The 109,085-nt window shown below is 45.4% G+C and overlaps 2 protein-coding genes, 2 long non-coding RNA genes and 1 pseudogene across 10 annotated transcripts; 4 read left to right on the top strand and 1 right to left on the bottom strand.

Annotated features, from left to right (window-relative positions):
* The first annotated feature begins 11,906 nt into the window (after positions 1–11,906).
* On the top strand, positions 11,907–27,687 carry LIN28A (lin-28 homolog A). 3 transcript variants are annotated; one of them, XM_055574051.1, is made up of 4 exons: positions 11,907–12,869; positions 14,241–14,425; positions 23,901–24,085; positions 24,809–27,687. In XM_055574051.1, the coding sequence occupies exons 1-4, from the start codon at positions 12,758–12,760 to the stop codon at positions 25,023–25,025; spliced, it is 699 nt and encodes a 232-aa protein (XP_055430026.1). In that variant the 5' UTR covers positions 11,907–12,757; the 3' UTR covers positions 25,026–27,687. The 3 variants fall into 3 exon arrangements, with proteins under 3 accessions (XP_055430026.1, XP_055430027.1, XP_055430025.1); XM_055574052.1 differs by lacking the exon at positions 11,907–12,869 and adding an exon at positions 13,594–13,772; XM_055574050.1 differs by lacking the exons at positions 11,907–12,869; positions 14,241–14,425 and adding an exon at positions 14,442–14,927.
* A 1,813-nt stretch (positions 27,688–29,500) lies between these two features.
* DHDDS (dehydrodolichyl diphosphate synthase subunit) lies at positions 29,501–67,692 on the top strand. Of its 5 annotated transcripts, XM_055574045.1 has the most exons (10): positions 29,502–29,654; positions 30,186–30,301; positions 32,259–32,375; positions 37,151–37,293; positions 40,653–40,769; positions 41,723–41,824; positions 54,622–54,736; positions 56,926–57,033; positions 65,249–65,488; positions 66,172–67,692. In XM_055574045.1, exons 2-9 carry the CDS (start codon positions 30,239–30,241, stop codon positions 65,486–65,488), a joined length of 1,005 nt encoding a protein of 334 aa, XP_055430020.1. In that variant the 5' UTR covers positions 29,502–29,654; positions 30,186–30,238; the 3' UTR covers positions 66,172–67,692. The 5 variants fall into 5 exon arrangements, with proteins under 5 accessions (XP_055430022.1, XP_055430024.1, XP_055430023.1 ...); XM_055574047.1 differs by lacking the exons at positions 65,249–65,488; positions 66,172–67,692 and adding an exon at positions 61,575–63,343 and having other exon boundaries at positions 29,501–29,654; XM_055574046.1 differs by having other exon boundaries at positions 65,252–67,692.
* A 1,874-nt stretch (positions 67,693–69,566) lies between these two features.
* On the top strand, positions 69,567–71,067 carry LOC129647007 (uncharacterized). Its single transcript, XR_008712236.1, has 5 exons — positions 69,567–69,794; positions 69,926–69,970; positions 70,170–70,199; positions 70,524–70,574; positions 70,966–71,067. It is a non-coding gene; the product is annotated as an uncharacterized LOC129647007 (long non-coding RNA).
* A 4,667-nt stretch (positions 71,068–75,734) lies between these two features.
* Positions 75,735–76,351, bottom strand: LOC129647359 (GTP-binding nuclear protein Ran-like; annotated as a pseudogene).
* A 28,610-nt stretch (positions 76,352–104,961) lies between these two features.
* LOC129646995 (uncharacterized) lies at positions 104,962–106,992 on the top strand. Its single transcript, XR_008712234.1, has 3 exons — positions 104,962–105,012; positions 105,743–105,842; positions 106,665–106,992. It is a non-coding gene; the product is annotated as an uncharacterized LOC129646995 (long non-coding RNA).
* Positions 106,993–109,085: the final 2,093 nt, after the last annotated feature.

Raw genomic sequence — 109,085 nt, 5'->3', positions numbered from 1 at the left:
GAAGGTACTTGGGATGCGATATTCAGAAAACGGGGAACGAGGAATTTCCATCTACTGCCTTGATTGAAAAAGCATAAAATGGCTCCAGATTGGGACTTCCCTGGTGGGCAAGTGGTTAGGACCCTGTGCTTACAAGGCAGGGGCCGAGAGTTCAATCCCTAAGATCCCTTGTGGTACGGCCAGAAAGGAAATGCTCCTGATTATACCCCACAACAGGACAATAGGGGAGGGAAACCGCAAAACGAGTTTGAGCTAACAGAAATATAGGGCTTCACTGGGGGAAATGGGGCTCAGCAAACAAGATGAAGGCTCACATAGGAGACTAGGGGTTCAGCGAACTGAGTCAGGGCTTCGTGCTAAAGAGGTGGGAGGAGACAGAGCACAGGAGGAAATCTTGGGTGAAGGTAGGAAGGGGAAGAGGGCGGGGGTCAAGCAGAGATAGAGGTCTGGGCCCTGCTCTGGTTGTGGGGGCTGCGGGAGAACCGACCACACCTGTTTCTCAGTAACGGTTTTGTCCGTGGCCCTTCCCCCAGCAGTGCCCAAGTGGGGCTGGGGAAGAGTGACAGTTACTTAATGACCCTGAGTCCCACTTGCTCTTCTGTGCACCCTGTGGTCATTGGAGGGCTAAAGGCGGCTGAAGCCAGAGTCCGGGTTATTGATCTCTGGCCCCAAAGGTCAGCTTCAGGGGCAGAGGGAATGGTGTAGCCACAGTGGGCGCCTCCAGGGACCCCGCCACAGTGGGGCTGTGCCACACTGCCTGGTTTCTCTGTCTGCATCCTTGGCTCTCCGTGATCCGCCCTCCCTGCCTCCCCTTCCTCCCCCCCAACTCATACCTCTTCCAACCAGTCCTGCCTGACACTTTTGTCTGTGAGATGTCAGACCTCTTGTGTCTGGATTTTGGAGTAGCTAGAGAGGACTGGCTGGAATTATTATTACTTTATTATTACTTACAATACTTATTATTTGGCTGTGCCGAGTCTTAGTTTCGGCCCACGGGATCTTTGGTCTTTGCTGCAGCATCTGGGATCTTTAGTTGCAGCATACAGACTCTCAGTTGCAGCATGTGGGATCTAGTTCCCTGACCAGGGATCCAACTCAGGCCCCCTGCATCGGGAGCGTGGCGTCTTGGCCACTGGACCACCAAGGAAGCCCAGGATGGAGTTATTTACTGCTACGCCCACCCCCAAGACAAAGCCCTAGAAGTCCACGAACTCTCCGGTGAACTCAGTGGGAAAGCACCAACCTGGTAGTCAAGAAGGATTGCCACACTTTGCAGTGTGACCTTGGGGAAACCACTTAACTTCTATGGATCTTAGTTTTCTGGTGTAGAAAATCAAGGGATTGAATCAGATGAGCTCTAGTATTCCTTTGATAAAAATGTAAGATTCTAAGGAATTAACTAATAACAGGGAGAGTAAGGGCCAGGGTAGAAATTAGGTTAGGTTCAGAAGATGATAAAAAAGAATTTTTGGAATTAGAAATAAAGCCTGGATTATAAGGTAGGCCATTATTAGTCATGGACAAAGGTCCATCTAGTCAAAGCTACAGTTTTTCCGGTAATCATGTATGGATGTGAGAGTTGGACCATAAAGAAGGCTGAGTGCTGAAGAATTGTTGCTTTTGAACTGTGATGTTGGAGAAGACTCTTGAGAGTCCCTTGGACTGCAAGGAGATCACACCAGTCAATCCTAACAGAAATCAACCCTGAATACTCATTGGGAAGACTGATGCTGAAGCTGATGGTCCAATACTTTAGCCACCTGCTGTGAACAGCTGACTCACTGGAAAAGACCCTGACGCTGGGAAAGACTGAAGGCAGAACAAGAGGGCAGCAGAGGATGACATGGTTGGATAGCATCACTGATTCAGTGGATGTGAAGTTGGGCAAACTCCAGGAGATAGTGAGGGACAGGGCGGCCTGTCATGCTGTAGGAATACTGGAATACTGGACAGGTCATTCATTTATTTGTTCAACAAACTTCTAATAAGCAGTCACTCTATTTCAAGCTTTGTGCTATAGGCTGGGCACACAATAAACAAGACAGACATAGTCCCAGCCTCATGGGGTTTACGTTCTAGTAGCCAGGGCTTCCCAGATGGCGCTAGTGGTAAAGAACCTGCCTGCCAATGCAGGAGACAAGAGACACAGTTTTGGGAAGATCCGCTGGAGGAGGAAATGGCAACCCACTCCAGTATTCTTGCCTGGAGAATCCCATGGACAGAGCAGCCTAGCGGGCTATGGTCCATAGGGTCACAAAGAGTCGGACATGACTGAAGACTTTGCACCCACAGCCAGTGTGAGAGGAAGATAAATAAGCAATATAATAAAGTGGGGGCAAACAGTTTGTTACAGTAAGCACACGTGAGAGGGGTGTTGGCTAAGTGAGTGGGTGGAAGCAAGGAGATTCCTGGAGAATGTGTGACAGACACCTTTGGAGCCTAAAGAATGAATAGTGACCAGCAAAGTGAGGTAGGAAAGATGATGCTGCAGGCTTAAGGTGAGCATGGGAAACACCAGGGAGAAGAAGACAGCAAGGCATACAAAGGCCCTGGAATGCTAACTGTGAGAGGTGTGAGGAGCACAAGTTTGGAGGTAAGTCTGGTATTAGGGTCAGAGATCTGCCTCACCTGCTAAACTGAGATAACCACATGCCGCTCATGCCTCCCTCCCAGCGGCCCTGTTTCCCAGGGTCTGGTGAGATGATGTGATGTGTGGGACAACACTTTGTGGCTGGAAAAGCACTGTACAAAGTGATGCAACGGAAAGAAGCTGTGGATCATTGAGGATCAAGCTAGAAAAATCTGGCTTTAGGCTAACTTGCGCAGGAACAGTGGGAAATTAACCAAAATTGAGGCATTGAGCTTCAATTTGTCCAAGGTTACTCAAGTGGGTGGACTTCCCTGATGGCTCAGCAGGTAAAGAATCTGCCTGCAATGCAGGAGAGCTGGTTCGATCCCTGGGTTGGGAAGATCCTCTGGAGAAGGAAATGGCAACCCGCTCTGGTATTCTTGCCTGGCAAATCCCATGGACAGAAGAACCTTGTGGACTACAGTCCATGGGGTTGCAAAAAGTCAGATACAACTTAGCAACTCAACAACAATGCAGCTGGGAAAGGGTGGGACTGGGGTTTGAACAGAAAACTTGACCCCAGAGTCTTTGCCCAAGAGGGAAGGGACTTGATCTAAAGTCCCCAGTGGGTAAAGGGTATCGACATCAGCTTCAATACAATGGGAGAAAGAACCTTCTAAAAGTCGTATCAGGGGACGGGGAAGGTTTCCAAAAATAATAAGCTCTCTGTGACTGGAGGTTTGTAAGCTGAGTTGAGAAAATGGTTGATATCAAGCTTGGGGTCTGGCAGGGAATCAGCTGATCTGCAAGGTCACTTTTGGCTCTGAGAGTCAGGGCCTGAGGATCCTAGATCTCCCTTCTCTTGGCCCCATACCTCATCCTTCAGTAGGACAACCGTGGGGGCATCTCTTGGCAAAAACTCAAAGTGCAGTTTGCATTCAGGAGAGGCCGGAGGAGAGCAGGGACAGCTTGCATGCATCTGTCCCTCTCTGCCCTTCTCCCATCATGGCCAAATCACAGGAGCCCGGTGGTGAGGAGACGGAGAGGTGGTTCCCTCTCAGCCGAGTGGATTATATGGAGTTTGATGCTGTCTCAGATGTCATTTCTGAGATGAAGTGTGGTCTGGTAATTAGGAGCGTAGACTATGGCATTAGACACTTCCTGTTACCCCATTCGAAAATGAAGATAGTCAGAAAGAGAGAGACAAATACTGCATGATGTCACTTACATGTGGAATCTAAAATACAACACAAATGAATATATCTATGAAACAGAAACAGACTCACAGACATAGAGAGCAGACTCGCGGTTGCCGAGAGGGAGGGGGTGTGCAGAAGAGAAGAACTGGGAGTCTGGGATTAGAAGATGCAAGCTATTATGTATAGGAAGGGCAAACAACATTCTACTGCATAGCACAGGGAGCTATGTTCTATATCCTGTGACAAACTATAGTGGAAGAGAATATGAAAAAGTATACACATGTATATATGTATAACTGGATCACTTCACTGTACAGCAGAAATTAGCACAACATGGTAAATCAACTATATTTCAATAAAAAAATTTTTTTAATGGAAGTTATTGGGGGATTACATGAGTTAATGTAGGGTCTTGGGACAGTGTCTGGAATGTGGTGAACACTCAAACATTTTAGCTGTTACTTTGTTGTTACTTGCTGGGAGAATTTGAGGAAGTGATTCAAACCGTCTGAACTTCATTTTCCTCTTCTGTTGAATGAGAAGATAGCAGCTCCCTCATAGGGTGGTAGGAGGGGGTGATGCCCAGCACAAAGCAGAAGTTAACAGATGTTATTTCTCCCCCTCCTCTAATGAAGGGAAGTCAAGGACATCTTGACACCTTTGTCCTGTTCTTGCTCCGTAATCATCACAAATGAAAGTAGGAAGAGGCCTTGGAAATCATAAATTCGCTCTCCCAATTGATAGATGGCGAAACCAAGGCCCAGAAAAGAAGAGAGTTGCTCCAGGTCACACAGTGAGTTAGGGATAGAGCTAGGACTAGAACCAGAGCTTTTTAACCATACCATCCTACCTCTATTTTTCCTTTTTTCAGCCACACCCTATGGCATGTGGGATCTTAGTTCCCTGACCAGGGATTGAACCTGTGCCCTCTGCACTGGGAGTGCAGAGTCTTAACCATTGGACCACCACAGAAGTCCCTCTATCTCTATTATTGACAACATGTTGAATGAATGTGTGATGGAAGATAGACTGAACGGAGCACAGGTCTCTCTGGATGTCTTCACACAGACAGGGAGTACTTGCTGACGTGGGAACCAAACTTTGTGGCTGTTCACTTTCAAGCTTCCTTGCTTCCATTTCTGCTGCTCCTTTCCTCTGTGATGTCCTGCGCTCCCCTGGCTTTCAAACTCCTATGCAAGGTTCAATGCAATGCCACCTCCCCTGGGAAGCCTTCCATATCATATAAAATGAGTCAGCTTTCATTGTTTCCACAGTGTGTTGTATCTGCCTCTATTATATGTCTCAGTCACAATCTGATGGGATACATATCTTTTACACACCCTTTCCACTAACTTTCTCCCCTAAACAGGAAAACCAAGGTATAGACACCAATCCTGAATTTGAAGCCCCACTCCCTGATTGAAAAGGGAAATACTAGGAAACCTGAGTTTCTAGTTCTTATTATTAACCAGCTAAGGAACTTGAACAAGTCACTTGGATTTTAGGTCCTGTTTCCACATTTACCAAATTAGGTTGGGGAGAAGACAAAGTCAGAAGATACTGATTTGTAAGCCTCTTCTATTGCAATAGAAAAAGTGAAGTGTAGATATTTTTAATGTTTATTTATTCATTTATTTATTTTTGGCTGCTCAAGGACTTCATTGCTGTGCACAGGCTTTCTCTAGTTGTACTGCATGGACTCCAGGGTGCATGGGCTTCAGCAGCTGTGGCTTGCAGGCTCTTGAGCTATGTAGCTGTGGCCAACAGGCTTGGCTCTCTGTGGCACGTGGCATCTTCCCAGTCCAGGGATTCCCTGTGTTGGCAGGCAAATTCTCAACCACTGGACCACCAGGGAAGTCAAAAGTGTAGATTATTGAATCCAAATCCGAATTCCAGAATCAACCGACCAGTGTTTGCATCCTGACTCTTATCACTTACTCTGTGACCTTCACGAAGTTACTTAAGTCCTCTATGCTCAGCTTCATCTATAAGACGGGAACAATAACCCTGCCTATCTCATACATTTGGTGTGAGAATTAAACATGATTTTAATTTATGTAAAACACTTAGCACAGTGCCTGGCACATGGAGAACCTTGAAATGTTGTTAACTATCAAATTTTTCTTTTTTTTACCACTGATAAATCTAGGTTCACAACCTCAGAATCTAGAAAAGACATCTCCAACCTCAGCATCCTCAGAGCAAGTGAAGTGTCTTTCTTCATTTTGCAACAGAGCAGAGTGGTAAAAAGTATGGCTTTGAAACCATCAAAAAAGTAAGGATAAAAAGCAGTAGGCTCAGACTTGGAAGGCCTAGCATATTCCCCTCCTGAGCAACCTTTCTTGGGTAGTTACTTGAGGATGCTATTGAAGTGTGAACCAAGAAAAAGGTTGGCATGGAACCCAGGAAAGAGTGACTCTGTCCACTGTAGTGAGAGGCTGTGAAGGCGATGGGCTGACTGCTGTGAAACAAGTCCAGGAGGGAGGTCCTCAAGAAAGGGCTTAAAAAAAAAAAAAGAAAGAAAGGGCTTAGTGGAAAAGATAATATGATGGAGCCCTTGAAAACAGTTGAAGATATTTCAATGACTAATCTTGTGATGAGAGAGTGAGGAGGTTAGAGTCCAGGGTAAATTAAAACAAAACAAAACAAGAGCAGCACAGTTTAAGAAAAGTTTTGTTGTCCTAGTATGTCACTTGGCAATGCAGTGAACATTTCCATAATTATGACAATGTAAACACTGTCTATCAATTTAGTTGAAAATGGTGATTTAACTGTACTGGGAGGAAAAGGCAAGGAGAAGTGGGCCTTGTACGCAAGGTGAAGTCCTCATCCACCATAACACGAAATCAATAGACAGTATCTAAAACTGATAAATCAAGGAATGGAGGTACACGCATATTACTTAGAGACGTGGAAATATCCTCCAGAAGAAATGACTCGTGGGAGTGGAGGGGGTGGGCTATTCAGGGTGCTGTTGTTCTTCATTATAATTCTTTCAATACTAATTGATTTTTTTTAGCCACATGCATTAATTACTTTAACTGCTAAAAAAAAATACAGAAGAAGAAAAATATCAGAGTAAGCTAGATCTGGGGTGCACTCTTTGTGATTTGCAAGTCGCTTAGCTAAACTGAGTCTCAGTTCTCTCTCCAGTAAAATGGGGATCATATTAGGAGGGTTGAGGACAGAAAGAGACAGTCCACAGAAAGCACTCAGTGCAGGCTTGGTATAAAGTCAGCTCTCAAACAGCAACTGCAGCATCAGAGAAGGGAAAGTTAAGGACTAGGCTAAAGTAGTTTTGGGGTGATGACAGCATTTGGTTAGATCCCCTGCCTTGTCCCTCCATGGTGCATGAGTGTCACTGGACACGTACAAATGGGCACCAGGGAACCACAGCTGGGTGAGTGGTGCCTGACAGGCTAGGGTCACAGTAGCAACGTTGAGAAGATCAGCAGTCATGAGGGAAATTACAGCTGGGCTTGGCAAGTTCCGCTGCAAGAGAACACCTGCGGAGTGGCCGTCGCTGGACAGTGGGCTCTAGCCAGCTCATCATTTCCTCCTCTGGCTTGTACCTTGTGGGGGATGTGTCAGAAGGAAAAGATTTAGAGGCTGTCAGGGTGAGGGGCAGAGGTCAGCTGGGGTCAGGAAGTCTATTTCACTGAGGTCACTCTAGTCTCCTTTCAATGTAATGAAGCCATTATTGGTGAAAGCAAGTGCCTGGCGTCTTGCTCTGTGAAGCAAGGCCCACATGGGGAGCAGAACTGAAAGAAGGAAGGGGACTCCCTTGGCTCACCCTCCCTCTGCCAATTCAACAGGCCTAAGAGGTGAGAGGTGCACAATCCTGCTTGATGTAGGAAGCCCTGGTCCTTGGAGAGGGATGAAGATGACAGCATGGGGTGAGAACAGATTGTTTCTCAGAGCAATTAGGAATGGGGTCTCTCTCTCACACACACACACGCACAAACACATACACACATCATATTGCTTTAGACAGTCAGAAATGGGAGAAACGAGCTTGTCTAACAGCTAATCCAACTCCCTCATTTTATCCTTAAAGGGTAAAACTGGGGGCCTTTCTTGAGGTCACAGAACAAATTAACAGCCTGGAACTATATATACTATGTGAAGTGAAGTGAAAGTTGCTCAGTCGTGTCCGACTCTTTGTGATCTCATGGACTCTAGCCCACCAGGCTCCCCTGTCCATGGGATTTCCCAGGCAAGAGTAATGGAGTAGGTTGCCATTTTTGTAAATTTTACTTAATTATTTGTTTTTTGTCTGTCCCTCTCCTCTAGAATGTAAGCTCTAGGAGGGTAGAAGCTTCATCTGTTTTGTTCACTGATGTATCCCCAGTGCTTCCAACAATGCTACCTGACACATTATAGATGTTCAATAAATATATGTTAAATGACTTAGTGAATGAGCAGAAACATTGCACATGTCACATTCCCTTCCTCATGAATCACAGAGCATATTACCATACTAAAAGCTATACAAAGTCCTATATAGGAAGCCTAGTTAACATATCATTTTCCAAATGATTTCACTATAAAGACCTTTAAAAAATGGTAAGGTGTATTAATCATCCTACGGAACCAGTATCCTGAGGGACACCTTGTGGAAAATACTCTGCTCAAATGCACACCATCACTCATATTAGCATCAAGGGTTTAACTCCAACCACCCTGGACCCCACCACAGGGTTCTCAAAACACTTTAGAAATGCAAACTGGATGTGGACGATTGCCCAAAAGGACCTGTTTTGGCTCTGTTCAGCTCCTTGATTTAGACGGTCAATGAGTTTGGGGGAGGGTTATCAATAAACGACAGACTACAGCTCTGGTCCAGGGAAGAGGAATCACAAGCTTGGGTTCTATTTATTAATTATATTGAATATACAGTCTCTCCTTACAGCCTTTTTGTTTGCACATAGCTTGTTTCTCATTGGTAAAATGGGGACAGTACCAGTCATGATAACAATATGCTGGGACTGTGGAACGAATGTGAGCTTTGGAATCAAATGCATGGGTTCAAATCTGCCTCTGCCAAGTACTAGCTGAGTTACATTACCCAAGCTAAATTGCTTCATTAGGCTTGTTTCCTCTCCTGTAAGGTAGCAATATTAATACTTATTACTTAGAGTTATTGACAGGCTTGAATGAGATAAGAAAAGTGCCTCGATAAATAATAGCTGTTATTATTATTACCTATCAGAATATAAGCCCCACAAAGGTGGGATTTTTGTTTGTGTTATTTATCCCAGCACACAACACCACCTGCCATGGGGGCAGTGCTCAATAGGTATAGATATATATATATACTTAATGGTGATAAGTTACTATTATTACTAAGACCTCTTTCAACTCTTCCTTTTATGGAGATATGAGTCTACACAAGAGGAACTTAGCTAGGTACTTTAAAGGGGAGATGCTCTTTGTGTTTGGGAGCTGTTGCTGAGTGGTAGATGAAGGTGGGTGACCCCGCACCCCACCTTGGCTGATGCTAAACTGTTAAGCAGGTGGCATCTTCTGTTTCTGTTTTCTCCAGCACAGCATAGACTGAGAGCTGAGACTCTCTCTAGACTCTGGGTTTTCTTATAACACATTTTTATCTATACAGCCCTGATTCAGATGTGTTCCTACTAGAGCTTTCAGGTTGTGTTAGGAAAGGAGTTTGGAGAAGGAAATGGCAGCCCACTCCAGTATTCTTGCCTGGAGAATCTTATGGGCAGAGGATCCTGGCAGGTCATTGTCCATAGAGTCGCAGAGAGTTGGACACAACGGAAGCGACTAAGCACGCACGCATGCCCTTTGTGTTGATACTAGACACTTTTGCCTTGTCTAAAGAGCTCCACTTTTTCCCATTATCCTCAGAAACAAGAAATTTGCAGTACTTAGCTATATCATCAGAGAAGGCAATGGCACCCCACTCTAGTACTCTTGCCTGGAAAATCCCATGGACGGAGGAGCCTGGTAGGCTGCAGTCCATGGGGTTGCTAGGAGTCGGACACGACGGAGTGACTTCACTTTCACTTTTCACTCTCATGCATTGGAGAAGGAAATGGCAACCCACTCCAGTGTTCTTGCCTGGAGAGTCCCAGGGACGGCGGAGCCTGGTGGGCTGCCGTCTCTGGGGTCGCACAGAGTTGGACACGACTGAAGTGACTTAGCAGCAGCAGCTATATCATGTCTTGCCTCCCTAACTACACAATAACTGCTTGGATAGTACGAAATGTTTGTTCTTTACTTTGGGGGGTACATTTTTGGTCATTATACTACTTAGTGCATATGATGTATCTAATTCCTCCACCAAATGTATAAGCTAGCACAATGACTGGATCACAGTAGCTACCTGATAAGTTTTCACTGAGATGGGGACCCAAGAAAGGAAGAATGTTTAGTCAGGAGCCTCCATCTCCCACGTGGAAACAACCCAATGGGGATGAGGAGTCAATTATGTTGGGAGCCATGTGTCCCTTCCTAAAGCATCTTCTGCCTCTACATATGCAACTTCATGAGGTCCTGACTCTTCCTGGGTTTAAATCGCTTAGACTTGAGAGAGGCAGCCTAGAAGAATAAATATTATGACTATTGTAATAACATTCATCATGTCAGTCAAAACCTATTCATCAAGAGGGAGGGGACATAGGTATACCTATGGCTGATTCATGTTGATATTTGGCAGAAAACAAACAAACAAAAATCCGTAAAGCAGTTATCCTTCAATTAAAAAATAAATAAATTAAAAAAAACTATTCAGACTGGTATCTGAATGGATAAACAACAAAGTCCTACTGTTTAGAGCAGGGAACTATATTCAATATTCTGTGACAAACCATAATGAAAAGACTATGAAAAAGAATGCACACACATATATATATATATAACTGAGTCACTTTGCTGTACAAGGATAATTAACACAATGTTGTAATTCAACTATACTTCAATCAAAATAACTTTTAAAACTTATTTAGGAAACTCTTCTTTTTAAAGATTTATTTAATTTTTGGCCACACCATGCAGCTTGTGAGATCTCAGTTCCCTGACTAGGAATCAAACCCACAGCCCCTGCATTAGAAGGCTGAGTCTTAACCAGTGGACCACCAGGGAAGTCCCTCAGGAAACTGGATGTCTTCTGAGGGCCAGCCATTGTGCTAAGTACTGATAAGGATGTGCGAGAAGGTGCAGAAAGAAAACACATAAATGATCCAAGTCCTCAGGGATCAAATGATCCACCAGGTTCTAGGACAAAGAGACAAACGTGCATAATAGCTATAATAATAATAGTAATAATTTACATTGTAAAGGCTAACTATATGTTAGACACTTTTAAAAGCTTTACTTACATAATCTACCTTTATCCTCATGATAACTCTGAGAGTTAAATATTCATTATCTCCATCGGGCAGAGGAGGAAACCGAGGCATAGAAAGCATATAGCTTTCAGAGCTATAAATAGATGTTCAAACATAGATTATCTGATTCCAGTACCTGCGTTCCTATGTAAAGTGCTGTTAATTAGAGAAATCATATTGGAAAAAAAAAAGATTAGTCTCTCTAGTCTTATTTTATGTGAATTAAAAAATAGTATCTCCTCTTTCTTCACTCTCTGTGGCTACATGTACTATTTTTCTGAAGAGGAGCTTGAGATACTTACACCACTCTCACAGAATCACGTATTGCTGGAAATGCCCTCTCTTTAGAGTGCAAGAAAGTCTGCTCATTCGTCTCCAATGTGTCAGGCCCTCTGAGCGGGTGGGGGCGGTTTGAGAAGAACCAGGTTTTCTGAGAAGAGCGTGGAGGTGAGAACTCAAGAAGGCATTCTCAAAACTGGGAGCTGGGAACCAGGAGAGCGGGTCTTTATTCAGCACCGTGGACAGAGCTTCCGCTGCCCTCAGGACCCTGGACAGTGAAGCTAGTAGCGCCTGCCTGGAACGTCTCACTTGAAAGCAGACCAAGGGAAAGCAGAGCGCTAAATTCTCTTATGCACTCTTTTCTTCAGCCAAACCTTAGTCACCTGCTCCTGAATCTTAGGAAGAGAGATACTGAGAGTGGGTACATTTTAAGGGCTCTAGTAAGAGGAGGAGATAAGACTTAGTTGGGGAGGATTATGTAAATAAAAAACGGTCTTGGCTGATGTACTTGCACGACTCTGGGAAGATCTAATTAGAGTCCTCAGTTGGGACTGTCACATTGTTAGTGATATTTCTTAATAATTTGTATTTTTTTAGGCTGAGGGCCACAGTTGTCTTTTTTATCCCAACCTCCTATCCCCTATTTCTTACGCTGAAGTTTTAGTCCCTTGGAGAGCACTCTTGATAGAAGAGAGAAATAATCTCTCAACAGCCCCTTGCTCTCCCCTTCATCTTCCCCTTTCCTACCCCCACTCATCCCTGTTCTCTATTTCTCAATTTCATACACGCGCGCGCACACACACACACACGCGCGCGGGCGGGCGCAGGAGCACGAGAGGTTCTGCACACTTAGTGGAGACGACTGAATTCCCAGTGAGCGGATGCCCCCGAAAGCAGGCTCTGTCCCTTTAAATGGGTTGTAGCAGTGGGGGAGGGGAACTGGCCGGAGCTGGCATTGTCCAGTTTGAACTGAGCACCGGAAGTGAAGGGGCAGGGCCAGGGCCGTGCACTGAGCCCCGGGCCATTGTCCATCTCCGACCGGGGCACTAGCCACCCCCCTGGCCAATCCTCTTTATCTCCTACCAGGGGAGGCTAACTCTTCAAGAGAGTAAAGTCCCTACTCCAGTTCCCCCACCAACCTCACTGTGAGGAAGGGAGCGCACTTAGGGCAGGACTCTGAAGCGAGGAGCGCCTGGGAACCCAAAAGTGTCTGGATCCCAACCACGGATGAGGATGGGATGGCCATGGGGGCAGGATGAGGTCAGCTGGTGGAGAGAGGAACACACCTCAAGCCTCTTTGGGTTCCTTCTGTTCTCTAGGGAAACTCCACGTGGGTCAGATTTTAGATTTGGAAGGAAATGAGGAAGAATTCTTTACACGGAATCAATTGGGAGCGCTTTGAGAGATCCAGAGAAACTCGGTGGGAAACTCAGAGACATTCAGAGACAGACTTAGAGAGGCCGCGCCTAGGTCAGGAGTGGAGATCGGCCCCACTGGGCCTGCCACCTCCCCCCTGCTTCCCCATCCCAGGCTTCCCAGTGCCCTGAACTCCAGGTCTATCTAAGCACACGGGGGTGGGGGGTGAGAGCGGGTCAGCGCCGAGCTGCCGGGTCAGCTCGGAGGCCTGAAGGGGAAGGGAGGGGGAGGGGCGCTCCAAGGCTGGGGGAGGGGGAGGGCTCATCCATTTCTCCCTTGACAGGTGGTTTGTGTCTCTGATTGGCCAGCGCTGCCAGGCTCACACCTCCCTCCCCCCCCAACTCTCTGGAATGTATAATTATCTGCACGGGGGGTGGGGGTGGTGTATAAGTGTGTGTGTGTGTGTGTGTGTGTGAGAGAGAGAGAGCAGTTACGTGGCTTTAAAACTGCACCCCCCCCCCCGCCACATGCCCCCCACCTGTATGCTGCTTTGGGGACCCCCGCCGAGTCCTTAAAGTGCAGGATCCCAAATTCCCGGGTACTCAAGACTTGTAGGGTTGACGGCCCCAATCTCCAGATGTGGTGTCTGTGGGAGGGGGTGTCAAACCTCTAGGTTCTGAGAAGGGACACCCCAGAGGTGTCAGAGACCGCCGTGGTGGGGGAGGGCCAGAGCTGGAGCTGGAGGGAAAGGGAGGGGAAAGGCGAGGGAGGGGAGGGGAAGGGAGGAGAGGGGGGCTGCCCGCGGGGGGTTGGGTCATTGTCTTTTAGAATTTGGGAGCCTTTGAAAAGCCGTGGGCCCTCCCACCGCTATTGTGCTGGGGAAGATGTAGCTGCCTCTTCCCCGAGCCACCCCTTTGCCTCCGGACTTCTCTGGGGCCAGCAGCCGCCCAAGCAGGGGCCCGGGGCCGCGGGCTCAGCCGACTACCATGGGCTCTGTGTCAAACCAGCAGTTCGCAGGTTCGACCTCGGGACTTACTAGGGACACCTTAGGCGGCAGGGGCACCCCGAAGCCACATGAAAGAGAGGTGGGGAAGTGTCCCCCAGGCTAGCCCAAGGACTCCAAGTCTGTGCGGCCTCCTGCTTCTAGGGGGCCATCTCTGGAGCCAGGAACCCTGGTGTCCCAGTGGCGAGCAAGCTGAAGGTTCGGGGGCGGGGGGAGAGAAGAGGAGGGGCCTGTCTGGCCGCATGTCCCCGGGCAACGTGTTGTGGGAAGAAAAGCAAAACTTTCTTTTAAACCTCTGGCCTCAGTTTAAGCTGGGGGAGCGCGGGAGGCGGCCGGGACAGGTATTTTCTCGCCGGCTGCTCAGTAGCTGCAGCCTCCTGGTTGTCCAGCCTCGGGCTGGACCCTCGGGTCTCCTTGCCGGCTCTCTGATGGGGGTCCTTCAATTCCGTGGCCCCCCAGCTGAGCGCCTTCCCAATCTCCAGGTGGCTGCGCTAAGGCGCCGGAGGAGGCGCCGGAGGACGCGGCCCGCGCGGCGGAGGAGCCGCAGCTGCTGCACGGTGCCGGCATCTGTAAGTGGTTCAACGTGCGCATGGGGTTCGGCTTCCTGTCCATGACCGCCCGCGCAGGGGTCGCGCTCGACCCCCCGGTGGATGTCTTTGTGCACCAGGTGAGAGCGATTCTGGTAACTTTGCAGCAGGAGCGGGATGTTGGCGCGCGTATCCGAGGGTGGGCGGACGGACTTGGCTGTTGGATTGAGGGGAGATCCAGGGCCCTCATTGTGCGTTCCCGTCTTTGCCGAGGCACCCCAGTTCTGAGTCCCTATTAACTCCAACGGGACGAGAGCGGGGGAAGAGCCGATGATTAACACCCCCACCCCCTTCCGGGAACCCCTCTGGTTTACCACGTGTCTGTTACCTCTTTCCCCTGGGCAGGGGGCAGGGGGCAGGGAGGTGATTCCATGTGGCAGAACTAAGGTTGTATTGTGCTTGCCAGTGGGGGGAGGGCGAGCAGGCCGGCCAGGGAAGCACATGCCCGGTCAGAGCAGAGCCCTGAGCGCCCGCGCGTTTCTGTATCTTGTGAATGGAGCTCCCGGCCTGGAGGAAGGGAGGGAAACTGCTTCGGGACCCAACGGCGGAAAGCCGAGAAGTCTGCCGGGCCCTCTCACCCAGGTGGTCACCCAAAACTCAAGCCCTGGGGTTCTGGATGCGTTTGGCAGATCCTTGAAGGATCTATTTGGGGGGCTTGGAAGTTCCTCAAGAGCACAGTCTCAGGCATATGGATCACTAGCGGGGCTCTTACTGTCTATTTCCTATTAGGAAAGAAAAAGCAAAGAGCCCGGCCTTCGACTCCTGAGCCAGCCTGGGAGGGAGTTAGGTCGCAACCCCAAGTTCTCAGTTAAAGCAAGGCATCACAGAGGCGGGGGGTGGGGGGTGAAATTCAGTGTCGCAGGGCAGGGGGTGGAGAGAGACTAGCCTCAGGACCTATTCTCCTCAGCTTGGCATTTATGGCCCCAGACAGCCATTGATTGCCGTCCTAACATTCCCAGCCTCAAACAAGGAATCAGAGACTTCGTCTTCCCTCCTCCCTGGCCACCCCTTCCTGAGTACCTAGGAAGCCTCACGTAACCACTATGTAAAGGAAGTTGTTGCTTGTGTTCCCTCCATCTTTGGAGGTTTGGGGCTGGACCTGAGAAGAAATTGCTAATCCCAGACCCAGGAGGTTGACACCCAGGCCGGGCATGGAGGGGTTACTTTGGGGAGGCTGGCTTTAGGAGCAGTGGGGGAGGGGAAAGGAGGATGTGGGGATTAAGGGTTGGAGCCTGAGGGATGGTATTCTGGAGGGGGAGGGGTGGAGAGGGGAGATGCTGGGTAGACTGTTTGGAGGGAAACAGCGGGGAAGTCCCCACATGGCCCTCAATGAGGACGCGGAATGGGGAAACAAGGGAGAGAGAGGACGCAGGGAGATGGGGATCCACCAGTTAACACTGGGGTTACCGGGCTCCTAGAACATCTGCCAGAAGGGTCGGCTGCAGAATGCTTGGCTGCCCCCTGGCTTCCCCTGCTTCTTCCACCCCCAGCTTTACTCTCTTCCCTTCGTACAACAAATTCTGGCTGGTGGCTAGCCCCCCTCCCTGTCTCATTTACATATGTGAATGATAACCCACAGGAAGTAATTGTGGGAGAAAGAAGGGAATTGGCCTCTTTAGATCTATTAAATCACTTTATTACAGGAACCAGCTTTGAATGGCCCTCCTCAGCAGGGTGGCCAGCTCCCCATTTATCTGATCACAAAGAGATTAAAATCTCTCCCTGTCTGGAGACAACTGGACACCTTCCCCAACTTTGGAAAGCTTGGAATGAAAGAGTCAGACCCAACATTTTCTTGCCTGCCTTCCAAAGGCTGCCACATAGGGAAAGATCGAGGGGAAGGTAGTCCCTCTGAGGTTCTTTGGTGATATCCAACTCCCAAAGAAGGTTTTCCTGAGCAAATGGATCTGTCCCTCAGCCCACTTAACCTTTAGGATCAAAAGCAGTTGGGAAATATGGGATGGCATAAAATGAAATGGGGACTAGATTCAGATTTGGGGAGTGGAGCCCACACCATGCTGTTTCAGATGGGTTTGCTGGGAGATAACCTGGACTTGGGGTCTTGGACTGTCCAGGGACATTTCACAGTTGAGTAAGTTATCAGGAGGAGTTGAGCTGGGATAAGGAATCAAGAATTTGTTTCCCTAACACCCCCTGCTAACAGCCACAGAGGACAACGGTGGAAATTCCCTGAACTTTATACCTGGTAGCTCTGTCTTCACACTCCTGGGGCTTAGGTTGATCCTGAGACCCTACCATAACACTTAAACTAGTGATTCCAGTCCTGCACTTGAGAAATCTGAATTATCTCCCTGAGGATCTAATGTAGAGGAATTAGGTGGATGCAGATCAATCCTTAGAAATTTTCCCAGGGAAGGAGAGTGTTCCCAAAATGGAGAGAAAGTAAGACATTTCTCTTTAACAGAGAAACTTCCCCTTTGGCTGCTGGTGGTGGGTACCTTGGAACTGGTGGTGTGGGTGGTGAGCAGGATAACTGTCCTAAGATAACATCTGCTGGGGGAGGGGATCAGGGAGCCCCTTTCCTAAGGAAACGGGGTGGGGGACACAATTAGACATTTCCAAGGTTGGGCCTATTTGGTTCCCAACACACTAGTCACATGCTCCCTGTGCCTCAGTGCCCAATAGGGGTGGATATGTGGGAAAGAAAACCTACCGTTAGACTTAAAAAAAAAATGAGTAAATAAAACCCCTAAACCGAGAAGACTTCTGTACCAACCCTGGTACAGAACTCAGCCACAGGTTTTAGGCTAGAACTCTCTTGCTGTCCCCGAATTTGGGGGGAATTTAAGAATCATCATAATGGCAGCTAGCTCGCCCTTAAATCCAGGTTTCTCACTCTCTGCGCTACTGACATATTTCAAGCAGGATAACTTCTCATTCTGGGCATCCCTCAGTTGTGACAACCAAAACTGTCTCCAGACATTGCCAAAAGCCCCCCCTCCCCCCGGGAGGCAAACTTACCCCCAGTTGAGAAACAGTTAATACATCAAAAGGTGGAACAAGAAAGAGCTAACTGCTGTCTCCTGGTTGCCTGAGAAGGACTAAGAAATCTCAACTCTCCATGGCCATTTAAAAAGTTTTGGCCATTTTAACAGAAACCTCCTGTTTCCTGTGCTTCCAACTCCCAACCCCCCCAGATGTGCAAAAGTTGAAAATCAGGAAAAGGTCCCCTGTTTTTTCCCACAGCTCTTTGGAACTCAAATCTGTTTAAAATAGCTTTCTGGCTAAAATGCTGTATTAGAATGCTTGGAGGCAAAAGAGTCCAAATTTAACTGAGGCACCAAGTTTGGGTTAAGAGAAGAAATTTTCCAGTACCAAGAAACTGCTGAAGCCACGTGGCCTGCTTTCTCTGAAAAGGATGAATGGGGGTGGTGAGAGCAACTCCAGTCCGGTCTAGATTAAGACTCGGGTTTGGGGGCAGGGAGAATGTAAAGGGATCTTTCCTACCTGGTTTATAACCTTACTAGTGCCTCTGATCACCCTCCTTATGTTTAGGTATTAATGTACTTGTCTTAACTCTTCCTCTAAGCTGAACACTTTGAAAAGAAGGACTAGTAGTCTGGTTAGTTTTCTAGGATGCACTTGGTGAGCTGAAGATAGGAGTATGAGGAACGAAGGGGCTCCTGAAAAATCAAGAATGCACTCACAGTTGGGGGTCCTTGTCAGCAGGTCTTCCTCCAGACCAAAAGCTTGGAGATAGAGAGGGAATGTGAACTGATAGTTGCTGTCTTTCCAGACCAGGGCCTGAAGAGGGCTTGGCACTCAGTAAAAACACCATGAAAATTTGTGGAGTGATAGTGGATCACAGCTGATCCACTCTAGCTGATCACAGCTCCAGAGAGGATATGGAAGCCATGGGTTGAAGGGTAATTCATTAGTTTCTTTTCCATCTTAATAGGGAATTTTTAAAAGGTTATTATTTTATTTTTAATTAATTAATTAGGCCATGAAGCATGAGAGATCTTAGTTCCCTGACCAGGGATCGAATCCGAATTCCTTAGAGTAGAAGTGAGGAGTCTTAAGCACTGGACCATCAGGAAAGGAAAGTTTTGTTTTCCTTCCACTCCTCCAGAGCATCTTCCCTGGTGGCTTAGAGGATAAAGAGTCTGCCTGCAATGCGGGAGACACAAGTTTGATCCCCAGGACAGGAAGATCTCCTGGAGAAGGAAATGGCAACCCACTCCAGTATTCTTGTCTGGAGGATCCCCATGGACAGAGGAGCCTGGCGGACTACAGTCATGGTCGTTCACTCCTCTAGAAAGGATTTTTTAAATGAGTGGATTTTTTTCAGGAAGTTGGTAGAAAAGCATGTGAGTTAATTTGAACATTATGAGATCTTGAGTCCTTCTGTTAGTGAAGAGACATACTTTCTAGAAGTGTTCCAAGTAAAGGCTGTGAGCAAAGCTTGTGGTTAGTGGCACTACTTGCCATGTAAGTGATTTTCATTGATTTTTCTCCAGGGCAAGGTTGTTGCTGGAACATTCCTAATCCATCTATCAAAACTATCATACTCTCCAGCCTATGGCAATTACCTGGTGGGGTTTTTTTGTTTGTTTGAGAAACAGCCTGAGGCACATCACCCCTCCCTTCCTGCAGGCAAGCATAGCAACTGCTATCAGTGTTAAATCTGGAAGGTCAAAGGAGGTGAGGGAGGAGAAGAAAACTTTCCAGGATAGTATGCAATTAGTACAGACTCAGCTTGGAGTTCTTTAGTTCAGACCAGTAAAGAGAATAAATGGCTTTTCTCAACAGAGCAGAAGAACAACTGGGCTTCTGGTTCAAAACTCCAGGATCTTTTCTTCACTTCTTGAGTGAGTGAGTGGGGGTGGTGGGGAGGGAACAGCCCCATCTTTATCAGGACCTACCCTGTGTTGGATCCTCATCAGAGTTCAGTCCCCCTGTAACTCCATCTTCCTCAGGATCACAGAGAAGATGCCCATCCCAAAGAGCTGGGAAGATCACGCTAGGTGAATTCTTAGGTCCAGAGTTGAGAACACTGCGGCTCCTTCCTCCTCCTCCAGTCTCCCTCCGGATACCTGGGTGCAGACAGGCTGATGAGCAGCACCATCTGGTGGAGAACTCCAGGCAGGAACAGGTGGTCCTGGCTGCGTCAGAGCCAAAGGGATGTGAGGGGTGTATGCTGGCAGCCTTTGGTTCTGGGTAGATCTCTTTCCCCATTCTCCCTGACAAAATAAACTGCTTCTGATAGAACCCATTGGTTTCCTACCTCCTACCAAACGCTGCCTTTAGGAATGAGGCTTGGGTTGAACTGTGAGGACACCTCAGGACTAACTCATTAAAATTAAATTGCTTTTTACTTTTTCAGCGTGGCTCTTAGAAGGTTTTAAAATGTCTATGCGCCTTGCATTATATTGCAGAGCACTAGATACAAAGTCAGCTCAGGGCTTTCACACTATAAGTTTGGGCAGGGTGCTTAACCCCTCTGCCTCCATGAATTCAGCAGGGGGCATGATAAAAAGCTTGGTGTGAAGGTCACCTGTGTTATAGCATGTGACATGCTTAAAACTACTTAGCCTATAGTAAGCATCAGTACATATTAGTCATTTTGGACAGTAGAGAACTTAGATTTTTTTCTGCAAATGTTGTGCACTGCTAAGCACCTAGAATTGAGGGTATAGCCATACTCTAGGTAGTCTTGAGCCAGAATGGCACTGGATATTGCAGAAAAACCATAAACCCAAGCTTTGATCAATTACAGATAATTATAGAACCAGAGCTTATTTATCCAAATTTCACAGAGCAAGCTGAGGGAAACTCGGCTTGCTGTGAGTTTTTTACTCCACATTCCCTGAGTGACCCCTAAGGTCCCTTCTATGACTTACAAAGGCAGCGGTGAGGTACTGGGGGTGCAGAAGGCCTTAGTACTGTAGCTGGCCCATCCTTCCCCGCCATCCAAAAAAAAAAAAATGCCTCCTATAACTGTTTTCTGTCTGATTAAATACCATCTTCCCCTCTCCCCCACTGCAGGCTACCCACACTCCTACCTTGCACAGACGAGGGGAAAAGGAAGATGGGACGGCGGCAGCCCTCCCACCTATAATATAATTTATCTGAATAAAGAACCCTAATTGGGTCCCTCAGTAAAAAAAAAAAAAAAAAAAAAGGTTTGACTGGAGGCCCTGGAAGGGTGGGAGGGTAGGTCAGAAGGAAAGATGGCTGCTGGTGGTGGCTTTGGCTGGCCAGCAAGCTTGACTAGGGAAGAAAGGTGTCTGTGTCCATTGCTCTCACCGTGACCATAACCCCCTACATGGAGAGGAAGGAAGGAACTGGTGAATGTGGTAAATGTGTGATGGGGGGGTCAAGGGGGAATCTGCATCCTCTGGAACTCCAGGAATCTGACCACCAGAACCAACCAGTGTCAACTCTTTGTTTCCCGAAGCAGGGCTCTATTGGGGGAGCTCAGGCCTTGCCCCTCCCCCCCAGGTCTTTTCTTTTTTGGAGGGGATGGAGAGCGGGGCGGGGCCCAGGCCCTGCTTTGTGTGTGGTTGGTGGGGTGGGGGGTGGTAGCAAGAATTTCAGGCTCCTTTCTGATGCAGACCCTGTGAGGCAGGCTCAGTGGGGCTGCACGCTGATTACCTATCTGATAAGAGAGGAATTCAAACTATGTGTTTTAGAAAGGGGTGGGGTGGGGGGGCCAAGGAGCCACCCCTGGAGACCACCAGTCTAAATCTTGGCTGATTATGGTGAGGTGCCCACAGGGATTGTTTTTTTCCCCTTTATCTTTTCAAAGGAAAAGATGGTCTTAAGCTGACCTCAAATCCTCCAGTGATAGAGTAGGTGAACTAAAAGGACTAGTCGATTTCAAATGTCCCCATTTATATTATCCTCTGATTCTCACAGTAAGCCTTGAAAGGTGTAGATGCAGAAGATTGCGGTGCTCAGTAAACTGGAGCTCAGAGAAGGGATATTTTTCTGTTTCCCCTGCTAGTTAGTGATAAAAACTAGGGTTAAAATGCTGGGTCTTTTGACACTTCTTTCTCACCGTTACCCTGCCCTCATCCCGTTTGAAAAGGTTGGTGATAATTGCCACTTGGGATTTATATGTGGCAGGCAATGTGTTAACTACTTTTCATGCATAAAACCTCACAGCACCACCATAAAATTAGTATTTACTCCATTTTGTAGGCTAACACAGAAAGCAGGGATAGGCTGTAGGACTCTAAACCTTTGCTCTTAATCACTTAGCTATCTGCTGATCACAGACAGAACTGGGAGTGTTCCACCCTAAGAGCCCACTAGGCAAACGGGAGAAGCTGAGTTTACCTGGGTCAAGAATGCTCTTGGTCTGGATCCTCCAGCGTCTCCTGACTCACTGGCTTGTCCTAGCTCAATAAGAGAGAGACACGTCAGATTTAACATCAAATTCAGGGCGGTGGTTATGCAACTGGGAGGAGGAAAGAATTTTCACCTTTCTGAAATGTTTTAATGTTCTGCTTTAACGCTCCACATTCAGATTGAGGGAAGGGAGTGAGTCATCACAACCCTGGCTGTTCTATGTGAATAAGAAGGGAGAGGATCCCAAACCTTTGGAATATTTCATTCATTGATATTTATTGAGCATATGTCCTGCCTGCCTAATCTTCATTAAAACTTTAGGTAAATAGCTACTGTTATCCCATTGTCTGAAAGATCCGAGACCCAGAGGTGCGTAACTCACCAAGATCAAACACAATGCCAGAAATTGGTGGAATCAGTATTTCATGAACCAGGATGTATCTGACACCTGAGCCTAGGCTCTTAATTATCTCAATGGAAGTTTTGTCTTAAGCAATACCATCTAAATTAAAAGAAAAATGTGACTGAGGAATTGGGATCTCATCTGGCAAAAGAGCATGTTTCATCTAAGTCCCAGTTTGAAATAGCCACCTTGCCCCACCCCCGCCAGCAACACCATAAAAGGCCTCAAGCCAGGACTAGGTACATGGTGATCCCTTTTGCTTCTGAACCACATTTTCAACAAGGACTACAGCTTGTTGACATATTTGACATGTTCTTTGGATATTTTGGAAGATATCTAGAATGAAGTCTGTTTTGTACAGGGTCTGGGAGAGGCTGTCATTCCACTAATGTGTTATTGATGCAGAAAATGGCAAAGTGAAATGGGCTATCCATTCCAGAACTCTGGGTTCTTTTGACCCTGGTGTTGCCACTCAACTGTTTGAATAACTCCTTTTTTCCTTTTAAATTTTGGTTCAAACAAGCAGTGTTTCAGTGAGATCATTCCACATGGTATTTGAAGTCTTTTTCTTCCTTTAAAAATTTGATTCTCTTCCCAAGTTACATAATTAAAGCCTACCTCCTTGTTCATTAATTCATCCAAAATGTGCTAGGCATTATTTAGGTGTCAAAATGCAGCAGTGAACAAAGCAAGGACTTTACATTACATTCTTTTGAATGGCTTTAATGGTATTTTTGTTTCCCGTTTTTGGTTTTTTTTTTTGAACCAGTGAGATATTGAATATATGTATCATGCTAGGTCCTCCTGTAAATTATTCTGTTCTGTGAGTCTTTCATATTGATTCATAGTAACTTTTTATAGTTTTATCAATTTAGATATATAATTCTTCCAAAAATTTTGCATACATATGGTGCAAAGTATATATTTCTGGCTTCATTTTCTAGTGGATAACTGGTTTCTCAATAGTACTATTTATGGAATTATTTTCCTCACCTGCTGATTTCTGCACTTATTCTTGGATCTTCCAGTAGATTTTCTCTTCTAATTCACGGATCTGTCTGCTTGGGTCATTCTGTCTTTTCCCTTCAACTTTCAGTAACATTGTTTTGATGTAATTTCAAAATTGGGGAAAGGTTGCAAGAATAGTATGAAAAACTCCCATATAACCTTTACCCAGATACATCAATTGTTAACATTTTGTACTATTTGCTTTATTTTCTTTTTTTTCTTGTACAGATTTCAAGCATTTTATCTTTACAATATTTCAGCATGTTTTTTTGTTTTTTTCCCTAAAATATGGCTATTCTCTTAGGTAACTTCAGTACAATGATCAAAATTAGGGAACTTAACACATTTGCCTACATTCCATGTGCAAATTTTGTCAGTTCTTCTAATATTTTCTCCTGTTCTAAGAGCCGATCAGAATCATGTGTGGCACTCAGTGTCTTTACTTCGTAGGGGTTTGTCTTTCATGACTGACATGTTTTACGTGTATAGGCCTGTTACTTTATATTTTACAATTTTACATTGGTTGATTTCCTATAAATGCTATGTTTAACAATTTTTTTCTGCTGTTTATTTTACTGAGAACCTTCAATGAGAATAGCTGCAGAAAATGCTATGGCATCTGTTTACATAGTGATTGTTCCTTATGTAACGTAGATTTCTTGTTCTAAATGGTGGTGACCCTTCCAATCACAGTGGCTTTACCAATAAAATGGAAATGTTACACCCTTACTCTTCCAACCTTAGAGGAACATGTGTATGCAGGTTTTGGTGTTTGGGGTGTAATAATGAAGACTAACATTAAAATCTACCATGCTTCTCTCCCCCAGAGTAAGCTGCACATGGAGGGCTTCCGGAGCCTGAAGGAGGGGGAGGCCGTGGAGTTCACCTTTAAGAAGTCCGCCAAGGGCCTGGAATCTATCCGAGTCACCGGCCCTGGGGGGGTGTTCTGTATTGGGAGTGAAAGGCGGCCCAAAGGGAAGAATATGCAGAAACGTAGATCAAAGGGAGACAGGTATGGACTGGAAGGCAGCTTCTGTGGGTTGGTAGGGATGATGAGCACTCTTCCATTCTTGCTCTCCCTTTCTTGGTTGGACCAGATGCCAAAGATAAAGTGAAGCCTGTGGCCCCTGGCAACATCTGGATGTGGGAGGCAAAGAGAGGGTGGTATGTATGGAGGGTACTTCATGACCTACTTTTCTACTTGATAAGTAATTAGGTTCTGGGAGCTCTAGCTTTGATTGCTAAATGGGGATTGTGATACTAACCTCACATGCTACTTTAGAACTAAAGGAGACCATGGATGTGAAAGTGTATGTGGTGAGGCCAAGACAGGACATCTGTAGCTGTTGCTTCTTCACCTCATCTCCAAATGACTGGTTTCTTTCATGTTAGTTCTGTGTGCAAACAGATTCTGGTCCTTTAATTTCTTCTCTATTTTAATGAATGAGAAGTACTGATTTTAAGGGTATGGTAGCTCTCAGTTGAGGTCCAGGATTTCCATTCTTGGTATTTTCAATTTGTCATGAATCTCGAGCTGCCATCTAGATATTACAGGCCTGGAAAAGACTCAGAAATATCTAGTCATATACCCTTTGTAAGTGGGGAAATTGGTCTCCAGGAAGGGAAGTGGGTCCAAAGTTACAACTAAAACCAGAGCCCAGGGGTCGTCACTCAGGAAACACTGTGGTCTCTTCTCACACCTTCCTCTCAACTTTACTATCTTGCTTGATGCTAGGTGCTACAACTGTGGAGGTCTAGACCATCATGCCAAGGAATGCAAACTGCCACCGCAGCCCAAGAAGTGCCATTTCTGCCAGAGCATCAACCATATGGTAGCCTCGTGCCCACTGAAGGCCCAGCAAGCTCCCAGCTCCCAGGGAAAGCCAGCCTACTTTCGGGAAGAGGAAGAAGAGATCCATAGCTCTGCCATGCTCCCAGAGGCCCAGAATTGAAGCCACAGTGGGTGGGGGCTATCCTTTTGTGATCAGAAAGCTTTGAGGAGCAGGCATCAATCGGCAGAGTGGAGAAAGTGGGGACAGGGTGGGTAGGGGGCAGCTGGCACTGCCATATATCTGAGGCTGGAGTCCAAGGCATCACCCCCTCTTCCCTCTTGGTGGGAAGAAGGGGTGAGGCAAAGAAACTCCAATTAGCTCTTTCCAAATGCATATGAGGGCTTTGAGGGTTAACCCTCCCTGCATGCTTTATCTGAGTCTCCACCCCCAGAATCTCCAGCTTTTGAAAGTGGCCTGGGTAGGGAAGTTGTTTTACTCTTAAAGAAGAGTGTGGAATAATATTTCCCATATCAGAGTGTAAAGATTAAGAAGAGAACAGGTTGATGGACCCAACCAACAAGCCACTACATTCCATGGGAGGAAACATCTCAGGGGGGCGGCAGGGTTTTCCTCGTCTTCTCTCCTCATAACCCCCTCTTGGGACAGAATGCTAAGAACTGTCCCAAGTAATGGGTTATGATGACAGGTAAAGGGGTGATTGAGGGGACAGCTGCAGACTTGCTGCTTCTAAGCTCACTCTCACCCCATTCTGGGCCAACTCAATTTTATTTATTTGCTGCCTTGGGTGACTGTACCTTGGGTCCCACTTTCTCCAGGATGCCTACTGCACTCGTGTGCGAATGACGTATCTTGTGCATTTTAACTTTTTTTTTTTTTCGTAATATAAATATTCTGGTTTTGTATTTTTGTGTATTTTAATCTAAGGCCCTCATTCCTGCACTGTGTTCTCAGGTACGTGAGCAATCTCAGGGATAAGTCAGCAGCAGCTCCGGGTCTGCACAGCAGGAATGCTTTTTGTTGCTGTATCATCAGAGAGAACAACTATTTGGAGTGTATAGCCTATTGAACTACCTCATTTTTGCCAATGACAGCTGGCTCTTCTGCCATAGTGTCCTCTTGAAACCCCTCCATCTTCAGCGTTTCATGAGAGACTAGGTTTTAACTGGGTTGCCCCATGACTTGGTCTCCTTCCTACTGAAAGATTGGAAATTGGTCTGAACAGGAAAACGTGGTGCAGAGAGGTTAGGAGAGGCTGGGCCAGGTAAGAAGTGCAGAGAGGGGAAGCCCAGATTAGCAAAGGTCGTCTGTATGTGTGACAAAGGATTCCTGTTCCAGATCTATAATCCTAGGGCACATTACTCGCTTTATATACCAGATCCATCCTTCACCTGACTGGGCTAGGCTGACCATGCACAACAGGGTGTGTGTGTTTTTATAAAAAATGGAAGTTGGTAAGGAGAGGTTTTTAAGAACAACGCCTCTGTACCCATCTTGAGCTGCCCAGGGATGGATATGTGAAGCAAGGACAAGATCTTTAACGATTCTGGGCTTTTCCTTCTTGGCTTCTGGAGAGACCATCAGCAATGGCTTCTTTGTGGTTCCCAGAGCCAGGGTCCTACTCTGCTGCAGCAGTGATTAGTATCATGGCAGCTACAGGAGAAAGGGCGGTGGGGGCGGCGGGTTCGTTTACAAGCTGTGAGATCACTGCAGACCTACCTCAATGTTGTCACGGGGCAAATGCAATAGAACGCATTGGGTGACGTGTGTCTGATCCTGTCTCCCCCAGCTGCTGCCCCCTCTAGTTATTATATCTGTCTGGGCTTTGTAGGGCTTCACAAGTAGCTGATTTGGTGATTGCTAGGTGGCCTAGTTTGTGTAAATATAATGTGTTGGTCTTCTCCATGTTCTTTTGGGGTTTTATTGTTTACAAACTTCTTTTTATATTGAGAAAAATAGCCAAAGCATCTTTGACAAAATGTTCTGCACCAGGCAAAGAGATCTGAAACATAAGCTTGGGGGCCCCTCTTGAAGTTGGGGGGGGTCCTTGAACTACACTTTCTTTTGTGTTCCCCTTCCTCTATTTCCTATTTCAAACAAGATCTGTCCTGAAAATTAGATTCCTACCCCCTCTTCTTTCCACCTTTGTGCCCCGCCGAAATAGACCATATACCTATACATTTAATTTGTGGGGTATCTGTGATTAAGTGATTTGTGCAAAAATCCTGAAAAAGCTAAGATTGCTCCATCCCTTGTTCCCAATTTCGAGTCCTGTCCATTCCTTGATGTGATTCATGCTAAACGGACTGATGTATTTGGTTGGATTAAGACCAACTCCAAGGGTAGAGAGGAGCAATGAAGGGGGCCTTCCATGTAGAAAGTGGGGCTGTGAGACCACGAAAGGAAAGATGAATGTATATCCAAGTCACTCAGGAACTTTTATGCAGGTGCAAGAAACTTATGTCAAAGTAGCCACAAGATTGTTTAATAGCAGACGGACGAATGTAACTCCATGTTTACTGCTAGAAACCAAAGCTTTGTATGAAATCTTGAATATGGGGAGGGAGGGAGGGAGGGTAGAAAAGCATGTACCCATCTGTTCTTTTCCTCATCCCTTCTCATTCCTGAACTGCAGGAGACATAGCCCCTTGGGCTTTGGCGACCCCATCTGGGCAGTGTTTATTTGATGGCTGATTTTGCTGTGCCAGGTACTTCCTTTCCCATTTGCTATCATTTTGTAACACACACGCTGACCCTTTTCCCTTTCCTTTGTTTTCCTTGGGAATATACAATGAATAAAAACTTATTGGTACTGAAACTGTCATCTTGGTTGATATTTAAGGCGCCTTCCTCTGACTGTTATTTCCACCTTCTTGGATTGGGACTCAGAAGTCATGAGAAGAATCATTAAGTTTTTGGTTCAGCCATTTTCTTAGGAGTGAATCTTGAAAGTTCAGTCTTTTTAGCACCTCATTACAGTGGATTTTTGTTTCTAGTTAGGGCCTCTTGTCCTTTCCTTGGAAGCTGCCACATTCAAAGGGGATTAAGGGCTTGGCATGCATAAGAATGGGGTTGCCTGTGCCACTGGCTGGGATGAAAGGATGGGGCCATGGCTTGGGGCATGAGACCCTAATAATACTTTGTCCCTTGCTCCTCAAAGCCCTTTACAAATCTTAATTAATTAACCCCCTGTAGCAACCCAGGGAGGGAAATACTGGAACCTGGGGAAAGTGAGGCCAGAGGAGATAACACTGACTAGTTACAAACACATGTTAACAAGTTCGCTAGCCTTCTATTTCTTAACATCTAGCTTCCCCCATAAAAAGAGTTTATTTGATTGGAAGCATACCAACTATCACACAAAGTGCAAAAAACCATTAACAAAAACAAGGGTAAGAAGTTTCCCTGGTGGCTCACTGGTAAACAATTATGCAGTGCAGGAGATGATGGTTTGATCCATGGGTCAAGAAGATCCCCTAGAGAAGGAAATGGCAACTCACTCCAGTATTGCCTGGGAAATCTATTGGACAGAGGATCCTGGCGAGCTACAGTCCATGGGGCTGCAGGGTCAGACACAACGGAGCAACTAAACACTCCAGGGACTTCTACCAAAAGTCAAAGCCGGTCCTGGAAGATGTTAAAAGCAGCAAACTACTGGATTTCAGTAAATGGTTTTCCTGCAAAATTGAAGTAATCAGACAGGCAACCTAGATGCCAAGCAGGAAGGATGGAAAAGAAATTTCATGGATGGGTTACTCATCTCTAGAGGGCTTTGATCATTTCACTCAAAAATAACCCTTTTATCATAAAGAGTGGAAGACAAAGTAATGAATTGGGAGTTATGACTGCAGTATCTCTTATTTCTTTGATGACACTGGAATCGAAAGTTAGAAACAGGAAGGTTCTTTGAAAATGGTAGTTTTTGTTTTCTGCCCTTTGAGAAAACCAAACTCCCAATTCCTTTTGTGAGTTAGTAACTTGAATTCCTGCAGCCCTTTTCGTTAAAGGTTTGGTACAGAAAGAATACCCCCGATTTTTCTGTCAGGGTTAGTTGATGGCCTTATAGTTTAGAAGCCATTCTTAAGCAGAGTTCTTTCTGCCCTTAATCCTTTTTTTGAGTTCCTTGGGTAGGTCCTGCAAATGCAAACCCTAAAATGTGTGTGCCTTAAGTCAGCACAAAATGGATTGAGGTTAAGTGTCTTGTGAGACTAACAAGAGCCAGGAACTTCGCAAACGATTAAATCCACTAAATAAGACAAAACGGTGTAAACACAGGCTTTGTAAGACTTGTATCAGCTCTAAAGCCAATTCTGCAGCCTTACAGTTAGCAGAACGCTGCCTTACCCCTTTATCTCAGCAGTCCTAACTCTGCTGCTAGCGGCTGAGAAGTCCCGGCATTTCTGAGATGAGGCTCCCCTGACTCCTAATTCCTGTCCTGTAACCGGATGGTCTACAGACTTAGCGGCTCTCCCAGGTGGTCTGGACCCCTTCTTCCCCAGCAAGGTCCCTGACACTTGGCCCGAAGCCGAGTCGCCCGCCTCACCGCGTCCCAAAAGCCTGGCTCTCGCATTCGCTTCACCCCACCCAACCCCCAGGCGCTCGAACGGCCGGGAACGAGGGCCTCGTCGCTCCTCCTCCTCCAGCCGCGCAAGCGCAGGCTAGGGCTCCGCCCCTTAGGTGACGGGAGAGGCGTGTCCCAGCGCCCAACGATGACGTGTTCTTCCAGCGCCACGTCGTGAGGAAGTGTCGGTCCACTGGAGCAGTTGGAAGGCGCTGGTGGAGCTTGTCAAGGTGCTGGATTCAGGGTGGGGTGGACTGGAGGAGAGAGATTGACTGGGCAAGAGGCAGCTGTGGGACAGGCAAAAGGAACAGTGGAAGTGACAGAGAGTAAATAATTGGGAAATCTCTAGGATAGGAGGTAACGGGTGCAGTAGCTGAAAGGGTTGTCGACCTGGGGCACCAAAAGTCAGAAGCTGCATGGGGGAGGATGGAAAAGGAAGAAGGGGGAAGGATCAGGATGTAGGCGTTACGATGTGACAGGAAGCAGACGTTTTCAATAGATGTTCAGAAAAAGGCGGTGCAGACACTGAGGGAGAAGGGAATATAGCAGCAAGCTCCACCAAGCCCGTGGAGCCTAGAAAAGGCCTCTGCCCTCACAGTCCTGTTGTCTTATAAGTCTGGGTGGAGAAAGACTAGAGGCTTAGGCCAGTGCCTTTGGGTTCTAATGCTGGCTGCTCTCTACCATTTTTGGTGCATCCCTGCAAGTCAAACGTAGTTGTTTGCCGGCGTGGTGGCTTATGGTTCTCTTTCTTGTTTATACAGAGTTACCTTGTTGGTGTCTAATCGTCCTGTGCTGCTTCTCCGGGGCAAGAACTATGTCATGGGTCAAAGAAGGAGAGCTGTCATTTTGGGAGCGGTTCTGTGCCAATATCATAAAGGTGAGCAGTGGCCCACAGCACCAGCTGGCCTTTTGGTTTGTTGGGTAAACTTATATCAAAACCTGTTATTAAAATTGAGTAACCCCTGACGTTTATGGATTTGTAATAGAATTTAGCAGTGTTAAAGAATCTTAGAATTGCAAGTCTACGTTTCTGGCAAGTTATTGTCCTAACTCCAGCGTTTTCAGGAAACCTAGGACTTCCTGCTGTCACTGGGCAGCACAGCTGTTAGGTTTTCCTGAAATTTGTTTCCGTAGAACTTTGATCGGTTATTCCTAGTACTGTCCTCTGGGTTTAGATAAAATAACTAATCTTTCTTTGATGTGATGGTAGAGCATAATGGTTAAGAGTTTGGGATCCGGAGGCAGACAACTGTGAATGAACATCCTATTGTGTCATGTACTAACCATGTGACTTTATATGGTGGTTTTGAGGATTAGATGAAACTACATAGAAAGCCCTCAGCACAGTGTCTAGCAGTTTTTAATTACTATTGTTGGGGGTGCCTTTCAGCCATTTGAAGACTATAGTCACTGTTTCCTACACTCTCCTTGGTTCCCCCGGATCTTCCCTCAACTTTTTCTCTAGGAATCACAGCAAAGTTATATCCTCTGCATATGAAAGGTTTGAGATTGGAGCCAGTCAGCTTAGTTTCAGCCCCAGGCTGCCAAGCAGTGGGTAGCAGTGAATTTATGAGTAAGCCTTGAACACCACCTCCCCACACAAAAAATGCCAAGTGATCTCAGGCGGTGCAGGAAATGGAAAGCATCTCCTTAGGGAATCACTGCAGTCTTGTGTTGGGAAGAACAAACTTCATGACTTTATTGGAATTTTTTTCGGGGGGGGGGGGCTCTATGTAGGGCGGAGAAGGTGATGGCACCCCACTCCAGTACTCTTGCCCGGAAAATCCCGTGGACGGAGGAGCCTGGTAGGCTGCAGTCCATGGGGTTGCTAGGAGTCGGACACGACTGAGCGACTTCACTTTCACTTTTCACTTTCATGCATTGGAGAAGGAAATGGCAACCCACTCCAGTGTTCTTGCCTGGAGAATCCCAGGGATGGGGGAGCCTGGTGGGCTACCATCTATGGGGTCGCACAGAGTCAGACATGACTGAAGCAACTTAGCAGTAGCAGCAGCTCTATGTAGGGGCGAAAATAGAAAATGTCAGAGAGTTGCAGGGGAAGCGGTCTATGAAGAAACCCTCCAGTGAGGGAAAATAGTCCAAGGAGTGAATTTTTGCTATGGTGGACAATGTAAGGCTGCTCTAAGCCAGATAAGAAGTTTTGTTTACCTTCCAAATGCCTTTCTTGTTTGTTTTGAAGTGGCTCCTGACATTGAAATTTTTATAAAAATCTTGAGTGTCTTCTCTTGTGAAATAAGAAGATCCAACAATTTTAGGCCTCTATTCCTGTGTGACAGGACTCAGATGGAAGTAGATACCTGTTTTATGAGGAGGATGCCCTCTACATTTGACCACATCCGTCATTATCTTTCCTGTGTCTTCCAGTTGAAAGCTAATGAAACCAAGCTGGTGGTTAAGGGCATATGGTTAAGGCATGCACTCTGAAAGCACACAGACCTCAGTGTGAATCCCCACGTTGTCTCTTCTTAGCTGTGTAACTTGTGCAGGTCACTTGACCTCTCTGAGCCTCAGTTTTCTCATGTGTAAAGTGCAGATAATATTATTTACTTCATATGTTTGTATGATGGAAAAAAAGCTAAGGTGAACTATAAAAAATCCAGTATAGCACTTGACATGTAGTAAGGGCTCAATAAACACATAAATAGAAATAAATAAAAGTGCTTAATGCTAATATATTGAGCAAAAAAGTACAGAATACCCAATTCCCTTCCTCAGGACTTTTATCGTATAACTCAAGCCTATCAGCTTGGCATATTGTCTCCTTTTATCTCTGAGTATTATGTGATGTGTCCGTTTGTCTTCTTACTTCACAGGCAGGCCCCATGCCCAAACACATTGCATTTATAATGGATGGGAACCGTCGCTATGCCAAGAAGTGCCAAGTGGAGCGGCAGGAGGGCCACTCACAGGGCTTCAACAAACTGGCAGAGGTGGGTGTGGGTGGCAGAATCAAGGGTGAATGGTCTGGGGAGAATTGGATTATAGCTAAAATCCAAGCCCTGAGTTTGCTGTGGTTTGAGAGTGCTTTGATAGCTGTTTGTTTTCTTCCTTGCTTGTTTGCTAGCTATAAGTCTCATATCAACATTCACAAAAAATTAAATCGTCTAGTGAATCATTACAAAGTATTAGATATAAGAGCAAAATTGTTTCCTCTTACCACTTTAATCAACAGTTTATATTTTTCTGTGCCTCATCCCAGTCCTTATAGTATGTTCGACATGACTTAACATCCGTAAAATTATATCTATGCTTTTGAAAAAAATTGTTTATATTTCAGTTCAGTTCAGTCGTTCAGTTGTGTCCAACTCTTTGTGACCCTATGGACTGCAGCATGCCAGGCCTCCCTGTCCATCATGGACTCCCAGAGCTTACTGAACCCATGTCCATTGAGTTGGTGATGCCATCCAACCATCTCATCTTCTGTCGTCCCCTTCTCCTCTCGCCTTCAATCTTGCCCAGCATCAGGGTCTTTTCAGATGAGTCAGTTCTTTGCATCAGGTGGCCAAAGAATTGGAGTTTCAGGAATAGTGTGTTGGTTTCTGTCGTATATCAACATGAATTAGCTATAGGTATACATACGTCCCCTCCTCTTGAACCTCCCTCCCACCTCCCACCCTTTCCCACCCCTCTACGTTGTTATAGGGGGTTTGGGTTCCCTGAGTCAGTCATACAGCAAATTTTCATTGGTTATCTGCTTTACATATGGTAGTGTATATGTTTCTATGCTACTCTCTCCATTCATCCCACCCTCTCCTCCAACCCCCCACCCATGTCTGTTCTCTATGTCTGCGTCTCCATCGCTGCCCTGCAAATAGGTTCATCAATACCAGTTTTCTAGGTTCCATATATATGTTTTAATATATATTTGTTTTTCTGACTTTCTTCACTCTATATAATATGCTCTAGGTTCATCTACCTAATTAGAATTGACGCAAATGTGTTCCTGTTTATGGCTGAGTAATATTCCATTGTGTGTATATACCACAGCTGCTTTATCCATTCGTTTGTCTATGGACATCTTGGTTGCTTCCATGTCCTAGCTACTGTAAATAGTGCTGCAGTAAACACTGGTGTACATGTGTCTTTTTCAGTTATGGTTTCCTCAGGGTATATGCCTAATAATGATATTACTGGGTTGTGTGGTATCTCCATACTGTCTTCCTGGACATACTGGAGTGGGTAGTTGTTCCCTTTTCCAGCTGATCTTCCCAACCAGGGATCAAACCCAGATCTCCTGCATTGCAGACAGATTCTTTACCAGCTGAGCCACCAAGGAAGCCCAAGAATACTGGAGTGGGTAGACTATCCCTTCTCCAGGGGATCTTCCCAACCCAGGAATAGAACCAGGGTCTCTTGCATTGCAGGTGGATTCTTTACCAGCTGAGCTACCAGGGAAGCCCATGATAGTTTTATTCCTAGTTTTTTAAGGAGTCTCCATACTGTCTTCCATAATGGCTATATCAATTTACATTCCAACCAACAGTACAAGAGGGTTCCGTTTTCTCCACACCCTTTCCAGCGCTTGTTGTTTGTAGATTTTTTTGATGATGGCCATTCTTACTGGGGAGAAGGCAATGGCAACCCACTCCAGTACTCTTGCCTGGAAAATCCCATGGACGGAGGAGTCTGGTAGGCTGCAGTCCATGCGGTCACTAAGAGTTGGGCATGACTGAGCGACTTCACTTTCACTTTTCACTTTCATGCATTGGGGAAGGAAATGGCAACCCACTCCAGTGTTCTTGCCTGGAGAATCCCAGGGACAGAGGAGCCTAGTGGGCTGCTGTCTATGGGGTCACACAGAGTCGGACACGACTGAAGCGACTTAGCAGCATTCTTATTGGTGTGAGGTGATATCTCATTGTAGTTTTGACTTGCATTTTTCTAATAATGATGTTGAGCATCTTTTGATGTGTTTATTAGCTATCTGGATGTCTTTGGAGAAATGTCTGGGTAGGTCTTTTACCCACTTTTTGATTGGGTTGATTGTTTTTCTGCTATTGAGTTGTATGAGCTGCTTGTATATTTTGGAAATTAATCCTTTGTCAGTTTCATTTGCTATTATTTCCTCCTGAGGGTTGTCGTTTCACCTTGTTTATAGTTTCCTTTGCTATGCAAAAGCTTTTAAGTTTAATTAGGTCCCACTTGTTTATTTTTGTTTGTATTTCCATTATTCTAAGAGATGGGTTATAGAGGATCTTGCTATGATTTATATCATACAGTGTTCTGCTTATGTTTTTCTCTAGGAGTTTTATAGTTTCTGGTCTTACATTTAGGTCTTTAGTCCATTTTGAGTTTATCCTTTTACATGTAGTTGTCCAGTTCTCCGAACACCAATTATTGAAGAGACTGGTCTTTTCCCCATTGTATATTCTTGCCTTCTTTGTCAAAGACACGGTGCCCATAGGTGTGTGGGCTTATCTCTGGACTTTCTATCTTGTTCCATTGGTCTATATTTTATCTATAGCTTTGATAACCTTGTTTTTTCTTTTGGGCAAGTATTTTTCTAGGTTCATATATAGCCTTTCTACCTGTATGTTTTGATGACTGTGGAACATTTTATCCTGAGGATCTGACATGGTTTGTTCAGCTGCTCCACTGTTATTGGACATTATAAATGGTACTGGGCTTCCCTGGTGGTTTTGACAGTAAAGAATCCCCTTGCAATTCAGGAGACTTGGGTTCAATACCTGGATCAGGAAGATCCACCAGAGAAGGGAATGGCTACCCACTCCAGTATTCTTGCCTGGAGAATCCCACGGACAGAGGAGCCTGGCGGGCTACAGTCCATTGGATCACAAACAGTTGGATACAACTGAGCAACTAACACTTTCACTTTTCACTTTGATAAATGGCACTAGTTTAGAATAAATTCTTAGACGTGACATTTCCAGAGCAAAAGTAGGGGTAACTACCCATCCTGAGATTGAGGTGTTTTTCAGGACACGGGCCCTTAAGTGATTAAACTAGGAAAAGGACCAAACAAGGAGATGACTCCAACAGAGGTCATCGGCATTTTATGGTTTTAATGCCTATTGCAAATTGGGAAACATTAAATTTAACGATACCAATGGACTGTGTTGATCTTTGTGAAACACTAGCCCGTGGATCTCGGCTTCCTGGCTCAAGAACACAGCCAGCACAATGATGCTTTTTGCCTTGAATGAGTGGTTGTGGAGTTCTCTCCAACATTGTGGAGTCTTCGGGTCTGTTGACCTGAAGTTTCTCTTTTGTGACTAGAGGCGGTTTTGCCCTAGTGCTTAGGAGCTTAAGCTCTGTGGTCACTTAGAATTCATCGGCACCCCTGCTCTGCCACTTCCTGGCTCTGTGACCTGCTTTAAGTTACATAGATTCCCTTTGCCTCAGTTCCTCCATCTACAATATGGGGAAATAACATAAGGATTAAATAATATGGTTCAATGAAAAGCATGTGGCACATGCTGGCGTAAAGGAAGTGCTCAAAAATTGAAGTTGTTATGAGCGTCTTTACTGACTGAGGTCAATGGTGGGCTCCAACCCGGATGTACCCACTAAGTTCGTGGCCTGGTAAGGTCTTCAGGGCCCAAGCCTATTGGCAGTTAATGTGTTTGTGTGTCTGATAGCGAATTAGAAAGGTGGTTCTTCAGCTTTATTTCTTCAGTTCTGTTTGAATGTCTTCTGTCCCTTGCCTTTAACCTCTAGGCTCCCTGTTTCAGCACTGCTGTTCTCAGCTCCAGTTTGTTCTCCACCTTTAGTGGCACTGGGTTAGAGAAGTACCAGAAGACTGAGTTTAAATTTGAATTTTACTTCTCTTTTCATTGAGATGTAATTTCATACAGGGAAATGCACAAATTTGGGGTTTTGACAATTGCACTTGTCTGTCTATTCCACACCCCTATCAAGATATAGAACATTTCCATCTTTCTAGAAGGTTCCTTTGTGCCCCGCCCCCCCCCCCCCCACAGTGAAAGCCTATGCTACCTCCTCTTCCTCTCTACAGGCACCCACTGTTCTGATTTCTGTCACTCAGTGTGATGAATGTTTGCTGTTCTAGAACCTCACATAATGGATTCATACAGTAGAGCTGTGGACTTTTGATACATTTCTTCACTTTCCGAGCCTCAGTTTTACTATCTATAAAGTAGGCATGAAAACAATAATGCCTTTCTCAAGGGGTTGCTTAAAGACTCAAATGAAATAATGTATGTGAAAACACTTTGGAGACTTAAATGCTACACACTTGTGCAGTTGTTGCGTGTTTTCTTGTAACTCATCAGCCTCTCAGTCTTCTGGAATAATGATGCTGTGAGTGGTACTACCTGTGTTCTTATGTACCTTTAGCCACCTGGTGAGGGATGGATTGTGATGCCGTTTCACAGATAAGGAGATTTAGGCCCTGAGAGGTTAAATGATATGCAGGCAGTCACATAGCAAGTGCGTGATGGAGTCAGGGGCTAGGACCTAGAACTTTACTCTCTCAGTGAAGAGTTCTTTCTAGTAAACCACGGTAGCATCAGCATAATAATACTCATTAAGTTTGCATTTTTCAGCCTCTCAATTGGTGGCTTTCTGCTTGTTTGGTTCACTATTCTGGTATTATCTTAGCTCTACCCAGAGTGGGAAGGAAGAAAGTCTGTCTCCCACTTCCAGCACTGAGATGGGGCTGAGGCATGCCTCGTTTCCCTTCCTGCTTTTCCTGTATCCTAGCTCCTTGCCTTCTCCCCCTCAGACTCTGCGTTGGTGTTTGAACTTGGGCATCCTGGAGGTGACAGTCTATGCGTTCAGCATCGAGAACTTCAAACGCTCCAAGAGTGAAGTAGACGGGCTAATGGATCTGGCCCGGGAGAAGTTTAGCCGCCTGATGGAAGAACAGTAAGATGCTATCAGAGGGAAGCGTGTGTCCTTCCACCACCTCCAGCCTTATCCTAACCCTCAGCTCTCTTTTCTGGGGCTAGTTAAGGAACTCTAAATCTATCTGCTGTTAATAAGACCTCTTCGGTGGCAAGTATGACAAGCTAGTTTTTCTCTTTTTTCAAAGGAATCATTTATTTGAGGGTGTAGAGGTATTTCATAGAATTCAAGGACAAGTATGATGAGCCTCAGGTAAAACTGAAGTCAGGAATTGAAATCCATTAGATAATGGATTCTAAATGCCTCCTTGGACATTTACTTCTTTTGCTCCACAGACCAGCTTTGTCTACTTCAAGAGCACAGCCCAAAATGAACTAAAACCCTAGTTGGTTCTAGTTCTAAGCAGCCCACCTTAGATCAGATTTGTATCCTGGGACCAGTAAGCTGTGACCAGGGGAGTAGAGTGAGAGAAACTTTGAAAAAGTCATTTTCTGTGGTGCAGTCATCCCTAAAAAGCAACTATACTTCCCTGTATATTCCCTTGGAAGGAACTGGATGATGCACAAAAGGCCTTTATGGGGATGAGTCAGTACAAGTCTTATCTGTCATTATGTTTAAGCCTTAACTCAGGAAGCAAAGCCAGAATGGGACGAAGAGGAAGTTTGGTGGAAATTATTTGCCCCAAAGTGTGGAACTCTCTCCAGCCTGGACTGCCCCAAAGTCTTCATTATGACCATTTTCTGCCCAGCTCCTCCTCACTCCAGGACCAGGAAGATGAGAGAACAGAATACTTAGAGCTCTAGCAGAGCTGGGCCTAGGACAGTTCTGTCATTTCTGTCCCTATGTGGGTCTGGGTGAGGGGAGAGTAGCCAGGCTTCACTGTCCATGTTAAGATGGTGAAACTCTGGGCCACAGAGATTACTGCCTCCTTTGTGGCTCAGAAGTCACACCCAAGGGACTGGGGATGGAGGTAATGGGGATACATCTCAGGTGTTCAGATTCTTCTGTATTTCACACTAATTTTGCCTTTTTAAAGTGCTTATACTGTGTGTCAGGCCCTGAGCCTAATGTGCATTCTCGTTTAATATTCACATTATCCTGTGAGAAAGGTATTATTATCCCAGTTGTAAAGAGGAAGAAAGTAAAAACCAGAGAAGTTTAGGTGTGTATCTTGGGTTGTGCAGCTATCAGACAGACAGAGCCAAAACAGACAGAATCTTTCTGACTCTGGAGCTAAGCTGTTGTCTACTATACTGCACTCCAAGAGACAGGAGGTAATCTTAGAGTTCTTAAAAGGTGCTCCTGAGATTGTTCTAATCAGTCAGTAGTAGAGGACATGGTCTTGGTTATGAAGTCCTGGATAGAGCAATAAGAAACCTTAGCAGTGGTTTTCCTGTAGTGTGCCACAGAACCCCACTGTTGTGAGGGTGAGCGTGCAAGGACCCAGAGGGAACAAGGTATACAGTGCTGCTTTGTGTTTATCTCTTATATATTGGGCATCTGTTTCAGATTTGATTCAAAGAAAGAGTTGTTTGGCTAAAAGAAGTTTGGAAAACCACTGGTCTAGTTTGGTTTCATCAGTTGGGAAACTAACCCTGGTGGAAAGAAGAGAAAGGCTTGCCCATGGTCACACAGCAAACTAGTGGCAGAACCAGGCTGGGAACCCAGATCTCCTGGCTCCTTGCCAGCACTTTCACAACTCCTTCCCTGTAGCCCTCCTTTGGGTCATATGCACTTTCCCAGTAAGGCAGAGATGGTTAGCACCCCCAGCATACAAGGTAGGAGGCTCAGCGAGGCTAAGCAGTTACGCTAGGTCAGATAGTAAGCAGTAGCACTAGGGCTTGAATCTAGGTATTCTTTCTCTTTTTTGGCCGCATCCCAGGGCACGCTGGATCTTAGTTCCCTGACCAGGGATTGAACCTGTGCCCCCTGCAGTGGAAGCACAGAGTCCTAAAAACTGGACTGCTAAGGAATTCCCAAATCTAGGTGTTCTTATTCAAATATTGCCTTGATTTTGAGTATACATTTGTCTACTAGCACTCAAGTGGGTTCTCAAAACTAGGTGATTAGATCTCGCTTCACTCTTGGAAGAAATGTGGTTGAGGGTTGCAGTGTGGAAAGGCTGTGGGTGCAGCCTTCAACTCTGGATCAGGGTTCTCCAGAACCTGCCAGATACCCTCACCCCACAGTATACTTCTTGTTACGGAGCTCCTGTTTTCCAAACATTAGTCATTCTGTTTCTCTTTAGCATTCCCAAGTGCAAGAAGCTGACTAGGAAACAGTGAGCTCATGCTCACTCTGCCATTTGGGAGTTACTATATAGAGGCAGTGTAATGTCGTGATTAAAAAGACAGGCCCTAGAACCAGACTGCCTTGATTCAATATCTGACTTTCTACTCACCAGCTGCCTGATCTTGAACGAATTAACCTCCCTGGGCCTCAGTTTCTTCATCTGTAAAAGGGGAATGATAATGGTGTCTGCCTCAAAGGTAGATGTAAAAATGGAATGCATGTAAAACACTTAGACCAATGTCTGAAAAAGTGAAAATGAAAGTTGCTCAGTGGTGTCCGACTCTTTGTGACCCCATGGACTATACAGTCCATGGAATTCTCCAGGCCAGAACACTGGAGTGGGTAGCCTTTCCCTTCTCCAAGGGATCTTCCCAACCCACGGATCGAACCCAGGTTTTCACATTGCAGGTGGATTCTTTACCAGCTGAGCCACAAGGGAAGCCCAAGAATCCTGGAGTGGATAGCCTATCCTTTCTCTAGTGGATCTTCCCAGCCCAGGAATCAAACCGGGGTCTCCTACATTGCAGGCGGATTCTTTACCAACTGAGCTATCAGGGAAGCACAGACCAATGTCTGGCAATTAACAAACATATAATTAATGTTAGATGTTGCTATACTTACACTTCATGAGAAGTTAACAAAAGTAACCAGTAATACAACTCCTGCCCTTGAGTTTGTTTGCCTGTCAGAATGGGACAGATAGCAGAGAATCCATGTGATGCAGCTTGCCAACAGGGACATGTGAGACAGTGTAATATGTGTTAAAGAAGTTTGGGTTCTCAAATCAGACAGACCTAGGTTTCAGTCCTGACACGGCTCTTGATGGTTGTTTTGACTTTGGGTAATCCCTATCTGAGCCTCAGCCTATTCTGTCTGAGCTTCAGTTTCCCACTGGAGAACAGGGAATGTATTAAACTCCTTTCGCAGACATTGAAGGCATGCAATGAAATAATACATGTAGAATGGTGCCTGACACACAGGAAAGCACTCACACTGGTAACTGAGTATTATCTAAGCACTTTGCTCTCTCCAGCTCAGCAGGTGCTCTGTCCCAACTCCCAAACCTTCCTCCTTTCCCCCCTGATTAGGGAGAAACTGCAGAAGTATGGGGTATGTATCCGGGTCCTGGGTGATCTGCATTTGTTGCCCTTGGATCTCCAGGAGCTGGTCGCACAGGCTGTGCAGACCACCAGGAACTACAACAAGTAAGTTTTCAGATTTTCCCTTAGGGGTCTGTATCAATCTTTGACTCCCTCTAACTTTAGGGAGACTTCCTAGGCCTTTCTTGGCCTGCATTTGGTATAAGAGGCAACAAGGACTTGGTTTCAGATGCTTAGAAGCTTCTTCCTTCAGCTATAGGGCAGATGGAGATGTTTCTGCAGTACCTTGTTACATGTGTGTATGTTCACACATGCAGTTTCTTATCTTCATCCTTCATGGGCCTTGCCCCCTCCTATATATATATATACATATATATGTACACACACATACATATTTAAGTATATAAATATATATATATATATATTTGTGCATGTATATATATGTGTGTACCTATTTACATACATATAATGTATATATATACATATTTAAATATATATGTTTGTGTTTGTGTATATTTCTTAATTGACAGAGGATGGGGTAGGAATGTATCAGGCATTATCCCTGTCTCTGAAGACAGATCCCTCAAGAAATTCTCTTTCTGTCCCACTGCTTTAACCAATAGATGGGATGACCTGGGGAGGGCATGCTGATGCAGTTGGGAACAGAGTTTAATAATCCAAACTTCATTATGTGTGGCTTTGCAATGTAATGTATATTTGGCAGTGGATTTGTTTCACATCACATTTCCTTCCTATTCTTCTCTACTTGTTCTAATAATTACAATGAATTCACATCCTCTGAAAGCCAGGTGCTAGCAGAAGGCAAGAAGATTAAGTGAATAATAAGGATCAGTTAGTATTTTTCTCACTACAAAACTAATGTTTTTTTTCCCAAGGAAAATAGGAAAATTCAAAAAAACTAATAATCTCGCCTTTCAGAGGTAACCATGGTTAACCTTTGATGTGTGTTCTACCACAGAGGGGGTGCTCTGTAATCAGGGACTCTGCTTCTTACTCCCTGTCCCTCTCGGTAAATTATTCTGTTCTTCCCTTCTCAGGTGTTTCCTGAACATCTGTTTTGCTTACACATCCCGTCATGAGATCAGCAGTGCTGTAAGAGAGATGGCCTGGGGAGTGGAACAAGGCCTGCTGGATCCCAGGTACCCACAGTTGTTCAGCATGGTGACTGATAGGGAAAGCAGGCATGCACCAAGCCATAAAATTCCTCCTAAGTCATGTGCGTGGGTCAGAAGTCAGATCAGGAATGTATGTGGAAAGATGCAGGTGAGGGTGATTCCCCTCACTTAGAGTTTCAGAATGACTTCTTATAGCCTGCTTTAGAATTTCTCTGTGTTCACCACATACCAAGAAGTTCCAGAAAAATGGCATAGCAGGATAGCAACACTGTGGCATGCAATAAACATGATGCCCTCCTGGCCCTCTGGCCGAGTTTTTCTAGGAATGATTTTTCAGGAATGCAGCTTTTGGGGGGTATTGTCCTTTAGACCTGTCATGTTACAGTTCATACAAGATTCAGGTATTTTTCAAAAAGAAAGTTGTTCATCATTAACAACGTGGTGGGATTTTTAGAGCTGGGAGAGACTTTGAAAGCCATCTGTCTGCTCAGTCTCTATGATGAGTATAACCTTTGGTAATAATATTAGTAAACTAACAACAGCAATAGTAAAATAAAGTAGCAAAAAAAAAAAAAAAAAAAACCCAGGTAATACATTATGCTTTGTATTTTATTAAATTAATATTCTTAAGTGTAAGAGATTTGAGTCTTTTCTCCATTTTATAGATGAGAAAACTGAGCTCACATTGAAATGACTTTCCCAAGGTCATTCTGCTAACAAGTGCCAGAGCTGGGACTTCTATCAAAAACTGTCTTGATTCCAGAGGTTTTGTCCTGACATATGGGGTCTTGGGACCCAGGAATTTTTCTGACTCTCCTCTTGGATATAATTTTATTTTCCTGGGAAACTAAATTAAAAATGAAGAAGTTTCTCAGTGAGAATGAAATTATATAAGAAGAAAAAGAGATAGTTTGTAAGGCTATTTTATGAATCCCTCTTCTCCCCAATAGCTGAATGATCTTTCTGTGCTACGTAATTTTATTCATTCAATCAATCATTCATTCGTTAAACAGATATTTTTTAAGTGCCTACAAAAGGCCAGGCACATTGCTATATACAGAGGATATAGTGGTAAGAATAAAAAACATGCATTTCCTGTTTTCATGGTGCTCTGGCAAGGGAAGCAAACATTATCAAGGTCATACAAGTCAGCATAAAATTACATTGATGCTAAGCGTGATAAAGGCATTGGTGCGTGGTTCAATAAGAATTTATACTTAAGTGGAATGGACCGAGTATGGAAGGCTCTCCAAAGGAAATGAGTGATAAGTGACCTCCCAAGGGGGTGGGTGGATAAGTAATAGCTGGGGAAAGAGGCAGTTGTGTGAGGAGCTTGTTAGTTGCACAAATACTGTTGGGAAAAATTCAAACAGAGAGTACTTGGAAGGGAGCTTAAATTATGGTGGTGATGGTGGAATAGCCCAGAGTGCATCAAGAGTAATGCAGCAGATCAAATTGAGAAGACTTGGTGGGCTGATGCTGGGAAACTTGGTGGGTGACTCCAGGTGGGTGTTATGGGTGACTTTGACTTATGCAACAGAGGACAGTGGTGCCCTTCACTGTGCTGAGAACCCTGAGAGGGTGCAGTTTGAGGAAGAAGGTCAGGAATTTGGTCTAGGATATCCTGTAGTTGTTGAGCATAGATGTCAGGTCTACAGTAGAGAGGAGGGGTGGGGACTGGGGTAACAGTGTGGTAACTGATGCAAAGAGAGGGCCTAAGGAATCTGAGGAGATTCTAGAGTGAGAAGAAGAGAAGGCCTTGGATAGAGTTTTGAGAAAACTGGCTGGGTAGAGGAAAAGAAGCCTTAAGGGGAAAAGAGAATGAACAACCAGAAAGGTTGAAACAAAAGCGCTGCCAGTATTATAGAAAGCAAGTAAAGAAGGTGTTCATCAGCGCAGGTGGGGTGGGAGCAACAGTATCAAACAGTGTACAGAGGTCAGTTAATACGTGGATTGAAAATTAGCTATTAGTGGAAAAAAATGAAGATACAGGCTAAGTTGGCAACATGGGGCTGGGCAGGAAGATGGGATATAAGTAGATGAGGGATATATGAGTAGATGCAAGTTACTGGTAATTTTCTGATTCTAGGATGATTCTGTAGTTGTTCATTATATTCTTAGTGCTTTACAGTTAACATTTAATGCATTTACAAATATTTGTGCTAAAAGGAAAAGAAGCTATTTAGCAAGCAGATTTAATATGCCTTCATGCCTGGGACTAGAGCTCTGATGTCGCCTCCTAGTACAGGATGATTTATGTTCCTCCCACATTGCATAGCCACTGACTTCTTGCTTTTTGCCTAGCAAGTTTTCTCATATCCATTTTCTCTACCCTGCATGGTTTAGTAACTTGCCTGTGTGGGTTAGTCATGCAGACATGGCGTGGGCTGGGCAGGTTACTCAGGTAAGGAGGCTGTCTCTCAAACCACCAGTTCAGGAAGCTTGATGTTCAGCTCAGATTGGGCTGATCAGGGCCTGAGGCAGTGCTCTTTACGTTCTTCAGTTTTAGGCAAATCCATATTTATAACAGAGAGTCATTGAGTTCACTACAGCCAGGCTCTACTCTTCTCATAGTTGGAATTTTTCTGTTCTCTCATTACCACTATCCAGCTCCTCATTTTCCTTTCTTCCAGAGTATATATATATTTTTTCTAGCAGCCATATTAATAGATTGTTTTTTGAGTCTCAAATTACAGAAGAAGGAATTAGGTTGAGCATAAATGATAGTTAATAAACTCTCTGGAGCAGGTCTTAACACTCTGCAGGCCTCTATCTTCCCCTTAAAACCATAGTGTTAATAATAATTGCTAGTGTTTACTAAGCATTTTCTTTGCAGCCAGCACTTGATAAGTAGCCCACGTATATACTTCATTTAATCCTTAGATAGACGCTTTGAGGTAAATACTGTTTTTATAAATTGAACCTCACTATGAGGTTAAATCGGAGAAGGCAATGGCACCCCACTCCAGTACTCTTGCCTGGAAAATGCCATGGACAGAGGAGCCTGGTGGGCTGCAGTCCATGAGGTTGCTAAGAGTCGGACACAACTGACCGATTTCACTTTCACTTTTCACTTTCATGCATTGGAGAAGGAAATGGCAACCCACTCCAGTGTCTTGCCTGGAGAATCCCAGGGACAGGGGAGCCTGGTGGTCTGCCGTCTATGGGGTCGCACAGAGTCAGACACGACTGAAGCGACTTAGCAGCAGCAGGTTAAATGGGGCTTCTTTGGTGGCTTAGTTGGTAAAGAATCTACCTGCACTGCAGGAGGCCTGGGTTCGAACCCTGGGTTGGGAAGATTCCCTGAAGAAGGGCATGGCAACTCACTCCAGTATTCTTGCCTGATGAATCCCCATGAACAGAGGAGCCTGGCGGGCCATACAGTCCATGGGATTGCAAAGAGTCAGACACGACTGAGCGACTAAGCACAGCACAGCATGGGGTTAAATAACCAAGTTCACAAAGTTGACTAGGATTTCCAGCCTGTCTCCAGAGCCTGTGCTGTCTTTCACTGTGGTATACTGACTGCCTTATAGGAAGGTTGAAATAAGCAATAATAAAGTATAAAAATAAAAATTAATATCTAATAGTTATCAGATCTTATGAGGCAGGCATGAGACTGAGTTTATCATGCATAGTCTCATCTGATTTTCATATAAGGCAGTGACTATTATTTGTTCCACTTTATAAGACCACTCATGTTGTTTAGTCACCAAGTTGTGTCCGACTCTTTGCAACCCCATGGACTGTAGCCTGCCAGACTCCTCTGTCCATGGGATTTCCCAGGCAAGAATACTGGAGTGGGTTGCCATTCCCTTCTCCAGGGGATCTTCCTGACTCAGGGACTGACCCTGTGTTTCCTGCATTTTGACAAGGGGATTCTTTACCACTGAGCCCCCAGGGAAGCCCTAAGACTGGCTATATGCATGGGTGCGTGCATGCTCAGTGATGTCTGACTCTTTGCAACCCCATGGACTGTAGCCTTCCAGGCTCCTCTGTCCATGGGATTTCCTAGGCAAGAATACTGGGGTGTGTTGCCATTCCCTTCTCCAGGGGATCTTCCCGACATAGGGATCGAACCCACATGTCCTGCGTCTCCTGTATTGGCATTCTTTACCACTGTGCCATCTGGAAAACCCAAAACTAAGGTTTAAAAAGATAAGTTGGGACTTCCCTGGCAGTCCAGTGGTTACAACTGTGCTTCCACTGCAACGGGTGGGGCTCAATCCCTGATGGGGGAATTAAGATTCCGCACGCCATGTGGCACAACCGAAAAATTAAAAAAAAAAAAAAAAAAAAAAGGTTAGTTGCCCTGCCTAACCTAAAGTCACATAAACTAAGTGGAACAGCCTGGACTCCACCTCAGTTGCATCTGCTTCCATAGCCTATGTTCTTCACCATCTTCTTTATAAATTGAATGCTAGAGAAATGTACTATGGTGTTATCACACGGCGCGTTTCTGAGTTTGTACCTTCTAGAAAAGGGTCTGTGTTTCCAAGATGGTACTGGGAACACAGTGACACGTTCTTACTCTCCCTTACAGGCCATTCACTGTCTTGTTGATACTCACTGTTGCCAGGCCTCCCTTCCCAAAGCTGATGTCGTATCTCCATTATAGGTTTTTAATTGATTTTATTTTAGGCTGGCCGTATCCTGAAATAAGTAGTTTACTAGGGAGGAGCCATTATCTTGTGGAATATTTGTACCAATATCCTTCCAGAAGATATTTTACTTTTTTTTGTGATAAGACATGCATAATGTAAATATTACTGTTTTAACCATTTTTACTATAATTCAGTGGCATAAAGTCCAGTCACAGTGTTGTGTAATCATCACAACTATTTCCAGAAGTTTTCCATTATCCTAAATAGAAATACTTCTTTTAAAAAGAATACAACCTCCCCGCAATATATGCATACTTTTATAAAAGTCAGAGGTAATCATTAGAGAAAATTTGCAAGCTATATAAAGATGAAAAATTAAATCTCTCAGGATTCGACCCTCAGCAACAGTCCTGGTAACGGGTTTATTTTTTGCAGTGCTGGGTCTTTGTTGCTGCTTGGGCTTTTCTCTAGTTGTGGTGTGTGGGCTTCTCATTGCAGCGGCTTCTCTCATAGCGGAGACGGAGCTCTCGGGCTTCACTAGTTATGGTTCCCGGGCTCTACAGCACAGGTCCAGTAGGTAGAGTGCACCGAGTTGTAGCGCACCAGCTTAGGTGCTCTGAGACGTGGACTCTTCTCGACTCAGTGATCGAACCTGGGTCTCCTGCACTGGTAGGCAGATTCCCTGCCCCTGAGCCACCAGGGAAGCTGCCAGTAAAGTTTTGATTTGAAGTATTTCCTTCTGAGTCTTCTTGTGTGCCTATGTATGTGTGTGTGTTTAACTACTGTGTTGATCTTTTCTAGCAGGCTGTGACAATGTCTGTTACTTGTGTTTGAGTTCTAGGTTGTTTGAAAAGGTACATAGTCAAACACGTTTTAGATGTATTTATATTTGGAAAACTAGTGTATATTTATTTCTGAGATCTGTTTTCAGTGGTTCATTGATTGATTTATTCGAACAAGTCTTCCTTTGTCCTGGCAAAGTCCTCTGCATGAAGAACAGGATAAGGGCTTGCCCTCAAGCACTTCACAGTCTGGTGTGTGAATGCTAATATGTAATCCATGGTGCCATGTACCACAGTAAGGGATGTGATGTGCAAGGCACAGAGCTGATGCTGACAAAAGTGGTGATCAGCTATGGCTGGGAGCTCAGCCAGAGTCATCTTTTTAAAACACTAATCCAATAATGACAAATATTTTTAATAGAAGAAATTACACTGTGAACAACTTACAACCTTAATCATGCTTTGTTGCTTAATGTAATATGAGCACTCTTCCATGTCCCATGTTTTTAATAATTCTTCCCTTTATTTATTTGTTTATTTATTTTTGGCTGTAACAGGTCTTAGTTGCAGCATGTGGGATCTTTCCCTGTGGTACACAGGTTCAGTAGTTGTGGCTCACGACCTCAGTAACCTTGAGGCATGTGGGATCTTAGTTCCCTGACCACGGATTGAACCCTCATCCCCTGTATTGGAAGGTGGATTCTTAACCACTGGACCATCAGGGAAGTCTTCTTAATAATTCTTCATATCATAATTTTTAATGACTACAGAATATATCTTGCTTTAATTTACTTAATCACTTTGCTGTTGGTTCTATAAGCTATTTCTAATTTATCATTATTACAAATAGGGCTACAGTGAAATCTATGGCCTTAATTCTTATCTGCATTTTGGATTGTTTCCTCAGGATCTGGGTCTGGATGTGTCTGTTTCACCTTATTTTTGCCAAGATTTTTTATTTAATGTAAACTAGAGTTTTGCCAAGAAAATGCACTGGTCATAGCGAACACCCTCTTCCAACAACACAAGAGAAGACTCTACACATAGACATCACCAGATGGTCAACATCGAAATCAGATTGATTATATTTTTTGCAGCCAAAGATGGAGAAGCTCTATACAGTCAGCAAAAACAAGACCGGGAGTTGACTGTGGCTCAGATCATGAACTCCTTATTACCAAATTCAGACTTAAATTGAAGAAAGTAGGGAAAACCACTAGACCATTCAGGTATGACCTAAATCAAGTCTCTTATGATTATACAGTGGAAGTGAGAAATAGATTTAAGGGCCTAGATCTGATAGATAGAGTGCCTGATGAACTATGGACTGAGGTTCATGACACTGTACAGGAGACAGGGATCAAGACCATCCCCATGGAAAAGAAATGCAAAAAAGCAAAATGGCTGTCTGAGGAGACCTTACAAATAGCTGTGAAAAGAAGAGAAGTGAAAAGCAAAGGAGAAAAGGAAAGATATAAGCATCTGAATGCAGAGTTCCAAAGAATAGCAAGAAGAGATGAGAAAGGTTTCCTCGGCGATCAATGCAAAGAAATAGAGGAAAACAACAGAATGGGAAAGACTAGAGATCTCTTCAAGAAAATTAGAGATACCAGGGGAACATTTCATGCAAAGATGGGCTCAATAAAGGACAGAAATAGTATGGACCTAACAGAAGCAGAAGATATTAAGAAGAGGTGGCAAGAACACACAGAAGAACTATACAAAAAAGATCTTCACGACCCAGATAATCACGATGGTGTGATCACTCACCTAGAGCCAGACATCCTGGAATGTGAAGTCAAGTCGGCCTTAGAAAGCATCACTACGAACAAAGCTAGTGGAGGTGATGGCATTCCAGTTGAGCTATTTCAAATCCTGAAAGATGATGCTGTGAAAGTGCTGCACTCAATATGCCAGCAAATTTGGAAAACTCAGCAGTGGCCACAGGACTGGAAAAGGTGAGTTTTCAGTCCAATCCCAAAGAAAGGCAATGCCAAAGAATGCTCAAACCCACAATTGCACTCATCTCACACACTAGTAAAGTAATGCTCAAAATTCTCCAAGCCAGGCTTCAGCAATATGTGAACCATGAACTTCCAGATGTTCAAGCTGGTTTTAGAAAAGGCAGAGGAACCAGAGATCAAATTGCCAACATCCGCTGGATCATTGAAAAAGCAAGAGAGTTCCAGAAAAATATCTATTTCTGCTTTATTGACTATGCCAAAGCCTTTGACTGTGTGGATCACAATCAACTGTGGAAAATTCTGAAAGAGATGGGAATATCAGACCACCTGACCTGCCTCTTGAGAAATTTGTATTCAGGTCAGGAAGTAACAGTTAGAACTGGACATGGAACAACAGACTGGTTCCATATAGGAAAAGAAGTATGTCAAGGCTGTATATTGTCACCCTGCTTATTTAACTTATATGCAGAGTACATCATGAGAAACGCTGGGCTGGAAGAAGCACAGGCTGGAATCAGGATTGCTGGGAGAAATATCAATAACCTCAGATATGCAAATGACACCACCCTTATGGCAGAAAGTGAAGAGGAACTAAAAAGCCTCTTGATGAAAGTGAAAGTGGAGAGTGAAAAAGTTGGCTTAAAGCTCAACATTCAGAAAACAAAGATCATGGCCTATGGTCCCATCACTTCCTGGGAAATAGATGGAGAAACAGTGGAAACAGTGTTAGACTTTATTTTTCTGGGCTCCAAAATCACTGCAGATGGTGACTGCAGCCATGAAATTAAAAGACGCTTACTCCTTGGAAGAAAAGTTATGACCAACCTAGATAGCATATTCAAAAGCAGAGACATTACTTTGCCAACAAAGGTCTAGTCAAGGCTATGGTTTTTCCTGTGGTCATGTATGGATGTGAGAGTTGGACTGTGAAGAAGGCTGAGCGCCGAAGAATTGATGCTTTTGAACTGTGGTGTTGGAGAAGACTCTTGAGAGTCCCTTGGACTGCAAGGAGATCCAACCAGTCCATTCTGAAGATCAGCCCTGGGATTTCTTTGGAAGGAATGATGCTAAAGCTGAAACTCCAGTACTTTGGCCACCTCATGCAAAGAGTTGACTCATTGGAAAAGACTCTGATGCTGGGAGGGATTGTGGGGCAGGAGGACAAGGGGATGACAGAGGATGAGATGGCTGGATGGCATCACTGACTCGATGGAGTGAGTCTGAGTGAACTCCGGGAGTTGGTGATGGATAGGGAGGCCTGGTGTGCTGCGATTTGTGGGGTCGCAAAGAGTTGGACATGACTGAGTGACTGAACTGAACTGATTCTAATTTTATAGGTAAAAATTGGTATTTTACTTTTCTTTAATGGAAATTATTTCTTAAAATTTTTCATGTGGCCAGATAATACCATATAGTTGGTAGTTTTTTCTTGGCCAAAGCACAGATATTCTATTTTCATTTTGTCACTTTTGTCTGTACCTCCTTAGATTTCTCTTCTTTTTGAAAATAATTCTGCCCACTGCATACAGTAGACAGAACAAACTTATTGCAGACACATTTGAAATTCAGAGGGTTTATGTAGGGATCCCAAGTCCCCCAGCATGCTACTCGGTCTGGAAATAATCTTTATTCTTCTTATGTATGTAGCATTTTATAGTTCCTAAGGTGAACTCAAATCTGTATTTCACTTGAGTTGACCCTCACAGTAACCTATAAGTAAACAGTACAAATGTGCCTATTTCAAAAACAAAGAAAGCTGAAAAATTGTTGATTGTACAGATTTCGCCTTTTTTTTTTTTTTTTTTTTTTAATTTTGGCCACACCACACAGCGTGTAGAATCTCAGTTCCCCAACCAGGGATTGAACCCTGCCCACAGCAGTAAAAGGACTGAGTCCTAACCACTAGACCACCAGGGGGGCTTCCCTGATAGCTCAGTTGGTAAAGAATCCTCTTGCAATGCAGGAGACCCCGGTTCGGTTCCTGGGTTGGGAATTTCTGCTGGAGAAGGGATCGACTACCCACTCCAGTATTCTTGGGCTTTCCCTGTGGCTCAGTTGGTAAAGAATCCTCCTGCAGTGTGGGAGACCTGGGTTTGATCCCTGGTTCAGAAGATCCCCTGGAGAAGGAAAAGGTCACCCACTCCAGTATTCTGGCCTGGAGAATTCCATGGACTGTATAGTCCATGGGATTACAAAGAGTCGGACACAACTGAGCGACTTTCACTTTCAGACCACCAGGGAGTTCCCATATTTCACATTCTTAATGAGAGAATTAAAATCATGCTGTCAAGACAAGACTTGGGGGCTTCTCTGGTGGTCCAGTGGTTAAGAATCCACCTGCCAATGCAGGGGACACAGGTTTGATCCCTGGTCGGGGAAGATCCCACATGCCCCAGGGCAGCTAAGCCCCTGTGTCAAAACCACTGAGCCTAAGTGCCTCAGCTACTGATGCCCACAGGCCTAGAGCCCATCCTCTTCAACACCAGAAGCCACTGCAGTGAGACGCCTGCACACCACTACTAGAGAGTGGCCCCTGCTTGCCACAACTAAAGAAAGCCCATGAGCAGCACTGAAGACCCAGCACAGCCAAGACTCAGATTATCAGGGAAATCTGAACCAGAGCCCTTCCTATTGCCCAGACATAAGTGAATATTATTTCTCAAATGATGGTATAGAAAATAAAGCTGTGGTTTGCAAAATGATGACTGCGAGATGGACTTAGCCAAAGACACACAACTAGTAAGTGTAAATCCTTGTTCTGAACACTCAGCCCAGATCGCTCTGCTTTTTTTTTTTTTTTTTTTAATAATTTTTATTTGTTTTTGGCTCTTTGTTGCTGCATAGGCTTTTCTCTAGTTTTGGAGAGTGGGGGCTGCTCTCTGGTTGTAATGCGTGGGCTTCTCACTGTGGTGGCTTTTCTTGTGGAACAGGGGACTCTAGAGCACAGGCTCAGTAGTTGTGGCACATGGGCTTAGTTGCTCTGTGGCATGTGGGATCTTCCCAGATCAGGGATCAAACCCGTGTCTCCTGCACTGGCAGGCAGATTCTTTACCCCTGAGCCGCCAGGGAAGCCTTTCTGCTTTTTTTGACTACACTCCCAGAAGAATGTTCCCACCAAGAAATTTTGTCTTCTAACCTCTTCCCGAGATGCAACTCTTACCACTTGGAGATTCTAAATTCTGCGTCTTGGTGCTTGGTAGGACAGAAAAGTTTAACTTAAGATATTACTCTCAGTCCCCATTCTTCCTTCATTCCATCTCCTTTCTGAGTGTCTGTTTGGAAAAGTAGCTCTTATCAAATGTAAGAGGGCCGATCATTTTGCTGGGTTTCATATCCTATGTGGATTTTTTTGCAGTGTTTCACTGTCCATAGGACTTAAATTTAAGGTTTTAAAATTTCTATCTATAATAAATTCAAACCATAGCCAAAGTATATAAAGTAAAAAGAGATAATCTTTCCTTCTTATCCAACCTTCCAGAAATGATCACCGTTAATAGTATGGTGTATGCCTTTTTAGATTTTGTTTGCATGTATCTATGTTTATATGTATTCACAGGTGTGAGGGTTTCTGTGTGTGTTTTCCACACTATTTTTTTCTGAAACTTCCTTTTTTTCATTTAATGTTACGTCTTAGACATCTTTCCAAATCAGTGCACTTAGGTTTATCTGTATTAAAATCAGTGGCATAGTATTTAATCAAATTGCAAGGTCCTAGGGTATATGCATTCTATTTTTTAAAAAATATTTATTATTTATTAGGTTGGTGCAAAAGTAAAAAAAAAAATTGCAGTTTTGCATTGTTGAACTTTGCTGTTTGATATTGGAATATATTCTCAAATATGGTTATGTTATACATCATTTTAATGCACATTTTTAGCTTTATGGTTTTTTGCTAATGACATTATTGCTGTTTATATTTATTTTAGACTATAGAAATGATGTTAGACAAAAAGCAAATTCAAGCAGTTTTTTTATTTGAGTTCAAAATGGGTTGTAAAGTAGTGGAGACAACTGGCACCACCCACAACGCATGGCCCAGGAGCTGCTAACAAATGCACAGTGGGATAGTGGTGCAAAACGCCAGAGCCTTGAAGATGAGGTGCTTAGTGGCTGGCCACTGGAAGTTGACAACAACCAATTAAGAACAGTCATCGAAGCTGATCCTCCTCAAACTACCCAAGAAGTTGCTAAAGAACCCAACATCAACCATTCTATGGTAATTCAACATTTGAAGCAAGTTGGAAAGGTGAAAAGGTGAGAAAGGTGAAAAAACAATTATTGTTTTGAAGTGCCATCTTCTCTTAATTCTGCCCAACCACAACAAGCCATTTCTCGATTGGATTGTGACATAAAACGAAAAATGATTTTATATGACAGCCTGCGACAACCAGCTCAGTGATTGGACCAGGAAGCGGCAGAGTACTTCCCAAAGGCAGACCTGCACCAGAGGAAGGTCCTGGTCACTGTTCAATGGTGTCTGGCCCACTACAGCTTTCTGAATCCCAGTGAAACCATTACATCTGAGAAGCATGCTCAGCAAATCGATGGGATGCACCAATGACTGTAACTCCTGCAACCAGCATTGGTCAACAGAAAGAGACTATTTCTTCCCCATTTCTTCTCCATAACCATGCCCGACCACATATCACACAACCAATGCTTCAAAAGTTGAACGACTTGGGCTACAAAGTTTTGCCTCATCCGCCATATTCACCTCACCTCTCGCCAACCAATTAACCACTTGTTCAAGCATCTCAACAACTTTTTGCAGGGAAAATGCTTCCACAGCTAGCAGGAGGCAGAAAATGCTTCGAATCCTGAAGCACGGATTTTTATGCTACAGGAATAAACAAACTTATTTCTCATTGGCAAAATATGTTGATTGTAATGGTTCCTATTTTGATTAATAAAAATGTGTTTGATCCTAGTTTTAATGATTTAAAATTCACGGTCCAAAACTGCAATTACTTTTGTTCCAACCTAACATTTGGCTATGCTGGGTCTTAGGTGTGGCATGTGGGATCTTTAGTTTTGGCATGTAGCATCTAGTTCCCTGACCAGGGATTAAACCCGAGCCCCCTGCATTGAGAGCACGGAGTCTTAGTCACTGGACAACCCGGGAAGTCCGTGGTGTATGCATTTTTTAAAAAAAGATGTTTTACATGAAGGACAACACATGCTCTGATGGGTACATCTATTTTAGGCCTGCAACTAAATTACTTTGGGTGAAATTTTCATCTTCTCTGAGCTTCAGTTTCCTTATCTATAAAGTAAGGATAGAAATATCTTATGTAGTTGTGAAAATTAAAATCATTCTTTAATTTATCAAGCATTTATTGAGGGCCTTCTGCATGCCAGGTAGAAGGTGATGGTGTCCTACAAACTGGGAAGCTTTATGTAAGGAAGTTCATCGTGAGAGTAATTCAAAAGGAGATATGTGCTTATCTTTGTCTCTTCCCTACTCACCTTAGCGATGTCTCTGAGTCTCTGCTCGATAAGTGCCTCTATACCAACCACTCTCCTCACCCTGACATCTTGATACGGACTTCTGGGGAAGTGAGGCTCAGTGACTTCCTCCTCTGGCAGGTAGGTCATTTCCAGCCACTATTCTGTTTGTGTCAGAACTGAAAACTGTGACTGCACCCACAGAACAGATTGGAGGGGGAGCTAAAATCCAGAGTACTGTCTGCAGGCTTTGCCTAGTAACATTTGTTATCCCTTCCTCATCCACCCCTGGCTTTTTGAGTCTGTGTGGTTCTTGCTGCCTGGAATGCCCAGAGGAAAAATCAAAGCCGTCCTGCTGTAGTGGAAGCTTTACTTGTGCCTCTGTTCAAGGACCTGGACTTCTGCCTTATGTCCTGAGCACAAGCTCCTGCCTTGGTAACCTGCCATGTAACCTGCACCTCTAGGCTGGAACCTTGCCTTGAATTTACTGATTTCTCTCTTTCAGAATAAAGGGCTGCATTTACACAAGCACAGTCCACAAGGGATATAAACTATATGCAGACTCTTTCTTTGGGGCCTGCCATTGCCTCTCAGCTCAGTTATCCCAGTGTAGGTAGTCATCTGAAAGCTCATACTCAAATAAGTTTGTCTTTGCTTGAGAATCTCCATCATCTGTTCCCTTTGCCCCTGGGTAGCACATGGCTGGAGGAAATCTTGTTCAAGGAGAGGCTGGAGGGAGAGACATGAGTTGGAAACAATTCACATGGTAAATTCCAGAAATTTTAATGGCCCATAGTCTCAAAAGCAAACTAACAAGATTCAGCTACTGAAGATACTTTTAGTCTTTGGCTATACCAAAGAAGTGTAACATGCAGCTTATGGTTTTATGGCCCACTCTGTTGGTCAGATGATGTCGGAAGAATTTACTTCTGGGCACTGAGTTTTAAGAGATTGCACTGGTAAACTAGAGGCCTTAGCAGAAGAGGCCAACCAGAAGATGGCCAGGAATCTGAGACTCATGTCCTCTAAGGCATAAGTGAAGGATGATGGTCTGGAAAATAGTTTATTCTCTTGAGGGGAAAAAAAAATTGAGTTCCTCCTTGGTGCTGGGAATATGGCAGTGACCAAGTTAGAAATTGGAGAAGGTGATGGCACCCCACTCCAGTACTCTTGCCTGGAAAATCCCATGGATGGAGGAGCCTGGTAGGCTGTAGTCCATGGGGTCGCGAATAGTCGGACACGACTGAGAGACTTCCCTTTCACTTTTCACTTTCATGCATTGGAGAAGGAAATGGCAACCCACTGCAATGTTCTTGCCTGGAGAATCCCAGGGACGGCAGAGCCTGGTGGGCTGCTGTTTATGGGGTTGCACAGAGTCGGACACGACTGAAGTGACTTAGCAGCAGCAGCAAGTTAGAAATAATCCCTACTGTCTTAAAACTTACAGTTTGTTAGCAAGGACAAACTGAACAAGTCATTACAACCTTGGGAGCAGATAACAGGCAGCTGTAACCTAGCCTTCCAGTATGTGAAAAATGTCACTTTGGAAAAGAAAGTTGTTCCAGAGAGAAGACCTTAGACCTTGGTAGGAGTTCCAGGGAAGGTGACACTGGTTTAGCTTAATGAGCTCTTTGACAGCTAACATATCCCCCTTTAGGCACTGAATTCCTTTCCACTAAAGGTCTCAACAGTGACTGTCAAGAATGTTCTAAAATCAGTAATGATTGTTAAAAGTTCACTCAGCTCTGTGCTTTGTTTTATATATGTTATCTTATTAAATTTTTACAGTACCTTATAATACAAGATACTCTTAGATACCCAGAGAAGTTAAGTAACTTGCCTCAGGTCAAATAGATGGTAAATGGTGGAGCCAGAATTCAAAGCCAGGCAGTCTGGCCCCAGAGCCCACGCTCTTAACCATTGTGCCATACTCTGCTACTTAAAAATAACAACGGCAGCTACCATTTATTCATTGCTAACTCTTATCAGACACTGTGTCTCTGAGATGACCTCGAGGGCCAAGAGCCAATAACATAATCCAGATGTTATTTCATAGTCCTAAAATTGGCTCTTAGAAAACTCCTGGTGGAAATGTTGATCTCGCCTCGCTTTAGTTCTGCCTTGCTACAGGCAGGTGACCTTACTGCCTCAGATGACCCTTCCCCCATCAGTGAGTGGATCCGGGCTGGCAACAGCAGCTGCAGCTCAGGATGCCTGGGCCACCTCATCTCTGGACATGATCAGCCTGCTCCTTCTTTGGAACCTGACCAGGGATATGTTCCAGTGACACGTTACTAAACCAAACTCTCTTCCTTCCCCACCTTTCCCAGACCTCCCACTCCTGCCTCGTGTTCCAGCCTGTTCTGTGGCCAGAATACACGTTTTGGAACCTCTGTGAGGCCATCCTGCAGTTCCAGATGAACCATAGCATGCTTCAGGTAAGAGTTCAGGGCTGGCCTGACTGGATGGGACGGAAGAAAATATTAGCATTGATTGACCCCCATGACTGTATATGTCAGGCACTTGCTACTGGCAAGTTAATGAGTAGTAGCTGCCACTTACCGAGTATTTACTGTGTGTCAGGCACTGTGAACAGTGTGTATCACTGTCTCATTTAATGTTCCCAAGAACCCAATGAGCTAGGTATTACTAGCCCCACTTGTGCAAATGAGTAAATCAGAATTATTTAGTTAAGGACACGGAACCAATAAAAGACCGAACTGAGATTCAAGTTACAAATCTTTAATCTTTTCACTGTGGAAACTCAGGAAAGGCTTCTCAGAGAGAATGGCCATTATTCACTGAAGGAATTAGCCTAACAAAAGATTGTAGAAGTGGAAGTATGCAACATCCAAGACTCTTCCAGAGGGATTAAAAACAAAATAGCACTATCTTCCCATTGTATAAAGCTGTGTTCTGCCAGGACTTGAAGTTCTGCTTTCAGTTTTGATCACTAGATCTTGAAACAGGTTTCATTAGGAGGGAGATTCACCTATATCTGATGAGGACTCTCCATCATAATGACAATGTGTATGCTGGTGGCAGCTAACTTACTGAGGGTCTGCTAAGGCACTTTGGTGTTTTCATATTTAACCCTTCTAACAATCCAGCAGCTTTGGTGTCCTCATTGTTCAGATATGGAAACAGAGGGATATGGTAACTGTCTCAAAGTCACAGAATTTTAAGCCCAAAGCTGGTGATGCTTCTTGAGTCTGGAGAGTTAATGGCCAGGAGGAAATAAAGATATAAGTCGGGGCTTCTCAGTCCCCCTGGCATCGGGGACTCCTTGGAGAAACTGATGAAAGCCATAGACCATCTCCCTAGAAAAACTGCAAAGGTCACTCTAACACATGGCATTTTGCATAGAATTGCACGAATCACTGAAGCACGTAAACTACTTCTGGAGGTTCACATAACCCGTGAAATCTTTCCCTGAATCCCAAGTCCAGAACTCCTGGAATAAGTCAGTGAGATTGTGTGCTTGATCATTTAGTCTCAGAATATGAGGAAACTGAAAGAGGAAGTTGAGTTCAATTGAAAGGAAAAACAGCAAAGTCTCAATTATCCACTGTCAGTGAGGAATGAATATCAGTTTTTCCACATGACCAAATCTCCCTTTAAGAACTAAAACTTCTTTATCCTTTTTTGATAGAGAACTTTCTGAAACATGTCCTGTGTGTAATTCATTGACACCTACTGTGTATTAGGCACTTGCTAATAATTATGATGATCAGAATAATCACATTCTCCTGATGCTGATAGTGATGGTAGTGATCCCATCTTGAAGCACTTCATTGTCCAGGATGGCCTTGAAAGATGGGATTCTTTCTCTAAGCTAGATGGTCTGCAGATACTTGACTTTAGGATTTCTTGTTTATGGTCAGTGGCTAATTTTGACAGCATTTCTTCTTCCCTTCTCTTCCTGTTTCCAGTTTTAAATGAGCTACAGGTAAGAAAACCAGTCAACCAAGCTTGTTAGAATTATATCTGTAAAGAAAGAGTAAACTGGCCTTTCATGAAGCCCAGAGGATCTTGGTGTACGAGCTTTTGTGTATGGCTATTCTTGTCTCTGGGCTTCCCTGGTGCTCAGATGGTAAAGAATCTACCTTCAACGTGGGAGACCTGCGTTCAGTCCCTGGGTTGGGAAGATCCCTGAAGAAGGGAACGGCTGCCCACTCCAGTATTCTGGCCTGGAGAATTCCATGGACAGTGGAGCCTGGCAGGCTACAGTCCATGGGGTCACAAAAAATCAGACACAACTGAGTGACTTTCACATTATTGTCTCTAATTAGGAAGCTCAGAAGTCTTTTAGTAATTCAGATTTCTCAGATACTTTCCCACATGGCTATCAGAGGAATTACCTCAAGTTTCACTCATTCCGTTAGTTCAATACAGTTCAGTCGCTCAGTTGTGTCCGACTCTTTGTGACCCCATGAACCACAGCATGCCAGGCCTCCCTGTCCATCACCAACTCCCGGAGTTTACTCAAACTCATGTCCATTGAGTCGGTGATGCCATCCAACCATCTCATCCTCTGTCGTCCCCTTCTCCCGCCTTCAACCTTTCCCAGCATCAGGGTCTTTTCCAATGACTCAGCTCTTCGCATCAGGTGGCCAAAGTAAATGTCTCATTCTATAAATGTCTATTACTGAGTACCTGGTCTGAGTCAGGCACTATGTTAGTATTCCACACAAGAGATTTAAGCAGTTAATTGGCCAGACAAGATCCCTACCTTCATGGAGATTATATTTTTACTTGAGGAGACAGATAATAAGTAAACAAATATATGCAATAAGGCAGTGAAGAAACAGAGTGTTGTCCTAGAAAGGAATGAAGCAAGCAAGAGGTGCTGAGTGGAGCAGTCAAGGAAGGTCTTGATAAGCCGTGATATTAAAGATGAGAAGTAGCCAGACATGTAAAAATCTAAGGGAGAAGGATTATTCTCTGTAGAGGGAGCAGGAAGTGGAAGGATGCTACAGTTATATAGTTTAGGTCTTAGAAGAACAAAGAGGCCAGCATGCACGAAGAAGGATGTGAGATGAAGCTGGGTAGGAGTCAGGCCTCTGATCATTCACGGCCTTGTAGGCTATGGGGACACATCTGAAGACTTCTGATCAGAGGGAATGGCAGGATCTAATTTACATTTTGTATAAGTCACTCAGGATTTTCACAGGGCAGGAGTCAGAGATCAAATTCCTAGAGTTGTCCAGGTGGGAGGATGTGGCCTCGAGGTGGGGTGGCGGCTGCAGAGAAGGGGAGGGCTGAGTGGACTGAGATGAAGGAAAAACAAACACTAAAACAGAAACAAATGAAACTAAGTTGATAATACAACCTTCAGAGAAAGGGATTAATTCCAGTTACCTGAACATAGTTCTCTGATTATACATCTTTATTCTTATATTCTAAGAATAATACAAACTGGAAATCAAACTTAAACATTACTTAAGAGGTTTATCAGTGGTAATGTTAATGATGTAATTCTGAAATTCTTTCATGCCTCTTGTAGAAGAAAACCAATGAGCATGAATATTAATGTTACTAGGAACCAAAACATTTAGGTTTTGGCCTGGGCAGTTGGGTGGATGGTTCTGCTGTTTTCTAGAATGGGGTGGAACATGTTTAAGGACAACCGTTAAGAGTTTCATTTGGTACCGAAGAATCATAATTCCAGACATTTATTGACTTTGTAGCACGTGTCAGGCATCCTTTTACTTGATTCTATGTAGTTCTATAAGGTATATACTACTCTTAATTGCCTCCATTTTTAGAGTGAGGAGACCAAAGTAATAACAGATATTGACTGTCCTGAACTCTTTCTCAGCAGACCCCATGGGGGTTTTGGCCAGATTTCCTCTGCCCGGGAGCATTCATACTCTGTTTCTAGAAATCTTAGCACCTCAGCAGAAGCACTAGCAGTCTAGTCCAGACTAAGCATCCTGGCCAGTATGCTGTCAGACTAGAGAGCTGATCTTTCTGATATCCACCTTGTATGTGTTCTGTATCCTCACCAAATTGGATTGTTCAGTTCCTTATTCTCATCCCCTTTGGTTTTCTGCCTCCACATCTGTGTTCTTGCCCCATCTCCCAAATTCTTATTGTTCAGTTTGAGCTTCTCTGTCTCTAAGCCCAGCCCAGTATGTCCTGATGCCCTGCAGGAAGCCAAGGTAGGGAGCTGGGTTCTTGACCTAGCTCACTGGGATGAGGGCAGGTGCTGGATGCTAATGGAAGCAGGGACTCAGCTACAAATTGTTGGAAGCTAGATCCTGGTATCTGAAGGGATCGTGAAAGTTTCCAGGTGGTCACCCTTCATCTTAGAGAATGGGGGCTAGCAAAGGGAAGCAATCTTGACAATGACACAGTAGGACAGAGAAAATCAGGGTGGGGAAGGGTTGGGCAGCAATACAGAGCCACTGATTCTCAGTTACAAGCTGCATGGATGGTAGGTCCCCGGGGATCTTTCCTCAGAGATGAGGAGTAATAGTGTGGTCCACCTGATCTGTAATGATGTAGAGGGAGAAGATAAAGGTTCCCACTAAACTTCCTTTGATGCATCTGTCAGAGGTTAAATACTAGGCTGGCTCAATCAACCATTTTATTTCTAGTACTCTAAAGGTAGTCAATGTCTTCTCCTCAAGAGAAGTTAGAAAACTTCAGCTGTTATCTCAGACATTCCTGACTTTGAATCATGGTGCTGCCTACTGGCTATGTGACTGACTAGGCAATTACTTAACCCTTCAGAGAATCACTTTTCTCATCTGTAAAATGAGAGAAGTAATGATAATACCTGCCTCACAAGTTTGTGATCAGCCTTCAGTGAACTAATACATCAAGAGAACTCAGTGCAGTGGTGGAACAGAGTTCATTTTCAGAGACTGGTGGTCAGTATAGTTCATCATGTGTGTCTCTGGGCTCTTCATTAGACTTCATCTGTCTCCAGAAAATCCACAGACACTTAGCACTCTGCTCATCCCATCTCCAGGACAGTTCCCTTGGCACGGAGACTCTGGGTGCTCGTCAGAATATCATGTTACCAGCAGGAGGTGCTGTCTCAGCCCTCCGAAACGCATCCCACTTGCTACCAACCTGGGGAGATGGGGACTCAAGAGAGGACTTATTAGCTGGTGAATGTTTTGAAGCCCAAGACCTGTATCCTCTTTCCATGCCCTAGTGAGGTCAGTGGACCTGAGGATTTATGTACTGTGGAGGGGCCATTACATCTGGTTCCCTAATTCTGCTGAACAGAGAACAAGAGCAGAGAGTCTTAATGCCCAGGAGAAGTTTATATTGATAGTTTAGAGTCCCATTTCTCAAAATCAGCTCCATGAAGCCCTTACACCAAGACCACAGAAGGTCTGTATAAGAAGTATCTATGGTAATTATTAACGCCCTCCCCCAATTGCTCCTTATACAGGGAGAGTAGACAGTATGGTCAGGGAGAGAGAAGTTGACCATTAGGACCTCCATTAGCCTAGATTTTCAGAGTCTGAGTACCTGAGAAGAACTTAGAACACCTTTGAGGCGGGGTGGTAGATCCAGACCATCTGATTGCACAGAGGCATCCAGATGCAGGTCACTGGTTCCCCACTCCGCCCCTAGAAAGTACAGCTTATCCAGAGGCACACAACACATGTCCTATAGATCTTTCAAGAAGTCACCTTAGTGGAAACCAAGGGAACTTTAACTCACTGTGTGACTTAGGCCAAGTCCCTCCCTAGCTTGGTGTCATTGTCTGTACAGGAGAAGTACAGAGCTGATGGGCTTTCTGCTCTCCCCTGACTCTGTCATCCTAACAGTGAATTGCTGATTCCTGGCAAATTAGGGGCCAGACTCTGCCCGACTGCCACCTTTCTGCTCAACACTCAGTCTCGGGCTGCCATTTGGAAAAAGCCAGAGCAATTTTAACCAGCTCCGCATCTCCTGCCTCTGTGGCTGGCTGGCCTCATCGTTTCTGTTTGGCTAGAACTTTGCCTACCTAGTCACAAGCAGTGGTGACAGAAGAATAGCTACCTGTTAATAGCCAGGCACCAGATTGGGCATTCATTATCTGCTTTTTCTTCAAACCACCCAATGAGATGGATGTTATCATCCTCATTTTGCAGATGAAGAAATAGGCTTAGTGAGGTGAGGACATTCTTTGAACAGAAACTTCTCAAACCCCAATGTTCCAGGCAGACTCACTGGCCTAATCACCCTGTCTGATTTCATCAGTCTGCCCATTATTGCCCTGCCTAATATTCTCCTCCCCCATACACTCTACCTTTATCTGACTCTTCCCCATTGGTTAAATGGAGAAGGCAATGGCACCCCACTCCAGCACTCTTGCCTGGACAATCCCATGGACTGAGGAGCCTGGTAGGCTGCAGTCTATGGGGTCACTAAGAGTTGGACACAACTGAGCGACTTCACTTTCACTTTTCACTTTCATGCATTGGAGAAGGAAATGGCAACCCACTCCAGTGTTCTTGCCTGGAGAATCCCAGGGATGGGGGAGCCTGGTGGGCTGCCATCTATGGGGTCGCACAGAGTCGGACACGACTAAAACGACTTCGCAGCAGCAGCAGCATTGGTTAAAGTTCATCTGGTTCTGCCTGCCCATGAGATTCCACTGCCCCTTGACCTTCATCAATCACAATTTCTTTCCTCTGAATTACTCAGCCCTTTCCCTTACCTTCCTAATGACCCTTACCACATTCCATCAGTACTATGGCATTTGGGTACATCTCTGTGTTCTCAGCTTGTGAGCACATGGATTGTGGTAACTATATCCTGTGCATTTCTGAACCCCCAATAAGGTCCCACATGTGGGACCCAGGGTCCTCCCTGACCAAGGCCAGGAAGAAGCCCTTCTAGCAAGATGGAGACACTTAAGCAGCAACTTCTCAAACTTGTTTAGCCTTCATAGCACCACACGTGAGTTCGTTATCATAGCAGAAGAGTGCCCTTGAATGCCTTGGATCATTTAAGAGCCTGGAGTGGGTATTTTCTAGATTTTTCATTTCTCATCTTTGTGGTGGTGGTGGTGTTTAGTTGCTGAGTCATGTCTGAATCTTTTGCGACCCCATGGACTATAGCCCTCCAAACTCCTCTGTCCATGGGATTTCCAAGGCAAGAATAGTGGAGTGGGTTGCCATTTCCTCCTCCAGGAGATCTTCCCAACCCAGGGATTGAACCCACATCTTCCGTGTCTCCTGCATTGGCAGATGGGTTCTTTACCGCTGTGCCTTATTCATGCAATAAATCTTTATTGTTGAGAAGATGCTAGAAAATCACTTCCCTACTCTGAATCTCCATGTCTGTCTCCAGCAGATAGAAAGTCCCTAGCTCTATTGTGAGGGTCAAGTGAGACAACAGATGAAGCGCTTGTGTATGTATAAGATATTCCTTAAAGGAGGAACACAGAGCAGTCCAGGTGTTCACAGGCTGAGTAGGACACAGACAGGTATCCAGATACCACAGTACGAGGTAGAATGTGGTGGAGGGGCACCAAAGGTATAGGATGCCAAGTTGGCAGCAGGATGGGAGTTTCTCCAACATGGAATAGGACTGGCAGGAGGAACTCTGAGGCTAAGGTTCTGCAGCCTGTTAGCAAGAGCAGAGAGCATCAGTAAGGCACAGCACGGCCTTGGTTCTGCTCCAAAAGGATTTTCGCCTCCCGTGCCAGGAACATCCTCCATGGCCTCCTGGGGGCATACGGTCAGCCTGTTGAACAGGTACAGGGTGCCCCAAGTGCCAGAAAGAAAGAGCCACAGTCTCTTTCCTCCAGGAGTTCATGGTTTGTCTGAAGACACAGTATGAGAAGTGCTGCCAAGGAATGTAATCACTTACCTGGTGTCAGAACTGATTCCAGGAGCCCGAGGGCTCTATGGAGCCTTCAACGGCTCCTTTTCTAACAGAAATGGTGGACTGTGGTCCTAATACCTATTCTAGAGGCAGAATGCAGTAAGTGGCTTAGGAAATCTGAACCTGCTTCTCAGAATGTTCACAGGAGGGTCATTTGCTGAGCAGGTCAGCCTGGTCTCACATGAGAGGCAGTTCTGGACCCAAACCCTGAAAGGTAACTTAGGAAGTTGGGAAGATGACCCCCTCAGAGTGCCTGGGGAATAAAAAGTAATGACCCAATGGATATGCCCCAGGCAGGAATAGAACCTTCCTTGCATCAGAGAATAAGCAATAATAACTTGTAAAATTGCTATTTCTGTTTGAGAGCCTGCTAATATGCTGGAGGGGTTTTGCATATATTATCTCTAATCCTTAAAACCATTCTTCAAGATAGGCACAACCCCCACTTTACAGATGAAGAAATGAGGTTAGGAGAGGGTTTGTCCAAAGCCACAAAACTAGGTGGTGGGAGAACCAGAAGTCAGACCCAAATTTGCTGGTTCCCTTCCAAGTGCACACCTGAGAAGAATTTCGCGAAATAGAGAAGCTCCCACCCCAAAGAGACCAACATGGATCCAGAACTGGCAGCGCCCTGCCTGTACAATGTGGGCACCACCCATTGCATACCTACTCCCAGATCTTTCCAAATGTGATCCAAACGCCCCACTGTTCCACTTAACTTGGCCAGTCCTGTGCCCCACCCTCACCTCCTCCATTCCAATTCCACCCAAGCCTAAAGATGATTTCCCCACCCCAAACCCTGCTTTTCTCTAGCAGAAGGCCCGAGACATGTATGCAGAGGAGCGGAAGAGGCAGCAGCTGGAGAGGGACCAGGCTGCGGTGACAGAGCAGCTGCTGCAAGAGGGGCTCCCGGCCAGTGGGGACCCCCAGCTCCGACGGACACGCTTGCACAAACTCGCAGCCAGACGGGAAGAGCGGGTCCAGGGCTTCCTGCAAGCCTTGGAACTCAAGCGGGCTGACTGGCTGGCACATCTGGGCACTGCATCAACCTGAGTGAGGCTGGCCTCCTGCCACTTTGCCCTACCCTTGGCTTCCAGGGCCCCACTCCCCTTTCTTTTCTTGGCGAAAGGCACCTCCCTCCTGATGATGAATTGTGTTCCTTGGCTTAGCAAGGAAGCCCGAGGCTAGGTCTGCTGGCCAAATATCTATGGGCTACCTGGGACAGTGCCGCTGGGGAGAGGGATAGGGGTGAGTCTCAAGTACCCTGAGCCCAGCTGTGATCACAGTAGGTCTGAGGAGCAGAGGGCCTCAGCTCTTCCATCTTTGCCACCTCTACCTGTACTCCTAGGTGCACTTTGGTTTTCCACCAGCACATCCTTCAACACACAAAATTTGGGGGAAGAGGTCTCCCCCAAACCTTGGCCCTTTACCCATCCATCTTAGCCATCACAAAAGATGTGGCCCCACCGTGGATTTGCTGGTAAAGAGCTAATAGATGGCCAGCATGATTTAGGCAAAGAGGAGGCAGAGACAGAAAATTTGCCCATCTGCTGCTCCTCCTCCTTGGCTCTCCACCTGGGATTTGCTATTGAATCTTACCCCCTCCCACCACGCTGGGCTGATTGCTCACTGAAAGGCTCAGCGCCCCCAATGGTGCGAGGAAGCCAGGCGGGTGATTACAATCCAATTACCTATTGTCGACTCAGCCCACACAAGCTTTTCTCCTCCTCTTGCAGGGCATGGGGCCAGGCTCCACTCCCCAGTGAGATGGGCCCCCTCCATTGCCACAGGGTAACAGAAGAGCCTGTAGGCCCTGGTGAGTCTAATCTAGCACAGGCCGCCTCCCATGGATCACATGAGGACCAAGAGCACAGAAACCAGCCCGTCTCCCAACTGACTGCCTCCTTGCCCTCAGCATCTCGGACTCTGCTTCCCACCTCCACAGCCTTTGAGGCTTTTCTCAGCTTTTGACCTGGCCCCCTAAGTAGGCTGTGAGATGATTTAGTCTCAGCATGGCAGAGTCTCAGCTTGTGAGGGCCAAGGTTGCCCAGCAGGGAGATAAGGGCCAAGTCAAGGGCTGTGTCCTTTCCCTTACCTCTCCCTGCCAGGCCTGGCTGCAGAGCTGCTGAGAGGATTAGTGCCTTTGAAGAGCTGTCTGTCTGAGCAATTCCGTGCTTCAGGTGCCCCACAGCAGCCAGCACCAGCGAGTAATACCAACCAAACGCTGTGTCTTCCCATTTTACTTTCTGCAAACTATTTCCCCAGCACCTCCCTCTAGGGGAGAGGTGGGGTCTTGCAAGCAGTGCTAAGAGCATATTCTTTAAAACCCCTAACTTCCCTGTATTCCAATCGTCTCCCCTTTCTGTGCCTGGATACCTGGCACAAGAGACCTTGTGCGCATCATCACTGCTCCCAGAATCAGGCATGAATGCCAGACACTGCGATGGAAAAGCCAATCAGTGCACCCTTTGGCAAGTCCCACACACACACCTGGCACTCCCCACTACCAATGCCTGGCACAGGGTTCCCAGAGAGCAGGTGCTGTACATTTTCCAGCTTTACAATGAGGCTGTTGACAGCCTTAATTAGGGAGGCATGAATTATGCGGCTATAAAGGCAGAGCCCTACAATTAAGGCGGGAAAGAGGGGCTGGAGGCAGCAAACGGAATCTGCCCTGTGAGCATGGTAGTTGAGTCCTTGTCTCCTTTCTGGGTCTGACTTTCCCTAACGTGATCAGGGGTACCGCAGAGGTGATTAATGGGCAGGCATCTCTCCGGCCTGAGGTCCTGTATTCTGGGAGAAGTACACGGGGTTGGGGGAGGGGCTAGTGGCTGCCTCGGGAGGCACGGGAGGGGTGAAAAGCAGCTGAGGGATCACGGATGCTTTGAACCGGGCTGCAAATAGTTGATACGAAGTCACCGTGATTGCTTTCGACCGGTATGATTTGTACAAACCAGCTCAACCCTTGCCTCAAGAAACTCGGTGCGACCTATTTAAATGTCCTCCCACCTGTGAGCCAACCCCCCCCCCACACACACACACAACTTGAGGATATTTATCGTGTTGTGTTCTCTTGGGTGTCAAATAGAATTTTAAAAATTCTTTCTTAGAGGTAAAACTTGCTTGCGAGTGCAACTGAAGACCGCGTTTTGCTGCAGCAATTGTCCACCTCCCTCAGGTGCACTCGGCCACTTCCAGGATCCCTAGCTTTGGGGGCGGAGGGGGGAGCCACTGGAAGAGCCCTTTTGCCATCGCAACACCTGTTCCTCTACTTGTTTCCTAATCCCTGGACGCTTTCCTCCACCCTCCTTTTCATCGCGCAAGTGAAAGGAAGCCAGCCTGCCAGTGTGGAAGGAGGGATTTCGCCAGCTGCGTTAGCAGCGCCCAGGCTTGGTGGCCGCGTCGGGTGGGGGCAGCTGAGCTTGATGTCTCCGAAGCGGGTGGAGCTTAGGGGGAGGGGAATGCTAGTAGGCCGCCTTGGCAGCCACTCTCCATCATTCGGTAGCGGGGTTCTGAGGTCCGGGAATACAAGGACCTAAGGGAGCCCAGCCGCCCGACAGGCTTCGGGGGGCGGTGGCGGGGGGGGCTTTGTTGGTATTTGGGGAGGCGGCTGAGCAACGGGTGCTGAAAGGACAGCTCCTACCTGCCCCACTGCACCCGAAAGGCACCTCTACGCATAAAGTCTTCCCGCTGGATCCTCTACCCCACCTCGAGTGGTCCGCCTTCCAGGTGAGGTGCACGAAAGGCTTCCTCTGAGTGGCAGCTTGGAAGGATGCACGTCCGGCTGCGCCAAGCTGGCTTCCCGGCTGTTTCCCCACTTCAGGCGTCAGCCTCGGCCCTGGGAACTGCAGCCCGTGCCTCCAAGCCGCGCGCTTCCTCCCGCCTCCGGCGGAGAAGGGCAGTGCGGCCAGGCCTAGCAAACCCCTCTTCTGGGGCCCCCAGCGGGAACAGGAAGGAAAGCGGCTGAGATGCGCCCTAAGTGTCGCACGGCTTGGAGAAGTGGGTAGCTCGGTTGCATAAGGTGGAAGGAACTTGGTAGTTTGCAAAAGCCAAGCTCTTGGCGGGAGCCGAAACCCAGAGCCCGCCGACTCACACCACAACCACCACCGCTCCCCCCCCCCCATTTACTGCTTTCGACGCGCGCCTCCCCCACTGCGCCCCCACCCCCTCGGCGCGCCGCCGTCTCGCGCGCCCTACCCCCCCCCCATACCCCCCTCCTCACTCCCTCCAGAGGAGGTGAGTTTAAACCCCGCCCACGTGACCCCAGCTGGGCCAATGAGCGGCGGCGGGAGGTGAAATCCGGTTCTAACCGGTCCGGGGCTCCCAGCGCTATAAAAACTTTATAAACCCCCCGGAGCCCGAGCAGTGTGAAGAAGAGGCGAGAGCGACCCCTGGATCGACTTAAAGCCCGCGCGCCACTGCATCCCCGTGTCCAGCGCCTACGTCCCGCCGCCGCAGCCACCATGCCCAAGAGAAAGGTACGTGGCGCGAGGGCCCCAGGCGCTGGGCCGCCGCCGCCGCCGCCACTACCACCACCACCGTCAGTGCTGCTCCGCCGCTCTCCTCGGCTTCGGGGCGCGCGAGCCGGCTGCGATGCTGGAGCAGGCTCAGCCGCCCGGCACAGCGTCTCGAGGCGGTGTCAGGCGGCCCCAGGCTACCCTGCGCGGTTCGTCTGCCCGCGGGCGCCAGAGGCCATATTGGAGGAGCGGCGGCCGCGGCGGGAGGAGCCATGTTGGCGGCTGTTTATCCCGCTCCCCTCGGGCTCGACGTGCCCTCCCCCCATGGCTAAGCTCTCCCTCCCTCCTCCCGTCCCTTCCCCGCGGGCGGGCAATTCAAACCCGAAAGGGCGGGAAGGCGGCGTTCTGGGTTGGCGGGCGGGGGGAACGCGCTGCCGCCAAAAAACCGCCGCCGTGAGGGGGCGGGACCCTCCCTCCTGGGGGCGGGGCTTCGATGCGGCCCCGCCTCCACCCGCGAACCGCCCACGGCCCCAGCGCACGAGACTCGGCGCCGGTGCGCGCCGCTGCCGCCCACGGGTTCCCCCCTCAGCTGCGTGCGCCTGCCGTCTCCCGCCCTCGACGGCTGCCATGGCAACGGCGCTCGGGCCCCGCCCCCGGAGGGGTTTGTTTGCTCCCTGTGCAGCTGTTGCTTCTGCCTGGCGCGGCGGCGCGGGCCGCACTTCGCGCGCCTAGCTCCAGGTTTCCCCTCGTTTCCCCCTGCTGATTGGGGCTCTTACGCTCGCTGTCTAAGCGCGATTCGAGCCTGCTCGGGCGTGCAGCTTGACACAAAAGGTCACTCCTAGACCTTTCTAAGCACTTGGAGGATTTGCAGAGGAGCTGGAGATGCTACAAACTGACGATTTGTATGTCCTGGAAAAAGTTGTGTACAAGATTCCCATTGATCCCCCCATCCCCGGGACTTAAGTTTTCTGAATCATTAAGAATTGCTTCAGAAGCTGCAACTTTCTTAGCTTTTGCTTTTTTTTTTTTTTAGGCTGAAGGGGATGCTAAAGGAGATAAAGCCAAGGTGAAGGACGAAGTAAGTCTTTCTACTTTTGGAATCTCACAAAGCTTTGGGCCCCTTCAGTGGAGCCCACACCATATCCTTAGTCCTGAATTTACCTCAGTAAGCTCTCTTTAGTCCCTGGAGTCCAGAACAACTTAGCTCCAAAACTTGTGTTTTTAAGTGGTTCCACTGCCCTATTTGTAACTTTTTTTCTTTTTTTTTTTTTTAATAGCCACAGAGAAGATCTGCAAGATTATCTGCTGTAAGTGTGTCTGCTTCTAAACTTTCATGTTATTCTCTGAAACTAAAAAGTGCTGGAAAACAATTCCGTTTACTTCCCATGAGTTAGTCTCTTGCCCATTGGAGTTTGCTCGTTGTGAAATTGTGTTGACTGTAGCCAAAGTGGGACACTTCTGAGTGTTGTTTGAGTGGGTTTCTGAGGATAAGTTCTAATACAAAGCCCACTGCAAACTTTACAAAGTTGGAGAAACTTCTATGCCAGTGATACTGTGGTTTGGTTGTGGGTGGTTTTCTTTGGTCTATTGTACTAATGTTTTCTGCTTTCTTTCTCTCCCCCAAATAAAAGAAACCTGCTCCTCCAAAGCCAGAGCCCAAGCCTAAAAAGGCCCCTGCAAAGGTGAGCAAGATGGTGAGACAAACATTGCCTATAGGATTTATGCAAAAGTCTGAATAGTTGTCTCATGTTGCTGACTGGGAGACCTGCTATAAACAAATTCTTTTGTTGACACAAAGTTGAGATTTGACAAAGTTACTAGGGCTGGTCCTTAACCAAAACCTCTGTCTTCAGTTTACAGCAAATTCTGCACTTGGGTATTAAAACACCAAAGTGTTTAAGCTGTTTTATTCTATTATTTGCACCTGAAAGATTCTGTATATTGAAGACCACAATTTGGTTTTCTTTGTCAATGGGGGGCGCGTTTGTTTTATATTTGATAAAGCAGACTGTATCCTGGTGATATGAAATGAGGAGAAACAGCTTTTTTTTTTTTCCTCCCTCCCCTTTTTAGAAGGGAGAGAAGGTACCCAAAGGGAAAAAGGGGAAAGCTGATGCTGGCAAGGATGGGAATAACCCTGCAGAAAATGGAGATGCCAAAACAGACCAGGTACAACTACTATTTTCACTTTCTTTAGGTCTGCTCTTTCAGTTACTGATCCCAAAAGCTTTTATGGCCTTTTTCTTGCATTTGCATCACTCCCCAAGTGTCCCTTTTAATCCAGAGTTTACTTGTGGTTTTTTACCCCCTGTGAATTTAATCTGGATTCCTGAAGTCTCTGCCATCCAGTATATGAGAGCCTTGTCCTTGGCTTAAGCGTCACTCCTGCTACACCATGGTTTTCAAGCAGGGAGTAACCTCACACCTTGTCATGCTGATGTGTCCCCTTCCCCAGTTTCACAGTAAGATCCAGAGGGGAAGTGACTTAGTAAAGTTACCTACTAAGTCATTTTAAAAAGAAGTACTGCGTCTCTAAGATAGTTTCCAAGTCTGCTTATTGTATTCTTCTGTCCTTTTCTTGCAGGCACAGAAAGCTGAAGGTGCTGGAGATGCCAAGTGAAGTGTGTGCATTTTTGATAACTGTGTACTTCTGGTGACTGTACAGTTTGAAATACTATTTTTTATCAAGTTTTATAAAAATGCAGAATTTTGTTTTACTTTTTTTTTTTTTTAAGCTATGTTGTTAGCACACAGAACACTTCATTGTTGTTTTTTGGGGGAAGGGCACGTCACTAACAGAATGTCTCCGAAGCTGAATTGACGTGGGGGAAAAATACCTTTCCCGTCTAGTTTTGAGAGACTTCCTCTTGGTTCCCAGGAAGGAGGGATTCCTTGATGTTGACACACATGAGCCACCTTGGCACAAACGGCCTTGTGGTGTGGGGAACTAAACTTTAGTTTTTATGTCCTCTTCTCCCTCTCCACCTCAGCACAGACTTGACTCCCCTAACCCAGAGACCTGTTGGAACCTGAACCCCGTGCCCCCCCCCCAAAATTGATGACCAGTATGTCAGGCAATCTGGACTTTCTAGTGTCACCATTGAGATGGCGTCCTTCAAAAGAGCAGCGGTTCCTTTTTTTAGACTGTGGCTCCTCAGAGTGATACTTCTGCCATTTTCATTTCCATTTCCTGAAAGTCAGGGTCGGCTTGTGAAAAGTTGTTAAACAACATGCTAAATGTGAAATGTCAACCCTCACTCTAAACTTTCCCTGTTCAGAGCATCACATGAAGATTTCATTGGGTTTTATAGTGGCTTTCTGATTTTGGTAGTCCATTGAAAAAGGGAGTTTGAAAGTTGTATACTGTTAACGATTGTCTGCCCATGTCCTGCCTGAAATACCATGATTGTTTATGAAAAGTATCTTTAATAAAGCTGGATACAGTTTGGCTTGGAATGCTGCTTTTAATCTTTTCCCAGGAGTTGGGGGAGCCTGGTTTCTCCCAAGTCTCTTGGGACAGGATGCATTCTGGTGTGAGGTGTAGAGGCTCCATGTACAGTCGATCTTTATGGTCCATCTATAGAACACAGTGCCGCATGGAGTTGGGAAAGATCCCAGGAGCAGACTGCTGGTGAGGCTGGGAGCAGAGAAGTGGTTTCTGTACTTGGTTATACCTGAAGTGTATCTTTAAATGCAGGTATCTGGTAGGTGTGACGTTTTGGCCTGGTAGGTGACAGTAAAAGAGCCTTTCCACTTCACTCGCATTTAAGGTCTCTGTAAAGTTAGCATATTAATAGATGCAGCTATATATTCCTTAAGCACACCAAAGGAAGTGCTTTGGTGTCTACACAGTTGGCCATAGGATGTGTAAGGCAGATGGCACCCTGCTCTTGAGTAAGTGATTATAAATTCTTGTCCTTGCTGGTGAAGTATTCTAGCTCCACAAACAAAGATGTTAGTGGGGACTTTACTCATTCCTTTAGCTTGAAGACCCTTCAGAGAAACCCTTTCTTTTAGAAAAATAGCAAGAACTCATCTGTTCGGAAATCAAACTTGTAATAAATTGACAGTTGCAATTTGAATTTGCTTTCACAGGTCACCTCTTATTTGAGGGGAGTTAACATATTGGGTTGGCCAAAAATTTGAAAGTGCTTATGGAAAAACAAACTTCTTGGCCAGCCCAATACGTTGGAGACTAGTTTTTTTAAAAACCTTATGTTACTTTATCCCTTTAGTCAAAAAGGTAGAGCTTTCATATGGGTTAAGCTCTTTGTTGGTACCTTTTCTATTATCTCTGACCTTCAATTTTGAGACAATTGTGTAATCCAAGTGTTAACACCCTTTTTACTAATGGGGAAATAGATGAAGAAACTTGTTCAAGGTTATATGTACATCTAAGGAGTAGCAAAGTCCTGGTTCAAACCCCTGACTTGAGTGAAAAATAATTTCAAAGTTCGACTTGTATTAGGGGGCACTATTAGGAGAAGGTATACTTTGCCCACTTGGGCAATTTCAGGCATTTGCCTCCATTATTGCTGAAATAGTTCTAGGGTGTTGGTTGTTAATTTTTATTCAGGGATGGTGTCATTTTCCAGAGTGGAGCCTGTTACAACTGTTAAGAGTCGGTATGGCAACTTGTTATTGCACAGAAGTTGCAGGATTTGAGAAAGCCACAGTTAAGGTTACCTTATCAGTATTTGTTAAGAGTTCACATTGTTGAGACCTGTTGAGACATAGACCAGGCTAGGAGTTTGGCCACTTTCTGTCCTTTACTCTTTGGGTCAGTCCTATGTAGATGTTATCCCCATTTTATAGTTAAGTGATTCCGAGGTGAAGTGACTGGCTTAGATTATATTCAGTAACCATCTTTTTGTGTTTCCTAGAAATTAGGATGAAGAAGGTGAGCTTGAATTTTTTTTTTCTTTCCTGGAAAATATTTACTGACTTGACTGACTGTGGAGCATGAGAGTGCCTGGGCTTACAAATCAAGAAAGTAGATGTGAAAACCTTGTAAGGACATTTAAGACAATGCTACAGCTTGATCAGTGGCAGTCCTGACTTGAACATCTTATAAAAACATTCCCTTCCCCGTGCCCTGTCTCCAAGCCCAATTGGGAAGAGTTGCCAGTAACCTGCCTTGGGCTGCTTTCTTGACTCTTTAAAAAAGAAAAAAAAAAAAAATCAAATGGCTTAAACAGGAAGATTTCTGTCCCTAAGAAAACTCCTGGCTTAGAGTGGTTTCTAAGAACCCAGGTGGTTCTTTCCAGCTTTTCTGCCCTGAGAGTGTGGTCCACCCACCACCCCTCCCCTGTCAGCTGCTGCAGACCTCGGCTTCACACCAGTGTGCAGAGGCAGAAGATAGTTTGTTTTTTTCTTCTTAAGAATAATGAATTATTTCACAGATGTGCCTTAGTAGCTTGAGTCTAATTGGGCAAAAGTAGATCACCTGCTCACACTTAAGCCAGTCATGGCAAGAGGGATGGAACCACAGAATCTGTTGAGGATTCAGCCAGAATTACTGAAATTAAATAGGTTAGAGATGGTAACAGAAGAACTGAGTGGATAATCACCACTGCACTCCAGTCCTGTGATGTCTCCAAGCTTCACCTTGCCTGGCTTGACTGCAGCATTTAATATTGCTGAGCACAGGCCCCTGATCTTATTTCAAAGTGAGAAAAAATTCACCCCGTAAATTCCACCATTTTAACACATAGTTGAGTGGTTTTTAGAATATTCACAAGTTTATACCACAGTTTCCACTATGCGGAATATTTTTAGCACTCCAGAGAAACCTCATAGCTACTAGCAGTCATTCCCCGTTCCCCTTCCCACCAACCCTAGGCAACTGCTAATCCCTATTGTCTTTTAATTTTTTAAATTTTTTTTGAAGTAGAGTTGTTCCACATTGTCTTTAGTTTAGCCAATTAAAGACATTCCATCTAAATGAAGTCTTAGAATACATAGTCTTGTGACTGGCTAATCTCACTAAGCATGTGCACGCAGGTATTTCATTCCTCCTATTGCCAAGTGTCCATTGGATGGATGATAACCGTATTTTAGCCATTGATGAGTTGGGCATTCAGGTTTCTTCTTTTTGGCTATTATGAATACTGTTTAAAATATTGTATACAGGTTTTCTATATGGGCATATATTCAGATCTTTGGGGCATATACATAGAAGTGGAATTGCTGGGGCATATGGTATCTCTTACGTTTAACTTTTTGAGGAACCAACAGTTTTCCATAGCAGCCGTGCCATTTTACATTCCCACCAGTGATAAATGAAGGTTCCGTTTTCCCCATGTCCTCACCAACACGTATTATTTTATTATAGGCATCCTGGTGGGTATGAAGTGATGTTTCATTGTGGTATTGACTTACATTTCCCTTATGACTCGGACGTTGAGCATCTTTTCATGTGCGTCGGCCATTTGTATACCTTTTTTTATTTTGGCCAAGGGCTTATGGGATCCTAGTTGCCCAGCTAGGGGTTGAATGTGTGCCTCCTGCAATAGAAGCACAGGAGTTTTAACCACTGGAATGCCAGGAAATTTATTTATTTATTGAGAAATGTTTATTTAGATCTTTTGTCCATTTTTAATTGAGTTATCTACTGTTGAGGTGCAGGGGTTCTTTGTATATTCTGCATACTAGATTCTCATCAGGTATATGATTTGCAAGGACTCCCATCCTATGGGATTATATTTTTTTGTCCTGTGACTATAGCAGTCTTTATATCTGAAATTCAAGAAGGAAACAGCTGTGTTCCAAAGCAGACTCTCAGGTCCAAAAAATGAAGGTATTTTTTTGAACTGCCACCTTCACTCCAAAGCCCATCCATCTCAGCATCCAAAGATTAAGGACACGTTCTGCCTAGCTATATAATAGAGCGGCAGACTCGGCACCACTGACGCCACAGGGCCGTTGCCTATGAAACGACGTCTGCCGCGGGGCCCCAGCTTCACTTTCTCACACTTAGCATCTTCGTCCGGGAGAGCGGTTGTCTGAGCATCCCTCTAGATCGTGCTCATGCTGTGCTGCCAAGGCTATGCTGGCAGGGCAAGAGCCGGCAGGCTTCAGACTCCAAGAGGAACGGCCTTGCAAGGCTGTAGTTGCTTGTGGCAGCAATGTCATAGTATTGAAGATTCTTTCTGGGCAAGACAGTTGACTTTGCCTTAACCTTTCGGTCCTTAACATCTACTTCGTTGCCACACAACACAATGGGGATGTTCTCCCACTCGTACCAGATACCTATGCCAGTTAGGCACATTGTTGTATGTAACTCAATTCAACATCAGACATCCTGACAGCACACTGAGCCTTGGATATGATAGTCATCTCTCAGTCCACCAAGTTTCTCCTAACCGACTGTATCACATATGCTGAATTTAATAGGTCCTCTGTTGGTGTGGAACTCAAGGAGATGGCCCTCAACACCCAAGGTGGTGGTGGTGGTGGTGGTTTAGTCGCTAAGTCGTGTCAAAATCTTGTGACCCTATGGACAGAGGAGCCTGGCAGGCTACAGTCCCTGGGATTCTCCAGGCAAGAAGACTGGAGTGGGTTGCCATTTCCAAGGTAGCTACATAATCTCAGAGTCACCGGTCAGATGTTTTACCAGTTTAGTTTTTTCTAGTACCACCATCACCAGGCAATACAAGCTACTTGGAAATGAACTTGGGGTTCTCCTTGGTCAGCCATTGTGTTATTTCCGGAAGTGTCTCCATGCCCATCTGACTGAGGGGCGGGTTTTATTATTTAATAGTTGTGTTTTGATTGGTTGTGATAAATCCATTGCCTAGTTCAAGGTCATAAAGATTTACATTTAACATTTTTCTAAAAGTTTTAAATAATTTTAGTTCTTAAATTTAGCTCAACCATTTGAGTTAATTTTTTGTATGTTGTGAGATCTAAGCATTTCCTCCTTTTAAAAACTGTTCTAGACCTCTTCCTGGGCCTTCCCATTTTGTAAGACACCATTTATCCATGTCTTTGCCTTATGACCACTCAGACTCCTTTGAGACCCTCTTTTCTACAGTTTCTCCTAGTAATGTCATCCAGTGACTCCCATTTTCATCTTCCACATCTCTGGAGTTTAGTGTTTCCACCATTGCACAGATTCTCCTGTGCAGTCCCATCTAGACATACCACAGACACCCCAAGTTAAGCATGACTCACGGAGTTCATCTTGCTCACAAACTGACCCTGGCTGGCTCAGGTCTGGTTAAAGCACCATACCCATTCCATCCCTCAAACTATCCTGAAGTTTAGCCCAGATACCCTGCTCCCTCTCCATCATCACACATTTCCAGTGAGTGCTGAAATCATGGAGACCTTTGGGAAAATTTTTTTTCATATTTTTGTCATGAAAAATTTTAAACGTGCAAAAGTAAAATAATGTAACAAACCCAAGTGTACCTTTCACGTTGTGCAGTTGCTAAGTCTTGTCCGACTCTGCAACCCCACGGACTGTGGCATGTCAGGCTTCCCTGTCCTTCACCATCTCTCCGAGTTTGCTCAAACTCGTGCATTGAGTCAGTGATGCCATCCAACCATCTAATCCTCTGGTGCCCCCTTCTGCCCTCTAATCTTTCCCACCACCAGGGTCTTTTCCAATGAGCTGCCTCTTTGCATCAGGTAGCCAAAGTATTGGAGCTTCAGCACCAGTCCTTCCAATGAATATTCAGGACTATTTTCCTTTAGGATTGACTGGTTTGATTTTCTTGCTGTCCAAGGGACTCTCAAGAGTCTTCTCCAGCCTCCAAAGTTCGAAAGCATCAGTTCTTCGGTGCTCAGCTTTCTTTATGATCCAACTCTCATATCTGTACATGACTACTGGGAAAACCACAGCTTTGAGTATACAGACCTTTGTTGACAAAGTAATGTCTCTGCTTTTTAATACACTGTTTAGGTTTGTCATAGATTTTCTTCCAGGGAGCAAGTGTCTTTTAATTTCATGGCTGCAGTCACTATCTGCAGTGATTTTTTAGCCCCCCAAAATGATGTCTCTCACTGTTCCCATTGTTTCCTCATCTATTTGCCATGAAGTGATGGGACTGGATGCCATGATCTTAGTTTTTTGAAGGTTGAGTTTTAAGCTAGCTTTTTCGCTCTCTGACTTTCATCAAGAGGCTCTTTAGTTGTTCTTCACTTTCTGCCATAAAGGTGGTGTCATCTGCATATCTGAGGTAATTGATGTTTCTCCCAGCAATCTTGATTCCAGCTTGTGCTCCAGCCTGGCGTTTCGCATGGTGTACTCTGCATATAAGTTAAATAAACAGTGACAATATACAGCCTTGATGAACTCCTTTCCCAATTTGGAACCAGTCTGTTGTTCCATGTCCAGTTCTAACTGTTGCTTCTTGATCTGCACACAGATTTCTCAGGAGGCAGGTCAGGTGGTCTGGTATTCCCATCTCTCAGAATTTTCCACAGTTTGTTGTGATCACACAGTCAAAGGCTTTAGCATAGTCAGTGAAACAGAAGTAGATGTTTTTCTGGAATTCTCTTGCTTTTTCTATGATCCAGTGGATGTTGGCAATTTGAGCTCTGATTCCTCTGCTTTTTTCTAAATTCAGCTGGTATATCTGGAAGTTCTCAGTTCATATACTGTTGAAACCTAGCTTGAAGGATTTTAAGTATTACGTTGCTAGCATGTTAAATGAGTACAACTGAGTGGTAGTTTGAGCATTCTTTGGCATTGCCTTTCTTTGGGATTGGAATGAAAACACCTTTTCCAGTCCTGTGGCCACTGCTGAATTTTCCAAATTTGCCGGCATATTGAATGCAGCACTTTAACAGCATCATCTTTTAGGACTTGAAATGGCTCAGCTGGAATTCCATCACCTCCAACACCTTTGTAGTAATGCTTCCTTTGACCCACGTGACCTCACACTCCAGGATGTCTGGCTCTTAAGTGAGTGATGACACCATTGTGGTTATCTGGGTCATTAAGACCTTTTTTTGTACAGTTATTCTGTGTATTCTTGCCACCTCTTCCTATATCTTCTGCTTCTGTTAGATCCATACCATTTCTGTCCTTTATTGTGCCTATCTTTGCATGAAATGTTCCCTTGGTATCCCTAATTTTCTTCAAGAGATCCCTAGTCTTTCCCATTCTATTGTTTTCCTTTGTTTCTTTGCATTGTTCACTTAATAAGTGAAAAGAAACACCTGTCACATAGCTTCAGTAATTATCAGCTCATACATGGCCAATCTTGATTTAATACCACTGTCTACTTATTCCTCTTAACCATACATAGCCTGACATCATATTTCATCCATAAATACTTCACTATATATGGGTATGAACTTTTTAAGATACACAATCATAACAGCATATCAAAAACATGAATTCCTTAATGTTATGAAATACTGAAGTTCTCAAATTTCTATGTCTTTATTTTTCAGTAATTCGTTTATTTGAAAATCCAAACAGGGTTTTATATTAAAGTTGGCATATTCCTTAAAGTCTTTTTGAGCTAGTAGGTTCCTCTCCATCTCTTTCCCATTCTGGCTTTTGCTAAAGTGTCATTTAACAGGTTTATTTACCCTTTGTATTTCCTGTTAATTAGGAATAGACCTGGAAGTGTGAGTGAATTCAGATTTAATGGCAAGAAAACCTCATAGATAGTGTTGTGTGTTTTCATCAAAGATGCATCATGTTGGATTGTCTCTTTTTCTGTGTTGCAGCCATTGAAGCTCAGTGCTTAGATTGCTTATCCAAGCAATAAGCTCAATGCTTATCCAAGTTTGAAAAATGGTGATACTGCCTTTTTACCATTCCTTTTCCTTATAATACCTGAAATACCACTATAAACAGAAACTTGTCTACATTACCGTTCATATTGGAAAGAGGAAAAGTGTCCAGATTTTTTGCCAGTTTTCTAAATAATGAGTTGGTTTACTGGCACCCTCCAAAAGTGACAAGTAGGCTGTGTTTTTTTTTATTATTTTTAGTATCATCGTTATTGAATTAAATAAATTTTATGTGTTTCAGTTCATTGCAGTTATTAAACATCAGTGATGCTTAAATTGTCCTTAATTTTGTCCAGTGGCCTTCTCTTCAAGTTGGCTCCCAAGTCCTTTTGATACAACTCTTTTGATAGTAATATTTGGTAACTTCTTTGCTATCTAGTATGATAAGATGTTCCAAACATATCCTGTTCATTTTCTGCTCCAGACCTGGAGTCAGGTATTTTTAGGGGAATAGAACAAAACAACAAAGTCCATCGTTTTTTTTAGTGATGAGAGGTAAATCTAGGCTCTAGAAGGCCCATTGCTGCTGTTTTGGTCATTGTTTCTAGGCCTTTTTAGGGCACAAAGCTAGGATACATAGTTTAAGATAAAACACATAGATACTTTCTGTTCAAATTCAAGACTTCAGAGTATTTTGTTTTTAATATTTATTTATTTGGCTGTACCCGGTCTTATTTGCAGCATGTGTGATCTTTGATCTTCATTGTTTTGGCATACAGGATCTTCAGTTGCAGCATGTGGGATCTAGTTTCTGGACCAGCGATTGAACCCATGCCCACTGCAGTGGAAGTGTGGAATCCTAGCCACTGGGCCACCAGGGAGGTCCCTCCTTAAAGTTTACTTATGTAAAATAATTACGTAGTTCAGGTCTAATCGTTAAAACAAGATATATTCAGACAAGTCTAATTTCTATTCCTGTATCATCCCCTGGCTTCCCATGTGGCTCAGTGGTAAAAGAATCCACCTGCCAATGCAGGAGACATTGGTTCTATCCCTGGGCCGGGAAGATCCCCTAGAGAAGAGAATGGCAACCCACTCCAGTATTCTTGCCTGGGAAATCACATGGACAGAGCCTGGAGGCTACAGTCTGTGGGGTCGCAAAAACAACCACCAATCATCCTCTACCATATGCCCTTGCTTCCCACTGAGGGACTTTTTGGTTAATATTTTTCCTTAAAAAATTTTTTTCAACAGATAATGTTATATTCCCCCTTTCTTATATGAAGATAACATATATTTCTCCGCTTATTCACTTAATACAGTCTGGAGATGTGTAATGCTCCTTTTACAGTACTGTTTTGTGTTATATTTATGTGTATTTCAAGTCTTTTGTATATAGTTCTTCTTACATGGTGTAATTTTTATCTTTTAGATGTTTTTAAAAAAATTTTAGCTGCGCTTGGTATTTAAAAAGGTGTGTGTGTTTGCTCAATGGTAATGAGTAATTACCATTACTTTAAATGCCATTACTTTATACAAATGCCTTTATATGATAAACTTAGTCTCTTCCAACCCCAAACTCCCAATTCGTTGCCCTTTCTTACTTTTTCCCCAGCAGTCACTACTTGTCTCTGCCTTCATTTCCCTTCTCACGCCTTAGGCTCCACTGTCCAGCACTGAAGCCACACCCCAGCTCGCTTCTCCCGCCTCCATCACTCTCACCAAGCACTTAACCAGCACGTGCACACAAGCAGCTGAACGCTGCAGAGGACACCTGCCACCATGCAGCCAGAGTCACGTGACAGTTTAGACCACGTTTCAGATGGGGCCCAAACACTGCCGACCTCCCAAGACTCGGCTTTCCTCTCTGCGTCTATTCCATACCATCACCTCTCCCATCTGCAGCACCCCATCTCCATCCTCATTGGTCACTTCCATTCAGACTTCATAGTCATGGAAGATGCAGTTGAGAGGAGCCCCCTTGTCTTCCTGCCACCTGCATATCCCCCAAAGGTGGGGGAACACCTCTCTTCTTTAGTCCAAGCCTTTGACTTGGTGTCCAGATCCATCCCGCTCAGCTCCTCTGAGACTAAACCCACAAGGTGTCCCCTTTCTCTCCTGCCTTATCCATTTCTTCTCTCCTGGATTGTTCCTGCCTGCAAACACACCAGGCCTCAAGAGCATCCTCCCTTGGCCCTCTGGAGTCACCACCCCATTTTTCTGCTCCCCTTTATGGCAGAACTACTCAAGGAACTTGTCTGTTTTCTCCATCATCACTTCCTCTTCGCCTAGTCTCTTCTCAGCCCATTCTAACAAGGAGGCTTTGCCTCTCCCCCACCTGTTGTTAAGCCACAGTGGTGTACATCTTGCCAAAGTAAAAAATTCTGCCTCATCTCCTTTTTGCTCTCAACCAACCTCTTTTCTTAGATGTTGACAACCAGTATTGTATTCTGACTTTACCATCTACATGTGTGATTGCTCAGTTGTGTCTGACTCTTTGTGACCCTGTAGGGTGTAGCCTACCAGGCTCCTCCGTCCATGGGATTTTCCAGGCAAGAATACTGGAGTGGGTTTTCTATTCCAGGGGGTCTTCCCAACCCAGGGATTGAACCCGCATCTTCTGCATTGGCAGGTGGATTTGTTACCACTGAGCCACCTGGGAAGCCCACCATCTACATGACAGTGACTCAAATTCCTATCTCCAAACAGAACTTCTCCCCTCAAATCCAGACTTAGGGCACTTAATAGACTTCACCAATCTAACAAAAATTTATTAAATTTTATAACAAAGTATCTTTCCCTCAAGCTTTCCCCATCTAAGTAAACAGCACCATCATCCACCAAAACCTTGATTTCTCTCTTTGCCCGTCCATCACTCCATTCACAATCAATCCATCAATAAATTCTTTTGGTCCAATTTGAAAAATCTGTTTTGGACCCAACCAGTTTGCAGTGTCCTAACTACAGAGGACACAGACTATGAGATCCCTCAGACTCCTCAGCAGCCTCTGCAGCTCTCATTTGGACCCCACCTGCACCCAGTCACCCCTCTACTTTCAGACTTGGATGAAAGACCACTCTTGGGCCATGAGATCTGACTTCCTAAAAGGCAGCCCAGCGGCTGGTTGATTTGGTCCAGAACTGTGGAGACATTCGCTCCCTAGAAACATGGGGGATGGGAGATGAATGGTGAGGGAGCTGTGCTAGTGAACGCCTCTGCCTCCAAGTTTCCTCCTTTCAGCCCTTCCAGAAAACTCTCTTGTGCCAAGGAAATACAGCCTCTGGACGGCCTGCTGTGTCTCTGCAGACTGTGGGGAAGCAGTAGCCAGTGTGTCAGGCATCCCATCTCATGACTCTGCATCTTTCCCCTTCCTCACCCTTGTCACCCTGGGCTTGCTTAGATAAGTAAAGTTGTTTCAGTCACTAAATCATGTCTGACTTTTGCAACACCCTGGACTGAAAAACATCTGCTTCACTGACTACACTAACGTCGATGATAGTGTGGATCACACCAAACTATGGAAAATTCTTAAAGAGATGGAAATACCAGACCACCTTACCTATCTCCTGAGAAACCTGTATACGGGTCAAGAAGCAACAGTTAGAACCGGACATGGAACAACTGACTGGTTCAAAATTGGGAAAAGAGTGTGTCAAAGCTGTCTATTGTCGCCCTGCTTGTTTAACCTGTATGCAGAGTACATCATGCAAAATGTTGGGCTGGATGAAGCACAAGCTAGAATCAAGATTGCTGAGAGAAACATCAGCAACCTCAGATATGCAGATGATACAACTATAATGGCAGAAAGCAAAGAGGAACTTGATGAGGGTGAAAGAGGAGAGTGAAAAAGCTGGCTTAGAAGGAGGAAAAGTGGAAGCAGTGACAGATTTTATTTTCTTGGGCTCTGAAATCACTGTGGATGGTGACCGCAGCATGAAATGAAAGATGCCAGCCCCTTGGAAGGGAAGCTATGACAAACCCAGTCAGCGTATTAAAAAGCAGAGACATCACTTTGCTGACAAAGGTCCATATAGTCAAGGCCATGGTTTTTACAGAAGGCGTGTATGGATGAGAGTTGATTCATGAAAGAAGGCTGAGCACAAAAGAAGTAATACTTTCCAATTGTGCTGGAGAAGACTCTTGAGAGCCCCTTGGACGGCAAGGAGATCAAACCAGTCAGTCCTAAAGGAAATCAACCCTGAATATTCATTGGAAGCTCCAGTACTTTGGGCATCTGATGTGAAGAGGTGACTCATTGGAAAAGACCTTGATGCTGGAAAGATTGAGGGCAGGAGGAGAAAGGGCACCAAGAGGATGAGATGGTTGAATGGCACCATTGACTCAATGGACGTAAGTCTGAGCAACCTCTGGGAGATAGTGAAGGATGCAGAAGCCTAGTGTGCCTCAATCCATGAGGGTCACAAAGAGTCGGACACGACTTAGCAACTGAACAGCAGTAACATGGACTGCAGCCGTCAGGCTCCAATGTCCATAGGATTTCCCAGGCAAGAATATTGGAGTGGGTTGCCATTTCCTTCTCCAGGAAATCTTCTCAACCCAGGGATTGAACCCACATCTCCTGTATTGGCAAGTGGATTCTTTACCACTGAGCCACCAGGGAATCCCCTCAGGTAAAATATCAGTACTTTAATCCTTTCCTCAGCCTTTTCTTTCCCAAGGAACAAGGATAATACCAGCGTAAAACACAACCCTGATCCAAGCCACTGTTCACTGTCTCTGGGGCAGTGCCTCAGAATACCTGTGAACCTGTGAGCAGTGCAGGTCTAGAGCCCCACCCGAGACCTGCAGAGTTGGATTGCTGGAGTTCTTCAGGTGGTTCTTGTGCCCATAAAGTTTGAGGAAGAAAGAGTTTCTAGAGGAGAAAAACCTGTTGCTGTCTTCCTCCCATTAACTCCCTGTTTGGTGGCGTATGAGGATGTGAATCTTGGAGCTGCAGCGACCACTCTGTGACCATACGGCCAAATGTTGCCAATACACAGGAGATGACAGAGCAGAAAGCCTGGGACAGCCCGGGCTGCAAGCTCATTTTAGAGCTACCAAATCTAGATACTTTTTATTTTTGTCTGGTAGTCTGTTACATGCAGCTGAAAACAGCCCTAACTGATTCCATGTGTGTATGCTGAGTTCGGTTCAGTTCAGTCGCTCAGTTGTGTCCGACTCCTTGTGACCCTATGGACTGCAGCACGCCAGGCCTCCCAGTCCGTCACCAACTCCCGGAGCTTACTCAAACTCATGTCCATTGCATCAGTGATGCCATCCAACCATCTCATCCTCTGTTGTCCCCTTCTCCTTCCGCCCTCAATCTTTCCCAGCATCAGGGTGTTTCCCATTGAGTTGGTTCTTTGCATCAGGTGGCCAAAGTATTGGAGTTTCAGCCTCAACATCAGTCCTTCCAATGAATATTCAGGACTGACTGCCTTGAGGATTGACCGGTTGGATCTCTTTGCTGTCCAAGGGACTCTCAAGAGTCTTCTCCAACACCACAGTTCAAAAGCATCAGTTCTTCAGTGCTCAGCTTTCTTTATAGTCCAACTCTCACATCCACACATGACTATCGAAAAAACCATAGCTTTGACTAGACAGACCTTTGCTGGTAAAGTAATATCTCTGCTCTTTAATATGCTGTCTAGGTTGGTCATAGCTTTTCTTCCAAGGAGCAAGCATCTTTTAATTTCATGGCTGCAATCACCATCTGCAGTGATTTTGGAGCCCCCCAAAATAAAGTCAGCCACTGTTTCCACTGTTTCCCCATCTATTTGCCATGAAGTGATGGGATCAGATGCCATGACCTTAGTTTTCTGAATGTTGAGTTTTAAGCCAACCTTTTCACTCTCCTCTTTCACTTTCTTCAAAAGGCTCTTTAGTTCTTTGCTTTCTGCCGTAAGGGTGATGTCATCTGCATATCTGAGGTTACTGATACTTCTCCCAGCAATCTTGATTCCAGCTTGTGCTTCATCCAGCCCAGCATTTCACATGATGTACTCTGCATAAAAGTTAAATAAGCTGGGTGACAATATATAGCCTTGACGTACTCATTTCCCAATTTGGAACCAGTCTGTTTTTCCATGTCTAGTTCTAACTATTGCTTCTTGATCTGCATACAGATTTTTCAGGAGGTAGGTCAGGTGGTCTATTCCCATCTCTGGAAGAATTTCCCATAGTTTGTGGTGATCCACACAGCCGAAGGCTTTGGCGTAGTCAATAGAGCAAAAGTAGATGTTTTTCTGGAACTCTCTTGGTTTTTCAGTGATCCAGCAGATGTTGGCAATTTGATCTCTGGTTCCTCTGCCTTTTCTAAAACCAGCTTGAACATCTGGAAGTTCACAGTTCATATACTATTGAAGCCTGGCTTGGAGAGTTTTGAGCATTACTTTGCTAGTGTGTGAGATGAGTGCAATTGTGTGGTAGTTTGAACATTCTTTGGCATTGCCTTTCTTTGGGATTGGAATGGAAACTGACCTTTTCCAGTCCTGTGGCCACTGCTGAGTTTTCCAAGTTTTCTGGCATATTGAGTGCAGCACTTTCACAGCATCATCTTTTAGGATTTGAAATAGCTCAACTGGAATTCCATCACCTCCACTAGCTTTGTTCATAGTGATGCTTCCTATGGCCCACTTGACTTCACATTCCAGGATGTCTGGCTCTAGGTGAGTGATCACACCATTGTGGTTATCTGGGTCATGAAGATCTTTTTTGTGTATGCTCACTCCAACTCTTTGGGACCCATGGACTGTAACCCGCCAGGCTCCTCTGTCCTGAAATTATCCAGGCAAGAATAGTGGAGTGTGTTGCCATTTGCTACCCTGTGGGAATTTTCCCAACCCAGGGATCAAACCCGCGTCTCCCGAGTCTCCTATGTTGGGAGATGGATTCTTTACCACTGAGCCACTTGGGAATCTTAACTGATTCTATAGGTTGTTTCATTTTATCCTCACCCTAATGTGAAGTGGGAATTAGTTTCTCTACTTTACAGGTGAAGACACTGGGTCTTGAGGAGGTTGAGGCCTTATGAGCTCGCACGTGCTGTAGGGGCATAACCAGGAGTGCAGCACAGGCCCACCTGGCTCCAGAGAACCTTCTTCCCAAACTGTTCTGCAAGCTGCCTCAGACTGCATTAAGTTTGCAATGTGAATGAACGAATTGGACTTGGAGATGTGAAGTAAACTATCCTCCTGGACTGAGCTCTAAATGGGACAGCTGAAGCATTATTGATGAACCATAGCAGAAACGTCCCTTTCGTTTTCCCACAAAAATGTAAGAGGTAGAGGACGTTTTTTTCAGTTATTCAAAAACTAATGGCCATTCACAAGAATGGCCCTGGCATTCTTCAGGACCACAGGAAGAATTGAACAGAAGGGACAGGTAAATTACCTTCTAAGAAGTCTGGGTCAGACACTTAAAAGAACCAGAAAGAACCCCAGGGATCACTTTCCGCTCTTAATGATGCAAATGGGAAATAACAACTCTGCATCCTTACCAAGCCTTCACTATAAACCTGGTACTCTTCTAAATGCTTTGAATTATTCCATTCTCACAACAATCTAGTAACATCATTGTTCCCATTTTACAGATGGGAGAATTGAGGCACAGGAAATTTAAGTAACTTGCCCAAAATCACATAGTTGGCAAGTGACTAAACCTGACTTGAAAGCTGCCTTAGAAACCTCCACACTATTCTTAGTCCCCAGGAGTTCTCCCTGGGCCACACTGACAGCAGAGTGAAGACGTGAATCTACACCTGCCTTCACTCACCGTCAGTCGCAGCCCTTAAAGCTGCCAACTCTCACCGCATCACCTACTGTTTTCTACCACTGAACCTTTGAAGGTACCGGCTTCCCTACTGGTACCATACCCCACAAAGTCTCTAGTAACTCTGTCTCTTCCTGGGGCCACCAGATAAAACTGGCCCTCGGAACCCCATCTCCTATGGAAATGTACTTTTTTTTAACGAGTTTTATTTATTTTTGGCTATGCTGGGTCTCTGTTGCTGCCCAGGCTGTCTTCTAGTTGCGGTGAGAGGGGACCGCTCTCCAGTTGCAGTTCCCGAGCTTCTCGTTGCGGTGTGTTCTCTTGTTGCAGAGCATGAGGTCTAGGGTGTGCAGACTTCAGTAGGTGCAGCACGTGGGCTCCGTAGTTGTGATTCCCGGGCTCTAGAGCACAGGCTCAATAGTGGCCCATGGGCTTAATTGCTCCTTGGCATGTGGGCTGTTTGTTCCCCAAGCAGGGGTCGAATCTGTTACCTCCTGCATTGGCAGGCGGATTCTTTACCATTGAGCCACCAGGGGAGCCCCTACCCACTACATTTAACAGAAAAAACTTTAGCCCCTCTCACTTCCTTTACCAAAGCTGGAGATTTAGTCGAGCCAAGACTAGTTTCTCGAATGTTTTTGTTCTTACTAATATCACTTTGTGGGACTTCCCTGGTGTTCCATTGGCGCTCCCAGTGCAGGGGACTGGGGTTCAATCCCTGGTCAAGGAACTAGGTCTCTCCTGCCATAACTAAGAACCAGCACAGCCAAACAAGTAAATAAAAATCACTTTGTGCCGAATATGACATACATATCTCATTTAATCCTCATGACAATATTTTACAAAAAGAAGACTGAAGCACCGAACAGTTCATGAGTTGTCTAAACTACTGCTATCCATGCTGGGAGAAGGCAGTGTCCATGGGGCCAGAGGGCGCTTCTCCCATGTTCCTGGTGCAGCCCCAGTCGAGACACCTGGGCCTGCAGCAGGCACCACTGCTCAGCAAGGGCACCATTTCCACTCCCAGCGCAGGGGCCCAGACCCCTCACAGTCCCTGGGCCCAAGAGGAGCCTTTTGGGCCACTCTGACCTTTGGCTGTTCTGGAGCTGGGGTAACATGGTGGGGCCTTGACAGGGTCTGTGCAGGAAGGGGCCAGCCAGAAGCTGGACGTTTCCCCAGAGTTTTAGCGACTGAGGACACAGTGGTCACTGCTGGGCAGTGAGTCAGTACTGACCTCTGTTTCTTATTCCTCCATGCCTGCCCATGTGTTCTAAATTTCCCACACTGGCCGTGTAATCCTTGAATGAGCTGGGAGGGAAGTGTTGGGTGGGAAGAGTGTTTGCCTTCTAAACACAAATGTTTTGCCTGCTCACTATAAAAATGTTATTTGAAACAATTTAAGGATTAGAAACATAGAGTAAAGGTGAAAATCCCCGTCACCTCTCCAGACCTTCTCTCCTCCCAGAGGCAGCCACAGCCATGCTGGTGTGGAGCCCTCAAGCCACAAGAAAGGCCTGAGGGGAAAGAGCTGAGCCCAAATGTGTCCAGTCTCCAGCCTCCTCAGTCCCCTCGGCTCTGCCCCTGCGGTCTCTTTTCCAAACCAGATGAGAAGCTCAGCCCCTTTCTGGAATCTACCCTGAAACTCATGTGCCCTGAGTGTTGGTCAGCCAAGTGGACTTCACAAAGGGTTTGGAAGTTCCTTGAAGGGTTCACATGGTACCCCACGCAGCAAACAATTTTAAGCAGCATCTCTGTGCTGGGTTCAAAGTCCTTTCACCCACCTCTGCCAATAAGAAGCGCCCCATGGTTCTTTGCCCCATACATCCCACCATCTTGCCCCTCGCCCATCCTTCCCTGACTTGGGAAATTAAAATTCTCCTCCCTTCTCTCCCCAAGCAGTTCAGCTCCCCTGCTCCTCATGGAGCCAACACAAAGGCCTTCCGTGGTCCTGGGCCTGCCCTCTGCGGCAGGCATCTGTGGTTGTACATTTCGTTTTTCCCTTCTGTTCTCATGGATTGGGGTTGGCAATCTCATCAGGAGGCTTCTGCTTACATCTGGGTTACACGCTTAACATATATAAATAGTTCGGGGGTGGGATTTTCATTTGTTTGTTTGCACAAGTGAAATCTTGTTGTACTCAGTGCTCAGCAACAGGCTGGTTTCACTCAGCTAAAGGACAGACGTCTTAAAGGTCACCAGTAATAGTGGCTGAACTTCTTAAGAATGTAGCTTGTGCTGGGCGCCTTATATCTGCGCTATCCCAACCTGATCACCACTAGCCACACGTGGCTCCTCAGCTCTTAAAATGTGGCAGGTGCTACTGAGGAAGAAGGTTTACATTTTTATTTAATTTTAAAGTTTTAAAATTTATTTATTTGGCTGCACCAGGTCTTAGCTGCAGCATGTACGATTGAGTTCCCTGACCAGGGATCAAACCTGGGCCCCCGGCATTGGGAGTGTGGAGTCTTTGCCTCTGGACCACCAGGGAAGTCCCTAATTTTAATTCAATTTAAAAATAAAAAATTTTTCTGCTAAATACAACTTTATTTTTTGGTAAGACTAGGAACTCAAAAGCCTCTTGATGAAAGTGAAAGTGGAGAGTGAAAAAGTTGGCTTAAAGCTCAACATTCAGAAAATGAAGATCATGGCATCCGGTCCCACCACTTCATGGGAAATAGATGGGGAAACAGTGGAAACAGTGTCAGACCTTATTTTTCTGGGATCCAAAATCACAACAGATGGTGACTGCAGCCATGAAATTCAAAGACGCTTACTCCTTGGAAGGAAAGTTATGACCAACCTAGATAGCATATTCAAAAGCAGAGACATTGCCAACAAAGGTTCGTCTAGTCAAGGCTATGGTTTTTCCTGTGGTCATGTATGGATGTGAGAGTTGGACTGTGAAGAAGGCTGAGCGCCAAAGAATTGATGCTTTTGAACTGTGGTGTTGGAGAAGACTCTGGAGAGTTCCTTGGACTGCAAGGAGATCCAACCAGTCCATTCTGAAGGAGATCAGCCCTGTGATTTCTTTGGAAGGAATGATGCTAAAGCTGAAACTCCAGTACTTTGGCCACCTCATGTGAAGAGTTGACTCATTGGAAAAGACTCTGATGCTGGAAGGGATTGGGGGCAGGAGGAGAAGGGGACGACAGAGGATGAGATGGCTGGATGGCATCACTGACTCAATGGATGTGAGTCTGAGTGAACTCTGGGAGTTGGTGATGGACAGGGAGGCCTGGCGTGCTGCAATTCATGGGGTCGCAAAGAGTCGGACATGACTGAGCGACTGATCTGATCTGATGTTTTATTTTATTACATTGCGTAAGAGCTCCAACCAGTCCATTCTAAAGGAGATCAGCCTGGAATTTCTTTGGAAGGAATGATGCTAAAGCTGAGACTCTAATACTTTGGCCACCTCATGCAAAGAGTTGACTCATTGGAAAAGACTCTGATGCTGGGAGGGATTGGGGGCAGGAGAAAAAGGGGACGACAGAGGATGAGATGGCTGGATGGCATCACCGACTTGATGGACATGGGTTTGGGTAGACTCCGGGAGTTGGTGATGGACAGGGAGGCCTGGCGTGCTGTGATTCATGGGGTCTCAAAGTGTCGGACATGACTGAGCGACTGAACTGAACTGAACTGAACTGAAGACGTTGTATAGCTGAAATGTGCTATAGGTATAAAATATACACCAGATTTTGAAGACTTAGTAAGAGAAAAAGAGTGAAAAGTAGCTCGATAATTTTTATATTGATTTCATGTTACAATGATATTTTGGATATGTTAACATGTATATTATTAAAATTAATTCTGTTTCTTTTTACTTTTTTAACATGGCTACTAGAAATCTTAAAATCATAATGTAGGTTGTATTACTTTTCTGTTAGCACTGCTTTATACATTACCTCATTATTCCACGGACTTGTTCAACAAATGTTTATTGAATAGCTGCTTTATGCCCGCACAAGGCTTAGCACTGAAGATATAGCAATGACTGAAACAGATCAAAATCCTGCCCTTAAAGAGTTTCCATTCTAGATTCCAAATTTTTTTTACAATAACTGTATCAGGTAGATATTGTTGTTAGCCCATCTATAAAATTAGATGAGGAAACAGAGACACAGAAAAGTTAAATAACTTTCCCAAAGTCACAGAGTTAATGAACGGTTGAGCTGGGATTTGGATTCCAGCATTCCAAGTCCACTGAGGTTAAGTTTTGTATTGTACAGTATTAATGTATTAAAATTTATCCAACCAGGCCTCTAATGTTGGATGCTATATAGGAAGCAAACAATAAATGTTATGAGAACAAGTAAACTGTGGTTGAGGGCAAATATAGACATTGAAAAGAGACAAGCTTCAGGTCAAAGGTCATAAGCAGGGCCAGGGATAAGACAATAAGGGACGTGTTCAGAAAAGATGCTCAACATCACTAGTTATTTGAGAAATGCAAATCAAAACTATTGATACAACGAAATATCTGACCTCACACTGGTCAGAATAACCATCATTAAAAATTCTACAAATAACAAATTCTGGAGAGCATATGGAAAAAAGGGAACCCTCGACACTGTTGGTGGGAATGTGAATTGGTTCAGCAACCATGGAAAACAGTATGGAGGGTACTCAAAAAACTAAAAACAGAATTACCATATGATCCAGCAATCCCACTCCTGGGCATATATCCAGACAAAAGTCCAATAAAAAAAGATACACACGCCCTACGTTCATGTGCTTTATGCTGTGCTTTCATCACTCAGTCGTGTCCGACTCTGTGTGACCCCGTGGACTGTAGCCCACCAGGCTCCTCTGTCCATGGGATTCTCCAGGCAAGAATACTGGAGTGGGTTGCTGTGCCTTCCTCCAGGGGATCTTCCCAACCCAGGGATCGAACCCAGGTCTCCTGCATTGCAGGCAGATTCTTTACCATCTGAGCCACCAGGGAAACCCAAGAATACTCGAGTGGGTAGCCTTTCTCTTCTCCAGGGGATCTTCCTGGCCCAGGAACTGAACCTCGGGCTCCTGCACTGCAGGTGGATTCTGTACCAGCTGAGCTACCAGGGAAGCCCCCTGTGTTCACAGCAGCACTATTCACAACAGCTGAAATAACCTAAGTGTCCATCAGCAGGTGGATGGATACAGATGCGTGAGATGCATGTATCAGCTCAGTTCAGTCGCTCAGTTGTGTCCCACCCTTTGTGACCCCATGGACTGCAGCACGCCAGGCCTCCCTGTCCATCACCAACTCCCAGCGTTTACTCAACCTCATGCCCATTGAGTTGGTGATGCCATCCAACCATCTCATCCTCTGCCATCCCCTGTTCTTCCCTGCTCCAATCTTTCCCAGCATCAGGGTCTTTTCAAATGAGTCAGCTCTTCGCATCAGGTGGCCAAAGTATTGGAGTTTCAGCTTCAACATCAGTCCTTCCAATGAATATTCCAGACTTAATTTCCATAGTTTATTGTGATCCACACAGTCAAAGGCTTTGGCATAGTCAATAAGCAGAAATAGATGTTTTTCTGGAACTCTTGTTTTTTCGATGATCCAATGGATGTTGGCAATTTGATCTCTGGTTCCTCTGCCTTTTCTAAAACCAGCTTGAACATCTGGAAGTTCACAGTTCATGTATTGCTGAAGCCTGACTTGGAGAATTTTGAGCATTACTTTGCTAGTGTGTGAGATGAGTGCAATTGTGTGGTAATTTGAGCATTCTTTGGCATTGCCTTTCTTTGGGATTGGAATGGAAACTGACCTTTTCCAGTCCTGTGGCCACTGCTGAGTTTCCAAATTTGCTGGCATATCAAGTGCAGCACTTTCACAGCATCATCTTTTAGGATTTGAAATAGCTCAACTGGAATTCCATCACCTCCACTAGCTTTGTTCATAGTGATGCTTCCTAAGGCCTGCTTGACTTCACATTCCAGGATGTCTGGCTCTAGGTGAGTGATCACACCATCGTGATTATCTGGGTCATGAAGATCTTTTCTGTATAGTTCTGTGTATTCTTGCCGCCTCTTCTTAATATCTTCTGCTTCTGTTAGGTCCATACCGTTTCTGTCCTTTATTGTGTCCATCTTTGCATGAAATATTCCCTTGGTATCTCTAATTTTCTTGAAGAGATCTCTAGTCTTTCCCATTCTTTGTTTTCCTCTATTTCTTTGTGTTGATCACCGAGGAAGGCTTTCTCCTTGCTATTCTTTGGAACTCTGCATTCAAATGGGTATATCTTTCCTTTTCTCCTTTGCCTTTCACTTCTCTTCTTTTCACAGTTATTTGTAAGGCCTCCTCAGACAATCATTTTGCCTGTTTTGCATTTCTTTTCCTTGGGGATGGTCTTGATGCCTGCCTCCTATACAGTGTCCAATGTCCTATACAATGTCCTCCGTCCATAGTTCTTCAGGCACTCTGTTTATCAGATCTAATCCCTTGAATCTATTTCTCACTTCCATTGTATAATCGTGTCCAAGATCCTGGACACTGATTAATGTATTTCAAGCCCAAGTACCCCGCCTGTGGCTTTGGCCCCACTCTTCAGTCACTCACCCAGGCTCAGAACCTTAGAGACCTTTTAAAAATGTATTTGTGTATTTATTTTGGCTTTGCTGGGTCTTCATTGCTGTGTGCGGGCTTTCTCTAGTTGTGGTGAGCGGGGGTTACTCTCAGCGGCTGTGCACGGGCTTGTCCTTCGTGTGGCCTCTCTCGTTGCAGGGCGTGGCCTCTCTCGTTGCAGGGCGTGGCCTCTCGGCACATGGGCTTCAGCAGTTGTACCATGCAGGCTCCATAGTTGTGGCGCATGAGCTTAGTTCTTCCATGGCATGTGGCATCTTCGTGCATTGGCAGGCGAATTCTTAACCACTGGACCAACCAGGGAAGTCTTAGAACCTTAGAGACCTTTGAATCACTCCCCTCCTCTTAGCCATGTCTACCTCAGCTTTCAAACTCCATCTCCAGGGCATCCTCCTCCAGGAAGTTTTCCCTGACGCCCTCACCAGCCTAGTTCAGCGCTTATCTCACCAAGCCTGGAGTTACAGACATTCACGTGCACTGCAGAGCTCAGGGGCAGGGCCAGGCCCAGCACTGAACAAAGGCCCGGGGCCGGTTTCATTCAGCCAGAGCCCAGCAGGCCCTGAGACTGACCTTCTCTCTCAGGACTTCCGCCCCTCGCCTGCGCTCTGGCTGCACACGCTCTCTCCCAAGTCACTCCACACCTCCTCTGTGGTCTCTCCGTCAACCTCCTCCAACCCACCGCCTCTGTGAGATGACACCTACCTTCATTTAGGTTCCTTCAACCATTACATATAGCAAAGACTATAGGTAACATTACTGCAATGTATATTTGAAAGTTGCCAAATATACAATAGATGGCAAAAATATACAATATACAATATATACAAATATACAATAGATGGTAAAAGTTTTCATGGCAGGGGGAAAAATTTGAAACCATGTATGCTGACAGATGTTAACTAAACTTATTGTGGTAATCAATTCCCAATATATCCAAACATTGAATCGAATAAAATGAGTACAATGTTATATGCTGATTACATCTCAATAAATAAGTTTGAAAAGTATACTGGGCCCTCTTTTGCATGCTTGGCTCAGTCCTGGGTGCTAGGGATATAATGGTAAATAAAACAACAGGTTCCCCATGTCTCCTGCATTGGCAGGTGGATTCTTTACCACTGAGCCAGCAGGGAAGCCTGGATTCCAGGAATTGTAATGGAAGATTCTCAGTGACACTGGTTTCTGGATAGAAAACATAATTTGATGTTATAGTCACATCATCTGGATTCTTAATGAGAAATGCAATTTAGTAAGTCGATGTGTATGCATGCTCAGTTGCTCGGTTGTGTCTGGCAAAAACAGAAAGGAGAAAAAAGAAAAAGAGAAGGGATAAAAAAGGCAGGTTCCATCTATTACAAAGCTCACACTCTATGGGGAATCTGACATTGAACCCAGAAGCCACCAATGGCCTCACAACTGCAAGCTGAGTCCTGCAGAAAAAGAGCGTGGTTGAAGGATCAGACTGCGGGGAACTGCCCTTGTGGCCTCCCTGCTTCCACTGCAGGAAGCACGGGTTTGATCCCTGATCGGGGAACTACGATCTCCCATGCTGCATGCCATGTCGTACAGTCAAAAAAAAAAAAAAAAATTGAACTCAATAAATGGCTTTTTAAAAAGAATCAGACTGTGGGAAGGAGGGACAAATTGGGACATTGGGATTGATATATACACCCTACTATATACAAAATAGATAACTAATAAGGATCTACTGTATAGCTCAGGGAACTCTATTCAATATTCTGTCATGACCTATATGGGAAAGGACTTTAAAAAAAGAGTGGATATATGTATATCCACTGGTTCACTGTCCTGTACTCCTGAAACTAAAACAACACTGTAAATCAACTATTGTGGTTCAGTCGTGTCGACTCTCTGTGACCCCACGGACTGCAGCACGCCAGCCTTCCCTGTCCTTCACCATCTTTTGGAGTTTGCTCAAACTCACATCCATTGAATCAGTGATGCCATCCAACCATCTCGTCCTCTGTCATCCCCTTCTCTTCCTGCCTTCAATCTTTCCCAGCATCGGGGTCTTTTCCAATGAGTTGTCTCTTCCCATCAGGTGGCCAAAGTATCAAAATGATTTTTAAAATGTACAGAACAGAAAGGCATGATTAATACAAAAAAAAAAGATGAAGAACCAGACGGTGGTCTCCTGAGGCCAGTATGGGAGTGTGGAGGGGCCAGGTGAGGGACTGAGGCTGGGGAGGGGATGTCAGCCAGGGGGAACTGCTGGAGGGCCAGAGTGGAGTGTGATGGGTGGAAGACCAGCTGGAGACTGAGGGGCCACATGACACAGACCCTGCATGCACACGAAGGCCTGCTCTCCCCTGCTGGTCATCCACCTGCTCCAGACCTTCCCTGGAGCCCTCTGTTGGCCTCTGTGGCCCTTAGTTGGCCTTCGAGGTCTGCTCTGCAGGGAGAAACCTGAAGGTCATTCTCCTCTCCTTTCCCCTCTTCACCCCTCCATGTCCAGCCAGAAACATTTATCAAATGTCTCTGGTAACCAGAAAACTGGGCATATATACACAGCAGGCATGTCTGGGCTTATACACAGCAGGCAGCCGAGTGGACGTAGCTCCTACCCTTTTGGAGGTGACAGTCCTCCTGTGTCCTGAACGGCTTCCTCCAGCTTTCCAGCCATCACCTTTCCAGTCTAGCCCAGCCTTCACCTTGATCGCCAGTGGCTTCCTGTCTCCGACCCCACGAATGTTCTTCACGTGCTCTTCTCTACACTGAAACAAGGAGCATAGTTTAAAGATACAACTCTGCATTTCTTACGTCTGAGTCGTCCTGCGGCTGTTTGTGTCTCGGTCTTGTGTTTGTTTCCTCTGTAGCATCAGAGTCTGTAATTATTATCTTTTAAATATTTATTTTATTTATTTGGCTGCACCAGGTCTTCATTGCAGCATGCATACTCTTAGTTGAGGCATGTGGGATCTAGTTCCCTGACCAGGGATGAAACTTGGGCCCCCTTGTATTGAGAGCACAGAGTCTTAGCCACTGGACCACTACAGAAATCCCTCAGTCTTTATTCACCTGTTTACTGGCTTAGGTAAAAACAGAAGCTCTGAAAATTATAGCAAATTGAACATATGCATCTAATTTCACTCCCTCCCCAAAGTTCACTAAAACTACAGTAAAGGGATTTTGTTTAAGGCACAAACCCTTTAACATGAGCAGAATGAGGGAGAAGACAAGAGTAGGGCATTGGAAGCTGGAAAACAGATGGTTGGGTGGTAACTACACTGCAAACCCAAGGAAACCACTGCCTAACCTGGTGTGGGGAAGGACAGCCAACTCAGTTAGACCCCCGGCTCCCCTAAAAGGCTCAGGTACCTCTTTAAACAGGGGTGTGAATACGAAAAAAGGAGAAGAGGTTGGAAGATGTTTCTGGATCAGAACTGTTAGGTCCCTACGTCCCTTCCCCAATCCTGGAAGGAAACTGGAGATTTATTCTCTAGACAGAATTAAACAGGATCACTGGGACGGTAGACCATTGGCATAGTAGAGGGCGGGGGTATCTTTCCCAAATCAGGTGGTGAAGTGACTGTATACACTGGGAGGGCTGAGCCACCTCCCAGCCTGTCTCCCAGCTTGCCTTCCAGAAAGCTGGCAGCCATGGCTGCAACCAGGAGGTAAGAATGGGATGTTCTTTTAAAAAGAAACCAACATCAACAACAAAAAATCCTTGAAATTAAAAATTCAATTGGGACTTCCCTGATGGTCCAGTGGTTAAACATCCACCTGCCAATGCAGGGGACACAGGTCCAGGAAGATTCCACAAACCGGGGGCAACGAAAGCCATGCAATTACAATTACTGAGCCCAGGCTCTAGAGCCCAAGAGCCACAACTACTGAAGACCATGAGCCTTAGAGCCCATCCTCCGTAACAAAAGAAGCCACTGCAATGCGAAGCCCATTCACCATAACTAGAGAGTAGCCCCCATTCACTGCAATTGGAGAAAGCCCTGGCACAGTGATGAAGACCCAGTACAGCCTAAAACATAAAATAAGTCAATAACTTAATTAAAACTTCAGTGGAAGGGTTGGAAGACAAATTTGAGGAAATATTCCAGAAAGTAAAACGAAGAAAATAAGAAATAGAAAAGCAGAGAGAGAGGGAAAAAAACAAAATTAGAGTACTACTCTGAGACACTCAACATCTGAATAACAGAAATTAAAGAAAGAGAAAGCAGAAACAGAGAGGAAGTATCATCAATTAAAAATGAAGAAAATTCCCAGAACTGAAGGACATAATGTTTTCCTGTTGAAAGGTGTCTCCAAGGCAAAAATATACAATGGAGAAAAGACAATCTCTTTAACAAGTGGTGCTGGGAAAACTGGTCGACCACTTGTAAAGAATGAAACTAGAACACTTTCTAACACCATACACAGAAATAAACTCAAAATGGATTAAAGATCTAAATGTAAGACCAGAAACTATAAAAGTCCTAGAGGAAAACATAGGCAGATCACTCTCTGACACAAATCACAGCAAGATCCTCTATGACCCACCTTCCAGAGTAATGGAAATAAAAGCAAAAATAAACAAATGGGACCTAATTAAACTTAAAAGCTTTTGCACATCGAAGGAAACTATAAGCAATGTGAAAAGACAGCCTTCAGAATGGGAGAAAATAATAGCAAACGAAATAACTGACAAAGAATTAATCTCCAAAATATACAAGCAGCTCATGCAACTCAATACTAGAAAAATAAACAACCCGATCAAAAAGTAGGCCCAAGAACTAAAGACATGTCTCCAAAGGAGACTTACAGATGGCTAACAAACACGTGAAAAAAGATGCTCACCATCACTCATTATCAGAGAAATGCAAATCAAAACCACAGTGAGGTACCATCTCATGCCGATCAAACAATAAATGCTGGAGAGGGTGTGGAGAAAAGGGAACTCTCTTACACTGTTGATGGGAATGCAAACTAGTACAGCCACTATGGAGAACAGTGTGAAGATTCCTTTAAAAAGTGGAAATAGAACCACCATACGACCCAGCAATCCCACTGCTGGGCAAACACACCAAAGAAACCAGAATTGAAAGAGAAATGTATACCCCAATGTTCATCGCAGTACTGTTTACAATAGCCAGGACATGGAAGCAACCTAGATGTCCATCGACAGACAAATGGATAAGAAAGCTGTGGTACATATACACAATGGAATATTACTCACATATTAGAAAGAATGCATTTGAGTGAGTTCTAAAGAGGTGGATGAATCTGGAGCCTATTATACAGAGTGAAGTAAATCAGAAAGAAAAACACCAATACAGTATATTAATGTACATATATGGAATTTAGAAAGATGGTAATGTCCACCGTATATGCAAGACAGCAAAAGAGACACAGATATAAAAAACAGATTTTTGGACTCGGTGGGAGAAGGCGAGGGTGGGATGATTTGAGAGAATATCATTGAAACATGTATATTACCATATGTGAAATAGATCGCTAGTCCAGGTTCGATGCATGAAACAGGGCACTCACAGATGGTGCACTGGGACAACCCAGAGGGATGGGGTGGGGAGGGAGGTGGGAGGGGGGTTCGGGACAAGGGGGAACACGTGTACACCCATGGCTGATTCATGTCAATGGATGGCAAAACCCATCACAATATTGTAATTAGCCTCCAATTAAAATTAGTTAATTAATTAAAAAAAAAAGGTGTCTCCAAGTGCTCAGTGCCATGGATGGAAATGGACCTGTCCCAAGGTACCATCTTGAGGTATCAGAGCTTGGGGGTGGCAGGTTGGGGGGAGGTGGGCAGGGGCCAGGAGATGCAGAGAAGACCCTGTAGCTTCCAGAGCAGGAAAGAGACCCCATACAAAGCACCAGGGATCAGGATGCCTTTGGACTTCTCACAACAACACTGAAAGAAAATAATCTCCAATGAGAGTTTTTTAATAATGAGAGCAAAACTCCTGTCACTTACGATGTGCCAGGCACTGTTCTAAGAGTTTTTATATATCCTGTACTGAGCCACATTATTAAGGGCGAAGATAGAATGAAGATATTTGCAGACTTGTAAGGTCTCAAAAATCCTCATTCCCAAGAAACTGTTGGAGGAGGTACTCCACTGAAAGGAAGGGTAAAAAGAGAAGCAGTCCCAGGGATATCCAATGGAGGAGTAAGGTGAGAGATGCCCCTGAAGACCCCAGGATCAGAAAGGGGCTCACTTGGAAGCCTAAGCTTCTGATTCCTGCAACTCTCCCCAGGGCTCTGGCATGCTGGGGTGGGGGTGGGGTTGTAAGTGTTCTCTAAGGAGGCGGGGAAAAGCCAAACAGAAGAAAGCATTTCCGCTGGATTGTCCAATCAGAGCTCAGAAGAATAGATGCTGAATCTCCAGGGATCTCAAGCTCCAGGAATTTATTGATTTATCAATCCAAATTAAATATACCTAACTTTGTATACCTATTTTTTTAAGGGCCCCCAGATTGTATAAACTTGAAACCCTACGAAGTCTGGATCTTTCCCTGCTCAGAATGAGAACTGTTCACCAAACAGAAAGGGCCAATACTCCAGACTGGAGTAGAAGGTAGACTCCAAAGAAAGTTCCCTTTAAGAAGACGGAACTGACAGAAAACCCGATGTGGTGGTCATGGAGCTCGTCTCCCAGAGCCCTCTGCTAGGAAGGGCTGGTGGCCCCACTGTGGGGGAGTTTGGACAGCAGGCCACCTCCAGCTGTTAGCTCCTTCAGGGCCGGTCTCTGATGCAGAGAGCTGCATTGAAAATGCAGATCCTTCCTGGGGCAGCCCATAGCAGGGACTGAGTCAGGCATAAAGGCCTGGCCATTTCAGCGGGCTTCAGGACACTCTTAGATGGGCCATACTTGCTCCAGGGCTCCCTACCAGGCAAGCAGAAGCTTCCCAGGCCCAGTTCCTTCCGCCCTGCCCCCTCTGCTTCCACTCACTGCCACTTCAGAGGTGTTGATCCCTAGTAAACATCTCTGTCTCCATCTCTGCTGCCAGAGACCCCAACCTGAGACACCTGATTCATAGGAACCTCTTGAGAAGAGATTTAGCTAACCAGTGGAGGGTGGAACATATACAAACTAAGCAAGTGACAAAACAGGACAACTGCTAACTCTGGGGAAAACAAAAAGGGGTACAGGAAAGGACAAATAATCATAGCGTACATATAGTAATGTACACAGTGACTACTGAGCTAACCAAGATTATGCTGGCAATTTGGAGATGTGGGGATTATGTGTATGATAGAGCAGGGGATGGGGAAAGAGAAGTAAAACTATCTTCCATAGTAGAGAATCAAAAGGTAGTCTTTAAACAGAAACATCTAGGGACTCCCTTGATGGTCCAGTGTTTAAGGACTCTACCTTGCCACTGCAGGGGGCATGGGACCTATCCCTGGTAGAGGAACTAGGATTCCACATGCTGTGAAGCAAAAACAAAAAAAAAAACGTTTTAAACCCCCCTAAAACCCTGAAACATCTAAAAGTGGCAAGATGAGAAGATCAGAGATGATGGAGATGAACTAAAATATAGTCAGTTAAAAGAGCTGAAAGTGTCCATAGATGTGTCTGTGAATGTGGAGATGAGGGAAAAGCGTAGTGGACCAGACCACCTTCTGTTCTCATGGAAAACCTTACAATACTTGGTATGTCTTAATTTAAACTACGTGTAAGTATCACTTCTGTTTTTTTAAAAGAATATAAGCTTTCTGGTGGCAGGGACCATGAGAGTCTGGTTCTATAAAATCCCCACTTGAAGTAGGTGTTCAAAAAGTTATTTGTTATTTGAATAATTGAAGTCACCTTACTTGAAGCTCTGAACAGCTCCTCATAAGGCATACATAGTATGATGATCACAATGCTTGTGATGCCTCCAGGGACTGCAGGTGGGGTCTGGCCCTGCAAACTCCTCTCCCTGACTCCTCCTCTCATGCCTCTTTCAGGTGCTCACAGGCACACTGCTCCTTTCTGCCTCAGGAACATTTGCACATGCTGTTCTACCTAAAAAGCTCTTCACCGACATCACCTAGTTCTCTTCCATAAATCAGACTTCAGCTCAAATGTCACTACCTCCAGGAGGTCCTCCCTGTCTTCTCTCTCCCTGTCTTTACCATCAGCAGGCTTATCCCAGGATCCCCAAGGACCTTGTAGGTTATGTTACTACATTTATTCCTTATCTAGAAGAAGACAGGGAGTCACCAAAGTGTTGCCAGGCAGGAAAGATAAGATCGAACATTCTGGTAGGTCTGGGGCTCAAAGAATTATGAACAGTAGCAAGCACCTTACTTGGGACACAGATGACCCTTGCTCAACAAAAAGCGGCCTCATCCTACCTCCCCAGGGTACCTCGGTAATTCCTATGTGTATTTTCCAGAATGGGGCATGGCTACCACTGGGCAGGGGGGATAATTTTAGTGGCATATGGCCAAATATTTTTCAGAGTTACATATTTTCTTAATGTACTAAGTCACTGCAGTCGTGTCTGACTCTTTGTGACCCTATGGGGTGTGGCCCGCCAGGCTCCTCTGTCCATGGGATTTCTCAGGCAAGAAAACTGGAGTGGGTTGCCATTTCCTTCTCCAGGTGATCTTCCTGACCCAGGGATCAAAACGGAGTCTCTTCTGTCTCCTGCACCAGCAGGCAGGCAGGCGGGTTTTTTACCACTAGTGCCGCCTTGGAAGCCCTAATTTTTTTTTATTTATTTGACTGTGCTGGGTCTTTGTTGCTGCGCGGGCTTTTCTCTAGTCGCAGAGAGTGGGGGCTACTCTCTAACTGCCGTGTGCACACTTCTTATTGCAGCGGCTTCTTGTTGCGGAGCACAGGCTCAAGGGTGCGCAGACTTCAGCGGCTGTGGCACGTGGGCTCAACAGTTGTGGTTCCTGGGCTCTAGAGCACGGGCTCAGTAGCTGCGTCACATGGGCTTAGTTGCTCTGCAGCATGTGGGATCTTTCCAGATCAGAGATAGAACCCATGTCTCCTGCATTGGCAGGCGGGTTCTTTACCATGGAGCCACCAGAGAAGCCCAAAGACTTACATATTTATTTCAACTGGTATTCAAAAATAAAACTTTCATACTAAACCCATGATTTCATGGCCATTATTGCTTAGGACAAACTTCATGAGGTTGATACTCAATTGACCAACTAAGATTTGGAGCCTCTTGGTCAAGTCAAATTTGTCACATAGCCTAAAAATCCCTCCACGCCTTTCTCTATACAAGTCTCCTGCCTGAAACGCCTTTCCTACCCCCTGCTTTGGAAATTCTATGTACCCTTCAAAGTCCCAGTTGAATCCCTGTTCAGGAACGTGGCCTTCAATTAGGGTAGGAGGTTGGCATAGTGGTTAAAAGCCGAGACTTATCAAATGAAAGTTTAGGCTCTGGGTGATAATGATGTATCAATGTAGGTTCACTAATCGTAACAAATGCACCATTCTATGTGTGAGATGTTCAAAGAGGGAGGAGGTTATGTGTTGGGGCAGTAGGCATAGGGAAATACTGCATCTTAGCTTGATTTTGCTGTGGATGTAAAAATGCTGTAAAAAAAATAAAGTCTATTTGGGGGAAAAAAAAAAAAAAAAAAAAAAACAAGGGAGTTCCCTGGTGGCCAAGTGGTTAGGATTTTAGGTTTTCACTGCAGAGGCTGCAGTCAGTCATTGGTGGGGGAACTGAGATCCTGCAAGCCCCATGATTGGCCAAAAAAAAAAAAAAACAACCAAGGCTTAGAAAAAAAAATTTTTTTTTGGCTTAGAAATTTGATCCTTAGCTAGCTGTGTGACTTTGAGCAAGATACTTAACTTCTCTGAACTTATCCTCCTCTGTTGGATAGGAATAATAGTGCCTACTCTTAGAGGATTGTGAGAATTTAATGTCATCGTGCATATAAAAGTAATCAGTAAATGTCTACCATACAGTAAGCCCTCTTCAAAAGTAACCTGTTATTTTCATGAGTATGGGAAGCAACGAATACGACTTTCCCTACTTACTTTAATAATTCGTCTTTGTACGCCTTTCACATAGTACGTGCTAAGGAAAAGCTGGCTGGTTGTTGAATTTGCTGCCTTTGGAAGGGGCCATTCTCATCCACACCTCCACATCTCCTTATTCAGTGAGCAACAAGATGCTGGCGCTTACTGGATGTCCACACCCGAGTCCCATGCCTTCCTGAGTAGGATCCACGGCGCCTGGGGAAGCCCTGGTGACCGCTCCGCCGCCACCATGGCAGCTTCAACCCCATTTCTGGAAGCTAGCTCGGGAGGAGCAGAGTGTATAAAGTCAGAGTCCCCAAGGGCGGCCCTCCCGATGTCTTCGGGGACCTGTTCTCCCGCCCGGGCCGTGAGGAGTCTCTCCAGGAACCCGGCAAGGCGCTGCTCCCGGGGGCCACACGGTGGCGGCGTAGAGCCAAGCTCCGCGCCCCACCCGGGAAGCGCTGGCAGAGCCAGAGCCCCAAAAGGTGGTCTCCTGCTCCCCACCCTTTTGCCAGGACATTTCACGGCACCCAGGCCGAGAGAACCACGGGCCTAACCTCACTTCATTACCTCCGACTGGACCCTAGACTCCCGACCCTAGGCCGGGCACTCCCGGTTCGCTTGACTCGCCCTCCACGCCCGACAAACGCTGCCGGGGCTACCCCGCCGTGCAGCCAGTCCCGCGCAGCACACCTGGCGGGTACCGGGCCAGCTCGTGCTCAGAGTCAGGCTCCGAGCTCGCCGGACGCAGACCGAGTGTCCAGTCCCAACTCCCATAGTGCGCGGGCCCAAGGGATGGAGGTGGGCGTGGGCTCGGACTCTGAGGTCCTCACAGCCCGGACCTCCGGCCCGCTCCATCCTCGGCTTCCGCTTCCGGGCCTGCATCGTCTCCGAGCTTCTCTGAATGCCGCGAATCCCCTTCCTAACCATCCGAACGCAAGTCTCAAGGACTGAAAGCATCCCCAGGGTTCTACCTGTATCGGGGTCCCCTTAACAGCGGGGAGAGGCAAACAGGGCAAGCGCTGGCACGTGCCGGGGCGGGGCTTTGGGGGCGGGGCCTCGGGCGGCACTTTGGGGCGGGGCCCTGGGGGCGGGGCCTCCGAGCTAGTGCTCCCGCGGGCCGGGGAGGTACGCGAGGCGCGCGCAGGGTGCCGGGAGCGCGAACTACGCGGAAACGGGGTGGGGGGTCGGGGGGAGGGGAAAGCGCGGGACTTGGGGCTGGGCGGACGCCGGGGTTGGTTTGAGTGAGCGAGAGCAGGGCCGGCTAGACCTGGGAGGTGAATGGTCTGGCCCTGGGGTTGGGCCTGGATCTGGGGCCCCAAAGCGGGAAGGGCCTGGGGTGGGGGGACGAGGGGAAGAAAGAAGCAGGAACCCCGCCCACTTTCCGACCTGGGTTTCTTGGAACGAGCCAGGAAATCTTGGTTGGGGCTTGATCTGTAGGCCATGGTGTTAATAGAGAAGGCTGATAGGGGGCCCCATATGGTTTTTATAGAGATGGCTGATAAGACACCCATTTCCCCCACATTCCAGGAAGTTCTCAGGCTTGTGCCCCAAGTGTTTGGGGGGCCTCAGCAGCCTCCTCCCCCACACGCTGCAGGGTGAGCCCCACCCCGAGAACCTAGGAAGGCCCTGTGGTCCCTCCAGAGCCTGCCCTCATCTTCAGTTTTAACGAGATTTGGGGGGAAAGAGGAAGTCTTGGGGCCACAGGCCACATACATCTAGATCTTCAGGCCTGAGGGCCTTCACTCTTCCCCCTACCCTCCTGGCTCCGACAAACCTTACTCTCCTTAGCAGAGGTATTAGAGGGGTCCCCATGGGGAGAAATGGAGCAATTTCAACTGGCTTTTTTCTATTGCAGTCTGCAAAAAAGGACGCGGGAGGAGGACTGAAGATGAGGTGCCCTGTTAACTCTTTCTGCCCAGCCTAGTGGCTGGCAGGAGCTCAGCAAATGGGCTGAGGTGCGCAGAATCTCGGAGTCCTTTTGTTTTCTGGTGTTCGGTTCTGCTGTGGGCCTGGGAAACAGCTAGAACTCTCTATGCCTGTTTTTTAAGCCCCTTCAGTGTTCCTCTTTTGTGTAAAAGTAATTCATGCATATATTTTTAAATTAAACTTTACAAAAATATGGATTTGAAAATTGAAAAACTTCACTGATAATTGCTTAACATGTATAAAAATACAGGCATACATAAAGGGGTCAAACCACATATAGTTTTGCAACTTGCTGTATATTGTGGACATTTTTTGTGTGTGTCATTTATAGAGATACTTCATTTTTAAGGAGTTCATAATATTCCAGAATACAGGTACCCCATAATTCTTTTGATCTTCTACTGATAAACATTTAGTTTTATGCTTATGTTTATGATCTTCATGTTGTTTCATTTTAAATTACAAATATGTGCTTATTGGAAAAAATGTAAATAAAATATTGATAAAGGCAAGAAATATGGATAAAGGCAGCACCATATTCGTACCAGCTAACTCCTTTATTTTGTAAGCTACATTTTATGGAACGCTTACTGTATGCCAGATACCATGCTAAGTCATTCACGGAACAGCAATCTGAGGTTTGGAGAAATGTCTCCAGTGAGGCTTGCCCAAGGTCACACAGCTAGAAAGTGGCAGAGCCAGGACCCAACTTTATCTGATTCCAAAGCTTTCCTGGCATCTTCCTGTTAACATTCGGGTGTCTTTCCTTCCAACCTTTTTTTTTTTTTTTAAACATGCAACAGGACAAAAATACTCACATGTAAATATGCACTGTTTTTCCTCCTCCCCAGGCTTAGTTCTAAGGAGCCTTTGTAAGGAGGGCAGAGGGAGACGAATAGACCTAAGCAGAAGACTGGAGAGACCTGGAGGAATTTCCTTCCAGCCCCACTCAGGAAGAGCTGCTACTGAGAGAAGGGAGGGGAGTTGGCAGAGTTTGGGTGGTCAGGAATTTGGAAAAAAAGAGAAAAAAGGGAGAGCTTGGGGAGCTGTTGTAATAGTGTGGAACTTTGAGGAAGAGAGATCTGGGAGGATTCTGAAAAGAGGTCTTGCCATGCGCTGGGCTGCGTAATCCCTTTGCAGTGTCCTCCAGAGAGCTTTGGTAATAAAGCCTTTTGTTTCCTGTCAGTGCTTTTTGCAGTTGGATCGATTTCTTTTGGGTGAGAAGGGAGCGAAAGAAGACGAGCTTTCTCCAGGTTCGCGTGCATTTTGTTTACTTTTTCTTTTATGAAAATGAGATAGCCTCTCTACCCTTGCTCACTCAGTACCCACCCCCTAGAGTGCCCTGTCTTTCCCATATCCTTCTCCAGTCCCCTCATCCTCGAAGGCTCACCTCTCCACCTCTTTCCCTCCTGTTGGCCCTTGCTTTTTCCAAGTCCCGCATGATAGCCCACATCAGGACAGATGACTGGCCCGTTGCTGGTAGGCCATACTGAGTAGGAGTTTTGCCACCACCAGAATCTCTTTGGTCACAAAAACTGTGCTGGTTTGCTGGTTTTAGAAATCTCCTGGTGTCAAGCAGAGTACCCGCGTTATCATTACCAGGGGAAGACTCTATAAACACGTCTACCCATTTCCTTTTGGCATCTGAGTAGTCGAGGAAGACCCAAAGCGGTCAAGCACCGGATAGAACAATGCTTTACTCACGTAGAGAAAAGACAGAACAAGACCAACTTCAGGAGTGGGTGTTGGTCTCTCATTGCCTGGGGATCTCACAGTGATCAGCACAGGGAATTCGCTGTATTCACTGTTTTGTGCCCCAGAGGAAGGACCTTGTCCCCTCTAAGAAGAGGACACATACAGCAATGGGGTTGGCTAGATGCCAAATGACCGACATGCTTTAAGCAGAGGTGAAAGAGTACTCATGACACCTGAAACAAGGAAGGAAAGACACACACAAGGTGATAAATCCAGCACTGGTTGCATGGGCGCTTTATCTCCTGGTTAGGAAGAGTTCCAGGCCCAGGGCCCACTCTTATGTCATTGAATAAGGGTTAAAAAACTGCAGGCAAGAGACATTCTCAACATTTGGCCATCATGACTCTTGTTTCCATCTTTGTTTTGACTGCTAAGAAACTCAGAACTTAAAAAAAAAAAAATCAACATTTTGTTTATTTAAAATGTTTATTTTTGTCTGCGCTGGATCTTTGCTTCCTGTGGCCTTTCTCCAGTCGCGGTGAGTGGGGACTACTCTCCAGTTGCAGTACACGGGCTTCTCATTGCGGTGGCTTCTCTTGTTGCAGAGGAGAGTGGGCACAATTGTTGCAGTGCACAGGCTTAGTTGCTCCACTGCATGTGGAATTTCCTGGGACAGGAATCGAACCTATGTCTCCTTTGTTGGCAGATTCTTAATCACTAGACCATCAGGGAAGTCCCAGAACTTTTCTCCTGCTGGATCAGTATTTTCTCTTTGTCCCAATTTTCTTAATTACTTATTTTTAGCCTTTAAAAAACTTTTTATTATGGAATATTTCAACATTTATTTACTTATTTTTGGCTGCATCGGGTCTTAGTTGTGGTATTCCAGCTCTGCTGTAGTTGTGGAGTTCAGGCTTAGGTGCCCTAAGTCATGTGGGATCTTAGTGCCCCGACCAAGGATCAAACCTGCATCCGCTGTATTAGAAGGTGGATTCTTAACCAGTGGACCACCAGGGAAGTCCCTTTATTATGGAAGATTTCAAACACAGGAAAGTAGAGAGAATGTAATAAATTTTCGCATACCTATAGCCCATCCTCAATAATTATCAACATTTTGCCAATCTTGTTTCATCTGCCTTCCCTCTGAAGTATTATAAAGCACACCCCAGACATCATTTCACTTCACTGGCATTATTTCAGCATATGTCTTTAAAAGACAGGGCTTTTTCAAACACAACAGCAATGCCACTATCATACCTAACAAAATTAATACAAATTCCTTAAAACCTTTTAATACCTAGTTCATGTTCAGATTTCTTTAAAAGTTAGTCTGTTTCAATCAGGACTCAAATAAGGCTCACATCATTTATTTGGTTGATGTATCTCATAAGTAACTTTTCATCTATAACAGTTTTCCCTTTCCTTTCATTTTTCATGCTATTTATTTGTAAAGGAAACCAGAGCATTTGTTCTATAAAGCTTCCCACATCCCAGAAGATTTGGCTGATTGCTTCCTGATGGTGTAGTTTAACTTGTTATTCTGTCTCTTGAATTTCCAGTAGACTGAACGTTAAATC

This window comes from Bubalus kerabau, chromosome 3 (genome assembly GCF_029407905.1).
Source record: "Bubalus kerabau isolate K-KA32 ecotype Philippines breed swamp buffalo chromosome 3, PCC_UOA_SB_1v2, whole genome shotgun sequence".
Classification (NCBI taxonomy): domain Eukaryota; kingdom Metazoa; phylum Chordata; class Mammalia; order Artiodactyla; family Bovidae; genus Bubalus; species Bubalus kerabau.
The sequence above is the reverse complement of the archived record's forward strand: the minus strand, read 5'-3'. Positions and strand labels throughout refer to the sequence as shown.

Excerpts from the sequence above, each read along its gene's own strand:
- LIN28A (XM_055574050.1), top strand. The coding sequence starts at position 14,616 with ATGATTAACACCCCCACCCCCTTCCGGGAACCCCTCTGGTTTACCACG. Across the intron at positions 14,928-23,900 it reads TGCCGGGCCCTCTCACCCAG|AGTAAGCTGCACATGGAGGG; the intron begins GTGGTCACCCAA and ends TCTCTCCCCCAG. Across the intron at positions 24,086-24,808 it reads CGTAGATCAAAGGGAGACAG|GTGCTACAACTGTGGAGGTC; the intron begins GTATGGACTGGA and ends GCTTGATGCTAG.
- DHDDS (XM_055574045.1), top strand. The coding sequence starts at position 30,239 with ATGTCATGGGTCAAAGAAGGAGAGCTGTCATTTTGGGAGCGGTTCTGT. Across the intron at positions 40,770-41,722 it reads ACCACCAGGAACTACAACAA|GTGTTTCCTGAACATCTGTT; the intron begins GTAAGTTTTCAG and ends TTCCCTTCTCAG. Across the intron at positions 41,825-54,621 it reads CAAGGCCTGCTGGATCCCAG|CGATGTCTCTGAGTCTCTGC; the intron begins GTACCCACAGTT and ends TACTCACCTTAG.